The sequence below is a fragment of the Molothrus aeneus genome, chromosome 13 (genome assembly GCF_037042795.1).
Source record: "Molothrus aeneus isolate 106 chromosome 13, BPBGC_Maene_1.0, whole genome shotgun sequence".
Taxonomy (NCBI): Eukaryota; Metazoa; Chordata; class Aves; order Passeriformes; family Icteridae; genus Molothrus; species Molothrus aeneus.
In genome coordinates, this window is record NC_089658.1 from 1,707,432 (window position 1) to 1,845,942 (window position 138,511).

Consider the following 138,511-nt stretch of genomic DNA (forward strand, 5'->3'; position numbering starts at 1 on the left):
CAGCCCCACAACATGTGGCTGACAGCTGTGACCTCTCCAGGGGAGTAATTCCTGCTGATTAATTCCAGCCAGTCTCCAGAAAGTCTTTCACAGGGACGTGGAACTGTGTCCTGTGTGGTACCAGTAAGGGCTGCCCCCTTGGGCAGAGGGTTCAGAACTAAAGGTGAGCAAGGGCCAAAGCAATGAGAGGCAACAAGGAGGGAGAGAAGAGCAGGAGGAAGAGGAGGTGCAGGTGCAATCAGCAGAGGCAGAAGTGATGCAGGAGGCACAGGACATGCAGGAGGCTGAATCTGCTCTGACTTGTCCACATTTATCCCCCTGCAGAAGCTGTGGAGGGCTCTGCCCTCACGTGTGCCCTCAAAGTTGAAGCCAAGACATTTGTGTTAACAAAATTGAAACCGAATTGAAAATTCAGCAGCTTTTGCAAGGTGCTGGTCTTTCCCTTGACTGAGAGCTTGGTGGAAGGATTACCCAGGGAGTGAGAGCAGCAGAGTGCCCTAGAGCACACCCTGATTTGCTCAGGGGACATGCATTGGGATACCATTCAGGTGGATCCCAGCTCCTGACCCAAATACATTAGTATGGCATTAATAAGTCAAATGGAAGACAAACACAGAGGATTTTTTTTGCCTGTGGGATTCCTAGAAACTTGAAGGTTTGGAGAGCAAGAAGAAAAATCCTCAGGTTCCTAGTTATCCTCTTGTCCCTAGTTATGAAGAAAAGCCTCTCCCCCAAATTGGGAACAGTTTAAAATCCAGCTCCTCAGCACAGCTCGTGGGATAAAGCCTGAGAATGTGCTGCTCTGCCTGGGGCTGGACCCACCCCACTCACACCCAGCTGCACATTAAATTGCTCAGATGCCTCCCAGTTCCCCCATGACCTTTTAACTACGCCACAGGGAGGATCAGCAGGGCTCCTTGTGAGCACCTGGGAAAGTGCCAGAGGACATTTCAACAACCAGGAGCATGAAGAAGGGTATTTAGGTATGTAAGTGCCAGGGAAGAAGTGGTACAGGTTGGGGGGGGGTGAGGAGAGGGGCCTCTGCATCATAAACTCAATTTCTGAGCTATTTTATCCTTACTGTAGTAGTGGAATTAGCTTCTGTTCATTAGCCCCTTGTTTTGGGGCTATGTTGCCCTTAATCCTTGTTTAATATCTGGAAGCATATTCATGTGTTCTGATAAATGCCTCTCCTAGCTCTGTGTGATAATTTGAAGCAGAAGAATTTAATCTACTGACCTCTGCTTTCCTACCTTACCTTAAACTTGCTCACACTGGCTGCCTGTTCCTCCTGTTGGGATAAACATCCCACTCACCCCTCAGCTACACCTGTACCTTGTAGTGACCTTGTGCCAGCATCTACAGTCCCACCCCTCTTTTTGTGAGAGTGCAAAGCAATTTCTGGAGCTTTCTTGGGGAAGTTTTTCAAGATCCAACTGCACTGATTTTGCTTGGACTGTGCTACGGGCAGTTTAAGGCAGAGAACCCTTATGGAATTATTTTTCCTGCAATTTTCTCAAGGTTTTGTTTAAATTTTTTTACCAATGCTCGGGAGAGTTTCCAGGAGCAATGTGGGCTGTGGCTTGATGCTGCTGGTCCCTCCAGCTGGATCCCACCTGGGAGTCAAGTACCTCAATCTTTGTTTTTGCCCACACAACCACTTGTCAGACTATGGATAAGCTGAACTTCAATCCTGGGGCAGTTCTGGGCCCCTCATGACAAGATGTTGAGCGGCTGGAGCACATCCCGGGAAGGGAACAGAGCTGGGGAAGGGGCTGGAGCACCAGGAGCAGCTGAGGGAGCTGGGAAAGGGGCTCAGCCTGGAGAAAAGGAGGCTCAGGAGGGACCTTCTGGCTCTGCACAACTCCCTGACAGGAGGGGGCAGCTGGGTGGGGCTTGGGCTCTGCTCCCAGGATGATAAGAGGAAATGGCTTTGAGTTGTATTACGGAAGGTTTAGGTTGGATATTAAGGAAATTTTCTTCACTGGAAGGATGTTCAGGCATTGACTCAGCTGCCCAGGGCAGTGGTGGAGTCCCCACCCCAGAAGGATTTAAAGCACAAGTGGATGTGGCACCTGGGGACATGGTTTAGTGGTGAACATGGCAGTGCTGCATTAATGGTTGGGCTCAATGATCTTAGAGAGCCTTTCCAGCTGAAATGAGTCTATGATTCTATGATGAGGGATGATTCAAAGTTTAATTCCTTCCCTGAAGAGGTTTACCAGCCTAGATCAGTTCTCTCTGGTTCACAGAGCTGTCCCACTGCCATCACATGGGACAAGTGGAGACACAAAAGCAAGAACAGCTCCAGCCCTTGTCCCCCTGGGGAATGTGTGGGGAAACCATGGTGCTGCCCAGCCACTGCAGCCACAGGAGACATTGCTCCATCAGGAGAGGATCTTGAGAAGGTTCTCTTGCCACAGGCTGGAGTGTGGGAGTGAGTCTGTTCAGAGGCAGCAGGAAAAGGAGAGGGATCCCTGTGAATCCCACAGCAGCCATGAGGAGCCCCTCAAGTGCTCATAAATGAGCAGAGCTGCTCATGTCAGCCCTTCTTGGCAGAGCAACACAGAGCCCAGGGCTCTGCTGTCAGCTCAGAGGATTGCACAGAGGGTCCTTGTCGGGTTCGGCTGTCTGTCTCTGCCCCGACACGGGTAGGGTGGTTCTTGGGTGGCACGCGTTTTAAAGGACGAGTCTGGACTCTTCAGCTTTTTCGGTCTTCGGGTTGTTTATTATTTCTTATCTACAAAATTTTCTGTCTGCCCAACAGAGGTCTGATCTGCAAGCAGTCACAGGCACTCTCTGACCACCCACGGGGCGGTCATGTCTTTTTATACTAATATCTACGTACATAATATTTACCTTTATTTCCCAATGCTTTTCACCCATGTTGGCAAGTGCACCTTCACCATAAACCAATCCCCAAGTGCCAACATCACCACAGGAGATGGAGGACAAGAAGAAGGAAGAAGAAGGACAAGACACGCCCTGATCCCTCCATCTTGTCTCCATAACCCCCCTGTACCCAAAAAAACCTTAAAATCTATATTTCACTTTCTAAACGTGTCCCTTTTACACCTTTTACTCTAAAGTGATTCTCTTGTCCTCAAACTCTTGTTATTTCTGTGGATGGATCAAAATCAAGCCACCAGACACTTCTGGCAACATTCCAGGATTTTCGAGACCCCCAAGGGTTCTCTTGGTATCTCTGAACATTGGGAACGATGTGCTGAGATCCCACAGGTCCTTGCTTGCCCAGACCTTGGACTGTGTCCCCACTGCTCTGGAGCCTGCAGTTCTCATGGTGAAGAAAACTGGAAGTTATTCTCCTGGTCTTTTGGTGGAGTAGTAGAATGGGTTTGGTATTGCAGCAGAAAAAGCTGATATGGGCAAGGTGCATCCTTGGCATTTCAGCAGGGTTTGCCTGCGACCTCCCTGCAAGAAATCTCATCATGCCTCCAACTGGGAATCCACCAAATTCCAACAAATGGGATTCAGAATTGTGTCAGGGTATGAAACAGTCCTTCTCTATTGGGATTTGCCACATTATGGTTCTTATTCCTGTTCCCAAACTCACTGGGAGACATGGCTTTGTTCTCTTAGATTTGACTCAGGAATTTAAGGTCAGGGCTCCATGGCTGCAAGAGAGTATCACAACCACTCCAAGTTGTATGGATGTGGAGTAGAGGCAGATTTTCCTGTGTTTGTGGTGGATCAGTGGTTGTACAGAGGGATCTTCAGTGAAGACATGCACCAGCTCATCAATATTTTTATTGGAAAAAGATAGAAATAAGGAATAAGGAAATAAGGAAAAAGATAGAAAAACCAATAAGGAATATAATAAGGAAAAAGATAGAAGGAAATAAGGAAAAAGATAGAAAAACCAATTTGGGACAATGAAGAGGGAAGGCCCTGGGAGTGAGGGAGACCAAAAAGCCAAAGTGATAGCTGTAAATGGTTTTAAATGTATACAGAAGACATCTGTGTAATTAATTACCCTGATTTAAGTTACACCCCTTTTTTCATGTGTGTGTAGGTAACCCCAAGGGCTACAGTGTTATCTTGGAGGAATGTTTGTGTCTGGGGATTCATACTCACCCTGCCAATAACAAATCTTCCCCCGAGTTTCTGAAACATTAATTACAGTTTTGTAACAGGCAAGTTTTGCAACCAGCTCAAGGTAATTCACTACAACACAGACGTCTGGCAGAAACAAATGAATCTCTGATGTGAAAACTGACAGTTGCTTAGACATGAATGCTCAAGACTTTGTAATGTTTGTTATTAAAAATAAAATGAGTCTCACTGTCCTTGCCAGCCTGCCTGCCTCCATACACTTTTCAACACACTGGCACCTGGGAAGAACCATTTCCTCCAGCTAAAAAGCAAGCACCAACAACCCCAAGCAGGTTAAGAATTAAAAGTTAAGGTCCCACATATTAAGAGTGTTTCATCCTGGGGTTTCCCCTCTCTGAGGTGCCACCAGTGGGTCCCACCACTGTTGCTCCCTGCTCAGGCCTCAGCACCTCCCAAGTGCAGAGGGCTGCTCTGTACCTTGTCTCCTTAGATCAACAGCTTTTGGCTTTTCACATCAAGTCACAGAATCCCAGACTGGTTTGGGTTGGAAGGTAAAGCTCATCCCATTCCACACCCCTGTCATGGACAGGGACACCTTCCACTAGATCAGGGTGCTCCAAGACCTGTCCAGCCTTGGATACTTCCAGGGGTGGGGATTCCACAACCTTTACAAAAAAAGCGCCTAAAGGGACAAATTTAAATTTTAAAAGAAAAACAAACAGGAGGAAGATGTTTTGCTTCCAGATTTGTCGAATCACCACACTGGACTACAAAAAAGAGGAGGAATGTAGTTTTTAAGTCATGCTGAAAGACATAGACTCTCCTTAGAGCATTTTGTGTATCTGCTGTCTTGAGGAAGGGACCCCAGCTACTCCAGAGCTGTCTCTCCTCCTTGGCCATCTGAGGGATGGAGCTAAATTCCCATTGGAATTACATTTCTTAATTATCACAATCCTTCAAATTACCACAGCTTTCCGGCAGGCTACAACTCGTTCAGGACTGTGACAGCTCTTAGCAAATTGTGTAACAAATGTCAGCTCTCTCTTACTAGATACAATTTAGAGGTTTTCATAGACATGTGCTAAAATTAGAGGTAACAGTTGCAATTTTGAAAATGTTTCTGTTTGTGAGTCCCTTTGTCCTTTTGCTTGTTTTTGGAAACTGGCTATCACCTCCAAAAGAAGAAAAGTGATGACACTGATTCAGAAATCAAGGATGTGAAGCTCCATGTGTCAGCTAGAAAAAAAGACTTTTTTTGCCCATGATGTCAAAGAAAAAATTAATTATTTAACTAGATAAAAAATAAATGTAGTATGAGCAGTGCTGTATGCCTGGTGCTGGGGGTAGATGGTTAAAATGTCAGTTCATAGGAAGACAACCTCAAGAAATATTGTTGATTTGTTATGATAGGAGTGTGCATGTCCACACCTTGATACAAAATGTTTCACAGCATCTCAGAGTACTTGAAGTTGGAAAAGAACTCCTGAGGTCATCTGGGCCAGCTAATACTGGCTGCTCAGAAAATCCCAATTGCTTTTGAACACCTCCAAGGATGGAGACTCCACAGCCTGGGCAACCTGAGCCAGCCTGTGGTTACCATCACAGGGAAAAAGTATTGCCTGATGTGCATCAGTGTGTGCCCATGGCCTCTGCTCCTGGCACCACTGGGAAGAACCTGGCTCCTTCTTCTTTGCAGGTATTTGCAGACCTGGAAGAACCCTCCCTGACTCTGCTCTTCCATGGGATGAACAGTCCCAACTCTCTCAGCTTTTCCTGAGCACAGGAAAGGTGCTTCAACCACTTCATCATCTCCATGGCACCTCGCTGGACTCTCTCCACTATGTCCATGCCTCTCTTGTGCTGAGGAACGCAGAACTGGACATGGGTGGAGTACAAACAATATCCACCACCCTCTCCTCATCCCCTGAACTCGCCATAGAATGAAAAGGGCCTTAAAGTCCATCCTGTCCAAACCCTGCCATGGTCAGGGACACCTTCCACTATCCAAGGCTGCTCCAAGCCCCATTCAGTCTGGCCTGGGACACTTCCAGGGATGGGGCAGCCACAGCTGCTCTGGGCAACCATGAAGGCCTCACGAACCTCACAGGGAAGAATGTCTCCCTAACCTCTAATATAAATCTGCCGTTGTGGTAATTTCGATGCAGAAGGCATCAGGGATGGAAGCCCTTAGTAACCTGTGCTGACAGATCCCAGACATCTCCTTGTCCTCGCTGTGTTTGGAAAGGGCTCCGGGGGTTATTGGCTCCGCCGCCTTCCCAGGATCAGGGTGAGGCTCCCCAGCCTGGAGCTCCGCACAGCTTCCCTCTCGCCTCGATCAGAGATCAGCGGGTCCGTCGGTGTAATCGTGAGCGAACCGCAACTGGGAGGGTGTGGGACACACAGCGGGGAAGGAGCCGGAGACACGGAGCGGGGGCTGCAGCGGGAGCCGTTCCCGGGGCAGCTTTTGGTGAGGGAACCGTAGAACAGCGGGAGCGCGGGGCCGCGGCGGCGTGAGGGGCGGCGGGACCGGGCCGGGCCTGCGGACGCCTCTGGCAGGAGCCTCCCGGAGGGAGAGCGGCGGCGGGGAAGGGAAGGGAAGGGAAGGGAAGGGAAGGGAAGGGAAGGGAAGGGAAGGGAAGGGAAGGGAAGGGGGGGCGGTTCCGCCGAGCCCGGCCCGCCCCGCCCCGCCCCCGGCCCCACCCGCTGCCGCCGCCGCCATGTTGCGGCCGTTGGTGCCCGGTGCGGGGTGAGGCCGCGCGGGCCCGGTGGGCCCGGAGGAGCTGCCTGCGTGGGTGAGTCCTGCCCGCCCGCCCGGGCCCGGCCGCGCCGGGCCCGCCCCTCCCGCTGCCCTCCGCCCTCCCGCGCTCCCTCCCTCCCGCCGGCCCCGCGGCCGGGCGGTGCTGCCGCCCCGCGGGCAGGGCGGGCGGCCCCGCCGCCGGCGCACCGAGCCCTGCGCGCCCGCACCGGCTCTTCCGGCCCGCAGGCCGCCGCCGCTCCCCGTTCCTCAGGTCCCTGCCCCGATGGGCTGCGGTGCCCGCGGCGGCCCGGCCCGGCCCGGCCCGGCGGCGCCGGGACAAACTAAGTTCGGCGGGCGGCCCACGTGCGGCGGGGCCGGGCCGGGCCGGGCTGTCAGCGCGGGGGGCGGCGGGGCCGGCCTTTGTCTCGGGTGGGGACGGCGTGGGATGGGGGCGGTGTGTGTGTGCATGTGTGTGTGGGTGTGCGGCTCTGTGTGTGCGGCAGTGCCACGGGCCGGACGAGTCCCCAGCCCGGCGGCCCCGTTCGCACCGAGAGCCGCACCGGGCTCATGAAACTTTCACGGGTCTCAGAGCCCCGGGTCCCGCCTGTCCCCGAACCGCCCTCCGGTTCAGCCCTGCGCCCGCTGCGGCTGCCCCGTGCCTGCCCCGCAGCCCTGACAGCGGCCTCTGCCCCATCCCCTGCCTTCCCCGCGCTTCTCGGCTCCTGCCGTCCCTGCCTTCCCGTGGGATTCCGGTGTCATGCAGTCTCTGCATCCCCTCCCGGAGACAGCAGCAGGGCTTGAGCAGCCTTTGGCATGTGTTTTCCCTTGTACACTGTTTTGGTGAGGAATTGCCAATGGTTAAAATGGTTAAATTTGCCAATTTTTAGTAATGGCAATGTACGTGATAAATAATCCCCTACAGCAGGGGATTGGAGCTAGATGGTCATCAAGGTCCCTTCCAACCCAAACCGTTCTCTGATTATTTCCTTAATGGGGTGTAACTGGGGTTTCATGCTTCACTATTAAGTGGCAATCTCAAATCTCCTCCTTAGTTTGAAAGCTGCAGAGCATCTACTCCCAGTCTCCAGAAGTCCCTGGGAATAGCACTGCTAGCAAAAGCTTTGTAAGGAGTGAGTGGAGGAAGTGGCTCCTGTAGTGCCTCTCCTTGACTTTGAAGCTTATCCATAGCACATGGCCCTGGGATTTGACATCCTTCCCCAGGGCTTCTTTGGATGGCTTTGGAGCCTTCCAGGTTTCCTGATTCCTGAAGAAATGTATATATAGTGAGGTTGATTTTGCACACTGAAATACACTCTTTACTCCGTAAATCCTTCTCCTTTGCTCACTTTATTCACCTCTTCTACTGCTTTGCAAGTCTCAACCTCCATGTTTTCATTGGATCCCAAGTGTGGGTTTGTAGTCCTTTGGGCAAGAATGATAGATTAAGGACAAAGGTCTTCATTTTCAGCTTTCCTCACAGGCTAGTTTACATAATTTTCTTTAATATCCTTTTTTTGTTTGTGATCAGAAGTATACAGTGTTAAGTCAAAAGTTTAAATGTATGTTATTTAATAATCACTTCTGTTGATAAGATACTTATTCTCTAGAATCTGGGTCAAAACTTGCTTTATTCTGAGAAAGTGTAGCTTTGTGTATGGCAAGTTTAAGATGCAGTTCTGTGGAGAAATACTTAGGTAGAGACTTGTGCCCTTGTGATTGCAAAGCCAGTAAAACAGTGTTTTATAGGACTCAAAGATGAACACAAATCCTTGAAAAAGCAAGATTTCATCCAAGAAAAGGATATTTTGAGATGCTGCAGCTACAGGGGTTTGTCTTGCATTTTAAAACAGATGCAGAGAGGTGTTCCAGAGTGGGAAGGGGAAGGTCAGGAGTGATTGGCAGGCTCATTTTTCTCTGTACAAAACTCAATCATGCCAGGTTATGGAATGAAGTGGCTTCCTTGCAGAAGGATTTGTGTGCCAGAAATGTTGGGAGCTGCATGGTGCCTCGCTCTCTCCCAGCTGGTACAACTTTTCCCACCCAAAGGAATGGGAAGTTTCAGGTCCATGCCTTTGCCAAGTGCAGTAATCTGTGTTGTTTCCAAAGTCCTTATCAAGTGCTGGGGATGTGGAGTGTGTGGATAATTTGGGCTTCCAGGGATTTCATGCCCAGCTGTGATTCCTTGAGGGAGGTGGTTGCAAATTATTGCATAGCCCTCTGTGGACCTTCATATTTGTGGTTTAATTTAAGAAGGAGTTTAAGTTCAGCCACAGCAAGCACCTTTAAGCCAAGTAAATTTCTGCAGAGTGTTTTGCAGTAGATTAACCAAAGCAGCACCTCTGGGACTTGTCTAAAGCTCAGAGACCACTGTGTCCCTGTGCTCCACTCCAAGTGATTTCTCCTGGCCCAGGAGTTGTTCCCCATTCCAGCAGCCTGGCCAGAAGAGTTGAGCTTTGTTTGGTTTGAATGTGATGCTTGACAAACTTCTGAACTGAATGGTCAATAATGACAGCAGCCTTAAATCAGGCCCCTTTGGGAAGCCATCAGAAGGCTTCTCTCTGTCCCCTTGCCTTGTCCCATGGTCCTGCTCTCTGCCTGCACCTCTGCTCCCAGTTCTCCCCTGCTGTCCTGGAATCCTGCCACCTCCTCAGCCTCCCTGGCTTGCTGCTGGCTTTGGCAGCATTGTTGCAGCCCAAGTCAAGTGTGGCAGGACTCACCTTGCCTGTGGATGCTCCTTGCCAAGCAGGAACTGGTGCCCTGCTGGTTCTGTTGACACATTTTGTTTTTTTTCCCCTCCCTTATGTACAGCATGCACCAGTTCACATAAGTTTGGGGTTTAAATAAAATATATTAAATAATGACTCATTAAATGTTTGTGAAGTCTCTGTATTGTAGCAACTCGAAAATATTTTGGTTATCAGTGTAAATCCAGTATCCCTGACAGTAGAGAACACAAATGTTCTGGTAATTCTGTGCTGTCAGTTTTCATGCATCTCACCAGAGCTTGTAGGTTGCTGTGTTGAGTGCTCCAAGTCCCCACTTCCTTTCTGAAGAGCTTAGAAAGAAAGTGCTGGCTGGCAACACAATTTCATCTTTCAATTTGAATATTTAGTTCTTTATTCTATCTTTGGGCGGTTTTTGCTTCACATCATAATTAAGGATTGCCCCTGTTTCAGATAATCCTTCTTGGAACTGGTGTATTGAAATATTTACTGAAGACTTCTATTATTTAAATTACTCAGGGTAGGGAGTCATCTCACTTTTCAAGTCTGTCTCTTGGCCCACCTGTTTGCCCCTGCTTTTTTTCCTCTAGAAAAGACTGAATTCTTCAAATGTGGCAATCTGTTGAGAAATCAGCAGTCCTTGCTGCCTATTAGCTATACAAAAACCCCACCCAAAGAAAAAATACCCTCTCTGCTAATGTACTTCAGAACCTTCTGTTGAGGCTCATGATGATGGCTGGCTTTGGATTAGTCCAAAGATGTCCCCTGCATGAGCTGGGTGTGGTTTCAAAGGTCATGCTTGTACCAGCTGTGCTCTGGGGGATCCTGGCATAAGGGGATGCTTGCTGTCTCTCACTGTGCTGCTTGAAGCACCCCTGAGGAGCAGCTCTGCCCACACCCCAGGCTTTGTGCAGCTCTGATTTTTGTCACACGAGATGGCAATGCACATGAGTATTACAAAGTTTGTCCATGGGGGAAATACATTGACAAAGTATTTTTTGTGCTTTTGATTGTAGCTTTCATCATGGGGGACATGAAAACCCCTGACTTTGATGACCTCTTGGCTGCTTTTGACATCCCTGATCCAACTAGTCTTGATGCTAAGGAGACCATTCCATCAGCTGGGGAGGAGAATGAGAATCACCTGAAGTCATCAGGAATGTGCATCGATGAGAATGTGTCCTTATCCCACTCCCTGCCTCCCTCTGATGCACCCGTTGTCAGTGTGATAGTGAAGAACACGAGTCGCCAGGAGTCTTTTGAGGCAGAAAAGGAGGGGAATCACCTTGCAACTGGTCTGTTACACAATGGCTTTCGTGGCTCTGATCTGCCACCTGAGGCTCATGCTTTAGTCCATAATTATGGCAAGTTTGAGTCAACATTTATTAATGGTGACAGCTCAAGAGGTTACTCTGATAAACTGGACGAGTCCAAGTCAGAGCCTTTGCCAACCTTTAGTCAGTTTAGCCCCATTTCCAGCCCTGAACCTGAGGATACATTCAAAGAGAACAGTATTGGGGATAAACCCAAACATGCCCAAACTCCCTATTTTCCACCACCTTCAATATATGTACCAACAGGGGCTTCAGTCCTTGATCATCTTAGGAAGGTGCCAGAGCCTGAATTAAGCATGTTTGATCAGTACTGTAAAAAGGAGCAGAAGACAGAAATCCACTGCCAGCCAGAGAATAGGCTGGAAATGAGCAGGAGAGAGCAAGACAGAGCAGTGGAGAGGTTTGCAGAGTCAGGCAAGGACTTGTTAGATACCAACAGCTTTCTTGGGGAAGGCTTGGTGTTTGGAGACCTCCCTCACAACAATTTAGGAGATGGCAAGGGGTCTGTGCCCGAGCTAAACGTGTCTTCATCCATCCCACCTCGGCAGAGGCTAAAGCCAACTCATTCCAAGCTGTCATCCTGTGTGGCAGCATTAGTAGCTCTTCAGGCCAAAAAGGTTGTGTGTATTCCAAAAAGCGATCAGCCAAATTTTACCAAGGAACCTGGTCCTTTTAAAGACGGGACGAAGGGAAGTCCAAAAATGCCCAAGTCGCCAAAGAGTCCCCGAAGCCCCTTGGAGGTGGTGAGGAAGGCTGGCAAGCAGCCCGAGAGTCCTCGGAGCGTGTGCAGCGACAGCAGTGGGAAAGGCTCTCCTTCCATGGCAGCTGGCTCTCCACCAGCTATTCCCAAAGTTAGAATAAAGACTATCAAGACATCTTCCGGTGAAATTAAAAGGACTGTAACTAGAATTTTGCCAGAAAATGATGAGTTGGGCAAATCTTCAGAAGAGTCACCTGCAGAAACCTCTTCTGCCGAAGAGTTTATCAAATCTTTCCCATCCCCTGATACTAGTGCAGTTACAGAAGGTGAGGCTGGCAGGAATTCAACCAAAACCGGGGCTGCTGTGGCTATCCAGCTGTCAAACGTAGTGAGTCCTTACTCAGACAGTGTGAAAATGGATATTGCAAACAGCACTTGCACCGTGTCCTTATCTCCACTGCCAAACTGCGGCGGCGGCGCCATCAAAGTGGGGGTCAAGAGGCAGCAGCCATCCAACACGGGCACCTCCAGCCTTCTTCCCAAAGCTGTGCACTTGGCAAATCTCAACTTGGTCCCCCACAGCGTTGCTGCTTCTGTTACAGCGAAGACATCGGCACAGAGGCGAAACCAGCCTCAGGTGACGCAGATGTCAGTGCCTCTGGTGCACCAAGTCAAGAAAGCTGCTCCCGTTGTCATGGAGGCATTCCATAAAGTGCTACACAGTGCCAATCCAGTGCCCATATATACTCCAAACCTTAGCCCCCCACCTGACACTAGTATTAATTTACCTGCCTCTGGGTATTGTTGCCTGGAATGTGGGGACTCATTTGCCTTAGAGAAAAGCCTGACTCAACACTATAGTAGGCGAAGCGTTCACATTGAAGTCATGTGCACTCAGTGTTCAACTATGCTCCTTTTTTTTAATAAGTGTAGCTTGCTTAAACATGCACGAGATCACAAGAGCAAAGGATTTATCATGCAGTGTTCTCAGCTGCTCATGAAACCAATTTCCATAGACCAAATGTTTTCACCTTCTCCTACAAGCTCTTCAGCCTCTCCAGCTCCTCAGACTTTTCTCTCATCCTCTCCTCCACCTAAGTCCAGTGCTGCTTCAGGAGGTGGGGTAGGGATTTCTGCAAGCACTCAGCCAGCCTTGCCTCTCTACACAGACCCACAGAGGCTAATCCGTCATGGATCCAAGTGTTTGGAGTGCAACAAGCAGGAGCAGGATTACACTTCTTTAGCAGCTCATTACCAGAGAACCTCAGAAGATAATGAGAGACTGGTAAGTCATCATTTTAATGTTATTAGTTAAATCTCTCCGAGTTTAAAGAGATTGTCCTCAAGGGGAAAAGTAGACATGGTGGTGGCAGATGAGTTGCTTTGCCTAAAAAAGTGCTTATGGGGAGAATTTGGAATGCACATGAGCCCAGACGCGTGCGTGTGAAGAGACGTTTAACGTTGTTTGCTTGCCTTCCTTCTACCCTGTGCCAGTAAAAAGAGCATAGTAAGGAGACTATGGAGATCCTTGAGTGTCAGAGAGAGGTGATGGAGATGAAAGATGCCTTGGATGAGGCGTGCAGAAGAGCTGTAGGGGAGGATCAGTGGAGCGTTACCTGGAACAGGTTTTTGTGCTGTAAGCGTGGCTGGAGGAGCTCTGGCACAGCTCAGTGCTGCCTTTCCTGCAGCTGCTGCCAGAACCTTCCGTGTGATGCATTGCACATGGGCTGTTATTGTTGCTGTTGGTGTGGTCAGCTGAGTGTTGGACAGGCCTGCTGTGGTATGTGGGAGGGAAGGCTGGCTCTGCCTGCTTTTGTGCTTTGGGTGCTCCAGGGTGAGTGGGTGCATAGCAGGGTTCAAGAGCCTTGGTAGTGGCTTCCTGCCTTCCTCCTGTGCTGCCCTGCTCAGGTCTCCACCACCTCTATGGACCTGGTTGGAATCCCCTTAAATTAACCTCCAGCTTAGGTTTCCCCTGATGAAGAGAAGATGATTATTGTTGTGGACCAGGACCATGCACTTTGTTTATGGCTTTTATTTTGGAAGACATGGTCAATCTTGTTTAAGTGTTAACCAGCCTGCAGTTGAAGAGGAGGAGCAGTCCCTTCTCCTTATCTCTTTGGATGAGGTGAAAGCAGAGCTGGCTCCCACTGCAAGGGCTGCAAAAAACCAGGACTCCATGCCAGCATTTGGGAGGATGACCACATCTCTGCCATGGCTGTCAGAGCACCTGCACTCTCCAGAGCCTCCCTGTGCTGCTTGAATGGCTTGCAGGAGTATTGAGGTTGCTGTGGTCTCATTTAGATAGTTTTTTATCTTAAATTCATCAGCCACCAAAAAAAAATAAAAATAGATTATGGCTGAATGATTTTGATATTGTAAAAAATGGTGAGGCCAAGAGGGATCAGTGTGGCCACGTAATCAGGTTTCTTGCCTGAGGCAGGTCAGTGAGCACTGCACTCTGTCAACACACCAACTTATTTTTCAGCTATAATGCTTTTTTAGGAAATGTCAGCAGTCTGGCATTAAAACTTCCAGGAGAAGGGATACAGTGGGTGCTCCAAAGTGATCTAAAATGTTAATCAGTGACATTAAAAATGTACTTCCTTTTTTCTATTGTGGGATTATCAATTCAAGAGTTCCTTAAAGAGGAAAAGAATGTGTGATAGTAAGTATTTTTAGCTTGTAATCAAATAATTTATTCTGTAACTTAACCAAGAATAGAGTTTACGCCTCTCATGTCAAGTAGTTCTGCTAGATGTGGGATTATTTTTGTGGTATTTTTCTGAAGAGAAGCACTGGAAAAAGAGACTACTTTGGAGCTCCTGAAGCCAGTTCCTCCCTGTAAGATCTTCCCATGCTTACACTGCACAGGATGCATGCACTGCTCTGGGAGTCCTTTTCCACTGTATATTTGCTGTCCTGCAGGCTGCCCAGTGGTGCTCCATGCTGTTCCCAGAACATCTGTTTCAATAAAGTTGTTACATCTCTAAAGGAAATAAGCATTTGTGCCCCATGCCTGTAATGGTGTGTCTGGATTTAGCAGTAGCTGATGGAAACCATCCCACTGCCTTTCACCAGAGCCCAGGTGTTTGATGTCACTGGGCTGAGAGGTAAAAGGATGGGTGGAATTCACTGGTCTCACAGGGATCCCTGATTCTCTGAGCTGTCCAAGGGAAAAGGTGTGGGTGACCTTCACATCATGTGTAGCTCCCAGCAGCACCAAGGTCTGAGAAGCTGAAGGTTTTTGCATATAGGGTATTAATGAATGTAATACTGTTAATCATGGTGTGAGAAGGTTGTAGGTGAAGCTGTTGGAATGGGTGTCATAAACTCCTGGAATAAGAGAACATGGCCACCCCTTTCTGAGAGATCCCCTGACTCTGCATTAAGTTCATTCCTTGGGTTGTTCTTTCTGTTTTGGTGAGAAAAAAGAGAAGTGTTGGTATAAGCAGGAGAGGATCAAGTGACTGATTTTGCAACACTTTCTGACATGGTAGAAGTGGTTAAAAACTCTGCAGAGTTGGGCCAGTACACTTGTTTTTTGTTGCAGTGGTAGAAATTGGGTGTAGAGAAATCCTTCCCTGTGATGGGGTGGGGCTCTGGTGTGGTTGCCTAGAGAAGCTGTAGCTGCCCCATCCCCACAAATATTCAGGGTGAGGTTGGATGGGGCTTGGAGCAACCTGGGATAGTGGGAGGTGTCCCTGCCCATGGCAGGAGGTGGCATGAGATGGGCTTCAAGGTCCCTTCCCACCCAAACCAGTCTGGTGTTCTCTGATTCTCTGAAATTGGGTTGCTGAGGAAGGCATTGAGGTAACACCTGTAGTAAACATATTGTAGTGCCCTGGTAGTGGTTCAAAACCACTATGTCCACAGGGCAGAAGATGTTGATTTACATATTGGTACATCTAATTAAAACCACAGTCCACAGCAGTTGTTGTGCTTGATCCACAGCAAGCTGCAGTGGTGGGAAAATCTGTCAGGATGCAGAAATAGTATTAATTGTTGTAGGCAAACCTGGTTATGAACCACATCCCTAGATCTCAAGAGACTAATTATCTAGAGTTTTAGCATAATTTTGTGCATTTTGAATAAAAACTATGTATTTCATCCTTCATACCTGATGTCTATCTCACTGTGTTGAAATGCTGGTTTAGAAGTGGTGGTATGGGGTGTGGTTGTCATAGTTTCTTAAAGGCAGCAAAAAACTGCACTCTGATAAAAAATACAAAAAAATTTGCAAATTAATTTCTTACTCAATCTCAGAACTCAGGCACAAAGTCTTTACCATGCCTCACTGACAAACTAGGAAGTACTGATGCTTTCCACAGAAAGACTTGGATTGATTTATGCCTTCTAAGGAGCTTCCAGAAGTAGCAGGGCAGGTCCCCTTTGTATTATGGCCTAAAGCTTTTAATCTGTGACTATTCAGATGCTTGGTACTGGATTATCCCTAAAAAATGGGGATGCTTGGAAAGGGTAGATGAATGTATAATGGAAAGAGCAACTGAAGGGAAAGGGTAAAAGCAATTTATCCACAGCACCTGGGTTTGTACTAGGAGGTGGAGAGCTGTGGAAAATAAGCCAGGTGATTTTTGATCCATGTTCTTGGAAGCTTTTCTGTTAAATGACACCAAATCTGGATGCACATCTGCTGTGACTGTAACTTGTGAGACCAAACAGGCTTTGAAGTGCTCAATTATGGTGCCTTTAACTCAAAAACTGTTTTGGACATGGCTTTGGTGTGGCACCTTGCTCAGAAGGAAGGGCTGATCCAATGGGGCTGATGAAGAAAAGAAAGAGCAGGAGAGGATTATTTTTCACAATGGTGTTTCCAGTTACCCAGAAGCTGAAGGACAAGCACCCTGTGATAAGAGGCAGGAATGATTGGATTGGAGAGGGGGAAGAGCCTAAGCTGTCTCTGCTCCATGAGAAAACTTACCCTGTGCTGATACTGAAGACTTTTCACTTCAATTGGAATTTCTTACCATGACTTTGGGAATTACTCTGACATTTTCAGGTTTCCCAGAGCTGCTTGAAAGGAGATTGTTGGTTTTTCTCTTTCTTCCAGATGATGGTTTGGGAAATACCTGGTGTTACACTCCTACATGGCTGTGGGTAAATCCTGCATAAATAGGATGGATAACTGTAAATTACTTTCCTAGGTGTGGCCAAAATGTGAGTGACATGGCTGGGTCACAATTCTATTGCAGGAAGGAAGAAAGATAGTGATGTTGTCTAAACAGCAGGGAAAGGAGGAGATTTGGAGCAAGTGGGTGGAGGAGGGAGAGGGGGATGATGATGTGGTTGAGAAGGTGCTGTGGTTTTCTAAAGGAAAGACCTTTAAAAAAATGATGGAGAGCTTGACCTTAATGTTGTATTTTTAAACATGTACATGATTGCAGTTGCTCAGAGCACAGCAGAGTTTATTTTGGTACAGAATATGTGTAGGATGAAGGCAGTTCCTCCCAGCTGAATTCTCTGGTGGGATGGGATCTCCATGGCTTGCAGGGAGGATACAGGCTTGAATAATCCACTTCAGAAACATAAAGAACTGCATTTATTAGATGTATGTTTTGAATGGATCATCTTAATGCCTTTTTTTGGCAACTAGTGAGGCCAATTCTGCAGTTTTTTCAAGCTTGTGAATCAAGCTGCTCAGTGGGACCTGTGTGTTGCTTTTCCATTGCTGAACTGCAAGAAGGAAGCAGTATGGGAATTTGAATAACTGGCAGGTTGGATTTGTTCAAACCAGAAGCTGTGCTCTGTGTAGGCATTATACTTGTCAAGATGTTGAAGAGGTGGTAGCAGATGTTCCATGTAACTTCAGGTCTCTTTGGTGTGATTACAGTGATGTGTTCTAGAGCAAGATTTTTGAGGGGTGAGGCAGGGAAGGATATATAAGTAGGTGTAGTTTATGCCAAATTAATCTTTGTTTTTGGAGAAATGAGTTTATCCTCATCTCCTTGATGTTCAATGAGATGGTTGTTAGAGTACTGCATGAAGAATGAATATAGTGGAGAAGTTGGATTGTGAGATTGGAGCAGAATCAGGTAAACTCCCAGAAATAATTGCAGCTGGGATCAGGTTTTTATGAGATCCTCCTGAGGGATGGTTTTAAGTATCTGTGGAGTTAATATTTGTGTTAAGGAGACCTTGTAGGATGACTGTGTTAAAAAATTTGCTGAACCAAACTAACAAAGTAAGAAGTCATGGAAAATGGGGAATATTTTACAGGAGGTTCTAGATTATATTTATGACTGAATAGCAATGGTAATGGTATGAAAAGCAACCAAAGGCAGGATTTTTGGTCCTGCCAAACTCTTTGAATGACTGAGGTGACACAACTGTGCAGGAGACTTCTGTGAATCTGCAGCACCAGTCAGGGCTGTGGTGATGCTGCTCCCTCGTGCTAGAAATAACCAAGTTGGAGAGGAGTGTATTGTTTTGTTTATCAGGATAGATTGGAGTAACTGAGGGAAGAATGACCAGAAATGGAAACATGATCTCTTAAGAGGAAATTAAAACCTCTTTATGAGTTTAGCTTGGCAAAGGCCTGGTAAATGAGGGTGGGTGGGTGTCCTTCAGCACTGAAGCAGACAAAGGATTAAGCTGAGTATAGTGGCACTTTATTTCTCCACCAGAAACTAAATCTGCCCTCAAGAAGTACTTCCTGTACTCACAGGAATTGCTCTGGGCAGTTCATCAGCATCAGACAGTTTTCAGGGCTCAGATTACAGGAGAGGAACAAAGCCCATGCAGCTCCTGGTGTCTGCATTTGGGGTGTACTTTTCATGACAGGGTGTTCTCTGGATCCACTCTCACCCTGTATCTGCTGTGATCTTTGTAGAAAGGAGCTTTTTAATTTAGGGGCAGTAATGATGCAAAACAGACTGAAATAGATTGATGTAGAAAATCAGAGGACAGTCTGTGATCATCACAGGAATGAACTCTGGAAGAGCTTTGCAGCAGAAGTAACGGAACAAAAGGTACAAACTAGTTTTGAGACAGAGCTTATTTGTTTTCTTGGCAAGGAAAGACCACAATAACATGTGCAAGAATTAAAAGTACTTCCTGACCCTCTTGGGCATAATTGTCTATCTACTGGTAACCAGAGATGTTTAATCCTTTTTTCTTTTCTTTTCTTATTTGACTTGACCACCCAAAATCCACCAAGGTAGATACTAACTCTAATAAAGTACAGAACATAAACTCAGGACCTCTGAATTTTCTTGAACCTTTTGTTCTCCTTACTTTTTTTCTTCTCTTTTTTTTTTTTTGTCCAATAAGAATTTTTCAATGAGTTGTGATGTGTCCTGTTTATGTACCACCTACACAAGTAATTTAAAAGCAATTTTATTGCTGCCTTTTCTTTTTCTTCTTCCTTCCCTGTCTTAAATCAATGCTTTGTAATTTATTGGATAAAACTTGCCAGGAGCTAGTAGAACCACATGCTGCCCTGATAATTTCCCAACAGCAAAAAAAGAAAGGCAGCAGCTGTATTTTTCCTATTTTTCTCTTCCTTCCCCCCTTCAAGTTCATGTTTTAATTTAGAAAACCAGAGGGTTGAAAATCAGCAAAAAAATCCCTTGGCCCCATAAAGCACTGTTTTCTCCCTGTCCCAAACCAAGAGTGATGAATGCAGTCCTTTGGTACTAGTGAGGATGGGTTTTGTTTTTTATGGAAATTTTCCCTGTGGATTTTGTAGAAGCAAAGGGATGGAAGATGTTGTGATGAAAGCATGTTGGGGAAATGGAACTGCTGGGAGAGAAGGCAAAGTGGCAGGATAGCAGAGCCTGCACCCAAGGCCAAACCAGAGCAGAGGATGAGGAGGAGAGGCTGGTGAGGAAGAAAAGCCAGGGTGTGGCTCCATGGTCTGCTTAAATCATTTGTGATCTGTTGCCATGAGGCAGCAATCCCACCCTCTCCTCCTTCCCCACCCATGCCTGGTCCTGGTGGTCCTGCAGGCCCCAGAGGACTGGGAGCAGCTGGAGGGAAGAGGATAAAGAGCAGGGCTGTGAACTGGAGGCTGAGAGTGAGGAGGAGGGGATGGCTGGAGACAGAGGGGTTGTCCTGGTGGGATGGAGATGGGGCTGGAAGCTGGTGTCTGCTGGCACTAAAAGGAGGAGTCTTGCTCCTGCATTCTTCTGCCAGCTGGGCGCCTTTGATGCTGCCCCAGGCAAGCTGGAGCTGTGAGTGGACAGCTCTGTGGGTGACAGGGCCCAGGTGGTGCTGATGCTCTGTCCTGCTCTGTCCTGCTGTGAGGAGAAGGTGCCCTCTGAAGTGTCTAATGCTGCAAACACCATGGGCAATAATCACAATCTCCAACCAGAGAAACTGTGGCTGCTGCATCCCTGCAAGTGTTCAAGGCCAGATTGGCCAGGGCTTGGAGCAACCTGCTCTAGTGGAAAGTGTCCCTGCAGGATGAAGGAAAGAGCAGAGGCCTTTAACATCTCACTGTAAGAAAAGAGACGGAATGTGTCCCATGTAGCATATGGGGTCACACTTGACCCACACTTGACTTGAGAATGTGGATGTGAAAAGTCATTTAATCCACTATGTGATCATTTTAGCGAGTGGGAGTTCAGATTTCTAGTTAGAACTAAGTGCCCACCCAGCCTTCCTCCTCACACTCTTCCCTGCTCCATCATGGAGTCCTTCCCATGGGAGACAGTCTGTCATGAACAGCTTTGTCATGAGTCCTTTCCACAGTGCAGTTCTTGAGGATCTGCTCTGGGATCAATCCTTTCCATGGGGTGCAATCCTTCAGGAGCAGGCTGGAAGAGCATGGGCCTCCCATGGGGACAGAGATCCTGCCAGAAATGCTGCTCCAGCAAGGGCTCTCTCCATGGGCTGCAGTGTCCTTCAGGGCACATGGAGGACATGTGGTCCTCCACGGATCAGAGGAGGACAGCCTGTGTCCCCATGGATTTGTGATGGTCTGCTCTGGCATCTGGGCTCTTACTCTCACCTCTTCTCCCTCCTCTTTCCCAGCTGCTGCCCAGCATCTTTTACCTTTTCCTAATCTGTTATCCCAGAGGTGCTGCTCAAGGGCTCAGTCTTGGCCAGTGGTGACAGGTCCATCACAGAGCTCTGTCTGACATGGGGGCAGCTTCTGGTGTGTTCTCAGAGGTCACCCCTGCAGCCCCTCCCAAACAAAACCTTGCCACGTAAACCTGCTACCATGGATCAAAAGAAAGAAAATATGTCAAAACTGAAATTCTTGAAATTACAGCTGAGATCATAAAGAGAAAAGAGCTACAGATTTTGCAAATTCAGAAGTAAGCTGATTTGATGCAATATTGTCTAAGATCTGTGATGGATTTTTCCATTGCAATTCCACTTTGTTTCTCTAAGCTGTCGAGTTTCTAGATTTACATCAATGCTTTAACCAGGGATTTTTCCATGTATAAAAAAATGCATTTTGTGTTTATTTAATGGCCTTAGTTTCCAGAGATAAGTTTTTATTGGAGTGCCTTACTGCAGGTTAAGCATCCTGGTGTGTTGGGGTGGTTGAGATGTGTGTGTAGGAGTTGGTCTTGGTGCAGGACACTGGATTTGGGAGTGTTGAAGAGTTAGTGAGGTTCAAGGATACAAATACAAAAGGTCAATGGGTGGAGGAGGAGGGATGCAACAGTGAGGCTGAGGATGAATTGATGTGAGGTGGGAGTGAGCTGAAGGTCAGACAGGCTCCCTCAGTGGCATTGGCTCCTTAGGCTGATAAAATAGGCAGCTATAATCTAAGGAAATAACAATAGCTGTTGTGCTTGGATATGGTTAATTAGAATAAAACCTCCCAATTAGGGTTCTAGGTTTTTCTTCTTCAAATGAATAATCTTGAGTTTCTGTTGAAGGGGTGTTTTTCATCCATGAATTGAACATCTTAATGCAATGATGTGTGTTCATTTAGAGAGAACTTTGGCAGGAGTATAGTTCAGTTATCACAGCAACAGCAGATTCACTTCTCTGCCTGCTGCTTCTCCTCAGACTGGTCAAATGTTGTGTAGCAGTGCTGTCACCTGGATGGTTGAAATAAATCAGAAATAGCCCTCCAAGCATCTGGAGCCTGACTGTAGTGTGGGCCCCAATCAGTGATCCCAGCGGGATGTGAGCAGGGGAGCAGAGGGGGCAGAGATGAAGGTGAGGCCCCTGTGCCCCCAGGGCAGCACATGGCACCCCTGCAGTGCCATCCCTGCATGGATCCCAGCCAGGCACCAAGGGACAGCTACTGAGAAGTTAAAGGTTAACTTTAATTAGTAATAATTGGTCACTGGTTTGTTTTTTTTTTTTTTAATAGCAGAGGATCCTGCTAATCTCTGTGATCCCTTGGCTGCCTCAGCAGTTCTGCCCAAAGCAGAAAAATTACAGCTTGCAAAAGGCTGGATTTGGGAAGAACTGGGGTTTTAGGGCACTGCTGGTAGGGGATTTTTGGTTTGACTATGTTAGGGGTAAGCATTTTTTGAAACATTAACAGTCTGCAAATACAGTTTCTGTTCCCCTGTGACTGTTTAACTTTGAGTCCTTAGTAATTTTTTTTTAAGAGATAAGTAATTTTTTTAAGAGATAATTTGGCTTGTGAATCTTTTCCCTAGCCCTGGTTCCATGCCATAGGGTTGCTGCCCAAGTGTTTTTAACTGAAGCTCCATGATGATCATGTCAAGGTGGACCCTTGTAGTGTGGGGACAGCTCTTGAGTGGATGTGGACTCCATCACCATCACTTAACTCTGCAACAGCAGAGACTAAAACTGCTGGAATGTTTCTTTGCTCATGCCAGTTCCCTTTCCACAGGCACTGTCTGGGGCAAAACTCTGTGTTACTATAAATGCCCTAATTTGCAAACACCTCTGTGGCCACGGGGTTGGGTTTAACAGACAAACTTTTTTTGAGTAGTATATTTTCTTAAATCTGCACTGTATCTCAGTGAATATTTAATTTTTTCCCCTTTTGAAGAAGCTAATAAGTAAAAATGGGAATCAGCTCAAGTATTCCAAAATGGCTGAGCTTCTGAGCATTTGTCTGTGTGTGAATGTGACTTGTGGAAGAAAAGCCCAAATGAAATGTGGCAGGCAAACCAGAATTAAAGAAAATTTGTAATAAATAACTCTTGATTAAAGCGTAGGCTATGGGAGTATGAAAAACACAGACATTACACAACTGAATCCTGTCCTGGTAACATGTTTTAGAAATAACTGACTAATGAATGTCTCAAATTGCTGCCAGATTTCTTTGAAAAGTCATGGAAAACTAGGAGAGAGATAAAAATGTGACATCTGGAACCAAGTTATAATTTCTCATACGAAGCAGAAGAGTTGCAAAAGGAAGAACCACTCTGTGTCCCAGACTGAGTGTTTGGTGGGGAGCCCAGCATGGCTGCACACTGGCTCCTGCTGCAGAAGGGATGAGCAGAACCTCCTGTAATGCTCCTGGCAGGATGGCTGGTCTCCTGTCTTCTGCAGCTGGTGAGAAGAGCATAAGTGTGAGCAGGAAGATACCAATTATGGGTTTTTTCCTCTTACTGGAACCTTCCTCAGCTCTAGTATGTTCCTTGCTTGGTTCATTTTATTACCCTCAGCCCTACACGTTCTTTTTGCAGTCAGCCCTTATCTCTAACATGCTGAGTTACTGGGTTATGATCATCAATCTTTGCTGTTTAACTTTCCCAGATACTTGGAGGTTATTTTGAAGAGCCAAAATGCCAGCAGAACTTCCTGGGGACCTTGCTCTGTCTTGCTTTTTTCTTCTAACCACTCACTTATCCAAGCAAACTCCTTCTCTTATGTGGTGGTACCTTAGTTTCCTCAAAATCCTGTAGTGAAGGATGTTGCAAAGCAGTTTGGGAAATCCAGGTAGCCTGATGATCCACTGCAGCTCAGATCTTCCTTACTCATGTGTTTGTTGACTCCTCTGGAGAGCCTGGATTGCTCCATGGGGCCAGAAGGGAGAAGCTGCATTGACTCTTCCCAAATCCAGCAGTAATGCTGCTTGAGGATGAGATTTTCCTTATTCTTACTCATTTATCCTTGTGTCTCATCTCTCTTCTTTGTCTATTTACTGCCCAATGCCTTGGCTCTTGCACAAGACAATGTGAATTTGGAGGCTTGGGCTGGTTTTTGTCCCCCCTGTGGTGTGTGGTGTCAGTGTGGGAATCCTTCTAGCTCCTTCTGTGGTGTCTGCAGGAGCAATGAATTAATTTAGCCTTATCCTCACTGAGTCTTGCTTTTTATTCCTGTATCATGTGTCCACACTTTCTGGCAGGCTTTCTGCCAGGCCTAAAGTAGATAACCACAATTTTGGTGCCTCTTGCTCACAGTCCCCCAACTTTTCTGGCCTGTGTTGGCATGGTTTTGGTCCCTGTGGAGCCTTTCACATAATGCAGGAGGTGACAGGAGCTGGCTGCTCCTCTGACATCCCCAGGAGCAGTGCCCAGGCATGGAGCTCATCAAATCCTGAGTGGTTTTGGCATCTTTTAGATCCTGCACAAGAACACACAGCGTGGTGAAAATTCAAATTTTCAACATGTGCTGATTGATTTTGGGAGCAGTGGGTATGACATGTGGGGGAGGAAGAGGTGAGCCTCAAACTGACTTAAAATCAAAACTAAATTGGCTTTGACAAGGCAGAATCTGGAGAGAGTGTTTCTCACTGAGTTACTAGGGCAAAGGTGCTTTCAGCTTGTGCTTGTGGTGCCTCTGCCTTACACACTAATTGAGATCACAGCAAGAAGTCCCATTTTAATAATGCCAGGGAGATAAATTCTCCATTCTCAAGCCAGTTAGAAAAAAATATCTTAAACACAAGAAAACTGCTTTTACTTATTACTTACTTATTACTTACTGCTCTTATTTACTATGAATTTTTTGCTTATTACTTACTTTTGTAGCTCTTACTTGGGGATTTGAGAGTGCATTGGAGAATTAAAGGTCCCACTCAGCTCCTTGCAGAGAGATCCTGGGGGATTTTCTATTTCTCATTTTCCCATTCCCATGGCCCATTTGCACTGCTTTTCTTTGCTGAAGTTAGGGGATTTCTGCAGCATTTGAAATGCCCTTGAGCTTCCTTTAATTGCCCATGGGTGTGTACATGGGAGTCCTACCATGTGGTTTATTCCACTAATTTCTCTCCTTCCTGGAGAAACAGTTTCTCCTCTGAACTTGAGTTGTGACATATCTCAGATCACATCTGAAGCTTTTCAGGTATTTGCCAATTTCTGCAGTTTTTACTTTTGAGTGCCTGATTTTTTATTCCCTTCCACCCTGTGAACCTTTCAGGTTTGTCACAGCTTTGCATTTTATTGTAAGTGATGCTTTCTCTTACCTGCAGGGGTTTTGACATTTCCCTGATGGGTGTTATGTAGTGGAGCATCACAGAGGTGCTGCATGAAATAGCAATGATACAGAAAAGGGAGTTGGCCATTGATTTTATTCTATTTTTTTTGTCAGATTTAGGGGCTTCTGTCTCATGTTTCTACCCTGACTGCCAGCAGTGAAGTCCATGGAAATTATTTAGTTAAATGACTTGATTTGATAATCCATAATTAGCTGCGTGGTGTTCATTCTTAAGTTAGAGGAGTGATTTTGCATGGGATGATAAATGTTGGAAGACAGTTTTTGCTCCTGGAGGGCTCAGAGTGGGCTGGGATCTGCTCCAGCTCTACTCCTGCTCAGGCATTCAGTAATGTGCTCCTACAGAGGAGGAGTAGCTGCTCCTGGGCTTTGCAGGAGTACAGAGACTTGAGACACCTGTGAAAGGGAGCAGAGGTTTGACAGCTGTTGAAAATGGGATGATACATCCACATAAAAACTTTACATGGCAAATAAATTATGCTTCTGCAAAGAGGTTTTGATAGTAAGCATGTGTGTAAAAATGGATTTCATTAAGGATGAAACAGGGAGAGAAAGAGGCTTTGTATTATTTCTGGTCATCAGGAAATTTCTGTAAGGGAACCATAGTTTGTGGTATTGGAAAGTTGAAATTTCATCTGATACAAAGAAATTTTGCAAGGGACACAGCAGTTGTTTTGATGGGGAAGCTGCACATCAGGACTGCACTGCCTTCAGCAGCAGGTGTTTGGAGTCAGGCTGTCATTTTCCTCCTTTTTTGTGATGTTGTGGGGTGGGGTGAACTCTTGTTGAGAAAAGTGCTCTCCTTCTCAAGTCAGGAAATGAAAGTGCTGAGCATTCAGAATATCATGAGAGCTAAGAGGTGAAAGAGTTTGCTTTCCTTTTTTATGGGGAAAAAAGGAAATAAACAATAAAGATGTTGGGAAAAGATGATAGGAGATTGGTTAAAGAATTTTGTGCAGTTGATGCTGCTCATGAGAGCTAAGAGGTGAAAGAGTTTGCTTTCCTTTTTATGGGGAAAAAAGGAAATAAACAATAAAGATGTGGTTTAAATATGGAATGGTGGAAGATGTTGGGAAAAGATGAGAGGAGACTGGTTAAAGAGCTTTGTGCAGTTGATGCTGCTCAGGAGAGCTAAGAGGTGAAAGAGTTTGCTTTCCTTTTTATGGGGAAAAAAGGAAATAAACAATAAAGATGTGGTTTAAATATGGAATGAACTGTGGAAGAAGTTGGGAAAAGATGAGAGGAGACAAGTTAAAGAGCTCTGTGGAGTCAATGCTGCTGCTAGAGCAGTATGCCTGTTCTTCCTTCAAACCTGGCAGTTTTCTAGGGTGAATTTGGGGAGAAAAAAAAAAAAAAAAAACCCAAGTAGAAAATAACTACCAAATGTAACCTTTCTTCCATCAGACGTGCCAAGTGTGCCAGATGATGCTGCCCAACCAGTGCAGTTACTGTGCCCACCAGAGGATCCACGCTCACAAGTCCCCGTACTGCTGCCCCGAGTGCGGCGCCGTGTGCCGCTCCGCCTACTTCCAGACCCACGTCAAGGAGAACTGCCTGCACTACTCCCGCAAGGTTGGCTTCAGGTGGGTGCACCCAGGCTCCCTGGGAGGCTGCCATTTACACCTCTGCAGTCAGCTTGTGGCTGTCCTTGTCTGTCAGAATTCAGGATATCCCTCTGGCCGTCCTGGATTGCCTGAACCCCTGCCAGGGGGGCTCAGAGACCCTGGCACAGAGCCCAAGGCAGCTGTGATTTTGATTGTGATCCATGGAAAAAATGATCAACCTTGTATATGAGGATCTGCAAGCCATGGAAGTCTAAGTAGAATAATAGTTTGTCACTGGGTGAAAAATAGATTTTTGGGGGTTTTTAGAATGGGGGTTCAGGAGGCAAGATGAAGGAATCTGGGCATGTCCAGCCTTTCTCCTTCTTCTTCTTGGCCTCCATTTCTGCTGTGATGGTGGCACTTTTGGATTGGTTTAGAGTAGAAGCTCACTGTCTAACATAGGTGATAGGTATTGGGAAGTTATGGTAAATGCCAATATTAAAGCCTGAATATCCATTGGCCCAAAACACAGCATCCCAAAAAACACATTTCCTGTCAAACCACCACAAATGTACACGCAGTTTTTAGTATAAAAAGGTAACACTGCCCTGAGGGTGGCCAGTGTGCCTCTGTCTGACCTGATGAATGGACCTTGGCAGGCCAGAGAAAGAATTTTATAGATAAGAAACAATAAACAACCCTGAGAATGAGAATAGAAGAGTTCTGATCTCTTCTTCCACTGCTGGGCTGGGAAAAGAGACTTTGTGACACATCTCAGGGTCACTGTGAGCAGCAGAAGCCCCAAGACCTGTCCTGGCTGTGCTCCCTCCCAGTTTGTTTTACACCTTCCTGAAGGGAGGTTGTGCACAGCTGGGGTTGGTCTCTGACAGAAGCAGAGGACACAGTCTTAAGCTACGCCAGGGAAGGGATAGGTTGGATATCAGGAAGAAATTTTTCACAGAAAGAATAATAAAGTGCTGGAATGCTCTTCCCAGGGAGGTGGTGGAATCACCATCTCTGGATGTGTTTAAAAAAAGACTGGCCATGGCACTTGGGGCTATAGTCTAGGGCAGGTGTTAGGGCACAGGTTGGACTTAATGATCTTAGAGGTCTCTTCCAACCTCATCATTCTGTGATTCTGTTTTGTGTCTTCTCACTGGCACAGCAGGAGAAAAAAAACCCTGGTCTTTGTCGTAGGATAAACCTAACTTAGCAAAAAGCAAAACATCAGTGTGTTATCAATGTTATTCACATTCTGAATCCAAACCACAGCACTGTAGCAGCTACTGAGAAGACATTAAGTGTTCCATCTGAAACTAGGGCATCCATCCCAGGGAGCTCAGGCTCCCTGTGAAGCTGGATTTACACCTCTGCAGTCTGGGTGTGCTTGTGAGCTTGTGGCTGTGTCTGTCCTGGCTGTGCTCTCTCCTGATTTGTTTTGTGTGTTTTTTCACTGGCAGAGCAGAAGACACACACACACACAAAAAAAAAGGTCCTTGATTTAGGATAAACATAACTTAGCAAAAGCAAAACATCAGTGTGTTATCAATGTTATTCTCATTCGGAGTCCAAAACACAGCTCTGTAGCAGCTACTGAAAAGAAATGAACTCTGTTCCATCTGAAACTAGGACATCCATCCCTGGAAGTGTTCAAGGCCAGGTTGAACAGGGCTTGGAGCCACCTGGTGTAATGGAAGGTGTCCCTGCCCATGGCAGGGAATGGATGGGATGAGTTTAAAAGTCCCTTTCAACCCAAAACATTCTGTGACTGTGAACTGTGTCTTACAGCAGAACTGAAAGTGGATGTAGCTGGAGCCTGGCATGGTTTTCTGCATGACAGGACACATTTGAAATGGGAAATAATTACTAACTGGATTTAAGGGAGGTTTCTGAGAGCAGACATTATTTTGTGGTGTCTTTGAGCTGAAAAGCTCTTGTATTGAATTCATGTTGCAGCTGGATGTCTCAGGATTGATACTTACAGCAAAAAGATTGCAGATCTTAATCCTGTAAATCTCCTTAAGGCTTGAATTTATATTTATGTCAGTTGTAATGGGCTGAGGATGTGTGCCTTTATGAGAAGGGCATAGATTATTTCCTTGTATGCCCCTGCAAATCTCCAAACATTTCTCATGAGCTGACACAGGTGGAGAAGGCTCCCAAGGTTCTGGATGTGGTACAATATCTTTTCTCCAACTAAACTGCTTGCTCTAATAAGATTTTACTTTTCCCTATGAGCCTTCCCTCCTTGGCATGTTTAGATCACCTGAGCTGCAGCTTAACACATGGTGGTTTGCTTGGGAGATGAGACTGGGTGATCTTTTGAGTTTCCTTAAAGTTCTGTTTTTTTCTCTTGGTTGCCATTGAATACTCTGAGAATTCAAACAAACAGGGCATTTTCTGCTCTTAGAGATGTTCTTTTAAGATGTCTGCAACTTCAGGAAGCTGTGCTGTGTGGTTTGGTCTGAATCACACTGAGGTTTTCATGGGCTTTTTCTTTCAACTGTGAAGACAAGAGGCACATAAGAAACTAATTCTGAGTTTAATTATATACAGATAAGGTTTTTTAATGTGGGATCTGATTTGAGGAGACCCAGCCCACAACAAAGAATTAATTCCATCACATATTAAATGGCTGTGACACTGAGGCTGTTTGAAAATGAGTTAATCTGGGGAGGAGGAAAGCTGGAGCAAAAAATGTTTTCCCTGAGATAGAAAAAGGGGTATGGAGGAGATGTCAGAAAATTAACTTGGGTTTGGTGCAGTTCTTGGGACTTGAGTGGCACCTGGGAATCCAGCAAGGAGAGCTTCCATCTGTCTACAGATGTCTTTAGCAGATACCTACTCTCTGTTCCAGGGACATTAATGAAGCTCTAAACAAAGGCAAAGCTCACAAATTATACTCAAGGATTTTTTAGCTTTACCCAGCTTCTCTAAAAGCTGAATTTCTTTAACTTCTCCTCTAATTCACATCTACTGAAGCTTATCTGTGAAAGCTGAGTCCACTAGACAGGTCAATGTCTGGCTGTGCCATCCTTATTATCCTGCCTGTCTCTGCTGCAGGGCTGATGCCACTGACATTGTTGAAAACAGAAGAGATAAATTCTGGTTGCAGAACCATATCTAGATAATCTGTGGCATCTGCCCTGTAGTCACAGAGTGACTTCATTCTTTTCTTTCACATTTCTTACTTGCAGAGCTGAAAAGCTGAGGAATTCTTTAAATCCCTTCTGGGATCAGCTTGACTTTAGCTGCTTCTCTTTATGTCCCTATTTTTCTTGAATTTCTGGAGCACAGGTTTGGTTTTGTGATAAGTCCCTATTCTGTCTCCTTTTCTGCTTATAACCCTATGCTTTCAATTAAATTTGGGGTATGGTTGTTTTATTTGGAGTTGAGTCATGGCTAGTGATTGCACTGAAAATGAGAATGGTCTTCTACAGTTAAAAATGAAACTTAACAAGATTTTCCTTAATGCTCCTTTCTTCTTGGCTCCAAGTATCACCTTCCCCATTTTTTCCAAGCCCCTTCCATCTGACCCCACCAATTTGGGACTCATTTTTCTGCTTGGTGCCATTTGGAGAATTGAGGGGCTGGAAGGTGATGGCATAGGAAGCGTTCTGAGGGTTAAGACAGCATCTTGTAGCTGTTATCTCCTCTCACTGGATGCTTTCCAAGACTTCCAGCCAACCCTCCTTGCCCTGAGGGATCCAGCAGCACTGGGGATGATAGCAGGATTTGCAATTTGCAGGAATTACATGGCAAGCCCCTTGACATCCTCCATCCACTTTGTTCAGCTAATTAGTTTATGAGACCTTGCCCTTCTGGCACTGGGATTCTTAATTACAACGTGGCTGTTGTTTAGACTTCCATTTAGTGTAAATTAAATTAACCTGTGATCGTTTGACCCTGAGTTAGTGATTGTTTCATTCCTCATTCTTAGTGAAGTACTTCCCAAAATCAAGCATCAGGCAGAACCATCTCTTTTTAATTCAGGGAGTATTTGTGGAGGAAGCCCCTTGGATATTCCTGGATGTACCCGCCATTCCTTACTGCCAGGATTGGTATTTGTTCTTCCATTTACATTTGTTCTTCCATTTACATTTGGGAATTCATTCTTCCATAATAACCTGGTTCCTGGTGTTACTGTATTAGAAAGTCTCTCTCCCCCTCTCATATGTTGAGGATCAGGCTTTGAAGGCAGAACTACCCCAGCAGAATGTTTTCATGCTTCCCCAAAGGTCACACCAGCTTCTGTCACTGCTTCCCTCTTGAAATTTAAGAAAACAGCAATTCTGTGTTTTCTTAGGGGGAGAGGGTTTGGCTCCTTCAGGCTGGCTTCTGCCTAATGATCTTTTGAAGTGCAACTTCAAAGCCTGGGCTTGTTTCCTAAACGCTGCTGGGAGGCTGGTTTGGAGGGAAGGATATTCCAGCAGCTTGTTTGTTTATGATAGGGGCTTGGAGCTGTTCCAGGGCACGATAGCTGGGGTCCTTCTGTGCCAGCAGCACTGAGCACACTCCCCAGCAGTGCTGTGGGCAGACACAGCCCTCAGGGGAAGGAGGGAAAGGAAGGGAAAACCTGTTCAATAAGGTGAGGAGGTTATCCCTTGTGCACCTCTCACATCCCACCTGTGCAAGGTTGGCCCTTGCTTTACCAGGCTCCCCTGCTCTAACATCTGGACATGCAGTGCTGGCTTAAGCAGAGTTCCACTGGTGTCATTTTGGTGGAATATCCTTGGGAGAGGCTGTTCTGGTCCCAGCTCAGCAGAGGTGCACCTATGGATGGCAAACCCTGTGGCTGGTGTGCTGGAGGCAGGTGAGGACAGGTGGAGTGTGGCATCTCAGAGCACAGCAGGCAGATGTGGGGAGTGTCCAAGTTAAATGAAGTGAGGCTGCTGATTGTTGCCATCTTGTGGGAATGTTAGGCAGGACCTGGCACAGGTGTGTGTTTGGAGGAGAGGCAAGCTGGGAGCAGCAGGGTGGCCCTGCCCTCCTCTTGGCCTTGTTTTCAGCTGCTGAGAAGAATCCCTTTCTGCTTCTCCCTTTCTCTTCCCTGAGCACCCAAACAGCCCTTCCAGACAAGCACTTCCTAGGCAGCACCTCTATCTTAATGATTTTAATGAGCTTTATCAGTTCCTTGGGTGTTTCTAGTGCTGTTCTCAGTATCTTAGCTGTTGTGATTTTCTGGAGCTCAGTGGAGTATCAATTGCTGAAGATTCCTGACTGGATATTCTTTCTCTTTATTTTGTACTGGGGTCTAACTGGTATTTGTGCTGCTTTTTGGCTCAGGGAGATCTCATCAGGTACTTTAGTCTTTCACTTGTGCACTGTGCTGGAATTGGATTTCACAGGTACAGGGCTGGTATTCTGTTGAACCACATCTTCATTCTTTTTTGGGTTGTTTTAGTCTCTGAAGGTTTCTCTTATAGCTCTTGTTGGTACCATTTAGCTGTGAGTTCTGCCCAGATTCCTGTATTGTATTCCTCCTTGACTCTTCCACATGAATACAGAAGAGATTGAACTGATTGAATCAAGGACCCACCACAGCCTGGTCCCTCCATGTGTGCCATTCTGTGGGTGTGATGGAAGTGCTGCTGTGGCTGTAACTCTTTGTCATGCCTCCCCCAGGTGCATCCACTGTGGAGTTGTCTTCATGACCATGGCCATGCTCAAAGTGCACATCCACGAGAAACACTGCGAAGTCTTCCACAAGTGTTCTTTTTGCCCGAAGGCCTTCAAGTCTGCTGACACCACCATGGCTCACGTGGCCAGCCAGCACCCAGCTGAGCCTCACAAGACTACTCAGTAAGTGTTTTGGCTTTATCTCTTCTCCTTTGCTGGATGGATCCAGGATTCCCCCTTTCCCTCACAGTTTTTTTTTTTTTTTTCTATTTTTGGTTTCTGTCCTTGTATAAGATGATCTGCTGCTTTGTCTGCCAGCAGGGGTCTGTTCCAAACCAGAGCATGCCTTGGTACAAACACAGTCTCCTGGGCAGGAGGAAAGGGCTTTGGCCAGGCAAGAGCTAAACATCCATAAAATGAATTTAATTGTCACCTCTTTGTCCAGCAGGACCCTCAGTGGCACCTCTTGGTAGATGGCTCCAGGGCTTCTGGCACTTGAAGGGAACAGGAGAGTTATCCCAGACAGTGTTGCCCCCAAAAATCACTAGAGAGAAGCCTCCTGATTTTTCCACCCTGTAGCTGTTCCCTCCAAGGCTTGAGCTAGTGCCAAAAATCTGTGCTTTAAGTGAGGAACTATGGAAAGGTGGGATTGAAAGCAGTGTGTAGCTCTGGCTGCTTTGCTTTGTGTTTGCTCCCATCTGTCTGTGCTCATACACACAGGGTTATGCATATGCATAGAAGTAAACTTATTTTTAGCAAGCTGTGGTATGTGCCTGAGGCATTTTGATGTTCTTCCCAGTTGAGTTACTGGTTCAGTTGCCCACGTGGGTGTGTGTTGACAATACATGGAGAGCACAGCCCTCCTCAGAAGTCCATCCCTTTCTGGAGTTGCTGGGATAACTTTTTACATTGTTTTCTTGAGGCTGAGAGACTGAAAGACTGAATTTACTTTCTTTAATTGTTTAAGGGTGATCTACAAATGCTCTTGTGAGATGGTCTTTAACAAGAAGAAGCTGCTCCAAGAGCACTTCCAGCAGAACCCCAGCAAGTTGTTAGTGGGAGTGTTTAAGTGCCCACAGTGTCAGCTGGTGTATATGCAGAAGCAGCAGCTAATGCAGCATGTCAAGGTAGGTAACTCTCTCCCTTACTGGTGCAAAATCTTATTTTTTGAGTTCACAGAGAATTTACATCACCATGTGAGGCAAGTGGTTCAAGAAGTGGAAGATTCTTGAGGAATATCTTGGTGGAAAATATAGACTACAATGATTTACAGGATCTGGAATTGTCAGTGGAGTGGTTTGTGTTACTTGGTCTTGATGCTGACAGTTCCTCTCATCTAGATGCATTTTAGCTGTATGACAAAAACTTGTTTATACAGGTAAAGCTCTTTGATTTTTAACTCTTCTATTTTCATGGAAGCACAGAATCACAGACTGGTTTGGGTTGGAAGGGACCTTAAAGGCCATCTCCTTCTACCCCCTGCAGGGACACCTTCCACTATCCCAGCTTGCTCTGGGTGCTGTCCAATGTGTCCTTGAACACTTCCAGGGATGGGGAGTCCCCAGCCTCTTAAAGAAAGTAATTATAGGACAGCTTTTTCGTTGGCTGGGAGACAGGAACAATTATTCTCTGCCCACAATGTTACTGAATTTATATAGTGAAAGCTGAATCTGCCATTTTGGGTGCTCCTCTGGAGAGCTTTGGCCCCTTTGCAGCAGCCTCTGAGGGAGGTTATGTGGCATTTAACAGCCTGATTCCCTGCTGCTCTGAACCACACCAGACTGCAAGAGGGGACTGGGAGAGCCAGAAGTGATTGCCCTGGAGGTACCAGCCTTACAGCTCTGATTATCCCATAAATGTAAAAGGGTTGCATTTTTCTGTTATCTTACTCAGGATGTTTTTATGTTCAGTGCCCAACAACACCCCACAAAAATCATCTCAGAAGATTTCTCAGTGGCATATTGAAGAAAGATCTTGCCCTTTGATGAGGGAAAAAAAAAGGACCTTTTTTTTTTAACCAGTGACTTTATTTTGTTTATACTAACACTGAGAAAGCCAGAAGATTTTTTAGCTCATTCCTGAAAGCAAAACCCATTCAAGACTCCTTCCTTGCTCTCTCCCCCATGTCTTTAACTTGCAAATCTGCAAGTGCTTTGCATGCAGTAATGAATTAAAATTTGAAGCCCTCCTGTGAAGCCGATGATTGCTAATCTTGGTGGATTATAGCTAGGAAAATAGAATTGAGATTAAGGCTAGGACCTTCAAAGAGGGGTTCATCCCCAGTGCTAAAAAACTGGGGCTGAGGTACCTTGTGGTTCATTGTCAGATCCCAGCCCAGGTACCTGCCTGCAGCACTCTGTGCATCCCAAGATCTTCACCACAAAACTTTGTCTCTTAACCTCTGAGGTGACAGAAGGCTTTTTGGCTGTGGCAGGGGAGTAATTGCTCTCCCCCATCTCCTCTGAGATCACCTTCATGTGGTAGAGGTTTTAGGAGGTGCTGTCTAGTGTGTGCCTACGTGCAAAATAAAGAATCCATGTGCCTCCTCATCTTCCTCAGGTTTAGAACGTTGCAGAGCAGGAGTTACTCTGCTTCCTGGTGTTGATTCTGCAGAGAAATCCCTTCATTTTTCCATGCTCCTCATTTGTTTTACCCCACTGGTGTAACAGTGAAGCAATGGGCACTGAAACACTCCAGAGACTTCCAGATGGGGAGGAAGGTGATGTGTCTGTGCTCCTGAGGAGCTGGCAGTGCTGTGGCTTCTGTGGTCATCTGCTGGGCCAGGTGCAAAGTACACAGACTCCTCAGCTGAGACCTTGTTTGTTTTTTGTTTGGTGTCTAACCCACAGAAAGACTTCCAAATGCCTGGGGCTTTCATGTGTTGAGACTTTACCCGTTATTAATTACTGTGCACAATTAAACCTCTAAATTAGCCTTTTGTGTGGATGAACTGTTGTTGTTCCTGGGAGAGTTTCTTGAGGTTTCTTTGGTATGTTGCTCTTTTACTTGCTTTTGCTTTCCCACAGCTCTTCATTTTTAGATTATTTTCCTTATGTTCAATTTTCTTTGTTAAAATAACTTTTTGGGGGACTTTTGGATTTTGGCCTGTTGAATAACCAAAGAGCCTAGAGCCATATTCCTTATAAGGCTGGTTCCTGGCTTTATACTTGGTCTTATATGTCAGGAGCAAAGTTTTGAACCATGAAAAATGTAAATATCAATAGATGGAGTTGAATTGAAGGAAATAGACTTGGAGAAACTTAACATTTTCTCTTCCCATCCCTTGAGCAAAAATGAAGCAGCTTTGGAGCTCCCAGGATACCAGCAAACATTTCATTCAGAGCTTACCAAAGCTCTGTGTTTTTAGAGCTTAGGCTCTTGAAAAATAATGACAATTGAAATTTCTCTTCCATTACATCTTCCCTGTTTAACAAGATTTCCCAGGGCTCATCCAAAATGCTAAACAGGCAGCACCAAGGAGTGGCTGTTGTCATGCAGGAAACAGAAATAGAAGTTTCATGTTTCTTGGGAAGATCTCTTGTCAGGGAAAGCACTGTGCTGCAGCTTCTAGGAGAAATGGGAAAACATACAGGAGCAAGACAACAACACATAGTTTGGCCAGTGGGGATTTAAATAATGTATTTAAATAGTAAATGGTATTTATTTATAAATAAAGATGTGAAATATGAATTACATGTGAATGTTACCTGCATTTCCACAATTACTGTTACACAGGGTGTTCATGGAGTTCCCCGCAATCCTGAGGAGCTCTCAAACTTTCGGCAGAAATCTGAGAAGGCTTCAAGGAACCAGGTTCATACCTCACCAAAGGAGCTTTTGGTAGCCAATGGGACTTCCCCCTCTTCTCTGACGAGGAAAGACATGAGGGTGGAAGGGCATAACCCAGAATCCAAGTCCAGACTGAGAAGAACTGGTTGGACTTGCAAGGAATGTTCACAGTGGATCCCTGATCGGGAAACCTACGTGTCCCACATGAAGAGAAATCATGGAAGGGTAAGACTGGGATGAAATACTTGAGCTAGGGAGATGGGGAAGAGCACCAGTCTCCTGCATTCCAGGCCCCTTTGCAGGGCTCTCGTTACAAGAACTGCAAATTTCAATTTTTTGTGTGCTTCATCCAGCTCAAGCCTTGACCTCCTTTTGTCAAGCTAATCCTTGTCACTGGCAGAACATGGGCCAAGATGCTGTGTGCAGCCAGATTTCTCAGTACTTTGGCATCAGGATTTCTTCTTTGATATCCTGAGTCACCCAGCCATGAATGGGAATCTGGGTCATGGTGTTTGAGTCCTTCTAGCTTGATTTGGGGAGGGCTGAGTTGTCCCACTTGATGATGTCCTCACTCCAAGTGAAGAAGATGAGGGCAGGCTGAGTGCTGGATTTTCCCATTTGAATGTCACAGAAGTAGGGAATTGGACAAATATTTCAGTTTAATACATAGATGTATTCATAAAACAAGTCTAAGAAGATTTTAACTGGAATGTACATGCATGTTATATAAAGAGCTGTAGGAAAATTTTGGAGGAGGCTGGTTAAAGGACAGACTTTCTTAGGGGGATTTGGATATCATACATGGATAACAGAAAGGCCCATGTAATGCTTTTTAGCATTTTGCCCTTTTCTTGTGCTGAATTACGAGGAGCTAGAAGGGTAAGTGGACTTGTACTTAACTGGGGTCCTGCTGCTTTCTGAGGCTGAAGGGACCTTCCACTGAGGGAATTCTGCATGGAGTGGAGTGGTTCCAAATGAACCCACAGGAAAAGCATATCTATAATTCCTAATAAAAACATGAATAAAATCAAGTACATGCTTTAAGTAGTCCTGCTTTTATAAGATCAGTGCTGGTATTACCCAACTGTTGGGCTGAATCTAAGTGGGATCTCAAAGCCTTAGTGATCTCCATCAGCAGAATTACATATTACATAAGGGATTTTTTTGCATCTGAGAGGTAATGTCCAGGTGAAGAGGAGGGGAATTAGAATGCAGTCAGTGCCTTCCATGTCCCTGCTGCTGCAAGGTGTTTCTCTTTGCCTGCAGTCCATGAAGAGATACCCCTGTCGGCAGTGCGAGCGCTCCTTCAACGCCTCCAACAGCCTGCGCAGACACATCCGCAACAACCACGACACAGCAAAGAAGGTCTACACCTGCTGGTACGTGCCCAGTGCCACTTGGCAGCAGCACCCTAATCCTCTGAGTCTGGGAGTTGTAATAGCTCATGTCTGCTGCTCCTGTCTGCTCCAGACTGTGAGTTGCTGAAGCAAAGTGAGGAGAAGAATGTGTTAAACACAAGAGACTTAGTGGCTAAAAAAACCCCCTTGCTTTGGACTGCACAGTGAATGTCTTTTGGAAACTTAAGGGAAGTTGTGGTTTGATATCTGCAGGTGTGTCCTGGTTCAGAGCAAATTTTGGAGAGAACCCCCAAAGGGGCTCCTCTAGGAAAGCAGATTGAATTGGTCCCTCCCCCCAACCGGTCCGGGAGAAAATACCTACTTGGAGAAAAGTGGAAAAAACCCTGTTTATTAAACAATAAAACCTAAACAATATTAAACAATAACACCCTTTGCTGCTCCCAAAGAGATGACAAACTCAGCAAGTCCCTTCCCCAGGTTGCAGTTCAGCTCACTCAGGCTCTAATCAGTCCCTCAGTGCTGGAAATGTCACGGGCCAGGCCTGGCCCAGCCCAGTGGGCCAGAGATGTGAGCTGCCTGTGCTCTTCTGGGTGTTCAATCCAGAGCAGGTTTAAACAGCTCCAAAGAAAAGTGAAAAAACCACAGTTCAGGGAACTTGTTTGCCTCAGCAAGCTAAAACTAACTAGAAGCAAAGGAGAGCTCTGTCCTGCTGTCTGTCCATCCACAGACAACACAGTCAGGAGCAGGAATGTGGAGGAGTGAGTGCAGTGTCTGAAAACAAACTGCTGCTTCTTCTCTCCCCCCTTCACTCTCTGCAACAAGGCTTAAAGGTGCAAAACTTATTATTCAGCATAAACAGAACAAAATTGGGGATAAAAGCATCATATAGTCAACCCAGGACAAGGTGGTAAATGAGATTAATGTTTTGCATAGTTGTGAAACAGCCAATAAAATATTAGGTCAGTCTTTCACTGCTTTGTGGTTGGTGTGGTCATGCAGCACTCTTGTGCCTTCTCTTTGGGTGGAGAAGGTAAGTAAAATCCTAATAATGAACCAGATCTTGTCACTGCTGTGGAATGGCAGAGCTGACTGCACAGGCTGCAGGGCAATAGAGAATTAATCTTGCTGGAATTGCTTGGGAAGTCACACCTCAAAGTTGGAAAATTGATCTGGAGACTTCAGACAAGTTATGGAAATCAGTGGTGAATGAAGATCATTGCTGGTGAATGTATTTTAACTGTGGATACAATGTCAGTTCAGGACAAAGCCCAGTGCTTATGAATCTACCTTTATAACTGCCTAAGATAAAGTTGTTTGCTGAGTGACCATGCAAAATTCCTTCCTGTCTCATTCTAAGACATCCTTTTGAAATAGGACGAAAGCACATTTTGGTTGGAAAAGAAGTTTGCAGTGATGCAGGCTGGGGGATTTTTCTAATTTATCTAAAATTTTGGTTTAATACAAGCATTTTGGATGTGTGTTGTCACTTCACTGCACTCAAGTTGCTAAAACCTCATACCAATATCTGAAGAGCACAAGTACATTCCTCAAGTACTGTGTTTCTTTGAACTATCTAGTGAGCCACAGCAGCTTTTAGTAAATGGATACAGCACAGGCATTACCACTGGGAATACATTCCTGAGACATTGTTTCATCCAGGACTTCTAAACATTCCATTTCTTGTAACTGCTCTGACTTGGAACTTCTGGAGGAGATGAAATGTTGGCTCCTATTGTGTTTGGGTGATGGTCTTGGGTGTTACACTCACCTGATCTGTGTAAATCTGTTCTCTCTGGATCAGTTGTTTTTAAAGTGGAATGTTTCAGGATCAAAATGAGCATAAGATGTTACTAGAAGAAGGATTTGTGTGGAAATTCAGCCTAGGATATACTAGCCTGCTGTGCATTACCTTGTTACTTTTCAGAAGAACACACAGCTGTGGATCCACTGGTTCACCCAAGGGGCATCATGCCAGCAGAGAAAACACAGCTAGCAATCCAAGGGAATTGTGGTTGCATTTAAGTCTGCAGCTTGTGGTTGCTCCTTCTCAAAATCTGTGGATTAAGTCTTAATTGGACAGTGGTTGTGCTCTCTTCAGTCATTGTAGGGCAGACTCACTGAAATCACAGCACTCTGCAGATGAAACCTCTTCCTTCAAATACTCTCCCAGCATCTCCAAGAGCTGCTCTTTGTTTGGATCTGAGGTCTCTTGTCCTGTCTCCCATTTGATCCTTCTTAGCTTCTAGAGCACTGCTCTAACACTCTTATCCTCCAGTCTCTGCATTCCTCCTTGACTCTTTTCAGCACTGTGCAAGGCATCACATGTCCACTGCTCCTCCTTTCTTCTGGTTCTGGTGTCTCTTTTCCTTCTTCCTGTTTGGCATTTTGTATCACTCTCACCTGTTACTCTCTTCAGGGGTTTTGATGCCTTAACTTCATGTCACCCTCTTCTCCTGGTTTTCCATGTGAAACATGAATAAAATCTCTCATGGATCTGATTATTAACAATTTTTGTGACTCCAGCATGCTTGCTTGTAGGTGACCTTCCTCTGGCTTCTAACATTTCCAACTGTGATTTCCCCTTTCTCCCCCTGCCCTGCTTAGGTTTCTGGCTTTGGATAAATTTGTAGGGAGCAACCAGTGATGAAGGAATTACTTGAACACCCTCCTGCCATGCTTGTCACTGGAGTCATTCAGGTTAGGCAAGCATCTTTCCCTGCTCACATGAGAAGAATTCTAAATTAGGGCAAATTGCAAAATACTGTGATGTATTGTATATTTGCTTTCATAATTCACTTGGTTATCGTTATCTTACTCTTCTTTTCCAAGTCTTGAGTACAAAGTGTCTGAAACACTTGATTTTCAACATGTTTATTTTTGATAAATACCACTTAATAACCTCTCAGCTTTCCTCCACGAAGAAGAAAAATTCCATCATCATTAAATATTGATTTAGCCTCTGAGCAATTCCTGTTAAAACCCAGAAGTATTCAATGAGCATGTCTGCATTTTCACATCATTTAATTTCCCTCTAGTTATACTGGAAGATCAGTAGGAATCTTCTTCTGTTCTCTTAGGAGATGTCTTTGTTACCCAGAGACACTTCAGCTCCTCTCTGTTGCCCTCACTCCTCTGTCTCAGATGCAGTTAGGGCACTCCAGGGGACTCTGGTATCACTTGTCCTTGCTCAGGTCTGTGTGTGATGGACTTTCACTGTGTTGTGCTGGCAAGAACAGCACAGATACTCAATTTTGGCTTTCCCAATTGCTAACAGGGCCCTCTGTGCACTTCAGGGGGGTGGTTTATGTCTGCAAGGCCTGGCACTTATTCCAGGAGATCTCAGTGACCTGGGAGCCAAGGTGCAGACAGCACATCCCCATCACCATCTCCTTTTTGAGAGGTCAGCCAGCTCTGGAGCAGCTCTGCCAGGTTTGAACATGGGTTACATTTAAGTGACATGTTCAGGAGTGTTTCTGCCTAGATTGTTGGTATAAAAGTTGGAATTTCAGCAGCTTGGTAAGAATTTTAACTGTGTTGTGGTACAGTCTGGTGGATGTAATGCTGCTTCTCCCTGGGTGCAGGGCTGGGTTGTGTCACACGAGTCACCAGCTCCCTCTGTGTAGTTCTCTCATCTCAGAGTCCATTTTTGTCATTCTCCCATGTGTTTTCCATCCTGATCATTTTTCCTCGTTTGCACCTGTCACGGGGTGCCTGAACCCCACTAGTCCTTATATTTATTTAGCACTGAAAGAAGACATGTCCTACTCTGATTCATGAGCACTGTGGCAAACTCCAAACTGTTCCAGATTTCTCTCAGGGTAATATTTTATTATTAAAATGATGGTTTGCTGTGTGTTTTGGTAATCTGATGGTACATTATTCACCAGAGTCTGTCTCCAATTACACTTCTTGGTTTGGCACAATACAAAGAGCATATCCTCTAATAAATTGTCTTCCTTTTTTTTTATTTCCAAGGTACTGCACAGATGAAAATCAGACATTTCCTCAGCCATTCATGCTGGAGAACCACATCAGCCTCATGCACGGCATCAAAAACCCAGACTTATCCCAGATGGCCAAAGTGAAAGCTCCAGAGAGAGACAGAGCAGAAGTAACTGATCCCTATTTTCATGGAAAATTAAATGTACAATTAAATGTCCTTGGCTAGTAGCTGTTCATTTGGGGTGTTACATCGAGCTGTGGCCTCGTGCCAGTCAAACCCTCCCACCCATGGGGCAGATCTCCTTCCCTCTCTCAATTCCATCCAGCCTGGTTCCCTCTGCTAGGGTCAGGCTCAGCAGTGTCAGTGCAGCTGAGCTGCACCAGCTCCAGGACAACATGCATTTCATCTTGCATTTCTCAAGATTTTCTCTGGCATTTATTCAGTCTATTTTGTAATTTAAGTTTGTTTTTACCCTTGTTTTCCCCTGGTACCCTATTCACGAGCATGGCACATTTTTCTTCTTTCTCCCTTATTTTTTCTGCTACTTATAAAAGATTTATTTTCTGTTTTAAAGTACTTGCTAGATCCATTACCTATGAGAACTGCATTTTTCTTAAGTAGGGATGTGTAATTTTGTATAGCAGCTGTAACTGTTCTACTGATTTTTGTTTTGGATTGGAGCGGAGGGTTGGCTGCTTGGGCTTCTTTGCTCCATTTATTTTAAAAATACACATTTTGCATATCACTGCAGGGACATATTTAAGCAAGTCATCCTCAAAGGAGAAGAAGCTACAAGATTTTAAGATAGAGAGGATGAGTTACTGAGAGATGCCACAAAGACAAAATCTGAGTGGAAGGGAGAATGTTCAGAGTTTAATCTGAGAAGCATTTTCTGGGCTGTTGACCACCCCTGTGTCCCTCAGCTGTCCCTCTTCTGTGGGCTCCTCCTTCCCACACCAAACCAAAATTTTACCCAGAGAGGTCATGGCTGCCCCATCCCTGGCAGTGCCCAAGGCCAGGCTGGACAGGGCTTGGAGCACCCTGGGATAGTGGAAGGTGTCCCTGCCCATGAGGGGGTGGCACTGGATGAGTTTTAAAGTCCCTTCCAACCCAACCCATTTCACGATTCCTTGATTCTAAACTATTTCCCCATCATGTTTGTTCCCAGCCAGCCTCTCCCAGCATTCCCATCTCACATCATGGGGCAGCAGTTGAAATCCTGTGCACTGGTGAGGTGTTTGGGTGTGGGCAGGGAAGGGAATGCCCCAGGAGTGACTGCCCTAGGCATGACTTCACCCTCAGGCATCTCCAGACTCGCGTGTGGATTTTAGCACTTACTCTTCCATGGGTTCAAATGATAAAGTAACTTTTTAATCTTTTTTTTTTTTTAAGGCAAAATCTCCAAAGAGGATGGCACAGGATGAGCTGGGTGAGGCAGAGAGCGCTGCGGGTTCGGACGCGCCGCCAGCCAAAAAACTGAAAGCGCCTTGGAAATGCGCAAAGTGCGGCTTTGCCACGGACGTCCGGACTGAGTTCCAGGAACACATCCCTCGGCACAAGAGCGACAGCTCCACCTTCCAGTGCTTGTTCTGCGGCCTCTGCTACACCTCCCACATCTCTCTGAACAGACACCTCTTCATCGTTCATAAAGTCAAAGATGAGGAGGAGGAGGATGAGGAGGAGGAGGAGGAGGAGAGGGATGAAAGGCAGAAGTTACAAATAGAGATGGGTAAGAATGGACACGAGGACTACAATGGCGAGTTGAACACTACGGTGGAAGAGGAGAACAAATACAAAGAGTGCAAAAGGGACTCAGCTCTTTGTGAGCACAGTCAGACATGTGGAGCAGAAGGCCCCAACAGCACCTCACAGAACAATCATTCAAAGTCTCTTAAGACTTAAAAGCAAAAAAAAGCCCTTTTGGTTGATTGGGGGTTTTTTGTTGGGGGGTTTCTACTCAAAATACAGGGTGGGGATGGGGCAAATCTTTGAAATATTCTGTTGATTTCTTGAGATGGACATTGCAACTCCTATTTGTAAGGGAAATTTAAAACAGAAAAAAACAAAACCAACCCTGCCATTGCATCCTAAGCACTAACTCTCTGCCAGCCCAGAGAGGTGAAAAGGGAAAGCAGGGCCAGAACCCTCAGTGGGGTTTGGCCAGCTCCTGAGGATCCAGGAGCACTTTGCAGCTGCAGTTTCCTTCAGATGAGCTCTCCTCCTTTGAGTGTGCACCGCCTCAACCTCTGCCCAGAGCCCCAGCCTTGCCTTCCCAATCTCCCTTTCTTTCTCCTTCTATTTATGGCTTCTTTTTTCTCTCCCCATCCTGCCTTTGTGTTACTCATTTTAACTCATAATGCTGGCTCAGCCAAACGCGCTTGTCAGGACCGTGCTGGCCGATCTGGGATCCGCGTTACACGGGATGGGCTCGAGCTGGAAGTTGTGCTGGTTATTCTTTAGTTATGCCCAAATAACAACATTCTTTTCCAAAACGCAGTTTAATGAAATGTCTTGGACCTGAATCATCCTTGAAAGAGGATTTTGTGGCCCCAGTCCTCCTTGGTGAGTAGGGTGTTGAGGAGGGCCGTGCTGGCCGTGTGTCTGTGGAAGCCATCCTGGGCTGGGCATTGTCAGGCCCAGTGGCTCATCCCAGTGGGGAGCTCAGACTGGCATCATCACCAGAAGGGGATAAATCCCCCATCAGTGGGGTCAGCTGGAGTGAAACTATTCCAGAGCTCCCAATGTGTCAGTGCCAGGGCTCCCTGACAGCTCATTTTGAGGGGAGAGGAGCAGAGCTCAGCTCACAGAGGTGTTGGAACAGCGGGAGCCACCATCCTGAAGCCATCAGTATCTCCATAGCTCCTCTGCTGCTGTGGCTCAGCACTCCCATCCTTTAGGAGATGTTTCTTTCCATGTAGTCACATTGACTCTCTCTTTCCTCCCTCATTCCTTGTCACACCCATGCTTTGTGTAATACAATTACCATATTTTTTTTTCATTCTGTTGAGCCAGAACTCCGCTTGTTATTGTTTACTCTGACAATGTTTAAATAATTTAAGAACTATTTATCTCCTTGCTTGGGCTCCTCACCATGTGGTCTCGTGATGCTTGGATACAGAGCTGTCTGGGTGCTGAATGATATATGTTGGTTGGATGAGTAAAGGCTGGATGTGGGGTGTCTGTAGGATGGGGGGTGCTGGGGAGGGCTGTCATAGGGGGTGTGGGTTGGATGAGATGTTGGCCGAATGGGGTGTGGAGTGTAAGGGATGTCGGTTGAATGGGGGTTTGGTTCGCTGTGGGTTTGATTTGATTGTTTGGTTCGGTGTGTGTTTGGTTTGATGAGTGTTTGGTTCAATGTGTGTTTGGTTCTGTGTGTTTGGTTTGGTGTGGGTTTGGTTCAGTGTGTGTGTGGTTCCATGTGTGTTCCCTGGATGGGAGTGACTGGAAGAGGCACGGATGGACCTGGGCATGGGTTGGGCAGCTTTTGATGGAGCGGGGCGTCGCTGGATGCGGCGTTTGGCTGGATGGGTGCTGGTTGGAAGTGTGTGTTGTTGGCTGTGGGTGTTGCGCTGGCTGCGGGTCCCGGCTGCGCGGGGCGCTCCCGGCTGTGGCTGAGGCCCCGCTCCGTTCCCGTTCCCGCCCCGGTGCCCGGTGCCCGGTGCCCGCGCGGCGGAAGCGGCGGTGACGTGGCGGGCAGGCGGAAGCGGAAGCGGGGCCGTGCGGGCGCGGCGGCGGCGGTGGCGGCGGCGGCGATGCTGTCGCTGGACTTTCTGGACGATGTGCGGCGCATGAACAAGCGGCAGGTGCCGGAGGGGCCGGGGGGGAACGCCGGGCGGGCGGGCGGGCGGGGCCGGTGCGCCTCGCGGTGCGCGGGCGGCGGGGCCTGACCCACCCTTGCTCCCCAGCTGTATTACCAGGTGCTGAACTTCGGCATGATCGTGTCCTCCGCCCTCATGATCTGGAAGGGGCTCATGGTGGTGACGGGCAGCGAGAGCCCCATCGTGGTGGTGCTGAGGTCAGTGCCGGCATGCGGGGGATTAAACCCAGCGGGTTTAACCGGGCCCCCCACAGGGATGGCTCAGCCGGAGCCACAGCCCCAGCGGGCCAGGAGCTCCTCAGGAACCCAGGCTCAGCAATAGCGAGAGAGGAGGGAGCGGGTAGAAAGAGCATCTCACCTGGCTCTGCCAGCCGGCGTGACAGGGACAGCCCTGCCAGAGGGCAGGGTTAGACGGGTCACTGTGAAGAAATCCTTCCCTGTCAGGGCAACAGGCCCGGGCACAAAGAGAAGCTGTCGCTGCCCCATCGCTGGAAGTGTCCCAGGCCAGGTTAGACAGGGCTTGGAGCACCTTGGTGTAGTGGGAGGTGTCCCTGCCCATGAGGGGGTGGAACAGGATGAGCTTTAAGGTCCCTTCCAACCCATCTGCCTTGATTCAGTGACTGTCCATTACAGAGATGGTCCTGAGCTTTACATTTGTCACTCTGCCACTGTAAGTTTTGGGTGTCATGCATTGTCCTTACAGCGGTGCCCTGCACTGTGGCTGCCACCAGTGTTGTCCCACCTTCCTGCTGCCTGGGACAGATGCCCTGGGCTGCCATTGGTGCTGGCATGGATATTGCACCTGCCCCGTGCATGGATGTTGCACCTGCCCTGTGGCCACACTGCCCTTTTCTTGTGTTTCTGTGTCAGTGTTCATGATGTAGAAATGCTGTAATGCCGTGACCAAGTGCTGCTTACCAAAACCCCCTCCTGATGAGGTGCAGGGCAGATGTTTCCCCCTGCTCCTCCCAGTGAGTAAGACAGGGTGGTCAGGTCACATCCCCTCTGCAGTGATTGATCTGCTGTTCTGAACTGCATCTGCTGTGCTCTGTGAAGATAAAACACAAATGCACGCGGTACTTAAAGTTCATTGTTCTGTTCTGCATTATTTATGTGGAATTAGGAAGGATAAGTAGTTGGTAACAATTGCCATTTACAAGACAGAAGAAAAATAACTTGAGTCGTGGTGCCTGAAATGAGATAATTAAGCAGAGCAATGAATCATTGTAACAAATTTTTGGCAAGTCCCTTTGTCTGTTTCAGATGGGAATGCTTTCAGTGCTTTGTTTCTGAGGATAATCTGTCTATCTCTAAAAAATAAATTAAATAAAAAAAAGCTTTCCATCATTTCAAGGCTGCCAGCATTGCCTTGCCAATGGTGAGCTCAGAAATCAAAAGACAGTGTTCATCATCAGCTTTTTACTTATTAAAAAAACTTTTCCCTTTGGATGTGCTTGTAACACAGTGCTCTTTTCCCAACAAATCCAAACTGCTGGCAGTATGATGATTGAAAACCTGATTGCAGAGGGGTTACACAGTTGCCCAGTCTCCAGGGTGGTTTTCTCAGAAGCTCTTCATCAAGGTTTCAGCCTGGTCTTGAACACTTCCAGGAATGGGGTATCCACAGCTTCTTTTTCTCAGGAAGTTCTTGTGAGATTTTTCTTAAAGGGCCATGAAAACCTGGTACTGAGTGTTTAAATGTTGTTCAGTTGTTCCTCTCCTCTTTTTCAGTGGGAGTATGGAGCCTGCTTTCCACAGAGGAGATCTCCTGTTCCTCACCAACCGAATTGAAGATCCGATCAGAGTGGGAGAAATTGTCGTCTTCAGGATAGAAGGAAGGGAAATCCCCATAGTCCATCGTGTCCTGAAAATCCATGAGAAGTATGTGAAGGGTCTGGGGCTTCTGCTGCTGCTGTTTCCCTATCTGGTGTTCTTCATGGGTAAACAAATGGGGGGGATGTCAGTCATGGAAATCCAGGTGCTGTAGGAAGTGGCACAGGAGTTTCAGACAGACAAAATCTGTCCTGCTTTGTTTACTTGTAAAGATCACCCAGCAGAAGGCACAAGCTGTGCCAGTGCCCTGGACACTCCAAACTGTAAAATAATGGAATTGTTAGGGTTGGAAGGGACCTTAAAGCCAGTCTCATTCCACCCTGTGCCATGGGCAGGGACACCTTCCACTGTCCCAGGGTGCTCCAAGCCCTGTCCAGCCTGGCCTTGGACACTTCAGGGATCCAGAGGCAGCCAGGGCTGCTCTGGGCAGCCTGTGCCAGGGCCTGCCCACTCTCACAGGGAGGAATTTAATTATTTTATCCCATCTAACCCTGGCAGTGGGAAGCCATTGCCCCTGTTACTTCAGGGCCCTTGTTTGCAGTCCCTGTCCATCTCTCTTGGAGCCCCTTAGGCACTGTAAGTGACACCACTGCCTGTCTCCTGTGCCATCCTCTCTGCCCCCAGCTGCTGTGCTGTCTGCTGGAGCACAGCTGTGTTTGTGTGTGAAGTGAGTCTTGTTTGTGGGGCACAGCTGTGCCAGAAGGTGTTTTGTGTGTCATTTTAGAGCTTGTCTCTGTCCTGGTCTTTGCTGTCATGCAGGCTCAGGGCCTTTTGTCTCTCTAGAAGGTTGTGGTGTTGTCCTCAGAGTCTTTGTGTGCTGTTCACTCTCAGCACTGGGGAGGTTGTGTGTCTGAAGGAATGGAACAGGCATTGGTTTCATGCCTGATCAGGGCTTACTTTTCCACTGCAGTCATGAGCTTTCCTGCTTTGCTGATGGAGCTGTGGCCTCTCCAGGCCAGTCTGTGGGGATACAAGCCAGCTGTGTGAATTGTTGGAGTGAAAACTGAATCTAGAACTGAATCCCTGATTCTTCAGGGCATCTCTGGGAGGCAGCAGCTGTTTGGGGGTCCCAGCATCTGTTTCTGCTCAGTGAATGTTTTCTGGTGGGAGCTGGAGCTGAGCCAGGTGGCATCTGAGGATTCCTCTGGTTGACATGTTGGGATGGGATGGAGAGGGTCCCTTTCCCAAAGCTGCTGGAATATCCACACCAGTTGTCTGCTCCAGCTGAAGGTTGACCAGCCTTGTGCATGTAAATACACAGCTGGAATCCTGGCTCTGGGGCAATGAAACAATGCCTCTCCCAGCAAGCAAAGCACATTCTTTGCTGTTCACATTTATTCTGTACCCAGAACTTTGAACAGTGTCAGTTTGCAAAGTGCTGTTCTTTGATACCACTGATTTAAAAATAACTTCAGTTTATGGGCTAAATTTGACGTCTGATGCACAAGCATCTTTTGTGATGTTGTAGGAACTCTTTCAAGTGAAATGCAGTTTTCCTCCTCCCCTGTTCTGTGCAGCATTTTTTCTCCAGATGTTGCCCACCCTTCTTGTTTTGTGGCTCTATCTCTATCTAGATATCAGGGTATCAAGCACTATTTTTTGTTTAAATGTAACAGGGCCATAGTGCCAATCCTGGGAGGCTGAAACCATTCTGCAGTATTTTAGGTTTTATTTAACTGAAACAACCAAACACAAACCTAATCTCTTTATTAGGAGAGATAAACTGAAAAATCCATATTGCAACCTGAACCTGGGAGCTGAAGGTAGGATTTGGGTGTCAGTTGCTTCTTTCACTACTTAAAGAATAATTTTCTAGTGCCAGTTTGGAAGTGAAAAGTCTCTGCAGAAGCTGACAGGAGTCAGAATGCAGGAAGACAGAAACAGTGTTCTCTATGATTTTGGGGCAACTCAGGCCCCAGTTCACATCAATATTGTGTCAGTGAGAAAATGTCTGTTATTTGCTGGCCTTTTCTCCTTGTTTCAGCCCAAAATTGAATTCATTCTTTATTACTAACACAGAGTCTGCATTCCAAATTTACTTAGTGGTTTTGGAGCAGGGTCACTCACCTCAGACAGCAGAGAAGTGCACTGAGGGCTTCTCATGCTGCCTCGTGGCAGAGCCTTGACTCTGCTCAATAAGGTGCTGCACTCCCACACCATCACTCTTCAGAGCTAAACTACATTATCTGCACCTCTGGGGATCTTTATCTTTTCCCAGACAGTGTTTGTTGTTCCCACACAACAAGCCAGATGTGCTTTGGAGAAAGAAATGTGGGGTTTTTCCCCCTTTTTCCTTTCCAAACTTCTCCTGTCAAGGAGCCTGTTGGTGTTCAGGCATGATGAGAACAGACTGAGCTCCACAGAACTGCCTGCTTTCTTCTTTGCATTCCATCTGTCACTTCTGGGAGAGCTGAGATTCAAGCACTGAGGGTGCTCCTGTCCAGCATCTGAACAGGAATGGCTGGGAAAGAATCTTTTTCCTGGTCAAAGAAAGATTCATCTACTCCTTGATCCTGATTCTGGCAAGCTAATTCATCTCAGGATTAATTAAAGACTAGGGAGAGCATTTAGTGGTAATTTCCCTGCTTTCTGCAGGTTACAGTTTCAAGCACAAAGTCCTAGTTCTTTATGAACAGCCTAATTTCCTCTTTTATATGGAATATTGGGTCAATTTTTCAGCCAATCCAATTTTTTGCCAACCAAAATACCTTTGCAGAGAGACATGGTTTAATTCTTCTCTGCCTGGCTTTAACCCATTATTTCTGAGCTCCTTTTGGTACCCTCTGGCTCTTGCACTGGAAGAGACAGTGAAAAGCTATTTGATTGTTGCTGCCATTTGTGGTGGATTATGTCATATCTGTCCCTTCAGTTCTGTCTTTTCCAGGCTGGAGGGTCCTGGTCTGTAGTTTCTTGTTTGGAAGTGGTTCCAGACCTTGTTAATAATTTCTCAACCTTTGCCAGTTCTTCTCTCCATTGCAGAAAAGGATCTGGGGGGCTCAGCAGTGCCCAGAGCATTCCAGATTAGGCACATTGTGAGTTCATGCAGTGTCCTTGTGGTATTATTTGGGTTTTTCTGTCCCCCTTTCCTAATCAGTTCTAAGTTCCAGCTTGCTTCTGCCCACTGCTGAGTAGAGCTGTGTGTTTCAATCCCAACTTCTCCTTTTGTGTTGTAGTAGGGAGACCAGAATTCAATATTTGTGTGAAGCAAGAGAAACACCAACACAAGATGGGTCAAAAGCCAAGAGGCAATAGCTGCACCTGCACTAGAAACTGTTCTGAAATTCTGCTGGAGAGCTTTGCTGGGGCCAGAGTTCATTCTTCCCATGGCAGCATTTTCCAGACCAGAAATTTTCCATTTTCCAGACCATCTGCTTTCTGCTGTATTTGATAGTTTCCCTCTTTTATCCTCCTTGAATTGTAGGACGTGGTTGCTTTTAGTTCCCTTGTGTTGCTCTCTCTCCATGCTTGTTGTAGAGCAGCTTTTAACAACTTTCTGCCCTGCCTTACCTGGCTGTCTTGTCTTTACCAGGCAAAATGGAGACATCAAATTTCTGACAAAGGGAGACAACAATGCTGTGGATGACAGAGGGCTCTACAAGCAGGGGCAGCACTGGCTGGAGAAGAAGGATGTAGTAGGACGAGCAAGAGGGTAAGTGGAGTTGAAAATAAAGGGGCTTTTCACAGTGCTGTCCCCAAAAGCCATCTGGTAAATCCCCCCTTGCTGGGTTTGTAACCTGCCTGAGAGTGTGGAGAGCTCAGTTCTTCGTTTGGCTTAAGCAAAGGCATCGAGGTGTGAGCTGTGTCCTGAGGTGTTGATGCTGGATGGACACAGATGTAAGGGTAGGTGGGCTCAGACTTGATCAGAATTGTCATCAGGTTTCTCCTGGGAGGCTCAGTGTTTGCAGGCAAGTGAAATCTGAGCCAGGCATAGACTGGAACACCCTCTGGGCTGGTTGTCACCCACTGCCACAGGGAGGAAGAAGTCACCAGCCCACTGATTACAGCCCTCAGGATGCTTGAGTGACTCTCCCTCTGCACCCTGGAACAGTGTTTGTTTTAAAAAACCCTTTATTCTTCTAGATTTGTGCCCTACATTGGAATAGTGACTATCTTAATGAACGATTATCCAAAATTTAAGGTAAGAACTCTTCTATTTCCTGCCTGCTTTTCCCACCCCAGCTACAATTCCTTCATGAGAACACAGGCAGAACCCTGTGCCCTGCACGTTTTGCTGCTGTAGATGTCAGTGTGCACTCCTGTGTCTCTCTGCTCTCTTTTCCAGTATGCAGTCCTCTTTTTACTGGGTTTATTTGTGCTGGTCCATCGAGAGTAGTCCCTTGCAACTGAACTACGAGATGAAGGTGCCATGGAATTTTCTAGATGAACCTTTAAAGTAGCTGATGGTCCAGTGTACCAGGAGAAAGAAGAAAGCATGCATTTCAAAGCTTCGTGCCAGTTTGGGTTTGTTTTGGTTTTTACTTCTCAAGGGCGAATGTTTGTCACAGTATTTCCAATGGTTTGTCACATTTTAGCCTTTTTAGTGAATTTTTATATTAAAAATTTGAGCCAAAGTGTTTAGTGCTTGTACTTTGAAGCTGAGCTTCCTCTCCAAGTGCCTCTGGGATCGTGTGCTCAGTCTGTGCCTGGCCGGGCCAGGTGCCCCCTCCCTTGTGCTCACTGAACTGTCCACTGCTGACTTGTGGCCATGACAGTTCCTTTCCAATTCAGAACTGGAATAAAGATTTTGCCTTTGCCACGTTTTTTGTTATTGCCCTGATGAGAGCAGCCTCTTTGCTGTTACACACTCACTCCCAGAGCCACCATCTAACTTGTTCTCTCTCCACAGAGCAGTAGCAGCTGCTCCTCTCACCTCTTTTTGGGGAATAATCTGTCCTGAGCTGTAGATCATTCAATATTTCTGGGTTTCTATAAATCACTCTGAAATAATCTGCCTAAACACTGCAAAGTGTTGGAGGTAGATGATGGCAAAGGATTACTTTGTGCATTGTGGCACTAGGTAACAGAAGGATTGAGATGGGAATTACCCACAGCTCTTTGACAGGGATGATTTAGCAGGATGCAATAATAGAAATTGCTTAATTTTTATTGCAAATTGAAAATTGCGATTCATTGCAATTTTATGGCAATTTATTGAAAATTGCAATTTCCAAAAATTGTTTTGGAAAAGGGTTTCAGGTGTCCTGTGAGCTGGCCACATCTCACAGCTCACCTGAAAGCTACAGACTGCCCTGGGGTCTGAAATAAAAACCCACTGGGATCTGAAATAAAAAACCCACTGGGGTCTGAAATAAAAAACCCACTGGGGTCTGAAATAAAAAACCCACTTGTCACCACTGCTTTTTTCTGAGCTTCTCATTCAGGCTTGTGATCCTGCTGGTGGAGGAGTTGTCAGAAAGAGCCCAGGGAGGAGGTGCAAGGCAGTGATGCTGCAGTTGATCAGCTCTTCTCCATGAGTGCTCCAGGATTCCAGAGCAACAGGAATCATTGCAGATGGTCCCTGCAGCCACACACACAGCTTGTGTAAAGCAAAAGCAGTCAGGAAAAGCAAGGACAAAACCTAGTGGGGTGTTTATGGCTGTTTGCAGTTTCTTGCACATGTCTCTCTTTGGGTTTGCCAGGCCTCTCCCATCTCTGGAGGTGAATTGTGCCATTTTGCTGGTTTTGATGTTACCAGGTGCTTTGTTCCCTATGTAGGATAAAGCAAACATCACCTGTAGGGCACTGCAAAGTGTCTACAAACAGCTCCAATCCCCAGCACTGAGCCTTGAGCCTGCAGCTCTGAGTAATCAAAACTTCATCAACAAAATGGTAATAAAATCTGTATCTCTTGCCCCCAGTGTTAGAGCCCTTGAGTGGAAATTTCTTGAGTTAAGGATGGGATGTTCTGTCAGAAGTCAAGCCCAGGCAGCACTGGGAGAGCAGAGAATCTCTGAGAGCTGCTCTCCCTGTAGAGCACCTTCCTGAGGCATTGCTGCCTCTGCAGCTCATGTGGAGCCCGAGTCTGACCCTGCTTTGCCTTGAGCCTAAACAGCTTTTGTGCATAAATGAGTTTTACACACAAAGGGCTGAGTTGAGCTTGTCTGAAAGCTGCTAACCTACACCTCCCCATGAGCTGGGAGTGCTGCTGCTGCTCTCCAAGTCCTGTCCCTTTCAGACCTTCTCCAAAATTCTGAGTGTGTAAAAGCAGTTTATTCCTGTCACTGAGCTAATTTAACAAAAAAAAAAAAAGGCTGAAACACAAAGGTTTAACTCTCCAAGTGCTGAGCCTGCAGTTCTTTGGCAGGGTCTGTCCAGAGGGTGGCAGCTGGTGTCAGGAGTCCCTGGGCTGGGGGACACAGGGCCAAGGTGAGCTCTTGCAGGAGGGTGTGCCCTGCTCTCACCTGGTGCTGTGTGAAGGAATTGAACAAGTGTGGTGTTGTGAGGTCCTTAGGATGAGGTGAGAGATGAGAATTTGACTCTGTGTTCTCAGAAGGCTCATTTATGATATGATATGATATGATATTATATTATAAGAAATAATATACTAAAACTATACTAAAGAAAGAGAAAGGATACATCAGAAGGCTAGAAAAGAGTGAATAATAAAATCTATGACTGAGCAGAGTCCTGACACAGTTGGACTGGGATTGGTCATTAAGTAAAAACAATTCACATGGAACCAATCCAAGATGCACCTGTTGGTGAGCAACCTCCAGAGCACATTCCAAAGCAATCAGAGAATTATTGTTTACATTTCTTTTCTGAGGCTTCTCAACTTCTCAGGAGAAAAATCCTGGCAAAGGGATTTTTCAGAAGATATCACAGTGTCAAACAAGTGCTTAAAAAATGCAGGGTGGTTGTGGTGAGGGGTGGCAGGAGCCCCTGCTGCAGCCCAGCTCCAGAGGCTTCTCCCCAGGCTCTTCAGGCACTTGAAGAACAGGAACAATTGCCCTAAAGCAGGGGCTGCCATGTGGCATTTGGGAATTCATCTCTGCAGGCCCTGTTGTGCCTGTTCTCAGCTCTGTGCAGCTGGGAATGTGGCTCTGCTTCCTGCAGTTGTGAAATGGGGACTTGACTCCAATAGGCAAAGAACAATTTGGCATCAACCCCCTCAGAGCTCTAACACCCAGCACCTCCTGTGCCACCTCCCATGCCAGCTCCCTCCTGCCTTCCAGCAGAACCTTTCCTGCCACAGTGGGATGAGGCAGTGCTGGGGATGAGCCTGCACAGCCTGGAAACTGGGGCTATGGGGGCAGGATGACACAGAGCTGTTGCTGGCTCCATCCCCACCAGATTTATTCTGCTTTGCTGAGCAGAAAAGGCACAGAGTGAGCAGGATGTCTGGCTGGCTGGGTGCTGATGCTGAGGTGTTTGGGAGCACTGCTGAGCTCCCACAGAGCCAGAGTGGCTGGTGATATGTCACAGACATCTTTTAGGAAAAATCCTTTCCTTAGGATTTTTCCCCCTGAGAAGCTGAGAGGCCTCAGGAACAAAATGCAAACAATGGTTATCTGCTGCTGTGGAATGCAACAGGTGCATCTGGGATTGGGCTCATGTGGTTGTTTCTAATTAATGGCCAATCACAGTCTCAGACTCTGTCCAAGACACAAGCCTCATTCTTTATTATTCTATGCTTAGCCAGCCTTCTGATGAAATCCTTTCTTCTATTCTTTTAGTATAGTTTTAATATAATATATATCATAAAATAATAAGCCTTCTGAAACATGGAGTCAGATCCTTGTCTCTTCCCTCATCCTAAGACTCCTGTAAACACTGTCACAGTGATAGAACTTGATGTGTTTATGTTTTATTTCAGTTTTATGCTACTTTTTTTAAAAGGTGAAGCTGTCTGGGCAGCTCCAGTAAAGCCAGTGCCACTGGAGGCTCTGGAAATGGATGGAGATCTTCATGTCACGACAGGAATGGGATTTGCTCGTAAAGTACGTGGGTGTTGAGAGCTCTGGTTTATAAAGGAGAAAAAAAAGAAGGAAAAATCTGCCAGGGCTGATTGCTCCTGTGTCTGTTGTGGTTGGTTACAGCCAAACAGGGCAGGTTTTCTGTGAGCAATTCCAGTGCTTAATTACAGCTCAGTCACATCCTCAGTGCAGGACACAGATTCCTTCACGGGCAGGAGCTGTTCCATGAAGCAAAGCCATGCTGGGCTCTGTCTGATGGCTGCTGCAATTCCAGGGGGTGCTTTTCTTTTTGTGTCAAAGCTAAATGCATAAGCAGGAGCGTGATGGTTGGGAAGTGAGCTGTGAGGGGTGATTGCTGCAAGCTGGAGCTCTGTGACACAGAGGCTGGGTTTGTGTATTTATGATGCTTTAGTGCACGGTTGTTGGTTGAACAGCAGTGAGCATCACGGTGCTTCATCCACATCTGATGCTGCTTATTGCTTTGCAGGGGTTCACAGAGCTCAGGTTTTGTCAGATGGTCAGTTCCCCACTGTCTTTAATGAGATTGGGTAATTTCATGGTGGTTTTCGTGCCCTTAAAATCAGAACAGATCAACTGGGTTTTTTTCCAAGGAGCATCTTCAAGATGAAACCTGGTCCATGCCTGAAGACCACTGTTTGTTGGAGAAATGCACAACATAAACCAAGTGTGCAGCTCCCAGGACAGCCCAAAAGTTGGCCAGGAGAAGGAGAAGAGACAGAGAAGGAGGAGAGGAGGTGCTTAGAGCACCTTGGGGATGGCTCCTGTGCCAGGGCAGGGCAGTGCAGGGGCAGAGCAGCTGTTGGTGTGACCCACACGGTGCCAGTGACTCAGGGCTGAATCAGATGAGGAATGTCCTGGTTCCACCCCCCAGGAAGGTGCACTGGGGTGATGCCAGAAGGGCCCAGCCTGTGCCATTCCCACCGTGGCAGCAGCTCAGGGCGGGAGTTGATGTGTGCTGGTGACTGACGTGAGACTGTCATCTCTGGGAGAAGAGAAGCAGCAGCCACTCTGTGCTTTCAGCCAGCTGAACAGCCTTCTGCCCCTTTGAGCTCTCTCCAGCCTTGTAACACTTTGGTCCTTTTGTCATCTGCACCCAGATTCTCACCTGTCAGGAGCCACAGGTCTCTGCCAGAGTAGATCCACCAGCCTGAGCATGTTGGATTCATGTGGGACCCAGGGGCTTTCCTGAGAAATCTGCCTTGGTGGCTCTACTGTGCCCTAATTGGGTGCCTTTGCTGTGGGTTCCTAGTGTGCCCAGCTCTGAGAGTCCCTCTTCACATTTCCTTACCTATCCCCCAGTTTTTGTGAAAACCCACCAGCTCCATCACACACAGTCCTGCTTCCCCATGGTCCTGCCTGTGTGCTGGCCTGCTGGTTGGGCACATTGTGTGTCAAACCTACTGCAGCTCATGGGGAAATCCATAAACTTGTTCAGTTCTAGCAGGTCCTGTGAGTGCCTGATCCAGCAGGGTTCCCTAAACCTCAGGGGAAATAAACATCTTCACAGAGAGCAGTCTGAACAGGGATGGACTAGAAATTCACCCTTTGTGATCAGAACCTCTGTGATCCAGGATGGAGCAGATGCTCTCAGTCTCTTGCTCCTTCTGCCCATCTCTTCATCTTTTGACTCTTTGTGCTCCTTCTGTTTAACAATTCAAAAACCTTTCCTGCATCTCTTTCTGCTGAATATCTTGGTATCACTTTTGTTTTCCAACCTCCCCTTTCCCCATAGAAACAATCCTGAAGGAAAAATAATGTGGAGGAAATGAACTTTTCTGAGCCTTGATTCACTCCAACTGGGATGTCAGATTTCTGCTGTATAATTCTGGCTGGGACACTTCTGAGCTGGGCCTGGAAGAAAACACAATTTTCTTCTCTAAGTCTTCTTGCACAGCAGTTATTTGTATATGTCCAGCAGGGTGGAGTGAAAGGGAGACCTCAGGGAAAACCACAGCTCATTTACAGCTTAAATGAAAATTGAAAATGAGTTGAAAACAAGATGTACAAGATTTCAAATTTTGTCTTTTATAAACAACAGCTATTGCCTGTGGATGAATCCCTGTAACAGAGGGATTTAATCTTTGTAAACAAGAGAAAAATGCATCAAAATAGACCCTCAGGCGTGTGGCAGGACCTGGCTTTGGAAAAATGGTGAAGAAGAGGCTGAAGCAACCTAACTGCTGCTAAGAGTTTTATTGGCACAGGGCTCTGTGAAGGAGACAAATAGGGGAATTCAAGGCCTTTGCTCTTTGTGTTTGTTTTTTATTAGAGCCATCAGTTTGAGCACATATTTGCCTGCCCAGGTGGATATTTGCAGGGCCTGGGAAGCCTCAACTCCCCAGCATGGAGTCTCTCCCTTGCCAGCCTGGCCACCTCTCTAGGGGTGCAGAGTCAGTGCCAAAGGTACTAAAACATGGAATCTCAGAATGATTTGGGCTGGAAGGGACCTTAGAGCCCAGCCAGTCCCACCCCCTGCCATGGGCAGGGACACCTCCCACTATCCCAGGTTGCTCCAAGCCCTGTCCAGCCTGGCCTTGGACATTTCCTGGGATGGGGCAGCCACAGCTGCTCTGGGCACCCTGTGCCAGGGCCTCAACACCCCCACAAGGAACAATTCCTTCTCAATATCCCATCTAACCCTGCCCTCTGGCTGTGGGAAGTTATTTCCCCTTGTTTTGTCATTCCAAGCAGCTCTCCTGGAGCCCCTTCAGGCCCTGGCAGGGGCTCTGAGCTCTCCCTGGATCCTTCTCTTGTCCAGGTGAGCACCCCCAGCTCTCCCAGCCTGGCTCCACCCTCAGAGCATCTCCATGGCCTCCTCTGCACTTGCTCCAACTGGTCCATGTCTTGTGCTGAGCACTCCAGACCTGGATGCAAAGCAGAGAAAAAACCAAAATGGGCCTTGCTTTAAAGCCCTTGAACCAGGGTATTTTCAGGTTGGTCTGTTACATTTGTTAGTGAGGCCCTTCTGGCTGTGATTTTTTCCATCCATTTATTTTGCCTAGTTGTGTTTTCCTTTCTTTTCCTGGTGAAATCCTGCTTTATCCTTAGGTGCATTTAGAGGATTTGCTACTAGTGCCTGTTTCACAGGTCTGTTATTGCTCATCTTATCCCTACTTGGACGGGAGTTTGGTAAGGAACAGAACACCCTAAGAGTAGACTTGGAACTTGTGGAAGGAATTTGGAGGCTTATGGGCAAGGTGAAGCCACAGGGATCATCCACTTGGACTTCCCAAAGGGATTTGGCAAGGTCCCCCAGAAAAGGGCTCCTGAAGGAAGGAAGCAGCCCTGGAATAGGTGGTGAGATCCTTAGAGGGGAAATCGTTTGCTAAAAGGTAAAGAACAAAAGGGAAGAGAGAAGAGACTGGGTAATAAAAGAGATGAAGTTGAAATGTGCATAAATATAAAATGGTGCACAGGGAGAAAAACCAATTTAAACTCTATTTATGAAACAACAGGTTCCAAGTTAAGTGTTACAATCTGAAACATCGGGGTTGTTACAGATTGTGCTGTGAAAATGTGAAAATGTCAATTCTGTGGTCAGCAGCCATCCAGAGCAAACTGTGTGTGTCAATTGCTGGGGAAAACAGAGCAAAACAACCCCTGCTCCCTCTGGCTGCAGGCATCTGGGGATGCTGAGGATTCCTGGAGCTTTGAGGTGTTTTGGGTGGGAAGGAACATTCCTGGAGGGTGTGGGGCTGTGCAGGGCTGCTCTCACCCAGCCCCGGAGGGTAAATCCTCCAGAGAGGGGAGGGGATCTCTGTGCACACCCTCCTCTGCCCCGAGGATATAACCATTGGGAGCTGCCATTTTCCAAGGACTCACCTCAGCCCCATCTCCTGCATCACCTGGGAAAGTCGGTGTGCTGACTGTCAGCAACACTGATTTATAAAGTAGAATTTCTACAGCTTTTTTTGTATATAAGCTGGGAAGATTCCCTTGGAGGCTGGGAAGGTGAATCTCTGCTGAGCTGGACACAGCAAGTGGCAGAGAAGCCCTGCAGTGACAATTCCTGCCTGGAATGCTGGAAGTCCCAGCAGGCTCCTTGCTCTGATCCACCAAAGTGGGAGGCAGAAAATCTACCACAAACCCCACCATGCTGATGGTGACCAAGTTCTGGAGCTCAGGTCCTGGTGCCCTTCCCAAGCAGGTCCTGGGTGCCAGTTATTTTCCCTAAAATTAGGAGCAACTTCTTTGTGAAGGCTGGAAAATCAAGAAGAAATCAGATTTCTCTCTTGGTGTCTGGGGCTGGTATTTACCAAGGCTACTGTGGAGGAAGGAATTGCTGTTCCTGCCTGGATCCCAGCACTGCTGCTGCTGCTCAGTGAGTGCTGAACCCTCTCAGCAGCTGTTTTCCAATCAAGCCCCCCTGGCTGCCCTGAACTGTGCTCCCACTTGCAGCCTCCAGCACTTGCAGTCTCTGAGTAGCTCTTCTCGTGCTCTTTGCAGACTTGAAATCCCCCCCACACACCATGAGCTCAAGCCTTGGTACTCAGCATCCATCTGACATCCCCTCCGTTTTTGAGGGTTTATGGTGACCCTGCAAAAGGGCAGGAGCTCCCTGATTTCCTTTTCCCAGCCTTTCCCAAGCTTCCTTAGCAGTGCCACTGGGATGGAAAGTACCTGTTCCTCTGCTCCCACCCTGGCTGAGGTAGCTCCAGCTGAAAAAGAAGGAACATCTGGCTGCATTTGGTTGTGCATTAATTAGAGCAGTGCACAAGCCTCCATCCTGTTTGAAACCCTGCAGCTTCCCCCTGCTCATCCCTTGTCCCTGGGGCTGCCTGTGAGGAGCACTGAAGGAGTGGAATTTACCCTGTCACGCTTCAGTTGCTGCCATAATTGCCCAGGGCTCTTCCATCTGCCCTCTGTAATTGGGATCACTTTATCCCTGCCTTCATCCTCCCTAATCCTACAGGTAACCCCTCAGCTTGCTGTTCCCCACAGTGCAGGATTGTGCTCAGCTTCCCAAAAAACATCCCCAGGGGAAGGAGAAGCCAAACTCAGCTGTGCCAGGGCTGGGCAGCACCAGGATCTTCCTTCACACTCAGCACCTTCTCTGGACCTCCCATCCTCCTCCTCCTCCTCCCCTTCCTATATCCCCCACCCTCTCCAGACACCCCAAATTTCCATCACTTTGGCCACCACGAGTGAATTTAAAACTGTTTTGAAGAAAAGGCTCAGGGTAGTGTCCATCCATGTCAGGCTGTGTTTTGTCAGTGCTGTGAAAAACACCAATCACTTGTCTTTAAAATTTTACAAGTTTAATAATAATAAAATGGTTATAAAAGTAACAATATAATTAGAGTAATAATAATTTGGACAATTTGGATTAGGACAATATGAGACAATAAGAACAAAGAGTTAGGGACAGTCCGGGTACCTTTTTCTGGGCAGCATAAGCCCAAAAAGGCCCCGCGTTAACAGAGGATTAACCCTTAAAAGCAACAGCCTGTTGCATATTCATACACCTCATCCATGATGCATAAATTCCATTCAAACACAGGATTCTGTCTGGGCAGTGTCAGCTTCTTCCTTCTAATCCTAACAGCTCCTTCGAGGCAGGAAGAAGTTCATTTCTTCTGATAATGGAGCAATAAATTCTCTTTCTCTGAAGGATTCAGGTGTCCTGGGGCTGCTATCTCTCTGCAAGTCCTTTCTTTACAAAAAAAAAGTATCCTACATAGCATAGTTTCTATTTTAACATTATGTTATAACCTAAAATTACTTAAAAAATTAATACAGCATAACTTTCTAACATAACACACATAATATTCATTTTAATATTTGTGAAAAGCCAATCATAAAATACGCATTTTTCACAAGTGCAATGGCAGTGCAGGACACGGGGGAGGAGGGAATGGAGGAGGGACAGGGCTGTTTCTGTCTGTCCAGGGGCAGCACTGGGAGGGGACAGCAGAGCCCAAGCAGTGGTGCCAGCCACCAGCACTGGGACCCGGGCCTCAGGTGTCCTCTCTCAGCAGGGACACGAGGCTGCTGTGATGGGAGTGTGAGAGCTGGGGCTGAGGTGCTGCAAGTGCCACATCTGGGCTGAGCTCTGTGTTCCTGTCCCCCTGTTCCTCTAAAGGGTCACCTCCTTGTGGAAGTCCAGCAGTGCCTGCTCAGCCCCTCTCCTGCTGAACACAGGGAAGGAGCACGGTGAGAGGGCAGAGTGAATCCCCTGGGAGTCCAGGAGCTCCAGCACACCTGGACAAGGCTGGCAGAGGTGTCACACCTGGTGGGTGAGGGAGGAGAAGGCCCTGTCCATGCCCGTGGCACATCTCTGGAACAGTGAGGGAGCCCATGCTGATCTGGCCACCCAAGGGGACACTCACACATTTTGAGAAGATGCTTGGTGACACAGGAATGTCACCATGATATTTTCTGAACAATCCTCTTTGGCCAGGATTTTCTCCTGGGAAGCTGAGAAGCCTCAGAGAGGAATGAAAACAACAATTATCTGATTGCTGCTCGTGTGATTGCTGCTTTGGAATGTGGCTTGGACATTGTTTACCAACAGGTGAATGTTTGATTGGTTCCATGTGAATTGATTTTATTTAATGACCAATCATGGTCCAGCCATGTCGAGGCTCTGAGGAGTCACAGGTTTTTATTATTCATTCTTGTTAAGCTTTCTGATGTATCCTTTCTCTTTCTTTAGTATAGTTTTAGTATAGCATTCTTTTACTATAATATAATATTATAAAATAATAAATCAGCCTTCTGAGAACAAGGAGTCAAATTCTCATCTCGACCTGGGGACCTCACAAACACCACACAGGAACACTTTGGGTTTTTTTTTTTCCTTCCTGTAAGCTTAGAGCTGAGATTGCAGCTGGAACTCTGAGCCCCTGCTGCTGAAGGGGAACGTGTCACCTCCAGCCCTGCTCTCCTGAGCAGCAGCACGTGCTGGGAATGGCATTGCTGATGAATTCCCTCTGCCATTTCCCAGGAGAACAGGGTCATCTCATCCCCATCCACCAGCACCTCCTTGCAGAGTTATGGAACTGTAAATCCAGCAGAAGCTGTCAGGGCCTTTAGGACACTGATGGGCTGCACCTGGGACTTCCCTACTTCCCCATGGACCCACCTGAGCTCAGTCCTGGGCCTGCAGTCTGTCACTGAGCTGTGCGAGCTCAGCAGTGCCTGACTGGCTTGACCTGGCCCCAGACCCTCCTCCTCCTCACCATGGACCTGCCAGGATTATGTCTGACCCTGGGAACCCCCACCAGACTCACCCCAGCCTGCTGAGAGTATCCCTGTGTAAATATGGAACCTGGAGCAACCCCTGTTGGCTGCAGGCAAGGGACAAGAAGAAACAGAGCACAACTTGTGCCTTGGAGCCCTCTGAGCAAATACTTCCAGTTTCACCTGGAATTCAGTTCATTTGGGCCCTGGGCACACACAGTCTGTGCCCCAGGACCCTGGCATGGCTGGGCACAGCTCCATCCCTTTAGTGGAAAGGAGGAGCTCATGGGGAACATGATTGTCCATGGGAGCTTTGGGTGCAGTAATCAGGAAAGAGTGGGCTGTAAAATCTCAAAGGGAGTGGGAAAGGTGAGAAGTGATACACAGGCTCTGGCTCCTGTGCTCTGCAGTGTGTGGGATCCTCTGGGAGGCTGCTCTGGCAAGAGAAGGAGCTGGGCAGAGCTGGCAGGTCCTTAAGGACACATCCCCAATTACCCATCCCGATAATCAGGTGAGCAGGCACTTGTGTAGCCACATTTCACAGAGAAAAGCAAGGCACAATTCTTGCCAAGAATATTTCTGGGTTTCACATTCTCTGAACCTCAGAGAAAGGAAAAACAATTCTTACCTCATTTGCTGTGCCTGTTTGTGTCAGAGTAGAATGCAATATGGAGATTGATTACCCAAAGTGATGGGGTTTTGTTTCCTTGGCCTGTCAGGGCCAAGTGTCTGTGTGTGGGGACAGTCACAAGATTCTGTGCAGGGTGTGCAGAGTTGAGTGCTTGGCAGACTCAGTTTAGATGTAATGTAATATAGTGTAATATAATATAGTATAATGAAGTAATTAATTAGCCTTCTGATAAGATGGAATCTTATCAGATCTTATCACTCTCTCCCTCTCGTCGGGGACAAAAATATCCACTACACACATGTACTGGGAGATGGCTTGGAGCTAAACTGGGAATGGAGCTCAGGGCTGAGCTCCAGTGCAAAAAGAAGAGAAGGAGAAAGGAGAAGGTGGAAGATGGACATGGATGGATGTGGGGACGGGGACCGGACTCAGCGGTGGGTCCGTCACATCTCCCGCTCGGCCCGGGCGCTGGGGGGGCACACGGCGGGCACGGACGGGGCTGGGAGCGGCTCAGCCCGGGCGGCCCCGGTGTAACGGGTGGGGCCGTGGGGCTGGGCTGCGGCGGTCCCGCTATAACCAGGCGGAGTCAGCCGGAGGCCGGGCCGTGTCCGGGTCCCTCCCCGTGTCGCTGTCCCTCCCCGCCGCTATAACCGCGCGGCGGCGGGCGCGGGGCCCGGGGCGATGGCGCTGCGCTGCCTGCTGCTGCTGCTCTGCGGGGCCGCGCTCGGGCCCGCCGTGCACCTCGACTTCGCCGAGCACCGCAGCCAGGCCGCCAAGATCAAGGTCAACCCCCGCGGCAACCTCTGGGCCACAGGTACCGGGCGGGGACACGCGGGAGGTGCGGGCACGGTGCCATCCCGCCCTGCCCTGTGGCTGCCTTGCGGAGCCGCTCCCACCGGCAGGGGGATGCTGGCAGTGCCGCGATGGGCAGGGGTGAAGCCACCTCCAGCTGCATCCCTGGGCAGCAGGTCCGGCATCCCCAACAGGCTGACCGGTCCGGCATCCCTGGATGTGAGGTTCAGCATCCCTGGGGGGCATCTCTGTCAGCGGGAACAGAGAGGGAAATTTCCCCAGAGATCTTGTTAGTGGGAACAGAGAGGGAAGTTTCCCAAAAATCCCACGTGGAGTTAGTGAGGACCTGGGGTTTCTGGGTTTCTCGTCACTCAGCTGCTTTGGGCATTAGGTTGCTCGGTGCTCCCTGTGCTGGTGCCAGCTCAGCTGGAGCCCTGTGTCCCCCCAGACACCCCGTGTGTGCTGTTGCAGGTCACTTCATGGGCAAGAAGAGTGTCACGGGCTCCCCACACCTGGAGGCTGCCGAGGAGCCTGCAGTGCCCGTGGTGTTTGGTCCCTCTCTCCGAGCCCTGCTGGAGGACATGATGGAACTGCTGACCCGGGAGCTCCTGAAAATCCTCTTGCAAGAAAGGCTGCTGGATGAGAACCAAGGGAAATACGACCTCACTGGCCAGGTGAGCATTTACTTAGCTAGAGGGAGATGCTCAGAGCAGAGAGCTGGAGGAGCTCTGCTGGAGAGGGGAGCACCTGCACAGCTGCTAGAGGTGCACTTCCCTTTTAACCCTCCTTTTAACCCTCCTTAAGCCACTTAAGACCAACCATAAAGGGAGAGAGGAGAAGTGTCCTGAGGCTTGTGTCCAGCTGGGCAGTGACAAATAGTCCCAGGTGCCTGGGAAGGGTGTGAGGATGAGCAGGTAACTCTGCTGTCACTGCTGCTGTGACAGCAGTGGTGTCCAGGGGTTGTTAATAAGCATCTGGGTCTTCCTCAGCCAGATGCAGAAGAGGATGGTGTCCCCCTTTCCAAGGACAGGGAAATCCTCTCTCCCTGTTATTTCCACAGCAGGAGACCAAGAGGGTGCACAGTATGTGAGAGGAAAAGCATCTGTGAAGCAAAGAGCTTTGGCTCTGTGTCCCTGTGGTTGGAATCCCTGGATGCTGAGGGCACAAAGCCTTGCAGAGAGTAGCTGTGCATTGCTCCTGCTGCTGCAGAGTGGGTTCTGGGGAGCAGGGAGAGGGCAGGAGCTCCACTGGTGCCACTGTGCATCAGCAAACCCTCACTGTGGCTTTTACCTTGGAGCTCACTCAGCTCCTGGTGGAAAACCTGCCCCTGGGAGCAATGCACAGGCACAGATCCTCAGGCAGGATGCAGAGATCGAATTGCTCAGTCCAGAGATGGAATTTCTGCATCCATAAATGGAATTAGTCTGTGTGGCTCTGCTTGTCTGTTGCCTCCTGCACACCTCCCTGGTGTCTCACCCTTTCCAGTCACTGCAGGAAGTAACTGGGAGTCTAAAAAGGATAAAATCCTCTTGGGTCAGTCCCACCTGTGCTGTCCCCCTGAGCCAGATGCCTGAGGAGCACTGCATGCAGGTAAAGCTCTTTCTGCTGGGCAGGGCCAGGCAGGGCTTGCTCCTCTTGGGCACAGGTGGAGCAGAGCTGGTGCAGGACAGGGAGCCTGAGAGCCACTGACTGCTCAAGCCCCTTTTGGGCTCGTTTCCAGCAGATTAGGGTAAACTGATGCATCCCAGAGAGCTGTTCCCAGAGGGCTTTCCACAGTGAGGATACAGCAGGGCATGTGCAGTGGGCTGGGCTGGGGGCTGCAGTGTTGGCATCTCAGATGCAGCTGGAGAGGAGATGAGGGCTGAGCAGGTTCTGGACCCTTCCCCATCCCACCAAGGAACCTCTGAGCAGGAGGGCACTTGTTGAGAGGACAGGAGAGCTGGCAGGTGTGCTGCCCTGCCTTGTTTCTGAGCGTGGTGTGGATTGCTAGAGCTGCTCCCTGGGGCTCTCCCCTGCGTGGGAGAGCTGCTCACGTTGCAGATGTGCCTGTGCAGAGGCTGCCCAGAGTGCTCCAGCTGGGTGCCAGAGTCCTGCCAGCCCTGGCAGTGCCCATTCCCAGAGCTCAGGGCTGGGTGCTGCCCAGGTGTGGCCCTGGTGCCACAGCCCTGCTCTGCTGGGTGATTTCTCTGTGCCCATGCAGGTGCTGCTGCCTCTCTAGGGCAAGGTGGGCTGGTGTGCCCATCACAGCTGGGCTGCTTGATGTGAAACTGGCTCCTGCCCCTCACTTTCTCTCCCCAAAGCCTGGGGCCTCTCCTTGGTCACCTTGCCCTGGTCCCCTTGGTCACCTTGCTGGGTTCTGTTTCTACTTTTGCTCCTTGGGCACCTCTGAGCACTTCACTTCCCCAGCTCCTGCCCTCCTGCTCCTTTCTCCGACCCATCCCCAGGGCATCCTCACATCTGGGCTGCTGTGGGTATTCCAGAGCTGCCTCTGAGTGCTGTCCACATTGTACTATTCTGTGTGACCGACCTAGAAAAACTATTCTTGCTCTTGTGGTAGCCACAGTGCCAGTCCAAATCCCTGCCACCCTGGCAGCTTTCCCCTCAGCACAGCTGCTGTTGGACACCAGGTGTCAGCAGCCAGCCTGAGCCCCTCTGTGTGTTCCCTCATTCCTCACAGCCTTTTCACGGCTCTACCATGGGAAACTCCCTGTCCATGCCCTGCTCAGGATCCATCTCAACTTGTTGGGTCCATCTCAGCTTTCCAGCCATGTGTGCAGACAGGGTTTGGCTCTCAGCATGCTGGGGCTCCCCTGACGTATTTTCTGGAAAATACCTTTGCCAGGATTTTTCTCCTGAGAAGCTGAGAGAGCCTCATTGCTCTGTGTGACAGAGATTGGGCTGGCAGAGGAGGATCCTTCCCATCCTTTGGCATCTCCTGGGGTGTGTGGCACTGACTCCCCAGGATGCAGAAACCATGGAATGGAGCAGCTCCAGGGCTGGGGAGAGCCCTTCTGCCCTGCAGGACCTGTGGTCAGAGCCAACCCCACAAACCCCTCTGTGACTCTTCCCTGCTGTGTTTTCTGCCTCTTTCTGCCTTCTCTCATTCTCTGCTGAATGAGGCTTGTGGTTATTAATTGTTGTGGTGTTGTGGGTCCCAGGACGAGGTCAGAGATGAGAATTGACTCCAAGTTCTTAGAAGGCAGGTATATTATATTATATTATATTATATTATATTATATTATATTATATTATATTATATTATATTATACTAGATATCATATATCATATAATATAATGTTATATTGTATTATATTTATTACATAATATCATATTTATTCTATTATATTTATTATATTATAATGATATACTAAAACTATACTAAAGAAAGAGAAAGGAGACATCAGAAGGCTAAAACAAGAATAAATAATAAAAACCCATGACTGACCAGAGTCCGGACACAGCTGGACTGGGATTGGTCATCAAGTAAAAACAATACAATGGAACCAATCCAAGATGCACCTGTTGGTGAGCAACCTCCAAACCACATTCCAAGCAATCAGAATCATTTTTTACATTTCATTTCTGAGGCTTCTCAGCCTCCCAGGAGAAGAAATCCTGGTGAAGGGATTTTTCAGAGAATGTGTCAGTGGCAGAGGCTCTGCCCTGGAGCTCAACCAGTGGCTGCTGCCTCACTGGGATGAAGTTTCCCTCAACCCTGAGCCGTGGTTCAGCTGTTGGAGCACAGATGGGAAGCTTCTGGCTCTGTCCTTCTCATGTGCCATGCCAAGCCACCCCTGAGGGTGCCATGGGGTGTTTGTGTGCCCTGCCCCAGGGTGGTGATGGTGCTGGTTGTGTGCAGGACCCCTGTCTCACTCTTGTGTCTTGTTTTGTAGGAGACAGGGCTTTTAACAAAGGTGCTGGAGAAGTACTTCTCAAACTGAGGAGGAGCAGCTGGGGAGGATGAGGTGTGCAAGGTCAGCTGTGCCTGCTGAACAGAGGAGAGCTTCGTCCTTGTGGGTTCCTATAGCAACAGCACTTTTATTTATTCTTTCTGAAATATTGTTAATAGTGATGGTGTGTGTGGAAGTGGAGCCTCCCTGTGTGTTTTGTGTTTCCTTGATGTCTGATGTGCCTGTGTGAATAAAGCTGGTTCTTTGCACAGACTCTTCTATGGGGGGAGGAAGGCAGAACCCCAGGGCTTGTGCAGGTGGAATGGGCAGGGGGAGCCCCTTGGGGAAGGGTGAAGGGAAGCTCCCAACAGCTCAGAGGGTTTGGATTCATCCCTGCAGCCTCTGCTCACTGAAGGAGACCCTGACATGATAAAACAGCACACCTGGGTGAGCTGATCACACCCACAGATCATAGGAGCATTTGTGACCCTCTTTGCTGGGAATGTTCCCAGCAAAATCTTGTCCTGGCAGTGCTGGGATTGTGGCACCTCAGGGTTAACTGCAGGCTCCTTGGCCATCACACACTCCTCTGCTTGTGAGGCTGCTTTGTGAGGATGGCTCAGTGCTCCCTCATCTCGTGCCTGCAGGTAAACACTCACAGGGGCAGAGGCACAGCCCTGGGCCCTTGGTTGTGCAGGATGGCAGGAGAAGGGAGCTGAGGGTGAAATGGGTGATGGAACAGTCCCATGAGCAGGCTCTGGGTCTGTTCCTTCTGAAAGTGCTGCTCACAGCTGCACCCCATGGCTCCCAGCCACTTGTGGCGGTCACAGAATGGGTTGGGTTAAAGGGACACCTTGTGGCCGTGTTCCAGGGGCAATTCCACTACCCCAGGTTGCTCTAATCCCTGTCCAGCCTGGCCTTGGGCATTTCCAGGGATGGAGCAACCACAGTTTCTGTGGGCACCCTGTGCCAGGGCCTCCCCACCCTCACAGGGAACAATTCCTTCCCAATCTCCCATCCATCCCTGCCCTCTGGCAGTGGGAGCCATTCCCTGTGTCCTGTCCCTCCATCCCTTGTCCCCAGTCCCTCTCCAGCTCTCCTGGAGCCCCTTCAGGCCCTGGCAGGGCTCTGAGGTCTCTCCTGAGCCTTCTCTTGTCCAGGTGAGCAGTTGTGTCAGCCTTTCCTCAGAGCATCTCCATGCCCTGGAGATGTCCCCAGGAAGAGCAAAGCCTGGCAGCAGAGCCCAGAGTGATGCCATAAATGAAGCCATAAACTTTCACACTCTGCTCCCCACAATTCTGCTGATAAATTCAGCTGGGTAAAATTCTCATAAATTCAGCCTGACCCTTTGGTCCCACAGGGGGAGAGCCCTTTGCCCAAGAGCAGGAACCTCAGAGCCACCTCACACCAAGCCAAGGGAAGATCCAGCACCTGAAGATGGTAGAGGGGTCAAAGCCATGGTAGGAGACCTTCCCACCGTGCTCCCTGTCCTTTCAAGGATAGTTCAGAGCCTGTGGAGCCTCCTCTTCCTCACTGGAGCAGCTGCTTGGCTGCAGCCCCTGGGAAGAGCAGCACCTTGAGCCTCCCCGGTTCCCCACCTGCTGGTGAGCAGCCCACCTGTGGCACCCCCTGTAGAAGTTCCCTTTGGGAATCCTTCATGGTCTCCTGCCCCCCAGCTTTGCTCAAGAGCTTTTCCACTGTCCTGCAGCCATTCATGCAGGAATTCTTCCTCCAACATCTACTTCTTGTTATGTTCTGGGGTGTGGGTGACCCCCAGCTCACCTTTTCATTAGCTGGAGTAAAGCTTTGACTAAAAACTAATTATTAGCAAGAAAAATAATGACCCTGTGGATTGTGTTTGACACTGGAGGAAGCCAGATGCCCCTCAGCCAGCACTGTGAGGGACTGACAGCCTCATGGGCTTCCTGCCTTGATGTGTCATGGGACCACCCTGTCCAGCTCACTGCAGGGGCAGCAGGGTCCTGAGGCACCCAGGTGAGATCCTCATTCTCCCTCTGACCCAGCCAGACCCTGTCCAGCTGCCTCTCTGTCTGTCTGTCTGTCTGTCCCCAGCCCCTCATCACTCTCCTCTGGGTTGGGATAAAGAAGGATGAGGTCACTTGTTAACTGCTGCCATGGGCAGAACTGGCTCACCATGGGGAATATGAGTTTATTTATTAATTCATTTAAGTATGTGATTCAGGTTTTGGGAAAAAAAACAACCCCCTCAAGCATTTTCACACCTGGGGAAGGCACCTCCCCTCCCCTCTGCCAGGGTCACTTCCAGCCCCTCTCCTGCTCCCTGATGTCCCTGTGGGTGACATCTATTTATCCCTCACAGGCAAACAACTAAAATCACTATTCAGCCCCTAAATCACCATTCCCTCTTGAGTTTAGATTACAGACTGAGAGGATCAGGAAAGCTTTTGAGGAAGCTCATCAGTTTTTGGCAGTGTGCTGGCTCTGCCCTGTCATGCACCTTTCTGACATTTACCTACACAGGCCTTTCTGACATTTACCTACACAATGTCCCATCACTCACCAGGACACGTTCTCAGGAAAGCTCCAGGACCAAGGCTTTGTGCCCAAGCTTAGAAAAGCAGTCAATTCTTCACTTTGGTTTTTTCCCCAGCTCTGATTTATTTCTGCCACTCCTCTGGTTTGAGGCTAACTCTCCATGCTGCTGCTGGGGCTCAAGTCCTTGCTCACAGCTGTTTCTGCACACTGCAAGCACAATATAAGTTAATTTATTGTAAATTAATTTAAGTATTTGATTGAGAGATGCAATGAGGCCCCTGGGGGTCACTGGGATGACTTTCCTGGGGTGTTCAGAGCAGCTGCCTGCTGGAATTCCTCATTGCACAGGATGCCTCCCTGACCCACGGTGGCACCAGTGCCAAGTTGAGCTGGTTTGACAGTGCCCAGTGCCTCCTGCAATCTGCCACCAGGAACCTCGGCTTGTGGGTTTTGTTTGCCAGGGAAAAGGGCTGGCATTGGTTTCAAGGGCCTGTGGGCCGGAGTGGCCGGCTGGCTCCTGAAATTCCACATTGCACAGGATGCCTCCCAGTGCCCAGTGGCACCACCAGAAACTTGGGCTGGTTTGACAGTGCCAAGTGTCTCCTGCAAACTGACAGCAGGAACATGGGCTGGTGAGTTTTGTTTCCCAAGGAAAAGGCCTGAACAGTTATTCAGGGGCCTGAGGCCCAAAATGGCCGCTGTCTGCTGGAATTCCGCCTTTCGCAGGATGCCTCCCAGACCCAAGCCACCACCACTGGAAACTCAGGCTGGTCTGACAATTCCAAGTGCCTCCTGTAAACTGACATTAGGAACCTGGAATGGTGAGGTTTGTTTCCAGGGGAAAAGGCCTGACCTGTTGGGGCCTGTGGTCCGGAGGGGCCGGCTGGCTCCTGAAATTCCACATTGCGCCGGATGCCTCCCAGACCCAAGCTGGCACCAGTGCCAAGTCGGGCCGGTTTGACAGTGCCCAGTGGCTCCTGCAATCTGCCATCAGGAACCTGGGTGGTGACTTTGGTTTGCCCGGGAAAAGTGTCACAGATACCTTTTATGAAAAATCCTTTCCTTAGGATTTTTCCTCCTGAGAAGCTGAGAGGCCTCAGCAACAAAATGTAACCAATGGTTATCTGCTGCTGTGGAATGCAACAGGTGCATCTGGGATTGGCTCATGTGGTTATTTCTAATTAATGGCCAATCACAGCCCAGCTGGCTCAGACTCTCTGTCCCAGACACAAGCCTTTGTTATCATTCCTTCTTTTTCTATTCTTAGCCAGCCTTCTGATGAAATCCTTTCTTCTATTCTTTTAGTATAGTTTTAATATAATATATATCATAAAATAATAAATCAGCCTTCTGAACCATGGAGTCAGAGCCTCATCTCTTCCCTCATCCTCAGACCCCTGCAAACACTGTCATAGTAAAGGGCCAGCGCTGGTGTTGGGGGCCTGTGGCTGACCTGTGGCACATTTCTTTGGAAGCCCTGAGAGCTCATGGGCTCTCTGACATTTGCTGTTCCTGGGCTTCCCCCACAACCTGAGGCTGTGGCATGGCCCCAGGGCTGGGAAAAGAACATGAAGGGAGATAAACAGACAAAATCACCTTCTGTGGTGCTGGCTGAGGGTCCCCACAATGAGGGGAGAGATGAGGAATCTGACTCCATGTTTCAGAAGGTTGATTTATATTTTGAAATATTTTATGATATATATTATATTAAAAGAAAATTATATATTAGAACTATACCAAAGAAAGAGAAAGGAGACAACAGAAAGCTAGAAAGGAATGAATAATAAAATATTGTGACTGACCAGAGAGTCCGACACAGCTGGACTGGGATTGGTCACAAAGTAAAAACAATTCACATGGAATCAATCCAAGATGCACCTGTTGGTGAGCAACCTCCAGAGCACATTCCAAGCAATCAGAGAATTATTGTTTACATTTCTTTTCTGAGGCTTCTCAGCTTTTCAGGAGAAAAATCCTGGCGTAGGGATTTTTCAGAAAATTCACAGTGACAACCTTCACAAGTGACATTTGTGTCTTTGGCTGTGGGACTGGCTCAGAGCAGAGCTGGCTCAGAGCGATGTCAGTGAAAATCCAGTGCCACCACTTGGTGTCATTGCTGTCCCAGGCTCAGGGCAGTGCTCAGTGACAGGGGACACCCTCCTGCTGAGCTCTTGCAGTGACACAGCCCCAGGCTGGGTTGTTCCCTCCTCTGAGGTGCTTGGAGACCTCTGTTCCAGAGGAGACCAACAAGGCAGGCAGGCAGGGAGGGAGGGAAGGAAGCAGAAAGGGAAGCAAGCTGCCATCAGGAAGCAAAGCAGTCAAATTCCATTGCCACCCCCACGCTCCTCCAGGGAAAGCTCTTCATATCCTGGTGTGAACATCAAACCCTGGCCTGACCAAGGTAAATCCAGCCAGGACAGAGGCTGGGACAACCCGAGGAAGTGGATTTCCAGAGCTTGGCACTGTATCCAGATAATTTCCTAGTGCAGAGGAGGAGAGGTTAAATGCAGTGTTCTCAAACCACAGAGAGATTCCAGGTGGCCAAAAAGGCCAACAGCAGCTGGCTTGTAGCAAAACCAGTGTGGCCACAGCCCAGGGCAGTGCCTGTGCTGGCTCTGCTGAAGCACCTCCAGCCCTGGGTGGAAGCTCTGGAGCCCTCACTCCAAGAAGGACATTGGGGGCTGGAGCCCATCCAGGGAAGGGAACAGAGCTGGGGAAGGGTCTGGAGCACCAGGAGCAGCTGAAGGAGCAGGGGGGGCTCAGCCTGGAGAAAAGGAGGCTCAGGAGGGACCTTCTGGCTGTGCATAACTCCCTGACAGGAGGGCACAGCTGGGGAGGTCGGGCTCTGCTCCCAGGGGACAGGAAACAGGACAAGAGGAGAAGTCCTCAAGCTGTGCCAGGGGAGCCTCAGGTTGGACATCAGGAGGAATTTCTCCATGGAAAGGGCTGTCAGGCATTAAAAGGGGCTGCTCAGGAGAGGGAGTCTGTGATGTTGTGAGGGTCCCCAGGACAAGGTGAGAGATGAGAATTTGACTCCTTTTTCTCAGAAGGCTGATTTATTATTTTATGATTATATATTTATTATTATATTAAAGAATGCTATACTAAAACTATACTAAAGGAAGAGAAAGGAGACATCAGAAGGCTTAACAAGAAAGAATAATAAAAACCTCATGACTGATTCCTCAGAGTCTGACACAGCTGATGGTGATTGGTCATTAAATTAAAACAATTCACATGAAACCAATCAAACATTCACCTGTTGGTAAACAATTAATGTCCAGACCACATTCCAAAGCAGCAATCACAGGAGCAGCAATCTGATAATTCTTGTTTTTGTTCCTCTCTGAGGCTTCTCAACTTCCCAGGAGAAAATCCTGGCCAAAGAGGATTGTTCAGAAAATATCACTGTGACAGGAGTCCCCATCCCTGGAGGCATTCAAGGAATGATTTGATGTGGCATTCAGTGCTCTGGGCTGGTTGGCAAAGTGGGGATTGGTCACATATTGGACTCAATGGTCTTGGAGGCTTTTTCCAACCTCAGTGATCCTGTGATTCTGTAAAAAGGCATACAGAAGCCTTTTCCTGGTGATCTGACCCACCAGCTCACTTTTCCCTGTCACTCACCAGCCTCTGGAAAAATCAAACTGGTAAAGGTGACACTGAGAGGGTGATGAGACCTTCAAACATTTAACAAAGGCCAACTACAGCACCAGGGATCTCCCTGTTGGGCCGGCCCTGCCCAACCCAGACCTTCAGGGACAGCAGAATGGGATAAAGTTCCTGCAGTGCACATAAAGAATGAAAACAGCTCCAGAGCAGCAGGGACAGCACCAGCTGTGGGGTTGGGTGGGAGCCCTTCTGCCCCAGGACCCTCCCACAGGACTCCCAAAATCCCCAGGGTGCTGGAGTGCAGTGACAGAAGGCCCAGCACAATCTAGCATCTTCTTTTCCTTTCTGTTCATTTTAACCTCCATGTGGGGCTGAGGAGAAGCCAAGGACTGCAGCAGGAATAAGGGATTCATAAATTTTTTGGTTCTTCAGGCTGGTGGAGTGCAAAATGCAGTGAGCAGATACACCTGTCCTAGCACTGGGGAATGCAGCAGGGACAGCTCCCAGCACTCCTGGTCCTGCTGTGCTGCAGGGGAAGGTGCCATAAACCCCCTCCTGCCATGTCCCAGCCAACCTTTGTGCAATGCTGAGGAGTTGTGGAGCTGCAGAATTGATGGATTTATAAAATATGCTTAGCTCAGTACCAACACAGAGGTGTTTTCCTACTGTGGGAAGAGCAGCCAAGCTGGAATTTGGGCAAATCTCCTTCCCAAAGGAGGAGGCAGAGGTGGGTGCAGGATGACCCCTTCCTGCCCCAGGTAGGAAGCACAAAGAGTGAACTCAGGACACTCCTGTGGTTCCTTTCCTGCTCTCACAGCTCCCACAGCCTTGCTGACATCTCCCACCCTCTCACGTGCCAGGGAGCACCTTTGCCTTCAGGAGTGGATCTGTGCCTGTTCCAAGGAGGGTTTTCAAGCCAAACCCAGCAAGAAGTGGCCCGGGGGGGTGGCCCTGATCAGGGAGGCACCAGCCCCCAGCATGGGCCAGGGAGCAGCTCCAGCCTGGTCACGTTGCTGGTGTGGGAGGCACCAACCTGCTCCAGAACCTGGATCCAAGTGCCATGGGAAGGGATGAGGGAGCTCCAGGCAGGGCAGGAGGACTTGTGGGAATCCTTACCTGGGACTTGGGAAAAGGGACACTCTGCTTTTCCTGCCTGGGAACATTTGTGTGGCACGCTTAAAGATCCTGTCCTTTGATGAAGGGTCAGCCTCCCTTTCCCTGGGAGGATGGGAGACACCTCCCCTGCAAGGTTTTAGGGAACAGCTCTGCTGGGAGATCTGTGAGGCTGTGGTGGGAGGAACAGGGCCTTCAGCCTCACATGAATTCTGGTGGGTGACTCTGAGGGCCTCTGGTTCAACCCCTCCATCCCAGCAGGACTGGCACCAACTGCAGGGCACATCCCAGGGTGAGGTTTGGTGGGACAGGACCACTGGAGGGAAGAGCTCTGAACATCCCTGTCTTGGGGTGATTTTGTAATGATGTTTTATTCCCTAAGTATGTGCTTCACACCCAGAAATGGCTGCTGTAGATTTCAGATGGACCCAGGGGTGGAGTGGGGAGATTTGGGCTCCTGCATGGTTTTGGTTCAATCTCTCTCCAGGCTGGACCAGGAACACTGCATTAGATTTTTGTGGGATTGGTTTTTAGCTAGCTCCAAGCCAGAAACTTCCCTTCCCTTCCCTTCCCTTCCCTTCCCTTCCCTTCCCTTCCCTTCCCTTCCCTTCCCTTCCCTTCCCTTCCCTTCCCTTCCCCCTTTTTTCCCCCCACCCTTGAAATGTTTTTGGCTTTTCTCATTTTTCCTTTCAGCCCTTCTGGGGAGGCAGTGGGGACCTTGGAGGAGCTGAACCAGCATGAGAAAGGACATTGAAATCCACCAGCTCTGGCTGCTGTGAGGAGAAGACCCACACCAGAAGTCCAACAGGTTCCCAGCTGCTCTGTGAATTCTTTTCTCCTCCCTCCCCAAAGAAGATCAGCCACCACCTTCACCTCTCAGCCACACACTGAGGTGGGGTTGGGGTGTAAGGTTCAGGTTTTTTTCTGTGCTTTGCAGGTATCTTGCTTCGATAATGAACAGTTTTGCTGGTGGTTTGTTTTTTTTTTTTTTTTTGTTGTTGTTGTTGGGTTTTTTGTTTGTTTGTTTTGATTTGGTTTGGTTTTTGTTTTGTTTTCCCCTTTAATCCCTGGTATCCATTTCTCTCACTGGCAGAAGATAAATTGAGTTACTGAAGCCCTTTCTCCTTAGGGGAAACACTCATTCCAGGGCATTTCCTCCTGACATTTGCCTCCATAAAGGTTTTGTGACACCCAGAGCTGGTAGAGAACATGCATAGGAGACCTGGCCAACCCCAAATCTGCCTTGGATATCTTCCAGCACAAAGTTCACTCTGCTGATCTGAGCTCTGGAAGCTCAGGAGCTGGTGTGAAGGGATTCCAAGGCTGGCAGGGAGATATAACACAGAGGAGTTTCCATGGAAAAATGTTTGTTGCTTAAAATTGGCCTCTAATGCCAAGGATTACAGAAGAAAGCTCTCTAAGCTGCAGCCAAGGATGAAAGTGATGATTACTACACAGTGCATCACCAACAAGCCCCAGCAAAGCTGGGAAAAGTTCACCTCCCTGATGGTTACATCAAACTGGCAGGAAGGACTGCTATCTGTGGGGACAAGGTTCCCCAAACTGGGACAGTGAAACTCCACAAATAAATGATGGATCCCACAACTAATGCCCTTCCTGAGACCCACCCCAGGGCAGAGGAGCTCTGTTGGGTGAGGGAGGTGCTCTGGGATGTGTGATGGTGTTCACAGGGGTCCGAGGATGAGGGAAGAGATGAAGATCTGACTCCATGTTTCAGAAGGCTGATTTATTATTTTATGATATATATTATATTAAAACTATACTAAAAGAATAGAAGAAAGGATTTCATCAGAAGGCTGGCTAAGAATAGAAAAGAAAATGAATGAATAACAAAGGTTTGTGTCTGGGACAGAGAGTCTGAGCCAGCTGGGCTGTGATTGGCCATTAATTAGGAACAACCACATGAGCCCAATCCCAGATGCACCTGTTGCATTCCACAGCAGCAGATAACCATTGGTTACATTTTGTTGCTGAGGCCTCTCAGCTTCTCAGGAGGAAAAATCCTAAGGAAATGGATTTTTCATAAAAGATGTCTGTGACAGAGGGATGAGCCTGGAGGGGCAGTTTGGGAGCTGGTAAATGCTCTCTGATGGAGAGGAAACAGCCGTGAGAGATCCAAGATGGGAGGTGAGGTTCTTCCCCTCTCCTCCCAGCTCCCAGGGATCAGCTCAGGACCCTCTCCTGATCCCTGCTGAGAGCTGGGACTGGGGCAGCCTGGAAGGGGCACCTGGGCTCTGTCAGCAGCAGAGCACAGCTGCACCTGCAGCCCCTCATCCAGGCTGGGTAACCCCAGGAAGGAGCAGGGGAAGGAATGGGAGCAGCCCCAGCCCCTTCCGCACTCAGACATGGGGCTCAGAGTCCATGGGGTCAAGCACAGAGATCTGGGATGGATGGAAATATTTGGGAGGGCAGTGGGACAGCTGGGTCCCTGTCCCCTGCATCTCTGAGAACCCATGGGAACTGGAACACTGGCAGGAGCTGAAAGGAGCTGCTTGGGATTGCATTTGTGGGGTGCCCTGTGGCAGGAGGAAGGATTGATGAATCTGACTCCATGTTCTCAGAAGGCTAATTTATTATTTTATGATCCTATATTATATTAAAGAATACAGAACTAAATTATACTAAAGAATACAGAAAGGATACTTACAGAAGGCTAAAAAGATAACAATGAAAACTCCCGACTCTCTCCAGAGTCCTGACACAGCTTGGCCCTGATTGGCCAAAGAGTGAAAACAATTCACAGAAAACCAATGAAACAATCACTTGTTGGATAAACAATCTCCAAACACATTCCACATGTGAGCACAACACAGGAGAAGCAAATGAGATAATTATTGTTCTCCTTTTTCTCTGAGGCTCCTCAGCTTCCCAGGAGAAAAGTCCTGGGTGAAGGAATTTTTCAGAAAATATGGATGTGACAGTTTGGGACTAGAAATAAAGATGATCAAGTACCCAAAGCAAGATGCTCTTCCTGTCATGTGCCACAGAAGGTCTGGACCATGGCCACAGCCTTGTTCCCCTCCTGCACAAGGGCTCTTGGAAGGGGCAGGGAGCTGAGCTCTCAGCACAATTTCTGGATGAGGATTTCCTCAGTGTGGCTAAACCCCCTCCTGGTTCAGTTCCCACAGGGATGGTTTGTGGCTCCTGCTGGGCTCTGCCTCCATCTCCTGGCAGTGCTTTCACCTGAGCTGTCTCCATCACAAGTTCTGAAACCCACTGGTCAGCTTCTCCTTCTCTCAAAATGTGTAACTTCCAAATAGAGCAGGAAAAACAGATCCTTGTTGCAAATACATCTAGAGCCAGACCAAGGCCACAGCAACCTCTGCTCATCAAGGTGGAACTGACCAGAGGGCCTTTCCTTTCCTTTCCTTTCCTTTCCTTTCCTTTCCTTTCCTTTCCTTTCCTTTCCTTTCCTTTCCTTTCCTTTCCTTTCCTTTCCTTTCCTTTCCTTTCCTTTCCTTTCCTTTCCTTTCCTTTCCTTTCCTTTCCTTTCCTTTCCTTTCCTTTCCTTTCCTTTCCTTTCCTTTCCTTTCCCCTTCCCCTTCCCCTTCCCTTTCTCTTCTCCTCTCTTCTCTTTTTTTTTTCCTTTTCCCTCCTGTCATTCCCTTCAAGCTGCTCCATCATGGCAGATTCCTGGGCAAGGATCCATCCACAGGATGGGCTTCCCCACAGCAGATCCCCAGCTCAGCCCCATCTGCAGCACTGTCCCTGGCAGGGCAGAGGGGTGATGGGGACAGCTCTGGGGCAGGGTGACTCCTGGACACAAGCACACATCCATCATTCTGGCTCCCATGGGTCAGGCAGAAATGCTCCCTGTCCATGCCCAGGATCACCTCCCTGCCCAGGCATGCCCCCACTCTTTCCTCACTTCCCAGCCCTGAGAGGGGTGGCTGATCCAGCACTCACATTGTCTTGCACAAGAGGTGCTGGGAGCTGCCCCCACCTCCCTGGTGACCTGGATCCAATGACTCATCCCTAATCTGGGGCTCCATCTCTCCAGAGAAACTTCCCAAGCAAGAGGGCTGCCCCAGCAAGGGCAGGGTGCTGACACTGGCAGAAGAAACTCCTTGGAAAATGTGCAGCGTTCCCTGGAAACTGTGTGATGAAATCCTTTTACACCTTTACTGCCTGCAGAAATACTCAGAAAACGTAAAATTTAAAAAAGGAGGAAAACACAAACACCCAGTTGTAATAATAGCCTCTTCCTAGATGCAGAGTGCTGGGTGAGGGGTAAATCAGGCAGTTTTCTCACATTTCCCAGGGTATGATCCCATCAGCACTCCAGGGAAGGGGAGCATCCCACTGCCACAGCCATGGCCCATTTCCATCCCTCTGGGGACACATGAGAGAACCAGAGCATTTCTGGGAGCACACAAACCTTGTGGTGCTGGTCACCTTTAGAGAAAGAGGGGAGCTCCCTCCCCCTTGTTTGCATTTTTGGGAACAGGATATCTCCCCAAAGGACATTTGTGATGTTTGTCTGAGCAGCCCCAAACCCACCCTGCCTCAGTACCTTCCCAAGGCAAACTCCACACCTTGCTTTGTCCAAGCCAGGGCAGGGCTCATCCCTCTGCTGCCTCTCCCAGCTCCAGGGGGTGCAATGAGGGATGCTTTGGACCCTCATCCCACCCCTCACATGGTTGCACCTTCCCCATCTGAATTAATTTCCCCCTGCCACCCCCTCAGTTATCCCCTCCCACACTGCAGGGAGAGGTGGTTCCACCTTTCCAACAGGTCCAAAGCCCCAGGGATGTCCCTGTGATCACCCCTAAGGATTGGCTCCATTTGCTGTGAGCAATTTTGTGTTTCCCTCTGCTTTGCAGAGGCTGTCAGAGCTGGAGCTGGTGCCCATCCCCACCACACAGCTCCCAGCACCTCTCTGCACACACATTCCCCATCCCCATCACCTTTCCCACCCTTTGATTCCTGCAAACAGCTCCAGGGGAGGGATTCAGAGCTCAGACTGGGTTGAACCAGTTCGGGATTTGAAGGGAAATGGCAAAGTTTTTGCCTAAAAAATGCCTTTATTTCCTATTGGACATGAGTGAAAACTCATTTTTACCTCCCTCTGCCATGGGGGTGGTACCCAGCCAGCCCATTCACTGGGGTGCAAACAAGAAAAATCCAGGGGATGGATATTTCCATCAGTTTCAGAGGGGAGACCCCAAACATGGGTCAGGGGAGTGTTTCTGCCACGCTGCTCCTTCTCAGTACCAATACAACCTTCTTCAGCCACCTGAAATGCCAGACTAGAGGAGCAAACCCCAAAAGCTTGAATTGCCATGATCTCCATGCCATGGCCAGGTTACAAACCCCAGCATTTTCTGCACGATGGGGCTGGGAGCACCTCTAGAGACCTTGCCAGGACCTTCTCAGGGATGGAGCCAGGGCCAGCAGGAGGCCAGGCAGGCACAGCTGGGCTGGGTGATCCCAGCTGGGAACCCCACCAGGGGTGCCCATGGGGGCTTGGACACCTCTGGTCCCACCAGAGGGGCCTGGTAGCTCCAGGCTCTTCATGCCATGTGGAAATGGACTTTTTACTGCTGTCCAAGAAAACTCCAGGAGGTGAAGCCGACCCCTCCCAGGGCTGTGCCCGCCCGTGGATCCCCTTTGTGCCCTCACAGGAGCGCGGGAGCTCAGGCTTAGTGTGAAAAACGCCAAGCACTTGGTTTTCAAATATTAAAAGTTTAATAGTAATAAAATGGTTATAAAAATAGTAATACAATTAGAGTAATAATAATTTGGATAATTTGAATTAGGACAATATGAGACAATAAATACAAAGAGTTAGGGACAGTCCGGGTACCTTTTTCTGGGCAGCATAAGCCCAAAAAAGGCCCCACGTTAACAGAGGATTAACCCTTAAAAGCAACAGCCTGTTGCATATTCATACACCTCATCCATGATGCATAAATTCCATTCAAACACAGGATTCTGTCTGCTCATCATCAACTTCTTCCTTCTAATCCTAACAGCTCCTTCGAGGCGGGAAGAAGTTCGTTTCTTCTGATAAGAGGGCAATAAATTCTTTTTCTCTGAAAGATTCAGGTGTCCTGTGGCTGCTGTCTCTCTGCAAGTCCTTTCTTTAAAAAAATATCCTACATAGCATCGTTTCTATTTTAACAATTTTTATAACCTAAAACTATATTTAACACACTACTTAAGAGAATTAATACAGCATAACTTTCTAACAGAACACAGATAATATTCATTTTAACATTTGCGAAAAGCCAATCATAAAATACATGCATTTTTCACACTTAGGCTGGATGATCCAAGCACTCTGGGAGGCGGGAACTCCAAAAACCACCGGGAGCAGCACAGCCAGGCTGGCTGCTCGCCCGCAGCCTTGGCAGGAGGTGCGAGCGGGCGGGGAAGCGGCGTCAGGGCTCATCCCGGAGCATCCCGGCTCATCCCGGAACATCCCGGCGCTTCCTGGCTCGTCCCGGAGCATCCCGGCTCATCCCGGAGCATCCCGACTCTTCCTGGCTCATCCCGGAGCATCCCGGCTCATCCCGGAGCATCCCGGCGCTTCCTGGCTCATCCCGGAACATCCCGGCGCTCCCATCCCGGCACCGGAGGTAGGCTGGGCGTGGGGAAAGGGCTCGGGGTGTTTCTGCTGCCCGCACTCCCGGGGGATTCCGAGCAGCCCTTTCCCAGCAGGAAAAGGAGCTGGTGAAGCGCTGTGGTATAAAAGCAGCGCTTGGTCTCCCAGCGGTGTCCCAGCGCCGTCCCTGAGGGCTGGCACACGGGACTGGCAGCGTCCCGGTCCCCTGCGGGTTATTCCCCGGGCGGTGAGGGGTTAACTGCGCAGGGCTCAGCCCGTGTTTGTGCCGTGATTCACCCAGCGGGGCCAGGCTGCTCCAAAAGAGCTGACCCAGCGAGGCTGGGAGCACATTTTGGGGATGGAGAAGACAGGAGGGGCAGTGAGCACGCCCTGCTGTCCCTCTTTGGGGACAACCGGAGCTTTGCAGCAATGCCCTGGTGGCTCCAAGGCAGCTCGGCTGTGCAGGATGAAGGGCTCCCGTGGGAGATCCCTGCGTGTGGGATTGCAGTGCCCAGGGGCACAGGATGCACACACAGCCAGGGACAGAGTGGGACAAGGGGCAGGACGCAGCTCTGTGGGCAAGGCTGATGGAGTGTGTGTGTGGAGATGATTTTCTGCCAGTTGTGGGTCCCTCCAGGCAGCAAGATGACTCTGTGGAATGGCTCCTACCCCTTCTACCCCGGAGCCAATGCCTGCTTCCCCTTTGACACCACCCGGGCTGTCATTGTCACCGTGTTCCTGTCCATGCTGGCCACATCCATCATCATCCTGCCGGGCATCCCGGCAAGGAGGGTAAGTGGAGGGACAGGGGCACTTCAGACCTCTGGTCCCTGCCTGTGCATCCCACATTCCTCCTCCTTCCCAGCCTCCAGAACAGATTCGGCAAGCAAAGCTGCCCGGGGCTATGGCCAGAGCTCTGGGATCTCTGGAATGCCATGGGGCTGAGTGAGCTCCAGCCCGGCCCAGCATGAGCACCAAACTCCACCATCCCAGGTTTCCGAGGCAGCTAGAGCTGATCTTGGCTGGATTTCTCTGTGAACAAGCTGAAATTCTTTCAGCAGAGTGGAATAGCAGGGTGAGGCTCAAAGATCTCACCCCACCTTGCCAGAGAGCTCAGTGAAAGAGGGAGGAGTGTCCCAGGCATGTCCCAGCACTGCTCCCTGTGCCCCACAGACCCTGCTGGGAGCCACACCAGGGGCTGGCTCTGGGCCTGCTTCTGCAGCAGGACTGCTTGAGGGGCTTCTGTCCCCCAGGGACACCCTACAAATGCCTGGTCACTCCTTTTTGCTACAGCTGTGGCCAGCTGTCAGCACATCCAAACACTCTGAGGTTTGGGTAAGGGTGGGAATTGCAGCTGAAGACTCTTAGAGGGAATGTTTCCACCCTCCTCCCCAAGCAAAGGGACATCACAACTTTCTCCACTGTGTTCTTTTTATGATTTTCTTTTTCTGCCTGGATCTCCCTGCTGCCTCCCCCTGATCCCAGCAGGGATGCCACAGGTGTACCCAGCACATGGGGTGACTCCCCAGGGCAGGGACAGGTCTGTTTCTCACCATTTCACCTTTCTCAGTGATGGGCTTGGTGCTGAGGTGCCCGTGGTAACATCTGGCTGAGCCCTGTGCCTCCACTCTCTCCCCCCTCACAGAGACTCCTCTGGTTCCTGCGGCTGGTGCTGGGGCTCTTCATGGGAGCAGTGATCCTCAGTGAGTGCTGGGGTCCTGGGCAGCTCATGGAGGCCAAGAAATGGAGGGGAAAGGTGGGAGAGGGTGAAGAGATCAGTCAAGGGCCAAGCCCAGCCCGTGGGATGAGGTCATGGGGAAGGTGGACACGTGTCTTGTGTCTGGGAGGTGGCTCCAGAAATTGGTGGAGCCCAGTCTATCTGCCTGGGGTCTGGAGACTGGTGGTCATCTCCAGGGCAGTCACCAAAAGCTCACCACCACCTTCCAGGGAGTTCAGGCACGTTGGCAGGGGCTCAGGGGAGAAGCAGTGCCCAGACAGTGCCCACCCAGCAGCCCCACTGCCACCAGGGCCAGGATCTGTGCTGGGCTGGGGAGAAACCAACACAAGTGGGGCTTTCAGGGTCATTCATGGGGTGATCTTGAGGAAGGACACACAGGGATACAGGAAGGACATCCAGGACTTCTGCCCCTTGGGGCTAACAGCCCAGTCCTGGATTTGGGATGAGGTAGGTGATGCTCAGGCCATGGTGACCATCCTGGCAGGTGCTTCCCCAGGCACCAGGCATCTTGCTGCTAGCTGTGACTAACCCCTGAGGTCTTCACAGATGTGCAGTTCACCAGAGACTGGCAGAGTGGCTGGGTGCAGGCAAACACCTCCTACAAGTCCTTCAGCCCCGCGCAGGTGAGCGCTGACATCGGGCTGCACATCGGCCTGGCCGGCGTCAACGTCACGCTCAGGGGTGAGTCTGGTGTCCCCATGCGCACCTCTGCAGGGGCCCCAGCAGCTCCACAGCTGCCCTGCAGGGCCCTTGGTGTGTCTGCAGGCCCCTGGGCCCTGCTGTGCCCGTGCTGCTGCTGCTGGCACTGCCCAGGGCTGGCACAGCAGGAGCTCAGCTGGTGCCTCCCGCAGGAAACCCAGTGGAGCAGATCAACGAGACCATCAACTACAACGAGCACTTTCCCTGGAGCTTTGGGGCAGATTATGACCACAGCTACAGCCAGGGGCTGCACAAGGGGCTGCCCAGCCCCATCCTGTACGTGGCAGAGAAGTTCAGCTCGCAGAGCCCCTGTGGGGTGCACAGGCAGTACCGCATCGCCGGGCACTACGTGTCCCTCACCCTGTGGTGAGTTCCAGCCCTGCCCTGCCCTGGGGAGCTGGGGAGCACCAGTGGGAGCTTTGTGGAGCCACCCTTATCACTGTAGGGTTGTGCCAAAGCCTCTCTGCAGGATCTGGGGTTCTGGGGTTCTTCCTGGCATGTCACAGATTCACAGAATTGTGGGATCATGGAGTGATTTGGGTTGGGTGGGATCTTAAAGCTTATGTTGCTCTAGCCCCCCACCATGGGCAGGGACACCTTCCACGATCCCAGGTTGTTCCAAGCCCCATCCAACCTGGCCTAGAACATTTCCAAGGATCACTTCCCTAAATGTCTCCCATGTAAAGCCAGGACAGGCAGCCACAGCTGCTCTGGGCACCCTGTGCCAGGGCCTCCCCACCCTCACAGGGAGGAATTCCTTCCCAATATCCCATCCAACCCTGCCCTCTGGCAGCGGGAAGTTATTCATCCTCATCCTGTCCCTACAGGCCCTTGGTCAAAGTCCCTCTCCAGCTCTCCTGGAGCCCCTCCAGGCACTGGCAGGGGCTCTGAGGTCTCCCCAGAACCTTCTCTCCTCTCTCAGCACCCCCAGCTCTCCCAGCCTGGCTCCAGAGCAGAGGGGCTGCAGCATCTTCTGTCTGTGTCCCCAGACTCCTCTGCCTTGATGTACAAAGCTGCAGTCAGAAAATTTCATTGAAGGGAAGGCAGACACAGCTGTGGGGCTCATGGTTCCAGATCTCTCCCAAGGACCAAGATAAAGAGTCCAAATTGAGACCCACTGTGAAGGGTCTTCCTTTGCCTGTCCAAGTGGGCACAGACCTGCCTGAGGGGAGCTCATGGTCAGGATGGTCCTCCCTGGGGAGGGACCATGGAGAGGGAGCTCATGGAACTTGGAGCCCTTGTGTGTGCTGTGATTGTGGGGGCCCAGAGCACCCCCACGGGTCTCAGAGGTGGTGGGAAAGGCACTGCAGGGAAGAGAGAGCCTTGCAATTCCCCCATGAATGTAGGTCCCAGGTCCCTGTACCCATCTCCTTTCTCATGTTCAGGAAAAATAATTATCCCCACCCAAACATTCCTGTATTTCAAGGCAGAAATGTTCATGAAAACTTATTTTTTAGGGTTTTTTTTTTCCTTGGAATCAGAAAAATTTCTTAGGCTCACCTTCCCAGGGAGCTGAATCCAAGCCCTGAGCACAGGGTAGGGCTGGCAGCTGGGTGCACTCCAGGTGCTGGATCAGGTGTGGGCATGGCTAATGGTGCAGTTCTCCAAACAAAGGTGTCCCTCATGCCATTGTCCCTCCATGCCATTGTCCCTCCATGCCATTGTCCCTCTGAACACTGGGAACTGCCCGGGGGTGACCAGTTGTGGACAATCACAAGAATCAGGAAAGAAGTTACTTTGCAGAACTGTTACAATCTGATTACTGGAGATATCCTCTGCCCAAATTAGGGTGCAGATGAGGCCAAATGAGGGTGCAGATGAGGCCAAATGAGGGTGCAAATGAGGCCATATGCTGAAGTCCATCCTATGGATTTTATGTCACAGGAAATAGGATACAGACAAAGATAGAAAGAAATAGAAAAGGAAACTGGGAGGAGAGAGAGGCAGATTAAGAAGATATGACCACCCATGGAACCAGACAGTGCCCCATTGATGCTCTTCTGGCCTTCTCAGAGGTGGGGAGAGCCCAGAGCTGGTTCAGGTTTAATGAGAACACCCAGGCACCTTCCCTGGGAGGGGAACTTCCACACTTTTACGGTGCTGTGGATCAGGGGCATTGCTCCCTGGAAGGGCTCAGAGTCTCGGGGGGCTTTGGGGGCTCGTGGCCCCTTCTGGGACATGACCCAGCCTCTCACACCGGTGCTGAAGCCGTTGTGCCCCCTCAGGAGGGGTGAAAGCCCCTCAGGCCGAGGTGTGAACACAAACAATGTCCCGTGTGCCCGGGACCTTCCCGGGAAGGGAGGGGAGTGTTCCAGCTGAGCCTGTTGTGGGAGGGAGGGCATTGGCATGGGGACAAACACCACCCTCTGTGAAAAACGCCAAGCACTTGGTTTTAACGTTTTAAAAGTTTAATAGTAATAAAATGGTTATAAAAATAGTAATGCAATTAGAGTAATGATAATTTGGATAATTTGAATTAGGACAATATGAGACAATAAGAACAAAGAGTTAGGGACTGTCCGGGTACCTTTTTCTGGGCAGCACAAGCCCGAAAAAGGCCCCACGTTAACAGAGGATTAACCCTTAAAAGCAACAGCCTGTTGCATATTCATACACCTCATCCATGATGCATAAATTCCATTCAAACACAGGATTCTGTCTGGGCAGTGTCAACTTCTTCCTTCTAATCCTAACAGCGCCTTCGAGGCGGGAAGAAGTTCATTTCTTCTGATAAGAGGGCAATAAATTCTTCTTCTCTGAAGGATTCAGGTGTCCTGGGGCTGCTATCTGGTGTGGGTGCCTCATTCCTTTCTTAAAAAATCCCACTAACGTAGTTCTTATTTTAACCACAAAAGTTACCTTTTAATTACAAGACTACATTTACTATTAACATGTTGACACAGCACTACTAATCAATACATCAAAATACAGATGGTAAATATCTGCCTAGAGCCATGTAATATGCACTTTTCACACCCTGCCTCTCCAGGGTCTGCTTCTCATCTGCCTCAAAACCCAGAGCTTCTACAGTGGCTTCTCCTCCTATGCACATCAGAGGGCTTGCCAACACCCCAAACCCTTCCTTCCCCCAAACCCCTCCTTCCCACCGCACACCCCAAACCCCTCCTGACCCTCTCCCAGAGGGGAACCTGGCGCCAGCAAAGCTCCTGCTGCCTCTGCAAATGGCCAAACGTTTGACCTATTAAACACTAATATTTCATGTATTTTAGTCTCTCATACAAACCTCCAGAGATTTCTACTCCAGGCTCACACCCAGAGCAGGGCTGATGCCAAAGCTGTACCAAGGTGCTTGGGGGCTTCAGGAAATTCAATGCTGAACATTCCCAGGTGTGGAGATCGCTCTCCACTGCTGCAGGATGTGTCCCACAGCTCCAGCACTCATGTCTTTACTCAGTTGTTTGGGTTGTTTGGGTTGATCTCTAGATCAGGCAATCCAACTATCTGCTGAAGCAAGGCCAGCTGGACCAGGTTGCCCAGGGCTTTATCCCTCCACTGGGATATGGAGAGCAGAGACTCCAAGCCTGGTGTTTTGTGCTGTTTTGTGCTCCTTTTGCAGGCTGGCCTTTTGCACATGGCTCATTTCCATCCTGCTCTTCTCCATGTCCGTCCTGCTCTATGGTGGCCAGATGCTCCTGCTCACTGGCACTCTGATCCTCTCCTCACTGCTGCTCTTCTCCACTGCGAGGAACACCCTGAGGTGCCCCATCCAGTTTGGCCCAGTTTCCTTGAGAACAGACTATGGGGAATCCTTTTGGCTGGCACTGGCCACAGGTGAGTGCTCAGCTTGCTTCTCAGGCTTTCCTCCTCCATCCCTGCAGAGGTCATGGCCCACAGCACCTCATCCCTTCTTTCCCCATGGCTGGTCACAGAAAATGATAATTTTAGGTTAGAAGATTTTAGGTTAGAATTATCAAGGCTGGGGGGAGAGAGATGAGCAGTGCAGAGAATTGAATGTTTGAAGTTGCCTGCTGGGGAGAGATTCCCTCTGCCTTTCAGGAGCTGCTCCTCTTCCACACAGCAATTGTTCCCTTTGCTCAAAGCAGAATTTTCCATGTCACACCATCACCTCCAGGGAGAGCAGCCCTTTCCCAGTAGCAGGTGGTAACTAAATCCCCCTGGTGCTCCTCTTCTCCAGGCTAAACAAAGCCAGGTTCTCCAGCCTTTCCCTGTGCATGGTGGGCTCCAGCCCCAGCTCTGCCCCCATTCATTGACCTCTCTTTTGTGCTGGGGAGCCCACAGTGATGCCAGAATCGAGGTGGGGAAAGAGAAAAAAACCTTTTCCTGCCTGCTGGGTGATGCCACAGGTCCCTGCTGTGCAGCTGGGACCAGCAGAGCTCCTGCAGAGGTGTCTCTGTGTGTTTGCAGGGCTGCTGTGCCTGCTCCTGGGGCTGGCCATCATCATCCTCAACTCTGTGCAGCCACAGAAGCTGAAGCTCATCTTCAGCCTGGACAAGAGCAATGAAGAGGAGCAGTGGGACCAGTCCTGGCTGCCAGCCCAGCCCAGCTGCTCTGCACAGGGTGGGTTCATGGTCCCCCTTGGGGAGCTCTGCCCTGGGACAGCCACCCAGCTCTGAGGCACAGGGAGGCAGGGCAGGGCCTGCAGGTGCTGCTCCTGAATCCCCCAAATCCACCAGGAGCCCAGCTGGGAAGGGACATGGCAAGGACCAAGTGATGAGAATATCCAGATCTGAAAAAGTATCTCAAATACAACAGTTTTTCTTGGGGTTTGGGTGTTTTTTAGTTTTTTTTTGGTTGATGCTGTTTTTTGTTGGTGGTGGTGGTGGTGGTGGTTTTGGGTTTTTTTGGTTTTGTTTTTGTTTGTTTGTTTGGGTTTTTTTCCTGTTTTACTGCCATCCCAACAAGCCCTGAGTCCTCCCCAGGGTACAGAGATTAAATCAGAACAAACTGGGGACAAAGCAAGTAACTGCAGACTCATAGATATGAACCAAAGGAAAAGCAGAGCCTACAAGAGCCTCCTCACCCTGAAGACCCTCAAAAATCCCCCCTGCCCCTGGGTGCTGTCCCAATCAGCAGGCAGGGCAAGGCCTGCAGGTGCTGCTCCTAAATTCACCAAATCCATCAGTAGCCCAGCTGGGAAGGGACATGGCAAGAACCAAGTGATGAGAATATCCAGATATGAAAAAGTGTCTCAAATACAACAGTTTTTGTTGGGTTTTGGGTAGTTTTTTGTGGTTGTTTTCTTTTTTTTTTTTAATTTTTTTCCTGTTTTACTGCCCTTCCCCTTGGTGCATCCCAACAAACCCTGAGTCCTCCCCAGGGTACAGAGATTAAATCAGAACAAACTGGGGACAAAGCAAGTAACTGCAGACTCATAGATATGAACCAAAGGAAAAGCAGAGCCCACAAGAGCCCCCTCACCCTGAAGACCCTCAAAAATCCCCCCTGCCCCTGGGTGCTGCCCCATCATCAGCCAGGAAGCTGAGATGGAGCTGTGCTCCCCCTGTACCCCACATCCCCTCTCAGTGTGAGGGGAGAGCAGGATGGCAAAGAGAACACAAATCAGCAGGGTGATGGAGGAACCAGGCTGGGAGGGAGGGAGAGGAGGAGAAGGTGGGAAAGGAGGTGGGAAAGGAGGAGCAACAGTGCCCTGGAGAGCAGCTATAACCAACTGGGGAGAGCTGAGCAGCACCTCCAGTCTGGGCTCCTCATGACAAAGGTTCCTTAGTGAGTGTCCTTGAAATGTGCCAAGGAGACATTTGTCCCCATGGGAAGGAGGCTGCTGCTGGGGGCTTGCCAGAAGTGACCTCCAGATGGAGGTGCCCCATGGGCCTTCTTAAGGAACCAGCCCCCTAAATGTGCACAGTGTTTCAAAGGAGAGGGTTTTTTTAGTAAAGTTTTATTGAAAATAATTCCTGTGCAGAACAAACCACATTAGTGACACACAAGTATCATCTGGCAGAAATGAGTAACTTACCAGCAAGGATCTCAAGAAGAAAAGTCAAAATATTGAAATTATGTACTTTACAATTAACAATTAATTGGAATGAAGGTGCCCAGGTTTCCAGCATTCGGATATAGAATCCCAGAATAGTTTGGGTTGGAAGGGACCTTAAAGCTCATCTTGTTCCACCCCCTACCATGGGCAGGGACACCTTCCACTGTCCCAGGTTGCTCCAAGCCTCATCCAGCCTGGCCTGGAACACTTCCATGGGCAGCCACAGCTGCTCTGGGCACCCTGTGCCAGGGCCTCGTGACTCTCACAGGGAACAATTCCTTCCCAATATCCCATTCATCCCTGGCAATGGGAAGCTATTCCTCCTCATCCTGTCCCTCCATCCCTTGTCCCCAGTCCCTCTCCAGCTCTCCTGGAGCCCCTTCAGGCCCTGGCAGGGCTGTGAGGTCTCCCTGGAGCCTTCTCCTGTCCAGGTGAGCACCCCCAGCTCTCCCAGCCTGGCTCCAGAGCAGAGGGGCTCCACCCTCAGAGCATCTCCATGGCCTCCTCTGGGCTCTGCAGCAGCTCTGTGTCCTCTGGAGGCAGCTCTGCAGGTGGGGTCTCACCTGAGTGAGGCAGAGGGACAGATTCTCTCCCTCCCCTGCTGTCCAGTCAGCCCAGGTGTGCTCCAGCTGGACAGGGATAACTTCATTCTCCACTCTCCTTCCTCTCCTATGGTATCTTTTTGGCCCACACTAGGTTACAAGCTTCATCTAATAAAGGCCAGATTTGAGGGTGAAAAGAATCAAATCAGCACATCCCCCACAGCAGACTCCATGGTACATTTACTCAGTCTTTGTTTCTGGGGCAGGTTTTTTATTCCAGCTCCTGCAGCATCCACCCTGCAGAAGCTGCATCCATACCTGGCTTTCCTGGATACACCTAAACCAAAAATTGTCATGTCTGGGGAAAAAATGAGCAGGTTTAACCCCAGGCTTTTGGAGTGGCAGGTGCTCCCAGGCAGAAATGTGAGCCATGAGCTGTTTCTCAGTTTCAGTGGGAACAGACCCTTGGAGAATGGAGCAGGAAGGACATGGATTCCTCCTGGGACAGGGTCCCCAGGTGGGTGTGCAGCCCCAGTCTCAGCAGCTGTGAGCTGCTCTGGCAGCCTCCAGCACAGCCTGCCCCTTCCAGAGGGACAGATCACAGGAGACACAGTCTGGGAAGGACTTCCCAGCAAGGATCCATCCCAGTGTGGATTCAAAGGCAGCTGGATGGGGAAATGCATCTCTGGGGACATCAAGGAGAATTTGTTCTGCCCTTTTGGGTCCATCCTCAGGGAAAGAGTGAGGACTTTCTTCTAGACACTGTTGATTTCAGTGGGCACAGAAGGAGACAGGCTCTTGCTCACAAAGTGAGGGTTGATGAACACCTCAGGCATTTCCTGGTCCTCCTCTGCTTTGTCTTCACGGAGATCAAAGAAAGTTTTCAGCAGGTCCAGATTGAGGTGGTGCATGGCCACGATGGTGATCCCAGCCACGAAACAGAGCAGGCCTGGGAACAAACCCACACTCTGACTGGGGTCCTGTCACCCCAGCAGTGTCCCCACCCCTTGCATTGTCCCCTGCCAGAGGACAATGCCTTTTCTTATGGAAGGTGGCCTTCCATGGTATGAGCTGTTCTGAGCATCCTTAAAGCCCAGGCACAGGTCTGAAAATCCAGGAGGGTGATCCCAGTGTCTTTGCACCTCAGGAGCTATGAAAGCCTTGAGATGAGGATGGTGTTTGTCCTTTTCCCACCCCTCCCCACACCTCTGCCAGGATCTGCATTCCAAGGCCCAGGCTGGGGCTCTGGGGAGCTGCACTTCCCAGCTGGGGGGGAAGCCCTGGGGCTCAGTGATGTTTCCTGGGGCACCCCAATGTTCTCACCAATTGCCAGCATGAGCCAGAAGGATCCCCCATAGGCCACGTGCAGGGTGCTGGTCCCAATCTGGATCAGGCACATTGGGGAGTTCCTCACAGTGGAGAAGGAGAGCAGAGAGAAGATCATGAAGGCCCCTGTGGCCAGGAGCATGTATCCTCCATAAACCAGGGCAGGCATGGAGAGGAGGATGTTGGAGATGACCCACGTGCAAAAGGCGACCCTGGAGGCAAGAGGAGACCAAGGGATGAGTGGTCATGGATTAGGGTGCTCTATGGGAGGAGTGCCATGGATTAGGGTGCTCTGTGGGTGCTCTGTGGGAGGATTTCCATGTGTTAGGAGCAATCTGGGCTCCAAGAGCTCTGCAGGAGGTGGAGAAGCTCTGTGGGCAGGCAGGAATGAGCCCTAATCCCCACGCTGAGCAAGTGCACGTGCAAGGCTCACATTGCTCCATCCAGAAGCACAAACACAGATCTCCTCCTCCCATTGCTCAGCCCACAGACAGCACCAGCCTCAAGGAGGCTGTGGCAACCCCCTCAGTGTATCTGGAGCATCCCTGCCCTTCCACACATGGGGCAGCCTGGTCCCTGAGAGCAGCACCAGGACTGGGATGAGTGCAGGAGCAGGCAAAGGTGATGTGCAGCAGCTCTGCACTTGCTGAGGAGCTGGGCTACAGAGTCAAGCCTCAGCTATGGACCAGGAGCTCTTGTTCCATGGCACTGCCAGGCTCCTTCCCTAGTTTCTGTGTCCCTGCTGTCTGTCACTGACATCTTTTATGGAAAATCCTTTCCTTAGGATTTTTCCTCCTGAGAAGCTGAGAGGCCTCAGCAACAAAATGTAACCAATGGTTATCTGCTGCTGTGGAATGCAACAGGTGCATCTGGGATTGGTCTCATGTGGTTGTTTCTAATTAATGGCCAATCACAGCCCAGCTGGCTCAGACTTTCTGTCCCAGACACAAACCTTTGTTATCATTCTTTCTTTTTCTATGCTTAGCCAGCCTTCTGATAAAATCCTTTCTTCTATTCTATTAGAATAGTTTTAATATAATATATATCATAAAATAATAAATCAAGCCCTTCTGAAACATGGATTCAGATCCTTGTATCTTCCCTCATCCTAAGACCCCTGTGAACACCATCACACGCTGTCAAACCCCAAGCAGGGAGAACAGCCCTGCAATGGTTCCTGATGGCCAGCACGTGGTGGAAGGGACCATCCCCTGCCAGCTGGGACCAGCTCTCCCCCAGCCCTAGTGGGCACTGACAGATCTCTGACCTTGCCAAAGAGTCGAGATCAGCTCCACAATAACAGCAGCAGGAACTTCTCCCCACCTGATCCCAACCTTAGATACAAAATCCACTCACAGGTAGGGCTGGGAGAGTTCATGTGTCCATGGGCCTCTCTGGGCCACCAAGGGCAGCAGCTTCAACTCCATCCATGGGGATGGACTTCTGCCACCATCACCACACCACAGCAGAGACCTGCATCAGGTTCCTCTCTCCTGTGCCCACCCCGTGGATTTGTCCAGCAGGGAGAACCAGGAGCGGGAACCAGGACTTCTCCTCTGCTCATCCCAAAGTGTCTACAGTGCCTGGCAGGGCCTCCTCCATGCACACAGCTTCCCTCCTGGCAGGATGCAATCCCACCCATCCCAAAGGCCGTAGGGAAGGGCAGCCAAGCTCCCCACACCCCTGCATCCCCCATGGTGGCAGCAGGACAGGACAGGAGGGCTCACCAGAGCATGGCTGAGGCGTAGTGCCCGGCGATGCGGTACTGCCTGTGCACCCCACAGGGGCTCTGCGAGCTGAACTTCTCTGCCACGTACAGGATGGGGCTGGGCAGCCCCTTGTGCAGCCCCTGGCTGTAGCTGTGGTCATAATCTGCCCCAAAGCTCCAGGGAAAGTGCTCGTTGTAGTTGATGGTCTCGTTGATCTGCTCCACTGGGTTTCCTGCGGGAGGCACCAGCTGAGCTCCTGCTGTGCCAGCCCTGGGCAGTGCCAGCAGCAGCAGCACGGGCACAGCAGGGCCCAGGGGCCTGCAGACACACCAAGGGCCCTGCAGGGCAGCTGTGGAGCTGCTGGGGCCCCTGCAGAGGTGCGGATGGGGACACCAGACTCACCCCTGAGCGTGACGTTGACGCCGGCCAGGCCGATGTGCAGCCCGATGTCAGCGCTCACCTGCACGGGGCTGAAGGACTTGTAGGAGGTGTTTGCCTGCACCCAGCCACTCTGCCAGTCCCCTGTGAACTGGACAACTGCCAGGAAAAATAAAGCTGGGGTTAAAGCAGGTCCAGGCTTTGCTATGCTCAAGGGGAGAATCACAGGTGAGTGGCAGCATTCCCACCATGGCACTGGAAGGGAGTGTTAGGAGGGCAGGAATGCTGATTCAGCCACCAGGACGTGCCCCAACCAGCTCCCACACCCTTCAGAGCTCAGGTCCTCCCCTTGCTAAGCATCCACTCCCTGGATCCGGGAACAGCGGAGCTCTGATCCCCAGGCATGGACATCCTGATCTGATTCCTCCTTGGACATCCTCTCCAGAACTTCCCTGCAAGCTGCCCACCATGGCAAGCACCACACCAGCCAGGGTTCAGAGATGAGCCTGTCTGTCAGCCACAGGAACAGGGGTGAGTCTCATTTCCCACATCCAGCTCCCTGAATTGCACTGTTAGTGAATAGTAAAAGTCCTTGTCAAAAGGAAAGGTGGAGAGGGGTGGGAAGTGCCATCACAGCTTGGGCAGTCATTCCATCTGGGTAAAAAAGAAAAAATGGAAGTTTTTCTGGTATATGTTTTTGGGAACAGGGTATCCTTTTTGGAAGCACTTCCACTTTGCGGTGGGCTTCGTTTTCCACCGGGGAAGGTAAAGCCGATGGTTTGATGTCAGGCTGAGCAAAACGTCCTGAGAAAATGTTCAGTTGCTGAGTCAACTTGTGAGGGCATTGATGCAGTGGGAGCTCCACAGGAATGTTTTCTGGCTGCAGGGGTGAGTGTGCCCTGCTGCTGCCAGACGGAAACTCTGACGCTGCCTCCAGAACAATTTGTTCTTCCCTGTGCCCGAGCAGAGCCCGACTGCAGCCTTGCCCCAGAGTGGTGCTGGTGGCTCTGCAGGGCTGAGCATGGTCCCACAGCCCTGGCCTCCACCCCTCTGCCACCTCCAGCCTGGCACCAGGTTCTCAGGTGGCTCTGGTGGCATCTCCCAGACCCTGGGCACCCCCACACACTGGGGTGGTCCCTGTGCCCCACAGCTGGTCCCAGTCTGGCCACCTAATTCTGGTGCCTGGTCAAATCAGAGCTGAATCTTCCAGGTCATCATTATCCCTCTCCTTCATCATCCCTCTCTGAGCAGTCCCGTAATCCATCTTGTCCTTCACAACAGGAAGGATGCTTTGGTTTAGGGTCAGGGCTGGTTTCTCTTGCCACCTGGCATCTTCTGTCCCCTCAGTACATCTTTTCTTACCCATCCTGTTGCCCTGAGTTGGAAATCCCACTGCCTGGTTTCTACCATCAGTTATTACAGAAGATTTCCTGGTTTTTTACCAAATGAAATCCTCTCCTTCATCTCCTCTGACCTTGCTCCTTGGGAGGTCTTTACCCCACCACTGCAATCTCTGCCCTGCCTGTGCTTTATTCCAACCTGCTCCCTCCAAATCACTGCAAGGCTCCTCACAATCTCCAAACACACCTGGCTGCAGCACAAGAGGGCTCACAGAGTGGGGGGAAATAATGGAAAACTGGTGAGGGGACCGTAAACACATCAACCAATGTGTAGGTGGGGTATAGAAAAACCCAGAGATCACAGTGAGCACTGTCTAGCCTTGTGTGTTGGGGAAGTGGAGCACTTATTGAACAAGGGAAGATCAAAGGACATCGGTGAGCTACACCTGCACAAATCCCTGCAACACAGGTGAACACAGCAGGTTTGGGGCTTCTTGGTGCCTGTTCCCTCCTTGTCTCTACCCAGTGCTGCTCTGAGGGTCCCCTGCAGGGTGAGATACTGAGAATAAATCTGCTCTTTGCATTTCATCCATGCCTTTGTGGTTGTTCCTGCACCCTGCCTGTGCACCCTCCTGCACAGCTGGAGGAACATGGGGCCGTGCAGCCTGATGGAGCTGGGGCTGTTCGAGTTACACCAGCAAAACTCCCAGGAGTAACCACGAGCACCTCCAAGCACCCTCAGCCCCAGGGAAGGGGAAAGGAAGGGAAGGGAAGGGAAAGCCATTTTGGGAAGCTGTGGGACTGCTTTGAAGAGCAAGGCTAAGACCCCAAGACCAGCTGTGGTTGTGCCTCCCAGCTCCAGGGTTCAATCCTTCCCCCAGAGCCATCCCAGGGGCTGTCCTGAGCCATCCCCAGAGCTGCCCAGAGCCACCCATCCCCAGAGCTGCCCTGCACTTACCGACGATCACCACTCCCACGAAGAGGCTGAGGAGAACACGAAGAGTCCAGTACAGCCTCTGCAGGGGGAGAGGTGGGACATGAGGCAGCAGGAACAGCCCTCCTGCCTCCCCCTGAACCCCCGGCAGGGTCCCTGCACCCAGAGCCCCCATGCCCGGGGTCCCTGCACCCAGAGCCCCCATGCCCAAGGTCCCGGCACCCAGAGCCCCCATCCCAGAGGTCCCAGCACCCAGAGCCCCCATGCCCAGGGTCAGGGCACCCAGAGCCCCCATGCCCGGGAGGGTCCCTGCACCCAGAGCCCCCATGCCCAAGGTCCTGGCACCCAGAGCCCCCATCCCAGAGGTCCCGGCACCCAGAGCCCCCATGCCCGGGGTCAGGGCACCCAGAGCCCCCCATACCCGGGGTCAGGGCACCCAGAGCCCCCCATACCCGGGGTCCCTGCACCCAGAGCCCCCATGCCCGGGGTCCCAGCATCCAGAGCCCCCATGCCCGGGAGGGTCCCGGCACCCAGAGCCCCCATCCTTGGGGTCCCGGCACCCAGAGCCGCCCATGCCCGGGAGGGTCCCGGCACCCAGAGCCCCTATGCCCGGGGTCAGGGCACCTAGAGCCCCCATCCCTGGGGTCCCAGCACCCAGAGCCGCCCATGCCCAGGGTCAGGGCACCCAGAGCCCCCATGCCCAGGGTCAGGGCACCCAGAGCCCCCATGCCCAGGGTCAGGGCACCCAGAGCCCCCATGCCCAGGGTCAGGGCACCCAGAGCCCCCATTCCCGGGTCACGCACCGCCCGGCCGCGGATGCCCGGGGTGATGAGCAGGAAGCTGCAAGCCAGCGTCAGGAACACCACGGTGACTATGATGGTGCTGATGTCAAACACGGCAGCCTTCCTCTGCTGCGGGTAGAAGGGGTAGACGCCATCGAAAAGAGTCATCCTGCACCTCCAGGAGCCTGCGGGAGAGAGGCGGTGACAGCGGGGACCCTGCTCTGCCCTGCCTGGACGCCTCCAGCCTGCGGTGGCTCAGCTCTGGAAGAAGCAGCTGAGGGAGGCTCGCCTGAAGGGTCCCCGGAGGGACAAGGAAATGTGACGCTGCCAGGAGCGGGCGGGCAGAGCGCTCAGAGCACTCCCAGCAGAGGACACGCCACCCAAATCCCTCCGTGCAGGAGAGGAGGTGCCTGGGGCAGGCTCAGCAGCCCGAGGGGCTGTGGCACCCCAGGAGCCTCAAGCCCTTGTCCTTGGGGAGCAGCCCCAGAGCAGGAACCTGTCGAGCAGCTCCTGCCTGCACACCCTCCTCTTTGGGGTGGAAGTGCCCAAGCCCACTGGGGGAACTTCCCCGTGGGGAAAGAATGCAGAAGCATTTTCCTTCAAAGTTACAAGGAACCACTGAAAACACGGATTTCACAATAGCAAAATGATCCCCAGCCAGGGGCCAGCAGTGCCAAGTGGAACAAAACCCGTTTCTCCCATTCCTGCCCATTTCCTCCAAGAAGATTTTCCCCAGGATCTGCTGGTCTGACAAAGGAGGAAGAGGAAGGATTGGTCCTGCACTTGGCTGAGAGGGGCCAGAGGCAGCCTCTATTCCCAGCATGAGGGTCCAAAGAACACTCAAAACTGTGAGCTCATCTCAAGGCTAAAGGAAGCTGAATTCTATAAAATTAAAAGGTGTGTGTAATTCACACAGATGACCTTGACCTTCCTCTGGCACTCCACTTCCAGCAATTACACACCTTATTCCTGTGCCTGGGTTGGATCTTCTCTACCAAAACTGATAATATTCTTAGTCCTCTTGTTCTGCTTGTTTAATAACCTCTCTGTATGTAGCTGCCCCAGGAAGTTTGCTAAACTCAGGGAATGCCAGAGCTGATCTGACTCGTGCCCAAGCAGTATTTTATTCTGTTCCTGTACAGAGCAGGTGATTTTATTCTCATTTTCCCAAAACAGTTTTAATCATATTTTTGGGTAAGATCCAACCCAGAGCAATTCAGCCACAAAAAGCTGGTCCCAAATCCCTGGAGATGAGTGGGGATCACAATAATTATCATAAAACAGTTTGTTTAGGCAGCTGAATTGCTTTTCAATACCTAAAGCAATATTTGGTTTGAGAATAATTTTCTGTCCAGTAACCCAGATAACGACAGCAAAGAGTGGAACAGAGACTGGGATTTTACAATGGCTCTGAATTTAGCTGGACTGCTACAGACTGACAGAGCTGTCGTGTGCTCTTAAAAATCTTCCTTGGGGTTATTTTGCTGTAACAGCTTTGGGTTTACTCCTTGGAAAACCAAACCTGGAGAAAGGCAGCCTTCAAGTGTATTTACCTGGCAAGCAGGAGCTGCAGCTGATTCCTGATGCTCCTGAAGCCCAGCAAAAGTACCCACAAAACAGTCAAAGCTGCTGCAAGAAAAGAAATAAATGAGTAGTTTAACTTAGGACAGATTAAATCATAATGGCTTGAATTCCACTTGTTCCTGGTACCTTTGCCCAAATCTCCTATGAGATACAATGAAGCAGGAAATATTTCCAAGTGTATATTCACCAAAACACAAGTCTTCAGAGTTTAAAACTTTAAAAACCAGAACAGAGCATGGAGAATGCTGTCTTGTTAAATCTAAATTTAGCTTTCACCCAACACCAATGGATGTTTGCATTTCTGTGAGCTGGGACTTGTTTTATAGAGAACTTCCAGGGAAACAACTCTTTTGCAGTCTGTCCATCTTTCTCCCTTGATTGCTCTTCCAGCATTTTTGCAGCTCTTTGGCATTTTTGCAGCTTCAGTGGAAAAGCTCACAGCAGGAGAAACTGAACTTGTTGCACCTTGGGAAGCATCCTCCACACTGAAGTTGTGATCTTAGAGGGGACCTGTGGGTGCCTCTGTCCCAGCATATGGAGAGGGGAAAACTGGCAACATCTCCAAGGAAGGATCAGCAGTTCATCAGAAATAGACAAGTTAATCTTATATTTTAAAATAGTCTGGATCTGGAGGAAAGACAAAGGAGGCAGAAAGTTTGTCCAAGCCCCAGAAGTTTCTCCTTACAGAATCTCCACTTTCCTGCTCCAGAATGAATCAAGATAAAAGGATTTTTTTGGGAGTGCTCAGCCAAAAAACTCCTGGTGGCAGAGCCAGCAGCAATCCTAGCTGGGGCTAACAGCAATCCTAGCTGGGCTGCTCAGGGCTGCAGATTGGTACTTTCCATTGGAAAAAAAAAATCCTGTCCCCTGGAAACTGAAACATCAGAACTGCAATTCCAGCGGGGGAAAGAGGGGCGAGGAGGGAACCTGGCTGCACTTTCCTGCCCCTGGAACAGGGTGGAGTAGAGGAAACCGTGGGTTAATGCAGGTGGGAAGCATCCTCCCCTCGCAGCCCCCCGCCGCAGGGACCGGGGTGGGGGTGCCACCCCCTCCCACCACCTACCTCCTCCTCCTCCTCTTCCTCCTGCTGCTGCTGCTCTTGCGGGCGGCTCCGTCCCGCACGGCGCTCTTATAGGGCGCGGGCCGTATGTAACGCGCGGAGCGCCCGCCCCGCCGCACTCCCGCCGCCCGCAGCGCTACCGGTGAGGCCGCAGCGGCACCCGGGGGACCGCGGGCACCGGGGGCACGGCCCGGGAGGGGATCGGGATGGGAGGAAAGGAGGACACGCGCGTGGGGGACAGGGAGGTGGGATGGCGGGGGGGACGCGTGTCCTGCTCGCGGGGCAGGGACACTCGCGCTCCCTGCGTGTGTCTGAGGCCGTGGTGTCCGCACTTGGGAGGATGGCTGCGGGACCGGGGCCACGCGTGTCCCTGCCTGGGACCGGGACCGGGGCCACGCGTGTCCCTGCCTGGGACCGGGACCGGGGCCACGCGTGTCCCTGCCTGTCCGCGGGGTCGCACCGCGCGCGTTCCCGCCTGCGTTGGAGCTGCGGGGCCGGGAGCGCGCCCGACCCCTCCGGCCCCGCGCACCGCCCGGGCCGCGCACGCTGCGACCTGCGGGGCTGGGGCTGTCACTGCTGCAGGGGACAGGGGCTGGGGCTGTCACTGCTGCAGGGGACAGGGGTTGGGGCTGTCGCTTCTGCAGGGGACAGGGGATGAGGCTGTCTCTTCTGCAAGGGACAGGGGCTTGGGCTACTCCTCCCCACATCCTGCTGTGGGGACACGCTGCGATGGGGCCGTGCCCAGGGGATGGAAAGGTCGGGCCGTGTCCCCCCGTGTCCCCATGTCACGAAGGCTCCGGGTGATGTGTGAGCACGGTGAGCTGGACCCAGGGGATGGAAGGGTCGGGCCGTGTCCCCCCGTGTCCCCGTGTCCCCATGCTCCGGGTGGTGAGCGAGCACGGTGAGCTGGAGCCGTGCGTGGCCTCACCTGCAGGGTGCGGTGGAGCCCCGCACATCCATCGCTGCCGGGACAGAGCGTGTCCCTGCCAGGGACAGGAGACACCGCGGGCACAGGCAGAGACCCCTGATGCTCCTCCAGGGCACGGAGCCCCTGCTGTGCCCTGGGGCACTGGGGGAGGCTGGGGACACGGCTCATACAGATTGTCTGGGGCTGTGCACACCTCTAGGACACTCTGGGACCCAGGGCTGGGGACATGGAGCCCATTCTGAAATCCCAGGACTGACTGGGATGTGGGGGAAGGTGGCAGCCCCCGGCTGTGTCCCAGCAGCTCTGGGAAGAGATAGAAACGAGCTGTGGCTCACAAGGACCATAGGGATCAGGATCCAGGCTCCTGGAATGCCTTGGATCTGCTGTGCTCTGGGTGACCACACAGGTTCTGCCGTGGGGCTGGTGCTCTCTCAGGATGCTGGTATGGCCCACAATCCCAGGTGACCTGTGGCTCCAGGGAGAGCCCAGGGGACTCTTGGAGGCTGAAGCCCAAAGTTTAGGGGAGCCTAAAGTTAAATCTTTAAAATCTGCTGGGATCAGGTGGAGCAGGAGGTCCTTGCTCTGTGGGAAGCTGTGTTTGCACTGACACATGGTTTTTGGGGGGGTGTGAAGCTCCAGGCTCTGACAGGACACAGGGATCCTCTCTGATGGGAGAAGACAAGTTTAATCTCACTAGATGCAGAGGGAGGGAGTGAGTTTCCAAAGGTGGCACAGGGAATCTCTGGAAAAGCAGAGTCTGGAGGGCTCATCATTACAATATTCCTGGGAAGCTTGACAAGGCTGTGGAAATAACCCAAACTTGCCAAACTTTCCCCCAGCAGCCCAGCTGCACCATGGGCTTCAAGGGCCAGTCTGTGAGATGACCACTGTGACTGTATCACACTGGCCATGATCCAGACTGGAAAGCCTTCAGAGCCTTGGATTGATAAGGCAATGAGTGGATTTTAATTCCTGGGTGTAAGGAGATAAAGGGTTCATGAGAACTGGCACGTCATCTCACGGCTTGGGACAAGAGTCATTCCCATACCTGAGGACAAGGGAGGTGTGCTCAGTGACAGAAGGAATTTTAAAACACTTGTTGTGCTGGCACTCTGTGAGAAGAGCCAGGGGGAAGGGGGAGATGATGTGTGCTGTGGCTGTGGTGATGTGCTTTGAGCCTTGGCTCTGCTCTGTGTCTCCTGAGCCACGTCTGTGGCACCTTCAGACCCCGCTCTGGGTGGGGGGCAGCTGCACATTTGGAGTCAGGAGGAGATAAATCCAGCTGTGTCTGATAAATCCAGCTGTGTCTGATAAATCCAGCTGTGTGTGCCTCTGGGATCTCCCTTTCTGCAGCACTGGAGGCCTCTCTGCACAAGGCAGCAGCTGCTGTCCTGCCCAGGGAAGGAGCTGCTTCACCAGGCAGAGCTTCCAGGCAGGACAGTCCTGTCCCTGTGGCCATGGTGACAGCACTGTGCCCCTCCTGCCAGAGATCACAGGCACCTCCATGTGTCACTGGGAGCCAAACTTTCCTGTTCTTTGTGCAGAATGGGGCCCACAGAGCCTCTGGTTCCCACCAGCTGCACAAAGTAAATCTCACATCCCCCAGACCATGCTCAGCACAGGGCTGTGGGGTGGAAAGGATGGAAGAGCTGTGGTGATGGTCAAGGAGCATGGAAATGTCACTTCTTGAGATACAACATATTTTCTAATGCAAAAAACCAAAAGTACAGGAATGTCTGGCAGAAGGACTGACCACAGGTTACATGCTCTGCTCACAGCCTGGTGATGAGTGCTTAAATTGATGAATGTAATTAATGTGAGTGCAAATGATAATATTTAAGTCTCAGATCAGTTTGTTTTATTTAAGTCAAAGATCTCTTTGTTTTCCAAGCAGACAGTTCAACATGGGATCATGTTTTGCAGTTTGCACCACTGGGAGTTATAGGTGAAAAATCCCCACTGCAATTCTCAGTAAATCAAATATAAAACCTACAAAGCTGCTGGAAATGTGTAAGCCTTTCCAAAACCAGGTTTTATTTAAGTTTTAATTAAATGAATGAAAAAAAGATTAAAAATTAGAAACATCAATTTGGATGTGACAGAGTGATGTAGAAAAAGCTGAAACCTGTGTGTTGCTGCATCTCTTGGCAGCACAGCTCTTCTGAAATAGTGCTGATCTTTGGATGCACACTGAACCAGGGACAAAGAGCCATATTTAGTGGAAAACCCTGTCTTGGAGTTAAATTCAGGTTTGGCATTTCTGTGCATGGAAAGCAATGGTAGGTGGAATTGTCACATTTGTGACTCTAAGTCACTTTGCAATTCAGAACTGAGAATCCCTCTCTTCTGCCAGGTGTTGCCTGGGATTTTAAATGTTCGGTTCCCAGTGGTGGAATCTGCTCTGGATCCAGGGTTTTTGTGGAAAGGGGATGATAAAGCACCATGAGAAAGGCTGGTCAGGAGGGATGGCCATCAGGTCAGCTCAGAGGGGATCAGATTGTCCCATCACACACTTTGGGCTGTCTGACTGAGTGCTGAGGCTTTTCCATCATGTTCACAGCTGGATTTGCTTGGATGGGTCAATGCAGGGAAAATTTCCAGCTGAAAGGTGCCTGTTTCTGTTATGAAGGGTTTTCTGTAACAGAGCAGATGGTGAGCTGTGAGTCTGAACTGGGACACCCCAAGGCAGGGCCACTGGTCCTGCTCCAGCAGAGAGGGGTTCTCAGGCCAGCTGACACATCCCAAGGTGATGGGGTCTCACACAACTCCTGCCAACTTCCCAGAGCCCAAATCAGCAGGCACTGCTGGTGGATGACGGCAGCAGTGAGGTTTTACCCAGCAGCACAAACCACAACAAGGAGCTGAGGTTTGCTCTTTCCACATTTCCAGCCTCTGGGAAGAGCCCACCTGCAGCTCCTTCCCTTCTCCTCTCCATTTGCAGCTCTCTGCTTCCAAGGACTGATGGAACCTGCAGCAGTGATGCTGAGCTTGGTTGTGGCTCTGGTGGGAACATGGACCTTGGGGGGTAAGTGTGATTTGGGGAGGGGAACCCAAGGGGAGATCCTGGGGAGTTGGTGCCCCTCAGGGGAATTTCCTCTGACCCACAGGACATCATTTCAGAGCACCCTGTTCTTGTGGAGGTGTCTCTGCCCCCGGCAGGGTGAATGGAACCAGGTGGTGTTTATGGTCCATTCCAACACAAATTCCATGATTCTGTGATGCAGCTTGTGAGGAGATAAGAAAAAATTGGAGCAAAGTGCAGGTGGAGAGACTGCCCTATGGCAGCTGAGTGCACAGCTCGTTAGCTGGAGCTGGAAGGCTTTGCTACTATTAGCAAAATAAAAAGTAAAACTAATAAAAATTAACATGAAGGAAATAAGGCTGATGCAAAAGTGCCAAGTACTTCCTTGACTCACATGGACATTGTAGGAGTCAGAAGTAAGGAGAGGTTTCTGATCCAGTGAGAGAGAGAGAGAAAAGGAATGTCTTTTGGGATTAGATTAGTGGTGGCCACAAATTGATCTGGGGACATCAGGATCACACACATGAGTTTCTAATTTTAGCTATTGTCCCTCAAAAGGAATGTAAAACTCGTCTGAAAACCTGCATAATTGGGAAGTTTAAGAAAGAATATGGGAAAAAAATCCCAATATAAATACAATTCTCTAGTGGTGATGCTTGTTCCATGCTTTTTTCTTGCTGCTCATGGGGTGGGTTCTGTCTGTTCCAGGAGCCCAGGAGAGCATCTCGTGGGAGGTGCAGCGCTACGATGGCTGGTACAACAACCTGCAGCACCACAGCCACGGCTCTGTGGGTGAGTGCCAGGGATGGCAGGGGTGGCATGGGCAAGGTGAGCTGCCCCTTGGGCACTGGGCTTCCTGACCTGAGCCTGAACCAGGCAGGTCGGCAGATAAAGCCACCTCCCATGGCCCTCAGGGTCCCTAGAGGCAGCTGAGAGCCCTGTGGGAGCAGCATGCAGGGGCCAGACTGCCCATGTCTGGGCATTGCCACATTTTGCTGCTGCCCAGGTCATGCTGGTGTTGGGTCAGCCCCAGAGCAAAGCTGTGCCTTTATGAGATATCTCAGAATAGACTCAGCTCTTCTCAGCAGGTGTTTCTGTGGTGGTCAGGGATCCCAGAGCTGCAAAAAAACATCTTTAGCCAAAATCAGCACACAGTTCAGCAAGGATTCAACTTGGGCAATTCAACAAGGCAGAAGAGCTCATGGTCCAGGCATGCTGAACCTTTTGATTTTCTGCCCTACCAAGAAGTGATACCATGTACTGGGAGAGGCATTTGGGATTTCCCTGTGCCATTGGTGAACTGTTTCCTCATGCCTACAGCCATGGGCTCAACTCTAGATGTCCCTGAGCCAGAGACCAGGACACATCAGGCAGGATCTTACTTAAAACACTGAAGATTCTGAATCCTCATTTCTGGCAGGTTGGTCACTGCTCTGGTGACACACTGGCACAAAATGCAGTGGCAGTTGCACAGCTTGGAGTCTAAAGGGCTCTCCCACATGACATGTGTGTCACCAGCCTTTAGTAACACCAAAGCCTGACAGGAAAAACCAGCCCTGACAGACCAGGTCTTCCTCTTCTAGAGTAGACAGATCAGACCTCTACTTTTGGAAACCGACATGTGGAAATGAAGCCACAAACTAAGGCAGGAATTCAGGATTTCCCCCAGTTCTGGGGAGCTCCAGTAAATGGAGCCCACCACACTGGTGACAAGGTTTTTAAAATCAGTGAGAAATGACCTCCTGCCTCTGGGCCTTTCAGTTTTGGGAGCAGCAGTGCATGCAAAATCAGGGTGTTTCTCTCTCATCTTCACACTTGTCTCTGGCTGTTCCCTCTGCTATTCCCTATGGTGCTGGAAAACACCACACTTCTGTAGGATTACACTGTTAATATGGGACAGCTCAACATTACTCCAGTTACTCACTGGAGCACCATCCCAGACCTTCAGGAAGCAGCAGGGAAGCACACAGACAAGAGAAGGATGACTGGAAGAGATGAGGGTCCCTCCTGGCTCTAAGAGTACTGATTCCAGTGTTGCAAGCAGTTCTGGGCGATGCCACCAAACCTTGGATGTTCTTGGCCACTCTGAGAACCCACGCTGTCACAGACATCTTCCATGAAGAATCCTTTTCTTAGGATTTTTCCTCCTGAGAAGCTGAGAGGCCTCAGCAACAAAATGTAACCAATGGTTATCTGCTGCTGTGGAATGCAACAGGTGCATCTGGGATTGGGATCATGTGGTTGTTTCTAATTAATGGCCAATCACAGTCAACTGGCTCAGACTCTCTGTCCCAGACACAAACCTTTGTTATCATTCTTTCTTTTTCTATTCTTAGCCAGCCTTCTGATGAAATCCTTTCTTCTATTCTTTTAGTATAGTTTTAATATAATATATATCATAAAATAATAAATCAGCCTTCTGAACCATGGAGTCAGATCCTCCTCTCTCCTCATCCTTGGACCCCTGTGAACACGGTCACACCACGCCATGCTCTCGCTGTCCTCTGGGACCTGAGCACACATCCACGTGTCCTGCCATGGCTGGGTGGCACAGCACCCACATGACCCAAGCTCCCCTGTGTTTTGGTGCTGCAGGAGCCAGGCTGCTGCGCCTGCTGCCGGCGCGCTTTGCGGACGGCGTGTACCAGGCGCTGCAGGAGCCCCGCGTGCCCAACGCGCGCCAGCTGAGCACCGCCCTGGCACGGGGACCCTCGGGGCTGCCCTCCCGCAGGAACACCACCGTGCTGGCTGTCTTCTTTGGTAAGACACGGCGCCTTACACTCACTGCAAAAACTGTGGTTTGGGTGGAAAAATGTTGGTTTGTCACACACCCAAGGCTGTGCATAGGAGCGCTCCTCGCCCAGCGCTCCGCAGCAGACCCACGTGTGGATATCAGACCCAGCAGACACTTGTGGATATCACACTCCTTGGATATTGCTGGAACCCAGGACATCCCTCTGGCTGTCCTGGATGGCTCAAGCCCCTGCCAGGGGGCTCAGAGATCTTGGCACAGAGCCCAAGACCCCTGTGCCTTTGATTTTGAGCCATGGAAAAAATTACCAACCTTATATGAGGATTGATAAGCCACAAAAGTTTAAGTAGAATGATAGTTAGTTTGTCACAGGGTGGAAAAGTAGAATTTTGGGGTTTTTAGAATGGGGGTTTGGGGTCCTAAGATGGAGGAATTTGGGCGTGCCTTGCCCTTTTTTCTCCTTCTTCCTAGCCTCCATCTTCTGGGTGATGGTGGCACTTTTGGATTGGTTTAGAGTAGAAACTCACTGTCTGACATAGGTGATAGGTATTGGGAAATTACTGTAAGTAGTGTACACATAGTTTTTAGTATAAAAGATAACTGAAGGCAGTCAGTGTGCCTCAACCCAGACAGACCTCGGCAGGTCAGAGAAAGAATGTTATAGATAACAGAAAATAAACAACCTTGAAAACCAGAACAGAAGAATCCCAACTCCTTCTTTGGTTGCCAGGCTGGGAAAAGAAGCTCTCTGACACATCTGGGGGTCATCCTGACCACAGAGACCCCCGAGAGGATATGATTTCACCACAGCACTGTCCAGCTAGGAGAGTTCCTGTGGGTTTTTGGTGACCTTTGCCAGTTGACCCAAGTGCTGATATTTGTCAATTGGGAACATCCTCATTTCTTTTAGCAGCGGAGTTGCCCCACGGCAAAAACACCGGACAGATGCGATAAGAGCCGTGCTGGGCTACTCTGCTGCAAGCTGGAGCAGTTTTTTCAGTCTCCCAGGAGCTCAGCGGGGTCTTAGGTCTCCAGTCTTAGGTCTGTCTCTGGGAAATCATAGAATGTTTGGGTTGGAAGGGAGGGATCTCAATGGTCATCTTGTTCCAGAACGCCAGGTTCCTTCCAGCCCTGTTCAGCCTGGTCTGGGTCACCCTGGCTGCTCGTGGTGGTCCCCTCAGCCTGCCCACAGCTGCCCTCCTGCTGTCCTGCTCCAGTGCTGGCAGCTGCTGACCACGCTCTGGTGTCTGCCAGGTTTCCACGTGCTCTTGGACATCCTGGAGACGGAGAAACCCGGCTGTCCTGCTGAGTTCCTCAACATCCACATCCCCTCTGGAGACGCCGTGTTTGACCCTGCTGGCACTGGAGACGTGGTCCTGCCCTTCCAGCGCGTGCGCTGGGCAACAGAGACGGGACAGAGCCCCAACAGCCCCCGGGAACAGGTAGGTGTGCTCTCCTCTGCTCTTTGCCTTTTGTCCAAATTCTTCTCCACCCACCATTGGGGTCAGTAACACCCTATATAATTTACAAAAATAAAATGAGAGCACTACTACATCCTTAAAAATACACATCTCTCAAGCGTTTGAACCAACTAAATGAACCCAAAGTCAGCTTCCAGGTTTCACATTGAGCAATGCTAGTGATTGCCCAGGGTCAAAGCATTTCCTGAATGAAGAAAAAGTAATTAGGTCAGTTAATTATTGCACATTGTTTTAGGCACCAAGTCCTGTCTTTAATAATGTATCACAAAGCTGAGCTGGCACTGCCACAAAGTTGTGGTGCTTCCCTGAATTTCAGTCATTTTGGAAAATAAATTCAGTTTTTTCCCCAATTTCTCTGGATTTTGCTATTCTGCTTGTGTTCCCCAGATTTCTTTCATGCTGGAGATCTCCCCAGCCAAAATCACCAAAGTGAAACATCCCCCTAAACCTTTCTCATGACAAACCCTGAAGAGACCTGTTTAGCAAGTCATGTTTTTATCAATATTAAAAAGCTTAAAAAATTGGAAACTCCAGCATGTTTTCAGAATAAAAAGCATGTTTCCATGTAAACATTTGGCAGGGGAGATGTTCAACATGCTTCCAGGATAGTGGGTCTTCCTACTGTGAGATCAGAGGGGAAAGCTTTGGTGTTCCCAGTTTCCCCAGAGATGGATTTAGTCCCCTTCCAGCCTACACAGGGATTCACAGATGTCTGCTTCTGGGCATAGCCAATATAATTGGGGCAAAAACAATCCCAAATGTAATTTTGAAAAGCCTGTACCTGGTTATTTCCTCTGCCTGGCACTAACTCCTGAAGTTTGCATAGAGATTGTCTGTGCATTTATTTGCTTTCTGAGAGCTCTTGTTAAAATGAGGTTAAAACAGCCTGCTTTGCAAGAACAAAAGAGACAGACTGGGGCTTTCCAGACCTCTTTTTTACACCTTTCCAGTGAAACCCTGGCCCCTGTTAATGCCTCTTCTCTGTGCCTGCCCTAGACCAACGGGGTGACGGGCTGGCTGGATGGCAGCTCCATCTACGGCCCCTCTCACTCCTGGAGCGATGCCCTGAGGAGCTTCCAGGGGGGACAGCTGGCAGCAGGGCCCAGCGGGAGCCTCCCGAGGCAGACGGACGGCAGGGTGCCCATGTGGAAGGCACTGGATCCATCCACAGGACAGGGCGGTCCCCAAGGGATCTACGGTAAGGGTGGCATCCCAATGGCTCTTCATCCCTGGCTGGGAGCAGGGGGGCCTGGAGCTGAGCCCAGGAAAGGGGAAAGGGCAGAAGATGCAGAGAGGCAGGATAGGTGGATCAGGAGGGCTGTGGGGGAGCAGGCAGTCTCCCAAGGGAGTGGGAGATTTGAGCCCCAGCAGGACACGCCAGAAGCTCCAGAGGCCACATGCCAGGTGGCAATGTCAGAGAGCAGCTCTGATCCCAGCTGAACTCCTCTGGGGAAAGGGCTGCTGCTGACACAAACCCTCTCAGCTTGCTTTGAGTTCCTCACCTGCCCAATATTTGGTCATGCTGGGGGCCTGGTGCTGTTTCTCACTGGCCCAGGTTGCTGGTCTGGCTGGGGAGAAGGAGGGACGAGGGGACAAGGGGACACTGGGCTGGGCCCACAGGGCTGGGTGAGCTCCTCCAGGGACAAGGGGACACTGGGCTGGGCCCACAGGGCTGGGTGCGCTCCTCCAGCCACGGGCAAAGCTACACCCAGCGGTGACAGCCCCAGTGATGGTCGTGGTGGCTCTTGCAGACCTGGGGAGTGCCTGGGGGAATGAGAACCCCTTCCTGCAGGCTGAGAGCATCGCCTGGTTCCGCTACCACAACCATGTGGCCGCAGCCCTGGCCCAGCAGCATCCTGCCTGGTCTGATGAGGATCTCTTCCAGCACGCTCGCAAGAGGGTCATTGCCACCTTCCAGGTGAGGGCTGGGACCCCCCAGCTCTGCTGGGACCCCCAAGATCTTGCCTGGTTCTGCCCTGACCCACTTTCCCTGTTCCCTAGAGCATCGTTCTGTACGAGTGGCTGCCGACCCTGCTGGACACACGGGTCCCTGAGTACCCAGGTGAGGGTGGGCAGGCAGTGGAGGGCTGGGAGCAGGGCAGGGGGACCAGGGGAGCTGGTGGGTGGGGAGGGAGAGGGGGCTTGGCTCCTTTTGCCTCCAGCCTGGCTGCTGCCCCACAGGTTACCAGCAGCACCTGGACCCCAGCATCTCTCCTGAATTTGTGGCAGCTGCCAGGCAATTCCTGGCCACCATGGTGCCTCCAGGAGTTTACAAGAGGTAGGAGCAGCCTGGTGGGACCATGGGACTGCAGTGCCCGTGTGAGGGGAGGGAGTGCCCAAGCTGGGCTGGTGACTGGGAATGGTCACTGTTGGGATGGTCGTTGGGGAAGATGAAAGAAAGCATTATAAATATGATTGTCTAGCAAAAGATTTTGAGAATGTAGAAACTATAAGTGAAATTGAAATGAAAGCAAGCTTTGAGATACCTTAGTTACTAAACAATTGAAAAAAAATTGTTTGACCAGCTAAAAGTAGTCCCCTTTTAATGAAACAATACCCTCTGCTTACAAGCAAGTCCAAAAGTCAGAGCAGACCCAACTAACTTAGCAAAAAAAATCCAAAGAGTAATTTTTAAAATTTAAAATGTGACACAATATAGTAATGTAATAATTCTTATAAACTGTATGTAAATACTATAAGATTTATATATTGTACTAAATGAGTTAGCAAAAATTAGAATATTCAACACAAAAAAAGATTTATTGTATTGTAATAAGAACCTCTCTCTCTTATCCTCCCTTACTCTCTCTCTGTCTCTCTCTCTCATCCTCTTTATCACTCTTTTCTTTCAAGCCTGTGAGCTGTGGCTGGCAGCTCCAAGCAGGACCCCTGCACCCACGCCCTTTACAATAAATCACAAATTCCACAACCTAACATCCCAAATCTCTCATCTCCATCTCTCCCAACCACCCTACCCCCCGTCACTCCTGCAGATGGTCTCTGTCCCTTCCCCATGTCTCAGCTGAGACAGGCAAGCCCTGGCAGCTGCAGGCAGCCCTGGCTCAGGCTGTGGGCTCAATCCTTCTCTGCTCTTGCAGGGACACCAGGTGCAGGCTCAATCCTTCTCTGCTCTTGCAGGGACACCAGGTGCAGGCTCAATCCTTCTCTGCTCTTGCAGGGACACCAGGTGCAGGCTCAATCCTTCTCTGCTCTTGCAGGGACACCAGGTGCAGGTTCCAGAACGTGTCTGTCTCCGGTGCCTCGTTCCCAGCAGTGCGGCTCTGCAACAGCTACTGGAGCAGAGAGGTACAGGGCAGGGAGCACGGGGGTCCTGAGGATGTGGCAGGGGGGCTTCATCCCTCACTCTGTGTTATGGGGCACTCCACAGGGGTCTGTAAGGGAAATTGGGTGCAGAGCATGACAGCCAGACAAGGGGTCAGAGCTACTCCCCACAGCCTTCAGCTGTGTCAGGCCCAGACCTCGAGGCTGAGCCGATGTGGAGAAAATGAGCCTGGAAGAGGTCCCTGGTTCCCCTACACCCGTGGGGGCACCGGTTCAGGCTTGTGGGGCTGCTTTCTGTCCTCCTCCCTTGTGCAAGAGGAATCACTTGCTCTTCCTGTGCCTGTCAGAGCCCTGGGCTGCAGCAGGCAGAAGATGTGGACGAGCTCCTGCTGGGGATGAGCTCGCAGATAGCAGAGCGGGAGGACAACGTTGTGGTGGAAGATCTGCAAGGTCTGTACTGCAGCTGTGCCTTGGGCAGAGTGGGGAGGCAGGTCCCATTGCCTCCTTCATCAGCACGCAGCCACACAGCTCAGCCTCTTTCATGGAGGTGCAGAGAGCTACAGACACACAAAGCATGTGCCCCCACAGATTACTGGTACGGGCCCCTGAGGTACTCCCGCTCCGACTACGTGGCCAACTGGATCCAGCGAGGGAGAGACTTTGGCCTGCCCACCTATAACCAAGTCCGGCAGCGTTTTGGGTTGGAACCTCTCCAGAACTGGTCAAACCTTGCCCCACACCTGGAGCCACAGGTAACAGGGCAAGGAATGTATGTGGGACAAAGGGTGATGGGTTGTTCAGGCAGGAACTGAATTCTGCAGCTGCATAGGAAGATCAGTGCATGTCCTGCCCTGGGTGATTTTCATGCCTGCAGGGGGGTAACTGTGTAATTTCATGGCATGAATCAATCATCCAGTGCTACACTCCTGTGCCACCGGGCACTCTGCTCCTCCTAGAGCTGAGATGCCCTGGGAGTGATGCTCAGCTGCTCAAGTTCAAGCCATGGGCTCCAGGCTGTGTGAGGCTCAGCATCCTCCCAGCCCACAGATGTGTGTGGTGCCTGGGAAATGCACATTCCTTACACCTCCTAAGGCTTGCCAACACTTCTGGTGCCCTGGCAGAACTCCCTGTGCTCACAGATGTGTTATGGGGGTTTCTCACCAGGTCCTGCAGAAGGTTGCTGCCCTGTATGGCAACAACCTGGCTGGGCTGGAGCTGCTCCCTGGAGGCATGCTGGAGGCTGGTGGCTCCCTCTTCTCTACCATCATCCTGGAGCAGTTCCTGCGCCTGCGTGATGGCGACAGGTTTTGGTTCGAAAACACCAAGAATGGGTAATGGCCTTGTCCCTGTCTGGGAGCTGCTCTGCAAACCCCAGTAACACATGAAAACTGGAGGACAAAGCATCCTCCAGCTTCCTCAGTTCCCTCCTGATGCTGGTCAGTGACACCTGGGGTAACCACTTGTCTCCATGTCCTTTTCCCCAGGCTGTTCACAGAGGAGGAGATCAGGGAGATCCGTAACACCACCTTTCACAGCGTGCTGACTTCTGTCACCTCTGCCAAACCTACAGAGCTCCAGCCCCACGTGTTCGTTTGGAGACAGGGTGAGTGCACCCTGCAATGGGAGGGCACAGGGGGGGACTGGCTCCTGCCGGCAGCAAGGGAAACAGAGCCATCCCAGTGACACAGCTGGTGAGAAAATGGCACAGGGAACACATCAGATTTGGAGTTTCTCAGGCCTCACACCTGCTATGACCCTAAACCAGTAAAATGGGCACAAAATGCATGGGGTTGCTTGTGAGCAAGATGTTGATGCATGATGTAGATGTTGAAAGAGGGCTGTAGTGCAGGCAGGCATGATCCCAAGGGAAAAATGCATATTACTGTTTGGCAAAATGCCTTTTCCTCTTGGAATCTTGCCACATCTTCCCATTTACTGTAAGCATTACATGTGGGCAATGTTCCAGACCTTGCAAGGTGCTTTTATTCCCTTGGTGTGTGTTCCTTGTAGTCACACCAGGAGGACTTCCTGCAGCATCCAGATGAGCGTAGGCTCTGAGCCCCAGATTGCTCTGGTCTTGGTCAGCCCATCCCAACAGGAGAGGGGATGGTGCTGAACCTGCAGAGCACTTGAGTCCAGTTCTGTGCTTGGTTTGCTGTGGCAGACAAAAGTTGAACCCAAACCCAAAGGCTGTCCCCAAGAGGTGGAGTTTAAATCAAGCACTCCAGCTCTGCATTGCTGGGTCACTCAGCCATGACCCCATCAACATCTTAATGCAGAGGCTCCTGGGGGGATGCAGGTGAGCTGGGCACAATGACACTCACAGCCTGTTTCCCCCTTGCAGGGGACCCGTGCCCCCAGCCCCAGCAGCTGACAGCTCAACTCCTGGCCAACTGCACGCCCATGATGGTGCTGGACTACTTTGCAGGCAGTGGCGCAGGCTTTGGGATCATCATCGTTGTCCTCTGCTGCCTGCCCCTGGGTTTGTCATTCTGTTTCCTCTTCCTGTCACTCTCCTCCTCTTCCACCTCTCCACCAGAGAAAGGGGCTGAGTGCCCATGGACAAAGCACCTCCCAGCAGGAGCTGCTGAGTCCTGGTCTCTGCTGAGGTGCTTGAGCTGGCAGGGCCCTTGGGCACCAGGAGGGAGCCAAGGGGGGTAAGGAGCTCTGTGGTCTCTCATGTGTGACCGTGTTCACAGGGGTCTGAGGATGAGGGAAGAGACGAGGATTTGACTTTATGTTTTAGAAGGCTTGATTTATTATTTTATGATATATATTACATTAAAACTATACTAAAAGAATAGAAGAAAGGATTTCATCAGAAGGCTGGCTAAGAATAGAATAGAAAAGAATGATAACAAAAGCTCTGTCTCAGACTCTCTGTCCGAGCCAGCTGGGCTGTGATTGGCCATTAATTAGAAACAACCAACATGGGCCAATCCCAGATGCACCTGTTGCATTCCACAGCAGCAGATAGCCATTGGTTACATTTTGTTCCTGAGGCCTCTCAGCTTCTCAGGAGGAAAAATCTTAAAGAAAAGATTTTTCATAAAAGATGTCTGCGACACTCATGCCCCTTTCTCCCCTGTGTCCCCAGTGACTCTGTTTGTGGCCTGGGTGGTTGCTGCTCTCCGCAAGAGGGATTTCCAGAAGCTGCAGAGGAAGCAGGGCACCAGCGTGCGCAGGGAGGTGTCGGGCGAGGCCGTACACGGTGAGTGGCACTGGCAGCTCTGCGGTGGCATCTGGTGCTGCTGCTGCAGCCAGGGCACTCTCTGAGACAGGGCTGGGCCTGGGGCTTGTACCCACATGGGATGTAAGGAGGAACTGGTTCCTCAGGAGCACAGTCAAGCAGTGGGACAGGGAGCCCAGAGAGCTTGGTAGCCCATCTACCCAAGGCCTGACCAGAAACAGCACTGAGCAGCCTGACCTGTGGCTGGTCCTGCTCTGGGCAGGGCAAGATACCCTTCCAACCTGAGCTCCTTCCAACCTGAGTCATCCTGTGCCCTTCTAACTCTAATCCTTCCCAGACCACACCTTGCCTGAAAGAAACCTGTGCACAGCAGTTGCACCAGTAGCTCCAGGACAGGGACAGTATCCCCCCCTCACTCTGCACACTGAAAAAATCCTCCCTGCTCCATAGCCTGTACTCCTCCTGTGTCCATGTGCTTGAGCTCTGCAGTAAGAGATATCATTATTCCTTTAAGAGACCTTCCTGGTCATGAAATCACTCCCAAACTGCCTCTCAGTGCAGGAGGTTCTGAGATGAGCAGGAACCTTTCCAGCTGAGTCCTGTGCTCTCTCCCACCAGCCATGGAGTGGCATGGGCCCAAGACAGACAACTGTCCCGTCTACATTCAGCTCCATGCTGAGAAAGTGCTCAAAGTGCTGGACAGCAGAGGGTCTGTGCTCCGGAGCATCAACCTGAAAGCCCAGCCAAGAGTGGAGGTGATCCTCTCCAACAACAAAGGGAACAAAGCTCTGCTCCTGAAGAGCCCCAAGGAGTATGACCTGGTAAGTGCCATGGTGCCTGGGTGATGGCACCTTGCCCTGGATGCTCCACAGTCCTCTGCACCACCCAGCTGGGGGAACTGGGAGCACTGTAAGGCCTTGGAGGGAGGTTGTGGCCTCCTGAGTACCACCAGGTCCAGCAAATGCCATGGAGCTGAGCCTGTGGTGATCACAGCCAGTCTGTGGGCCCTTTGCAGGTGCTGCTCTTCAATGGGGAGGCCGAGAGGAGCATCTTTGTTGGGAAGCTCAGAGACTACTTGAAGGAGAGCAGATTTGACCTGCATCTGTCTGAGATGAAGGAGCAGAGCCTGATGAAACGGGCTGTCACCCAGGAGCAGAGAAAACAAATTTTAGAGACTTTCTTCAGGCACCTGTTTGCTCAGGTGTGTAGAGGTGTAGCAAGCCCTGATGCATGGGGGAAGGTATTTCTGTATTGGTTAAACAATGAACATTGGGGCTGGTGCTTTCGGGAAGAGCTGGTAAATCATACACAAGGAAGCTGCCAATATTTCCAGTAAATACATTTTCCTCTGCAGAAGACAAGGGGAGATCTCCTGCAGTGATACAGGTGTCTAAAGTGGCAAAGAGACTATTGGGTGATGTAACAGGTCTCCAGAGGGGTCAGTCATGTGGAGTGTGAAAAGTCACATTGTGTAGGAGGGACATGGAATTTTCTCCATGGCATCTGCCATGAGTTTGGTGCCAGGGAGCCACCAGTCTTTGTGCAATAGGTCAGGAAGGAAACACCAGTCTTCTGCTCTGCCATCACTCACAGCATTTCTTTTGTGGGACACAACCTGCAGGTGCTGGAAATCGACAGATCCGATGCTGGGGAGCTCAGCTTTGAATCTTCACAGAAGGCAAGGGAGTCTCTCACCTGTGAGCTGAGCAGGGCTGAGTTTGCTGAAGCCCTGGGGCTCAAAGAGCACTCCATGTTCGTGGAGTCCATGTTCTCCCTGGCTGACAAAGATGGCAATGGCTACATCTCCCTTCGGGAATTCCTGGACATCTTGGTGGTCTTCATGAAAGGTGGGAGCTGGAGCTGGTTAATGCCCCTGTCTTCTGCCCTTGGACTTGTTTCTAGGCTCTGTCAGAGTGGAGGACACGATTCACACAGCAGGTCAACCTGCAGACGCTGCTATAGGTTAAAATTTCCTTCACTCAGGACAGCTTCAGCTTGGGTTATGGGGCATGACAACATAAATGCATTTTCTGGAAGATGGTTCATGACGGGAGCTGTCTCCCACCACCACAGACACGTCAGCCCTTTCTCCTGAAGGGACATCCTGTGCATCCTGTACCTGGGAGGTCATTGCAACTGTGTCTGATATCTGATTCTCCATAAATGACCACTGGAATGGTGGATTCACAGGTGGAGGTGTTGGATGCCAGATTCAATCAAAACAACTCCCAGAAAAATCATTGCTCTGCAAAAGCACACTTTGAAAAATAATGCACAAGAAAGAATGTGTGTCCACCCAATATTTCACCTTGCACTTGAGAAAGTCAAGTGGAAGGGTGAGGTTCGACTGCTGCAGGGTCCAGACAATCAAAACCAACATATGAAATAGTCTTTGTTGATGAAGATAGGACCTTGTTTTTACTTTGCCTCTTCCTCTCCCCACAAGGGTCCCCAGAAGAGAAATCCAAGGTGATGTTCAGGATGTATGACATTGATGAGAATGGGTTCCTCTCCAAGGAGGAGTTTCTGAGGATGCTCAGGTACTCTCCCTCCTCTCTCCTAATGTTTTCACAATGTTTATAGACATGTCTTCAGAAGCAGCTCTCAGTTTCCATGCTTCTGTGCAGAAGTGCAACCAAGAGCCCATTTCTCCCATGAAATTGGCCTGGGACTCTGCTCTGTGTTATTTGAGGGACTCAGCTGGTATTCCCATCTCACCTCCTTGCTCCAGGTCCTTCATTGAGATCTCCAACAACTGCCTGTCGAGAGAACAGGCAGAGCAGGTGACCGAGTCCATGTTCCGGGCCTCGGGCTTCCAGGACCGGGATGAGCTGACGTGGGAGAATTTCCATTACATGCTGCGGGACCACGACAGCGAGCTGCGCCTCACCCAGCTCTGCGTCAAAGGTCCGTGGGCACTGGCACAGCCCAGCTCCTGCAAGGCTGCAGGCAATGGGCACCTCTCAAATCCTGCCCCATCAGCACCCCCACGCCAACTGCAGTAATGGGGCATCAGCTGTTGCTTCATGTGTGATGTTTGGGCCAGTTTAGAGCTTTTCTCTGCCCACAGGAGATTCTTAAACTTTGTTTTGCACCTTCTGAATGGCTGTTTGTCCTTTTGTCTCCTCAAAGGTATCCCTGAGGTCTCCAAGCAAAATCTGCACAACTGTGTCTCCTTCATAAAAAAGAACGAGCCAAGAGGGTAAGTTCCCTTCCTTAGTGTCACAGTTGTGGCTATTCCACCTCTTCCTGTCCTGGCTCACATCTGTCCTCCACCCCAACAAATGCTCCCACCAGATGTTGGAGCTCCCAGCACTGGGGAAGGGGTGGGAAGTGCATGCTCCCCCTTCCATGCCCCATGGGAGTGGGGCTGCCAGCCCCCCTCCCCAGGCACAGCCAGAATTGCCTACTGTAGAGCCCTGTTGCATCCTCTGTGTGGGGATGGGAGTCCTGCATTGCTCTTCAGATGGAGGGGTTATCTTGGAGTGAATCCAGACCATGTGCAATTGGAGTTAATGCAGGCAGGCTTGCAGAAAAGAGCTGGACGTGTTCCCAGCTAAGCCTGAGATGGGAAGAGGAGAAAAGGGGAAAATTTCAGCAAGCACTCCTAGCAAATAGAACTCTGGGCTAGACATAGCTCTCTATTTCCACAGAACCATCTCAGAGGAGAAGAAAGACCCAAATCTGGACACCGTGAGTCACTACATGGAGCGAAAAGGCCAAGAACTGAGGAAGAGACCAGGAAGAAAGTGAGTCCCCTCACCAGCTGTGCTTTTGAGGCTCAGGCTTATCCTGTTTGCTGTTTCTCACACATCCATGTCAGACTGGGTAGCCCTCTAGTCAAATGTCGCTGCTCCAAGGAGGCGCTCATTGGTCAAGGAGCTACAGAATCCCATCTTGGCAGGACAGTGCCATAGCTGGGTCTGGGTGATGTGCCTCTACAAAAAAAACCTCCAAACAGATGAAGTGGCCAACTCACTCCAGAGGTTGGCATAGTGGCTTTTGGAGAGGGGTTTTGTCTGACAGTTCCCGCCTGTGCTCCTCCTGGTTCTCCTGGGCTGCCCACAAGCGCTGCAGGAGAGAATTTGGTCCTCCCTGCTGTGGCAGCAGCAAGTATTTCTTCAAGGAAGCAGTTCAGCTGCTGTTGTTGTTGGCCATATCTTGGATTGCCTTAATTGCACCAATTAAGGAAGTTCCCCTTTTGCAGATAATTTTTTGATGGCTGAATATTACTATGAAATTTACAGTCCTCATCTACAGTTTCATTTGTGAGTCACTTCCTCCAGGTTTGCTACCAGCTTTTGAAGGCATTGTAGAGCAGGCTGACCCGAGATCACCCTCAGATGGTGTGCTCTGCAGGTCACCCCTGTTACTGATGTGACAGGGAAAAAAGGAAACCCAGACCTGGGCCCTGAGCCATTCCTTGCCAGGAAAACCTCACAGTGACACCAGCACTCCTGTACTTGCCAGGGCAAACCAGTACCAGCTGCGTCTGTACACGGAAGCGCGACGGAAGAAGTACGAGAGGAACAGAGTCCAGCAGAAGATCCAGGAGTTCAAGCGCTTCGTTGAGAATTACCGGCGCCACATCGTCTGTGTCATCCTCTTCTCTGCCATCACTGCCGGTGTCTTTGCTGAGAGAGCCTACTGTGAGTGCCCACCCTGCCCTGCTGAGGGGGCACGGGCTTCCTGCCTCAACGCTGGCGGATTTCCTGGGGCATGATGGGCACAACTTTGGGCAGCAGTGTCTGTCCTCCCCTGGACTGAGATCTCTGGAAGGGTCTGGTCCAATGCCCTGCTCAGCGAAAACCCTTTCCCAAAGCTGAATGAGGCTGCTGAAGGCCTTGTCTAGAGAAGGTGTGAGGGGTTCCAAGGCTGGTGATTCCACTGCCTTGCTGGGCCTGTGCTGGTTTTTGACCATCCTCCCTGTGGATAATTTCAAGGATTCAAACCTGAGTTTTCTACAGTGAAACTCGTGCTCTTGCCTCACATCCTTCCACTCTGCATGCCTGAGAAAGACTTGCTCTGGGTGCCCATGAGATGGCTGCAGACAGCCATCTTCCCTGACCCATCTCCTCCAGCCTGAACAAACCCATTTCCGTCAGCCTTTCCCTTTCATAGACACAGCTCTATGATGTCCTGCAGCTCCCCCCACTCATCCTGGTGGTCTCCACTGGACTCGTTCCAGTTTATGGACACCTCTCATACCATTTCCCTCAGCCTTTCCCTTTCATAGACATAGCTCTGTGATGTCCTGCAGCTCCCACTCATCCTGGTGGTCTCTACTGGACTCGTTCCAGTTTATGGACACCTCTTATATTGGATTCCCCATCTGAGGCCATAGTCCCAAAGTGCAGATTCCCAGGTGGACATTCTCCTCCCTGGATCTCCAAGGACAACCTGTTATCCAGCAGTTCTGGGTCATTGTGCCCCTTTCCCCACACAAACCCACCCCTGGTGTCCCGTTTTTGGTGGAGCCACACAGGTGGCTGTCCCCTTGCTGCAGAGAGGGTGATGTCCCTCAGCACTGGGCACACGACACCCCCTCCGCTCTCTCTCCCCAGACTACGCCTTTGCATCCCCCAGCACTGGAATTGCACAGACCACCTTCGTGGGGATCATCATCTCCCGGGGATCAGCTGCCTCCATCTCCTTCATGTACTCCTACATCCTGCTCACCATGTGCCGCAACCTCATCACTGTCCTGCGGGAGACCTTCCTCAATCACTACATCCCCTTCGACGCCGCCGTCGACTTCCACCGCTGGATTGCCATGGCAGCCCTGATTTTCTCAGGTGGGTGGGCTGCTGGGGATTGCCACCCACCAGCAGAGGACCAGCGCATCACCCCCTGGCAGGACCGGGCAGAAGCTTAAAGACCTTGCAGAGACATAGATGCCTTGCACTACAGAAAAGGAGTCCTCCGAGTCACTCCAGGTCCCAGGGGACATCAGCAGAGTCTGACACATCTCTATCCACGTCAATTGATGCTTCTTTCTCTGTGTTTTTTCTCTTACAGTGCTCCACACTGCAGGTCACGTAGTGAATGTCTACATCTTCTCGGTCACACCTCTCAGCGTGCTGTCCTGCCTTTTCTCCACTGTCTTTACAAATGATGGGTAGGTGGAATTCGAAGCAGAGTCCAGACAAGAGTGTCCTGGGTATGGACAGAAATGAAAATGGAAACCTTTAGTTCATTCTGGTCACTCCATGGTGCAATCTCTTGTCCTTCTCCAGGTCACAGCTCCCACAGAAGTATTACTGGTGGTTCTTCCAGACTATTCCAGGTGAGAATAGGTGGTTCTTCCAAACTATTCCAGGTGGTTCTTCCAAACTATTCCAGGTCTGTCCTAGCAGACAGACCTGCACACCTGTGTCCAGGATGGGCAGCCCTCTGCCCAGTCCAGTCACAGCCCCTCTTAACTCTTCTCTCACAGGCATGACAGGAGTGCTGCTGCTCGTGGTCCTTGCTGTGATGTATGTGTTTGCCACACGCCACTTCCGGCGCGTCAGCTTCCAGGGCTTTTGGATCACTCACCACCTCTACGTGCTGCTCTACATCCTGGTAAAGGATTGGGGCTGGAAGGGAGGGATGTGCTGCAAGCCTGTAGGTCAAGTTAGTGAGATGAGATGGAATAGCTTGAAGTAGTCCCAAGGGAGATGGCAGCCCCACTCCTGGCTGCCACCAAATCATCCCTGGGGTGATGACTCTCCTTGCTAAAAGGTTCTGCTCCCTGCCCAGGTCATCATCCATGGCAGCTATGCACTGATCCAGCAGCCCCGTTTCTACATCTATTTCATCATCCCAGCTCTCATCTACAGCGCAGACAAGCTGTACAGCCTGAGCAGGAAGAAGGTGGAGATCAGTGTGGTGAAAGCCGAGCTCCTGCCCTCAGGTACCACAACATCCCAGGCCACCCAGCACCAGCCCAGCCCAGGCTCCCTGCAAGAGCATCAGGGGCTGCAGCGCTGCAGGAACATCAATATCTCAACATCTCCAACTCAACGGAGCCCCCTCCCACCTCCCCACAGGTGTCACCCACCTGCAGTTCCAGCGGCCACAGGACTTTGACTACAAGTCTGGGCAGTGGGTGCGCATCGCCTGCGTGGGGCTGGGCACCACGGAGTACCACCCGTTCACGCTGACCTCGGCCCCGCACGACGACACGCTGAGCCTGCACATCCGCGCCGTCGGGCCCTGGACCACCCGCCTCCGCGAGCTCTACTCTCCCAAGAGCCTGGCCCTCCTCGGCACGCTGCCCAAGGTGAGCCCTGCTCAGCATGTCACCCATGGGGACATCTGAGCCCAAGAGAGCACCTTGGCAATGGGTTGTGCCAAGCCTGAGGCACTTCGCCAGCCCTTCCAAGGCCTGGGCAAGCAGAGACTTCTGCTAACTGCTGTCTCCCTTCCAGCTCTACCTGGATGGGCCCTTTGGGGAGGGCCACCAAGAATGGAACAAGTTTGAGGTGTCAGTGTTGGTGGGAGGAGGCATCGGGGTGACTCCCTTCGCATCCATTCTCAAGGACCTGGTCTTCAAGTCATCCATAAACTCCAAGCTGCTGTGTAAGAAGGTAAGAGTATCTGAAAGACAAGCCCCCCTGAGAGGCTGGACTCAATGATCTCAGAGATCTTTTCCAACCTAATTGATTCGTGATTCTGAGATGCCTCCTGCTGCTGCTGGTGTCTTTGGGGGTAAAATCCTCTGTGGAGTCCATAGACATTCATGGGGATGCTGGCCCCACTCTGGGCCTCATTCCACAGATCTACTTCATCTGGGTGACGCGCACACAGAGGCAGTTTGAGTGGCTGACAGACATCATCCGGGAGGTGGAGGAGTCAGACAAGAACGGCTTGGTCTCTGTGCACATCTACATCACACAGCTGGCTGAGAAGTTCGATCTGCGCACCACCATGCTGGTGAGCCTGGGCATCCAAGGGGGAGGGTGCCAGGCCATGCCATGCCAGGCCATGCTGGGCTGTGCTGGGCCATCTGACGTGCACCAATCTCTCTTTTAGTACATCTGTGAGCGGCACTTCCAGAAGGTGCTGAACAAGAGCCTGTTCACGGGGCTGCGCTCCATCACCCACTTTGGGCGCCCTCCCTTCGTGCCCTTTTTCAGCTCGCTGCAGGAGGTGCACCCTGAGGTCAGTGTCCAGCTGGGGACAGGAGGAGGTGCACTCACTGGCCATTGTGGAGGACTGGTCCCAGCCTGTCCCCAAGGTCCTGGAGACCTCAGTGGCATCTGCACCGAGAACAAAGTAGAAGGGGAATCTTGTTTTCCCTCTGGAGCCAGGCTGAGCTGCAGGAGTCAGCAATGCCCCATACCAGCCAAACACCCCCTGCTATTGCAGGACTCCAGCTGCAACCACTGACCTGAGCTGGGGGGTTCCCATCCTTCCTCCATGGCCCTGGCAACTCCATGGGAATGGGACAACCTCCCCAAAAGCCTCTGGAGGCTAAGACAGGCTGCTCAGCCAGCATCCATGCCCAAAGCTGTCAGAGAGCAAGGGGGGCTGGACTGTGGGGAGAACTGGTGCTGCAGTCTGACCCTTTGGCTCCCTCCTTCCCCAGGTGCAGAAGATCGGGGTGTTCAGCTGTGGCCCGCCCGGGATGACAAAGAGTGTGGAGCAGGCTTGCCGGCACATGAACAAGAAGGACCAGACCTACTTTGCACATCACTATGAGAATTTCTGACCCTACCCCACACTGTTCCACCCTCTGGCTGCAGCTGCATTTTTTCACCCTAGCACCTAGCAGCAATACTTCCAGTGGCCAGGGCCCCAGGCTCCCACCCAGCACCCTGCCCAGGTGAAAGCCATCCAGAGCCGAGTGCAGGGATACTGAGACCCACACAGCAGAGACCTGTGTGCTAGTAAAGCCTTATCATCCCAGCACTGCCCTACACGGCCCCAGTGAGAACCCCTGAGCCCTGCTACCATCCACACATCCCTGCAGCCCCACAGGCAGGGTCATGATGGTGTTCCAATCCAGTTAAACCCAGCTCTGCTCCCTTAATGGCACAGGACAGAGCTTCTGCTCTGCTGGGGGACTCAGGGAATGTCTCTGACCAGCTTTGGGGAGCAGCTTGGTGCCTGCACAACCTGAATTCACGGCACTTTGTTCCAAGACCCATGTGGTGAACAGATGGGGTGAGGAGCCAGCAAGCTCCCTGCTAGCCCTCTTTTTGAAACAGCTCTCCTCACATACTCTTCAGTGCCTGCTTATTAACTCTCCAAGCCTTCCCTGGGTTTGCATAAAGTCTTAGTTGTGTTTGCATTGGCTTCTTCCAGCAGTGTCAGTCCTTCAATCAGGAATCAGTTGTACTTGTTCAAGTAATGCCTGGCTTTGCATCACTGCTGCTTTTGCAGGCTGTGGTTGAGCTCAAATAAAGCTGATTGAAGTCTTCAAACACTTTCTTGCCTCCTGTGGTTGGGTCTTGGTCACCTGGGGACTTGTAATACCTGTGGCATAGTGCTGGCCTTGCTCCTGGCACAGAGCATTAACTCCAGCCCACTGGAAAATGGGCCAAGCTGGAGAGAGTTTCCCCTGCCCTGGGGACATACATGGAGTCAGGGGTGGGGGATCACAGGCACAGCCCCACTGATTATGTCCACCAGCCCTCCTGCCCCCCAGCAGTGCCCCTGCAGTGTCAGTGCCCCCAGCAAGACCTGCTGAGGGAGCAGATCAGACAAGGAGCCCAACCAGCTGAGCTGTGGGAATAACTCCAACCCTCAGGATGCTAAACAGCCCCCTAAGACTACAGAGAGCAAGTTTCTATTTCCCAGTAAGAACAACCTTGCAATGGCCACTGGTTTTCCAGCCATGCCAATGGCGATCCCCACAGGACAGGAGTCAGGATGGCCAGTGAATCCCCAGCCATGCCAATGGGGATCCCCACAGGACAGGAGTCAGGATGGCCAGTGAATCCCCAGCCATGCCAACAAGGTTCCTCCCAGCATGGGAATGTGCTGAGCACATATTTTGACCACTTCTTCCAGCTACAGAAAGTTCCCTGGGGTTATGTCTCATCCCTGTAAAACTCAGCATGGACTTGGGGCTTTCCATCTCTGCCAGGATTAACTCGGCCACATCTGGAAAAAACATGAGGTTTCATTTGCAAGTGGTTGGGTCATTTGAGGTTTCACAGTCCTGCCAACACTGAGCTCAACCTGCACCCTGGTGAGGCTTAGGTCTGTACAGTCCCCTGCAAACCCCTCCAACCCACCACCCCACACTTCAAGGGACAAACTCTGGAAGGTCTCAGGCAGCCAGAATTTATTGAGGAAAATTCAGTACCAAGGAAGGAACTGATCTCTCAGTACTAAAATTAACATGACTATAATCAAATATTAGATTTTTTTCTATTTCATTAGTACCTTGTTTATGGCTCACAAACTCAGCAGGAAGGCTTGTTATTCCTAAATAATTTTGATTTGTTTGCAGTGGTAAAACCTTTGAGTGATGCTCACTCAAAGCAGTGGTGAAACCTTTGAGTTGATGCTTCACCACATGTCCCATCATGTCTCATCTGTGCTCCTTTCCATGTCAAAAGCAGCTGTGCCCCCCAACAGCCCCTTCATGGGAGGCACATGAGGACAGGCTCTCAGCAGTCCCAGTTTCCCTGCCTGCAGTGGTCCCACGAGGAGCTGCTGGGGGTGACACAGCACACATGGTCCCAGGTGGCCTCCAAGTTTCACAAAACCCGAGTTCTGAGCTTTGAGAAGAGCGTGGAGAGAATGACCTGAATGTGCCAGTGCTTCCCGTGCAGTGGGGAGGGCCAGGCTTTGTTCCACAGGCTGTCCAGTCCCTGAGCACCCATGAGGAAAGGGGGGATATTCACCTAGAGCCATTTTGTATCCAGGGATTGCCATGCAGGAAATGCTGCAGCCAGGGCAGTGCAGGACAGGAAGGGGGAGTGCCAGCACCTCCACCCTTGCTGTGCCACATGCCAGCTCCTCCCTGGCATGGAGGAACCTGGCCAGGCTCTCCTGCCCATGTAGACTGTGAAGAAGAGCCACCAACTGTGCAATCCATCATCTCTAATTCAGCATTTTGATTCAAACTATTGGTTGTCCATTTGTAGTAACCCGTTAATGCTCTAATGGTGTCTCCCAGTACCATTCACCCTCACTACATGTGATTTTCTAGTTACAAGCAGCAAGGAGGATGAGGGCAGGGCACTGGGACAGCTCAGGGGTTCTGATCAGTGGGGTCACACTTCAGCATGACTTTGACCCCCTCACCCCTCCTGGTGGTCTCAAAGGCCTCCAGAGCCTTCTCCAGAGGAAAGCGATGCGTGACCAAGGGCTTGACGTTGATCCGCTTGGATGCCAGAAGAGAGATGGCCACAGGCCACCTGCAAGGGAAGCAGAGAGCAGGGGATGAGAGCAGCCACTAGTCTGGAGTCCAGGAAAAGAGCATGGAGCAGCCTGGATCATCACAGTAATTTCCCTAGCCCGGGGAAGTTTTGCCTGCAAAGAATCTTCTGGTGTCTTGTCACCATGATATTTTATGAAAAAATCCCTTGGCCAGGATTTTTTCTCCTGAGAAGCTGGGAAGCTTCAGCTTCTCCATGTTTTGCTACTTTGGAATGTGATTTGGAGAATTGTTTACCCAGCATGTGAATTGTTTTAATTTAATGTCCAATCACAGCCAGCTGTGTCAGACTCTCTGAGTCTGTCACAGGTTTTTATTATTGATTCTTGTTTTAGCCTTCTGATGTCTCCTTTCTCTTTCTTTAGTATAGTTTGAGTATATAATTTTCTTTTAATATAATATAATATAATATCATAAAATAGTAAATCAGCCTTCTAAGAACTTGGAGTCAGATTCTCATCTCTCACCTCATCCTGGGGACCCTCACAACACCACAACAGTGTCTGGTATGGGAGATGGGACAAGCCAACAGCTCTGGGCTGTTGAGCTCTGAGAAGACAGGCACTGCTACACAGACAGTTGAGAGAGTAAGTGAAATCACAGGAAGCAAATGAAAATCACAGGAAACTACTACTTTGGAAGGCCTGAATAAAAACCAACACTGCCATGCTCTGCTCTACTCTCGCCCAGCCTCTTGCCTGCACACTGACCATGGTGGAGCTCAAATTCATGGACTCAGTGCAGGGAGAAAAAAGGAAAAGCCTGAGCCAGCTTCCAGCCTCTTCCCTGGCACAGAGTCCCTCACAGGGATTGTGTTGCCACTTGTGACTGTGTTTGCAGGGGTTCAAGGAAGAGGGAAAAGACAAGGATCTGACTCCACATTTCAGAGGGCTGATTTATTATTTTATGATATATATTATATTAAAACTATACTAAAAGAATAGAAGAAAGGATTTCATCACAAGGCTAGCTAAGAATAGAAAAAGAAAGAATGATCACAAAGGCTTGTGGCTCGGACAGAGTCTGAGCCAGCTGACTGTGATTGGCCATTAATTAGGAACAACCAAATGAGACCAATCACAGATGCACCTGTTGCATTCCACAGCAGCAGAAAATCAATGTTTATATTTTGTTCCTGAGGCCTCTCAGCTGCTCAGGAGAAAAAAATCCTAAGGAAAGGATTCACATGTCTGTGACAGCCACTCTGTTTAGAATCATAGAAACACTGAGATTGGAAAAGGCCTCCAAGATCATCAAGTCCAACCTTGAATGGGCCAAATTAGAGCAACAGGGATACAAAGGGATGCAGCATCTAATCCCAAACCGCCTACTTAATAACACTTCTCATTTTAAGAAGGAGCATGACGACATCCCATAAATCCTTCCTGGAGAGCTACAGATTAAGAAAAGAGACTTTCTCCATCAGCAAGAAAGTAGAATTTTCACTTGGAGACACCTCAGCCCCCCAGGACGAGACTCACGTGTTGCAGTAGCGGAATATCCCTCGGATGTCCACCTCCCGCACGGCGGCGTTCACAATGGGCACCGTCACCATCTCAGGCCCCAGCCCCACCAGAACCAGGGTCCCACCAGAACGAGTGGCCTGCAGAGCAAACACACAAACAGGTTGCATTCTGAAGAGCACAATTGCAGGAGCCTTTGTAGGGTCTGTCAAAAATAAAGGCACCCTTTGGTGGCTGCAATGGACTGCCTGGGGCACAGCAGGGAAGCCCCAGGGAGAGGCAGGATGCTGTCAGGAGTCTGTAAGAGTGAAACACATGGTAATCAAAGCAAAAAACGCAATCTTTTGAAAATCTCTGAAGGATTTTGGAAGGAATACAAAATTCCTCTTCTGAAAACCCCATTCTGAAAAATGGCTGGCATTTAGGACTACAAAAGGTACTTTGGGATTTCAGTGGGAGAGATTAGCAACTAAGAGCTTGATGCTCTACTGGAATTTCTCTTTTTGAAGTTTGTCCCATTCCCCTCCTGTCCTTTCATTGAAACTCCTGAATCTCCATATTAACCTTCTCCCCATCCTCCTGTTAGGATGTCCATGGCAGCAAAACATCCCTTTCTTAATTGCTTCTTTCATTCCTTCTGGAATTAATTTGCTTGATCACTCTTCTTATTTGGACACAACTTCAATGGAAACTGCTATCCTACTCCCTGGGCTTGGGGATCTTACTGGAGTCTCCTTGGTAAGTGGTTAAGCACCCAAGCATCAAATCAATTATCCCCACACTGATGTTAACCCTTTAATTATCTCTCCCAGTTTATTGTCTAAGGAGCAGCTTCTCTGCCCAAACCAAGCCCACTTAAATTAAACACTGTGAGAGTGAAATAGGTCATTCACTGAACCATCCCAGAAAAAAACCAGACCAACACCATCACTGGTCTGCCTTTGGAACAAGTGGTACTCACATAAATTCCAGCCTGGATACAGGCTTGCACTCCTGTGCACTCCACAGTTATCTCAGGCATGCAGCCAAGCACACTTTCCACTTTGGAGGCCACCTCCTGCGGGGTCTCATTCTTCACCTGGATGGTGAAATCTGCCCCCACCTCCTTGGCTTTCTGCAGGCGAGAGGCAGATAAGTCTGTGGAAAGAAACCCAAACCAAGAATTGGAGTATTATGTGAAAGAGGGGCAAGAACCTGAACCTGGCATCTGCTCACTACATGTGTGCACAGGACAGTGCACCACCAGAAGAGGTGAGGATTCACCCCTTCTTGGCAAGCAGGGAATGATCATAAAATCCTGGAATAGTTTGGGTTGGAAGTGACTTCAAAGCTCCACTCCACTTTGAAGTTCCATTCCCTGCAATGGGCGGCTTCTCTTTGGTTCTGCCAGAACACTGAGAGTGCATCAAGGCAATAAACATGGCTATGGACAGCACCAAGGAATCCTTCCAACAGGAGACAACAGGCTCAGATGGTCATTAATGGGGCCATTTCACTTCTAACAGCACCCAATGAGAACAGACCATGAGCTCTCCAAGAGCTTCCTCAAGGAACCCTCAGCAGGTGCCTTCAGCTGAGCAAGCTGCAGAATGCATTCATTGTAAACACTCCGTGTGTCTGCACTGTCACAGACCTGTTCTGCTCTTTACCCTCCTTGTAGCATCTCTCAGACAGTTTCTGTCACAGGTGAATGAGCAGGCAAGCCCATAAAAAAAAAGGGAGTGGATCTGGTAAGAAGGTGGACCTGAGACACCCATTAACATGGAGCAACAAAGCTGGTGATGATAAACATCTGTGAGGGCATGGCTGTACTCTGTACTCTGTTCTGAGGGATCTTGACAGGGCTGCAAGTATCACCTGAAGATCCACAGGGAGTTTGAACCAAGCTGTCCTGCTGAGGCATCCCACACCCCCAGAGGAAAGCCACCTATTCCTCTCCAGGTACCACTGGTAACCAGGCCACCTCTGGAGATAAGGACATGGACAGCTGAGGAGAAGAAGTGGGATTGCCCAGGAAGGAATCACCTTTTTTCCCTACATTAAAGCAGTGTCTACAGGGGTCTGCATGCTGGCACTGGAAAAGATATAACAGCCAAGATTTCCTAGACCCAAAATTGAGGGGTGGTCTCCTCCCAGAGGTCCTGAGCTTGAAGACTCAGAAAATGATACCTGTGGTAGGGGCACACACAGCAAAGAGGAAAACACCCCTCTCACCAGGGCACAGTCTTCAGAGAAGTCAGAGATGGGGTGGGGTGAAAACATCAAGGGAAAGAGGAGGAGGATAAGGCCAGTTCTCCAACATGAGCCACTCTGACTCAGCTGCAGTCCTGGGAGTGAGCCAGAGGCTCTACCCTGCCCATCCCACAGCAAAAATGATGGAAAAATGATGGCACTCACTGGCAGGGCAGGGGATGGACAGGCACTCACTGGCAGGGCAGGGGATGGACAGGCCCCCATGGGTAGCTGGAAGGCTCAGGATGCCAACTGTGGGCACAACTGCCAAGCTGAGCACCCAGGAGAGCTGTGGAGGGTGTTTCAAGAAGGGGTAACAAAGGGTAATAAAATGCAAACAAAAGAGGAAAAGCCAAGGCTGAAAAGAAAGGGCAGCATCACCCTGGAAGCCCCAGCATGGGCTCGTTCCTGTGGCTGCAGGAGTCACCTCTGTCCCTCCCAAGCTCTGAGCATTGGGCTCCAGGCCCATGCTTGACCCAGCTGAGCTGCACTCAGAGACCTCTCATGCACCAATTGTATGGCCAGGAGCTTTTTGAGGCACTTCAAGTGCCATGAAACACTTTGGCCCAGCATGGTTGGTGTCTCCCAAACTTCAGTGTATGGCAAGGAGACCACAGGGGTTAAAGAGTTCTCTCAAGTAATGACTAAACTCCCTGTGAAGTTTGGTATCACAATACCAGCTCACAGCAGACACAGATTCTGGATTCTACCATTTTTAACATCTCCTGAGTCACTAATGTATTTTAAATTATAAATATATATTTAAAATATTACACATGTATAATATATAAATATTAGAGACATTCTAGTCTATATTTTACATATTTCATACTTTCTCTCTAGCAGAAATAATCCACAGGCAGTGCCCTAGAGTAACAAGGCAGCCAGTGCAATTTAAAGTGGCCACAAAACCACTCCCAGGCAGCAAAAAACCCCCTCATCTTCCCTGTAGCTGGCCTCTAGTTTGTGAGCTGCTTGGGAAGGAAGCCCTGGCTCTAAGCAGCACATGGAATGCAGCAGCAACACTGTCAGCCCTGGCCAGGGCTGCAATAGCATCCCAGTACACCTGAATCACCAGGAAGCACTTAGTGAAGCAGACAGATCTGCAGGTCACTGCATTGTTCAGAGCTCCAGACACCTGTGAGTCTTGGGAAGGATCAAGCCCTTTGCACTTTAAACCCACATAGCTCTTGGGAAACTGGTCAATTAAACAATTAATGGCTTGCGTCTTGCCTCTAGTCAGAAGTTTGTTTTCACTTCCCAGCCCCTGGAGCTAATTAAAGTTTGGTTTGCTTCCAGTGAAGTTATCAAATTACCCTTAAGCTTCTCATGATGGTTTATGAGCCAACTTAACAAGCAAATAAATACTCTTGATTATTCTCAGATTTTCTTTGTTCATCTTCTTTCCCAAAGGAGTTGAGCTCTGTACAGTTACTCACCTCCCTGACCTTGAATTCCAGGGTTTCTGGAGGCATCAACACCCAGATCTTCAGATTCAGACAGAACAAGGAGAATAATTTCCCTTGAGCAGGAATTATTAAGTGCACTTTCAGTGACAGTGCAATGCAGGACAGCCCAACACGAGCACCTAAACTGTCCCTTCACCTACTGGGGAAGAAGGCTGATGAGGAGAAAAGCAGCTTTTCAGAGCAACAGCAAGGCAGGAGGACAGGAGAAGGTTGCCCATTCTGGAGTGGAGTGGATTGGAGAAAGACACAGATCTTTTGGAAGAGTAGGTGAGAAAGACATAGATCTTTTGGAAGAGTAGGTGAGAACCCATGAAACAAATTGATCTTCTCACCCAACTGGAGTCCATGAAATATATCAAACACTCCAGGCAAGCCAAGACAGAAGTTGTAGGAGGTGAGTTCTCACAAAAAAAAAAAAGCTTTTCTAAATATTTCTATACCTGTAAGAAACTTGTGAAAACAAACACAAACTTTTAAAGCCATAAGTGCTGCACAGACAAAGCTCCCCACAGACACATGATAAAAACACAGGGCAATGACTTCAGATAATCTGGTGGCAAAGTACAAGAGGGCCTCTGTGGGCAGACAGGCACCTCACAGGTGTTGGCTCCTAAAGCCAAAACAAAAAGCAGTTCCTTGAGACAGGCAGCAAAATCTCCAGCAGCACAAGCCAAACCAAACCCATTCCTCAGCTCATGTCACATTCAAATATTTGACTTGGGACAGCACCTTCACGGTTTGAGCACCTCAGCCAAACCCCTCTCGTGTGGAAGAGACATCCAAGAGGCAGAATCAGCACCTAGGCTAGCACAGAAAGATAAGAAAGGGTAATTCCATGTACTCAAGCTTGCTGATCCTACAAACCAAGCAGCAGGCACCTCTGGTGGCACATGACAGCCAGCACATGACAGCCAGCTCAGCTTGCCAAGGTCCCCATCAGGAGCAGCTCCTGGTACCAGGGGGAAGACACACCCATTCCTGGAGCAGGACTGAGGGGCAGGCTGAGCCAGCTGCCTCAGCCCCACCAACCCCACTCACCAAGCCTTCCCCACCCAGGGAATGGGACACCCCCAGCCCCTGCACAGCCCAGCTGGGCACAAGGTTCCTCGTGCATGATTCAAGAGGCAGAGCTGTTTTTCCTGCTACAGCAAATATCATCCTCAAATGACAACACTTCACAAAATCTGAGGTGTGGACCAGCCACATCCATCAAGCACACACACCTGCAGGGTGAGGCCAGCACAGCTAAAAATGCCCTGGACTCAACAGCAAAGGGATTAAGGGAGGAAAAGGCCTTGTGTTTTCTGCTTTGACCTCAGCTACTACTGAAGGATGTTTCTGTTTCAAGAGGGTGGGACCTGAATTTAATCTCTTGACCCAAAGTAGGTCAAGCAATACAGTAATGGAAAGGTCAAAAATACATCTGGCTCATAGTATGGGAGGTGAATAACAGCCTTCTGGAAGGTCAGGAGCCTTTAGGGCTTTGACATAAAAACTGCAGCAGTCAGTGCTCAATGTCCAGTGGCCCCTCTAACTGCTCCTCCTGGCCATCACCACTCAGAAAGACTGAAGACTCATGGTGGGAGCTGGAAGCACCATTTCCAGACCCTGTTCAACCCTCAGGTGAAAATTTCAACCAGAAAACATCCTGAGGTTGCTCCAGCTCTCCATCCTTCTGGGAAAGCTACAGAGAGAGAGGGCCTGAACCTTAGAGGAGAGCTAGGAGGAACTGGGCTAGGTCAGCATGGCAAAAAAAGGGAGGGATGGAATGGCTGTCTCAACAACCTGAAGGGCAGCTGCAAAGGTGATGAAGACTCAGTTCAGTTCTTCCATAAAGGGGGAAGCTCTATAAATGACAGTTTGTGAGTGGACCCTAGAAAAAGCTTCATCATTAAGAGATGCAAACCTGGAAAAGGTATCTAGAAAGATGAGATCTCCTTCCTCAGAGATTTTCCTGACACAGCTGGACAAAGATATTCCTGCAAACAGCAGCTCAACTAGAAATGTCCAGGATACAGTTATGCAAGGAATGCCCATTTCTCAAATGCAGAGACCCTGAAAAGGCCATTTCAGTCATTGTGGATAACCAGTGAAAAATGAAACCCCCAGCAGGAGCAGACAGAAGGGCAGAGAAAGACAAGTGGAGAAGCACAGTGTGGCTGCACACAGAAAACAGTGGGCAAACGCTGTCTGGGCCATCACCTAGCATTACCAGAGATAAAAATAACCTAAGATCAAACCTGCCTGGAAGGGTGGTCAGGTACTGGGACAGGCTGTCCAGGGAAGTGGTGGAATCACCATCTCTGGAACTGTTCAAAAAACATGTGGATGAGGCATTTAAATGGACATGGTTGGGCTTGGCACTCCTGGATCAATGGTTGGACTCCATGATTTAAATGTTTTTTTCCAACCTTAATGATTTTGTGGTTCTGTATGGTGGGAAACAGGCACACTCTGAAAGGGCTAAAAAGGACTTACCTGTAACTACCACAGCTGCTGCACCCATCATCTTAGCAACAATCACATTAACGAGGCCGATTGGTCCTGGGGACAAAGGGGAGCAAGAGAACATGTCCCACTGCCAGGCAGCATCAGCCCCACCTCTGAACAACCCAGAGCTTTGGCAGCCCCTTTGGTTCCCCTCATCCCTTCCAGCAGAGCCCAGAGGCAGAGCCTGAGCCTGCCCATCCCCTCCCAGCAGGCAGGGAAGCCAAGGACTGACTGTGCTCACTGTACCAGAGCCAGACACGAAGACCTTGCTTCCCAGAGTGACTCCTGCTCTTTTGCAGGCATGGATTCCCACTGAGAGGGGCTCGATGAGGGCTCCTTCCTCAAAGGTGACATTGTCTGGAAGCCTGCAAGAATGGGACACAAGGAACAGTCACCAATGTAGTTCATGAGGGTGATGGGGAAAGCCATGAGACTCAAAAAACAAACATGGGTGTAAAACACAGTGGCAAAACACACTCCCACCTGTGGTCAGGGAAATACACTGGAATACACTTCAAGAGATTACACTGCTTCTTTCCCTCCTCTGAAGCAGCATCAAGTGCACCTGGAGCATTTTTCAGTGAGGTTTGCCCAAGCACCACACCCAGGGACCCACAAACTTCCCCACAGCAACTCTCCGGCATTTGGTGAGTCAACAAGGATTTCTTTGCCACTCATTCCCTTTAGAATAACCCCCCCAGTTGCATATGTACCACCCCAAAGCTGCCCTATGGCTCACCACCAGTGAGCTCCCAGAACCCTCACCAGGGCTGAATCAGCTTTTAGAAAACATCCTGCTGCCAAAGGTGAGGCCACCAGGAAAGGCAGCCAGATCCAGGTCTCCCTTCCTGGTAACAACCAGGATCATCTTTCCTGATGCACTAAGTGTTTTAACAAGTGGACTGGTCCCAGTATGCATCCTCCCAGCAGTCAGTGGGTATCAAACATGTTTTGGACAAAACCAGCCCTGTAACACAGCCAACATAAGTGCAGAAAAAAGCAGAGGGAGTGAAACTCTTCTGAACTGCAGAAAGAAATCTCAGCCCCAAAACACTGCCCACCCACCAGTGTGGGTTCTCACACTGCTCTGGGAGCTGTGCCTGCAAGGAATGCCAGCAGGGACAGGACAGCACTGGGAAGCTCAAGGTCAGATCTCAGTCAGGCCAATGTGAAGCCAAAGAAATGGAAATGATGGCTGTGAGAAGACAGCTGTAAGATATCTGCATATCCCTTATTTCCAAGAGGCTTTAAAAGTCTGACTCCAAGAGTTCCCTTGTCACAGAGTCTGGCATCATGTCTCCTACTGCTGGGTTTGGGCACTGTCCTGTCAATGGGGAGGGCATGATCCCACCTCCATCAAGTTACTCAGAGCACCCGACACAGAGTCTGTCCACCAGCAGGACACACAGTAACTGCCCAAATGTGTAACAGCTCACTGAGCTCAGCCATCATCTGTTCTTGGCAAATCTGTGCTGGCAGAGTGACTGCATGCCAGGGAATCTGCTCTACATGAGCCAGCCACAGCACTGCTGATCTGAAACTGGGAGCAGACTTTGCATCCCAAAGCTTAAAAAAAATAATATAAAATAAAAATATAAATCTATATAAATATATAATATGTATTAAATAAAAATATAAGTCTATATAAATATATTATATATAATATATTATTCATATGTATTATTGATTTTTTTCCTCCAATTTGAGCAAATATTACTTTGGAGATATATATATATATATATATATATATATATATACGCACATATATATATATATATAACATATATATAACATATATATATAACATATATATAACATATATAGATATAGATATAGATATAGATATAGATATAGATATAGATATAGATATAGATATAGATATATAGCCAAAGTAATATTTGCTCAAATTGAAGGAAAAAAGCAAAAACCTGGAAGAAGCCAGCTACAAATCAACCACTTCCTCTCAAGGAAAAACTTATGATGTTGTCAGAAAATGTTATTTTGATACACAGGAAATCAATGACAAATGAGATGCCAATCCCATCCAGACCAGCACCTCATCCTGACAGCAGCTCTTGGTATCTGCTTTGAAAGTTTTCTGCCTGAGGATTCCCAGGAGAAGAGCAGTCAAGTGCCTCCTTCAGACTAACATGATCCTGATTTCTGTGCCAACACCAAAGATCAATCCCAAGGATGTTCCTGCTCATGGAAGTACCAGCCCCATACACACTGAAAAAGAACAAACTCCACAGGTAGAGCAGCCTTAGGGGGACACTACTTGGCTATCTTTAACTCCTTGTTAAAGGCACTTAAGTGGGTATAACAAGTTTTTTCAGGTCTTTGGAGTATTCGAGGCTCTGGCACAGGTTGCCCAGAGAAATTGTGGCTGCCCCATCCCTGGAAGTGTTCAAGGTCAGGCTGAATGGGGCTTGGAGCAAGCTGGCTTAGTGGAAGGTGGTCCTGCTTATGGTAGGAGATGGATTGGGAAGACCTTTAAGGTCCCTTCCAAACTGAACTGTTTTGGGATTCTATGATTTGCCAGTGTTTAAGCACAAATTTGCTTCTAAGCAAATGTGCCAGCACTGCCACAATTAATAATATACTCAAGTTTGCTGAACTGGACATGAAAATATATGTTGTAATGCTGGTAGTTTAGTGGAGACACTCAGACACATGAAAAAACAGCTCAGCAGGGCTACTGCTTTCTGCTCCTGCTCTGCTCAAAGTGGGATGACTTTGTTTCAAACCACAGAGTGGGATGTCAGCAGTCCACCCTGGTGTTTCCTGAAAAGCAGCCACAAAACTCAGCTCAAAGAATCAGACTAAGACCTTCAGGCACCAGCCTAGGAAGGCAAGGATATGAAAAGAGACAGGAGAAAAACCAAGAGCAGAGAGCAAATGGGAAAAGGAAAATAATTAAAGGGTAAACCAGTGGTAACATCCCAGAAGACATGCAAGAAATGTTTATGTCTGGCACCTGAGGGGATAAACTGTCTGCGTGACAAACCCTTTGCAAAGTGGCTGCCATCCAAGCTTAGGCATGTTATTTATGGATCAGAAAGCAATAAAACCTGTTGGGATCACATAAAGAATGTTCCAAAGGGCCAAGAGGTGATTGCTGCAGCTAATCTCCCCCCAGGGGGTGTATATTTCTCTCGGTGGAGGGAGCAGGGACTGACTTGTAGCAGTAGCTTGCGCTGTGCTTGTAGTAGCGGCACAGGTTGCCGTCGTCGGGCGGCGTCGCGCAGAAGAAGATGGTTGGGGACAGGTTGTAGCGCCCAGATTTGCAGAATTCATCCATTTCCCTCGGCACACCCGGCTCGATGGCCACACGGTCACCTGCCAGGATGAAAGCAGATGCAGGGGGTCAGGGACAGGGTGGCACACAAGCAGGAGTAGCACCAAAAGCCACAGAAACACTGGCACCATACGGGCTGGAGGGACACGAGGAAGGTCTTGCTGCACACACCAGGCTGGTTCCCAATGCTCCCTTTACAGCAGCCTCATGTGAAAAATACCAATCACTTGTTTTTTAAAATTTTAAAAGTTTAATTGTAATAAAATGGTTATGAAAATAGTAATATAATTATGAGTAATAAAAATTTGAACCATTGAGATTTAGGACAATACAAGACAATAAGAGCAAAGAGTTACAGACGATCCGGGTACTTTTTTCTGGGCAAAATAAGCCTGAAAAAGGACCCACATTAACAGAGGATTAACCCTTAAAAGCAACAGCCTGTTGCATATTCATACACCTCATACATGATGCATAAATTCCATTCAAACACAGGATTCTCTCTGGTCAGTGTCAACTTCTTCCTCTTAATCCTGACTTCACGGCTGAGAGAGGCAGGAAGAACTCGATAAGAGAGCAATAAACTCTTTCTCTGAAAGATTTAGGTGTCCTGTGGTTGCTATCTGGTGCAAGTACCTCATTCCTTTCTCAAAAAAATATCTCAAATACATAGCTTCTATTTTAACATTATGTTATAACCTAAAATTATATTTAACACACTACTTAAAAATTAATACAGCATAACTTTCTAACACAACACATATAATATTCATTTTCATGTTAATATTTGGGAAAAGCCAATCATAAAACATGCATTTTTCAAACTCATCACTGAGATTTTCCCAGGTACTTGGAAAGAGATGGTGTTTCAGAGGCACAGATGGAAGCTCAGCCCCACACACACACCTTCCTCCAGCTGCCTTGCAGCCAACCTCAGCAGATGAAGGGGCAGCTCCCAGGCAATCACTCTGTGACCAGATATTTTGCTGAATCTGTAGAAGAGGAAACATTGAGGATGGAGCAGGTGAGCTTGGCTAGCCACCACACGGCCAGCTGGAAAGGGCTGTTCCTTGGGAATCATGGAATCATGGAAGAATTTGTGTTGGAAGGGACCTGAAAGCTCAGCTTGTTCCACTCCCTGCCATGGGCAGGGACACCTTCCACTATCCCAGGGTGCTCCAAGCCTTGTCCAACCCAGCCTTGAACACTTCCAGGGATGGGGCAGCCACAGCTTCTCTGGGCAACCTGTGCCAGGGCCTCACCACCCTCACAGGGAAGGAAGCTTAAGGTGCAGAACACCCAGGAGCCTGGCAGGATTTATCTGGGAACAGAGAGAGCTTGGTGCTACAGCAGAGTAGCCCAGGGTGCTGGAAGGACACATGCTGCAGGACAAAGAACTATTATTTAATTGCTGTCACAAAGCAGGATGGACCAGAGAAAACAGTGTGAGCATAGTACAACTTGCAAGGGACACAAGCCTCACATTTATTTGGCAGAGGAATCAGAGCCAAACCTCTGAGCAAAGCTCTCCACCAACAGGCTTTCAGGCAGACACAGGGATAAGGAGGATGGAAGTAAAGGGATCTAGGGATCCATCTAGGCCACTGCATCCCCTCTGAGCTGGCCAACAACAGGTGTCTGACAGGAAAGGGGCAGGACAGGCACAGAATGAGTACTCTCACATTATACACAGCTGAGAGGCCTCCCAAGTCACAGGTGGTTTGTTTGTATTTAGTAACACTCAACAACTTCTCCTTCCACCATGTAAACTACATGGTCTGCAACATCTCAGGTGAATGTTGCACCTCACTGTGCCTTGCTCTGGTGCTGGAGCAACCAGAGAACAGCCAACCTGTTCTGCCAGCCCTCCATGAGTCCTCACATCTTTGAGTTGTCTCTCTAGCTCTCAGCTCGACTTGGAACATTTGTCAGAGATGCTGCTCCACATGTTGTTATCTCCTTGTCCTCCTCTGGACCCTTCTCCCTTGTTTTACATCCTTTTGGAAAGAAGGAGACCAGAGCTGCATGCAGAGTTCCAGACGTGCACTGACATCCTCTGAGTCTCTGTCCCCTTCCCAACAGTAATTTGCATTTTCACTGCTGTGGAGCCAATGTTGCTATGCACAGTGTCAGAGCCAAAGCTCTCACCCCTCAGCAGTGACGGTCAGTACAACATTTTAGATACAAAGCTGGTTTTATTTGTTCTGTTGTGAATATAACTTTGTGTTTGCCTGCATTGAATTCCACTTGCATCTCCCTGGCACCTCTCTGGTGTCTCTGTAACTCTTGCTGGCTTTCTCTGTTCTGTTGTGAATATAACTTTGTGTTTGCCTGCATTGAATTCCACTTGCATCTCCCTGGCACCTCTCTGGTGTCTCTGTAACTCTTGCTGGCTTTCTCCCAC

At 49.7% G+C, this 138,511-nt stretch overlaps 7 protein-coding genes and 1 long non-coding RNA gene across 10 annotated transcripts in view; 6 read left to right on the plus strand and 2 right to left on the minus strand.

Annotated features, from left to right (window-relative positions):
* Positions 1–1,623: 1,623 nt before the first annotated feature.
* LOC136562195 (uncharacterized) lies at positions 1,624–4,307 on the plus strand. Its single transcript, XR_010784479.1, has 2 exons — positions 1,624–2,610; positions 3,241–4,307. It is a non-coding gene; the product is annotated as an uncharacterized lncRNA (long non-coding RNA).
* Positions 4,308–6,788: 2,481 nt separating this feature from the next.
* On the plus strand, positions 6,789–44,237 carry ZNF592 (zinc finger protein 592). Of its 2 annotated transcripts, none has more exons than XM_066558918.1 (9): positions 6,789–6,866; positions 10,551–12,853; positions 26,314–26,492; positions 32,079–32,255; positions 33,040–33,199; positions 35,808–36,086; positions 37,128–37,240; positions 41,195–41,363; positions 42,555–44,237. In XM_066558918.1, exons 2-9 carry the CDS (start codon positions 10,559–10,561, stop codon positions 43,062–43,064), a joined length of 3,882 nt encoding a protein of 1,293 aa, XP_066415015.1. In that variant the 5' UTR covers positions 6,789–6,866; positions 10,551–10,558; the 3' UTR covers positions 43,065–44,237. The 2 variants fall into 2 exon arrangements, with proteins under 2 accessions (XP_066415015.1, XP_066415017.1); XM_066558920.1 differs by having other exon boundaries at positions 41,195–41,330.
* Positions 44,238–44,865: 628 nt separating this feature from the next.
* Positions 44,866–51,383, plus strand: SEC11A (SEC11 homolog A, signal peptidase complex subunit). Of its 2 annotated transcripts, XM_066558625.1 has the most exons (6): positions 44,866–44,965; positions 45,068–45,177; positions 46,711–46,860; positions 50,342–50,461; positions 50,893–50,950; positions 51,095–51,383. In XM_066558625.1, the coding sequence occupies exons 1-6, from the start codon at positions 44,915–44,917 to the stop codon at positions 51,143–51,145; spliced, it is 540 nt and encodes a 179-aa protein (XP_066414722.1). In that variant the 5' UTR covers positions 44,866–44,914; the 3' UTR covers positions 51,146–51,383. The 2 variants fall into 2 exon arrangements, with proteins under 2 accessions (XP_066414722.1, XP_066414721.1); XM_066558624.1 differs by lacking the exon at positions 51,095–51,383 and having other exon boundaries at positions 50,893–51,086.
* Positions 51,384–63,182: 11,799 nt separating this feature from the next.
* On the plus strand, positions 63,183–67,513 carry NMB (neuromedin B). Its single transcript, XM_066558902.1, has 3 exons — positions 63,183–63,376; positions 63,826–64,028; positions 67,248–67,513. The coding sequence occupies exons 1-3, from the start codon at positions 63,244–63,246 to the stop codon at positions 67,293–67,295; spliced, it is 384 nt and encodes a 127-aa protein (XP_066414999.1). The 5' UTR covers positions 63,183–63,243; the 3' UTR covers positions 67,296–67,513.
* A 14,186-nt stretch (positions 67,514–81,699) lies between these two features.
* LOC136562222 (dual oxidase maturation factor 1-like) lies at positions 81,700–88,086 on the plus strand. Its single transcript, XM_066558937.1, has 6 exons — positions 81,700–81,846; positions 82,700–82,757; positions 83,339–83,473; positions 83,644–83,857; positions 87,069–87,283; positions 87,878–88,086. The coding sequence occupies exons 1-6, from the start codon at positions 81,700–81,702 to the stop codon at positions 88,084–88,086; spliced, it is 978 nt and encodes a 325-aa protein (XP_066415034.1).
* A 2,679-nt stretch (positions 88,087–90,765) lies between these two features.
* Positions 90,766–96,647, minus strand: DUOXA2 (dual oxidase maturation factor 2). Its single transcript, XM_066558925.1, has 6 exons — positions 96,501–96,647; positions 95,722–95,779; positions 93,448–93,582; positions 93,064–93,277; positions 91,334–91,548; positions 90,766–90,959 (listed from the first exon to the last, which is right to left on the minus strand). The coding sequence occupies exons 1-6, from the start codon at positions 96,645–96,647 to the stop codon at positions 90,766–90,768; spliced, it is 963 nt and encodes a 320-aa protein (XP_066415022.1).
* A 6,365-nt stretch (positions 96,648–103,012) lies between these two features.
* DUOX2 (dual oxidase 2) lies at positions 103,013–123,065 on the plus strand. Its single transcript, XM_066558728.1, has 33 exons — positions 103,013–103,076; positions 103,782–103,865; positions 105,669–105,833; positions 107,080–107,267; positions 108,303–108,504; positions 109,058–109,224; positions 109,308–109,368; positions 109,488–109,584; positions 110,525–110,612; positions 110,936–111,038; positions 111,177–111,340; positions 111,753–111,919; positions 112,073–112,191; positions 112,933–113,070; positions 113,686–113,799; positions 114,397–114,599; positions 114,794–114,979; positions 115,400–115,625; positions 116,225–116,318; positions 116,510–116,685; positions 116,911–116,980; positions 117,432–117,527; positions 118,249–118,427; positions 119,343–119,573; positions 119,797–119,896; positions 120,015–120,064; positions 120,215–120,342; positions 120,520–120,673; positions 120,810–121,042; positions 121,191–121,349; positions 121,540–121,695; positions 121,795–121,923; positions 122,351–123,065. The coding sequence occupies exons 1-33, from the start codon at positions 103,013–103,015 to the stop codon at positions 122,471–122,473; spliced, it is 4,614 nt and encodes a 1,537-aa protein (XP_066414825.1). The 3' UTR covers positions 122,474–123,065.
* A 972-nt stretch (positions 123,066–124,037) lies between these two features.
* Positions 124,038–138,511, minus strand: part of SORD (sorbitol dehydrogenase) — a 19,437-nt gene continuing 4,963 nt past the window's right edge. The window contains exons 4-9 of the mRNA XM_066558629.1: positions 135,989–136,148; positions 133,056–133,174; positions 132,798–132,863; positions 127,580–127,755; positions 126,637–126,758; positions 124,038–125,135 (exon numbers count right to left, since the gene is read on the minus strand). Coding sequence (XP_066414726.1) covers positions 124,970–125,135; positions 126,637–126,758; positions 127,580–127,755; positions 132,798–132,863; positions 133,056–133,174; positions 135,989–136,148 — 809 coding nt within the window. The 3' untranslated portion in view covers positions 124,038–124,969. The remainder of the gene's footprint in view (positions 125,136–126,636; positions 126,759–127,579; positions 127,756–132,797; positions 132,864–133,055; positions 133,175–135,988; positions 136,149–138,511) is intronic.

Coding starts and splice junctions, on each gene's coding strand:
- ZNF592 (XM_066558918.1), top strand. CDS start 10,559: ATGGGGGACATGAAAACCCCTGACTTTGATGACCTCTTGGCTGCTTTT. Junction 33,200..35,807: donor AGCTAATGCAGCATGTCAAG/GTAGGTAACTCT, acceptor ACTGTTACACAG/GGTGTTCATGGAGTTCCCCG. Junction 36,087..37,127: donor TGAAGAGAAATCATGGAAGG/GTAAGACTGGGA, acceptor CTTTGCCTGCAG/TCCATGAAGAGATACCCCTG.
- SEC11A (XM_066558624.1), top strand. CDS start 44,915: ATGCTGTCGCTGGACTTTCTGGACGATGTGCGGCGCATGAACAAGCGG. Junction 44,966..45,067: donor GGCGCATGAACAAGCGGCAG/GTGCCGGAGGGG, acceptor CTTGCTCCCCAG/CTGTATTACCAGGTGCTGAA. Junction 46,861..50,341: donor GTCCTGAAAATCCATGAGAA/GTATGTGAAGGG, acceptor TGTCTTTACCAG/GCAAAATGGAGACATCAAAT.
- NMB (XM_066558902.1), top strand. CDS start 63,244: ATGGCGCTGCGCTGCCTGCTGCTGCTGCTCTGCGGGGCCGCGCTCGGG. Junction 63,377..63,825: donor CGGCAACCTCTGGGCCACAG/GTACCGGGCGGG, acceptor GTGCTGTTGCAG/GTCACTTCATGGGCAAGAAG. Junction 64,029..67,247: donor AATACGACCTCACTGGCCAG/GTGAGCATTTAC, acceptor CTTGTTTTGTAG/GAGACAGGGCTTTTAACAAA.
- LOC136562222 (XM_066558937.1), top strand. CDS start 81,700: ATGACTCTGTGGAATGGCTCCTACCCCTTCTACCCCGGAGCCAATGCC. Junction 82,758..83,338: donor CATGGGAGCAGTGATCCTCA/GTGAGTGCTGGG, acceptor AGGTCTTCACAG/ATGTGCAGTTCACCAGAGAC. Junction 87,284..87,877: donor TTGGCTGGCACTGGCCACAG/GTGAGTGCTCAG, acceptor GTGTGTTTGCAG/GGCTGCTGTGCCTGCTCCTG.
- DUOXA2 (XM_066558925.1), bottom strand. CDS start 96,647: ATGACTCTTTTCGATGGCGTCTACCCCTTCTACCCGCAGCAGAGGAAG. Junction 95,780..96,500: donor CGGGCATCCGCGGCCGGGCG/GTGCGTGACCCG, acceptor CTCCCCCTGCAG/AGGCTGTACTGGACTCTTCG. Junction 90,960..91,333: donor CTGGCTCATGCTGGCAATTG/GTGAGAACATTG, acceptor GTTTGTTCCCAG/GCCTGCTCTGTTTCGTGGCT.
- DUOX2 (XM_066558728.1), top strand. CDS start 103,013: ATGGAACCTGCAGCAGTGATGCTGAGCTTGGTTGTGGCTCTGGTGGGA. Junction 119,574..119,796: donor GGCAGCCCTGATTTTCTCAG/GTGGGTGGGCTG, acceptor TTTCTCTTACAG/TGCTCCACACTGCAGGTCAC. Junction 120,343..120,519: donor ACGTGCTGCTCTACATCCTG/GTAAAGGATTGG, acceptor CTCCCTGCCCAG/GTCATCATCCATGGCAGCTA.